Raw genomic sequence first — 144,179 nt, 5'->3', positions numbered from 1 at the left:
ACAATTAATAAATATTATTATATTATTCATATTAGTTTACTAGTATTAACTCTTGAGGTCTCAAAAGAGTTGCGATGGGACAACAAATGGCTGAAAAAGGAATAAATTTTAGTTATTTAAAAACCCGGGACAACACAAAAATGAAATGGCAATTAGCATGTCTTTGGTCTGTGGGAGAAAACCAGAGAATATAGAAATCAAACAGAAAGTTGACTAAGAGTCTTCTTCATCACATGAGCATCACTACATTTCATTCTTTAATTAAAAGTAGTGTGTATCCTAATTTTATTAGAATTTGTTTTCCCACAAATTATAGCTACATTTTTGATCACATCACTAATAAGTGCAAAATGGGTGAATAAATGCTAAATTTTTTTCTAATGGTCCTCCAAGCCTCAACCACCAGACGTTGGACCCATAAACTCATTTTTCTTGTGATATCTCAAGAACAAGTGATTTAATGATTTGTCAGTGTGAGTGGTCAGATTTGGATGGAATTATCACTATAATTAAATGTTTCAAATTTGATATTGACCTAAACAGGGTCACGGTCAAAGTAAGATCAAATGTCCCAGTAAAAGCAGTTTGGTACTTAGTTCTAATTGTTTATATCAATTTTAATTAAAACCAGACATTCTACTTCTTCTTCTTCTTCCTATTATTATTATTATGACCAGGATTCTTCTTATATTAGAACAGCAGCAAGACTTTAAAGATGAAATGATCCCTGCACACCTGTAGTCTCAACTCAGTGAACACAGCCCTGTCTGGGCCGATGTAATCATGTTCACGAAGCCATTTTGGCTGCAACACGGCACAAATAGCATTTCCATCTCATTTGGCCCACACGGCAACACACAGCATACCGGAGTTGTAAAAGCCTCACAGGTGTCATGGTGTGAGGATATGCAAGGAAGGGAGGGGTATGCGTACGGCAAGGCATTAAAGGATGCATTTTGCTCATGGTTGGTGAGTTAGGAATTTTGTGTATAGAATTAGGGAACTGTGATTAACTATTATACATGGGATGATTTACAGTAAAGACATTGTGAAGTTATTTAAAGCATCTACAGTAAATTCGATTAAAACTTTGCTGGTCCAAAAAATATCATTTTTAAACACCTTGTTTGTTGTCTAAATAGGGAATGTTTCCTGTAGGTTCTCGTGCTGAAACCATTATGACTGTGTATAATGGTATAATAGGTATACTGTACCTACTCTGTGTCTGTTTGGACTGGAAATTGTTGCAGATTTTCCTAAACAGGGTCACATTTCATGAGACCCTGACATAATGTCCCAAAGCATTCCTGAGAAACAAAGAGGCACTTTCATGATGTATTACACTGTACTTACAAATACAAGCGTGAAAAAAAAGGGAGGAGATCTAATTTTCCATCAACAAATGCAAAAGACTGCAAAACAAGCATAACAGGAAGCAAGTGTGGAAAATACATTACGCAAAGGTCATGCTTTTGAAGCTTAAGGTTATTTTCAAACAGTGATGTAGTTAGCTGATGGGGACGTGGGGCAGTGGGAATGGTGTTTATGATGTATTATGCAGGCATGTAGTATTTTGAAATAGGGGATGTTTTTGCAAATCACAAAATGAATATAAATAACTGACTAAATACATAAATAATATTGAAACTTTTTTTTCTTGCATTATACTGTTGAGTTTGTGCAGGTTCAAAAATGTAGCATAGGGACTAAACCTCAGGCTTAGAATGTGTGTCACGATCGGCAGCACCGGATCGCAGTCGTAGGCCGGGTGGAGGGGGGAGCACTGTATTGCTCTGAAAAGTAGAGCCCCGAAGACAGTGCAGAGTTGTCCCTCAATCCGGTCGGCCAATGCAGTACTGAGTTCTCCTCCGCCGTGCAGCGGTGGGTGCTCAACGTTAAAGCCGGGTGGTGGACGCAGTGCTGGATCTTTCTAGTAGACCAGTCGGCTGAGGCAGCACCGGATCGCTGTTGTAGGCCGGGCGGAGGGGGCAGCGCTGTATTGCTCTGATGAGTAGAGCCTCGAAGACAGCGCCGAGTTGTCCCCCAATCTGGGCGGCCAATGCAGTACTGTTTGGTCCTTTAACCCTGGCGGTGGATACAGCGCTGAGATGTCGCTCCGAAGGAACGGAGCCTCGAATAGGGGTTAATGGGCGAGGTGGGGGTAAAAATGGGGCCTCGACGTGAGGCTCTCGGCTGCTGCTGGGGCCTCCGCGTGAGTCTGCTGGGGGGGTAAGCTGATTACCTCCTGTCCGTTCGCCCCAGGGTTAAAGTCCCAGCACCCTCTGCTATGCCTTGGTAGGTCGAGCATTCTGTCACGATCGGGGTGTAATGGTGGATGTTGATCGCCGTGGGCGGATAGAGCAGGCATAAAGGCAGAGGTCTTGTGTAACCAAAAGAGTCTTTTAATAATGGTAGTCACAGAAGTATAAATAATAAAGACACAAAACAAACAAAGGAACAAACAAACTCAAACAATACTTAACATGGGGTTAAACATGGGCTTTCTGGCAGGCTAAGGGACACCAACAGGCTCTAATACCTGTTACACTACATTTAAGCTCTGTAGCGAAACACAGGCTGAAGGATGCCTATCAAACGCCCTGTGGCGAAACACAGGCTAAAGGACTTCTAACAAAGTCCTGTGGCGAAACACAGGCTGAAGGACAAAACACGTGACAGGACACACAAACTACGCGTGGAGCTAAAACAGGACGAAACATGATGAGACTAGATACTCAACGAGACGAGAGACAAGAGACAAGGAGAGACGAGAGACAAAAGACAGGACTAGGGCTAAAGACATGGCAATTAGCTAGACATGGCTATTACTGTAGCTAAACATGGTTAAGAGCTCTTAACCATGGCAGTCAGCTACACATACATCTAGCTAAGCATGTCTTTAGCCCGACATGCACTAAGCTACACTTACCTAATAGCTAAACACAACACTAGGGACTCGGGACACAAACACAGAGACGAGGGACACCCAGTGGCTAGGCGAGGGGACACTCAAAGGCTAGGCGAGGGGACACTCAAAGGCTAGGCGAGGGGACACTCAAAGGCTAGGCGAGGGGACACTCAAAAGCTAGGCTAGGGGACACTCAAAGGCTAGGCGAGGGGACACTCAAAGGCTAGTTTGACAACAACCACAATACTTACACTTACATGAACTACACCACCCATGACAGGACTGAGTCAGCTCTACAAACATAGACACACAGAACATCTACAGACAACATTGTCACCAGAGAGTACAACTCAACATAAGTTAAATCAAACTATAAACTGAACAAAAACACAAATTGTCCACATAAAATGACAGTAGTGTAACTGATATTGCTCGACCCAGTTTTCCAGACTAAACAGCTATTTATAGATGGACTAATGGCTACCTCAGCTCAGGTGTGCACTCGCTTCACCTGACCGAGGTGCCTTCTGGGAAACTGAGTCAGCCAACAAAAACTACAAAGGACAAACAGCGACCTCTAGTGGTGGTCCCTTACAATGTGAACAGAATACACTGAGAGCTTATTAAGTACTTACATTCAGTCTATAATGGGAGTAGCAGTGCTGTGCAGTTAAAGTCACCTTATTAATCAATATCACAATAAAGGTCAAAACCATTTTATTAAGCAAACAACAAATAAATAAATAAAATAAGTAGAAACCTTACTTCTTGCCATGTTGGGATATTTTTTCCCCCCTAAATGTGTCAATCTTGTTTTCCCTGGGCACAAAAAGTTTTTAAGTCAAACTTTATTTTTTGGCATATGTCCTTTGGCATAAGTATGTTTTTTATTTATTTAATTTTATTTTTTAATTAAAACCTATTCAACGATGGTGTAGTGTGGTTAGCACTGTGGCCTCACACCACCAGGGTCCAGGTGGATTCCCACGTCAGGTCTGTAAGCATGAAGTTTGCATGTTCTCCCTATGTTTGGTGGCTTTCCTCTGGGTTCTTCGGTTTCCTCCCACAGTCCAGAGACATGCGAGTTAGGCTAATTGGCATTTCCAAATTGCCAGTAGTGTGTGTGAATGAGCATGTGAGTGTGTATGTGTGTGCACCCTGCGATTGATTTGGACCCTGTATACAGGATAAAGTAGTACAGTACAGACAATAAGTGAGTGAGTGAAAACCCAATCAACATTGTATTAATACTAGATTGCATATTTACGCTGCTACAAAGATAACGGCGGGCTGATTTATCAATTGTAACAAAACTATAGGAAGGGAACTTATAAAGTTTTTTAAAAATTTTTTAAATGCATGAATCACACCAAAACATAATAGTTTATAACACAAAAAACTTATAGTTTAGGTTTTTATTAGTTTAGTTCTATATCACTTTTTTTTATCTGCCAAAATCAATTTGTCTCAACATACAGTAGGTAAAGTGTACAGTAGTTTGTAATACAGTAGGCTTTCCATATATACCAGAAATAATTGTAAAACATTTTTGCATTGCAATAAAACATTAGAAAATGTTCTTATTCATCCAAAAATACTTTTTTTCAGTTTAGGTCACAAGAAATAATACATATATACACTCACCTAAAGGATTATTAGAAACACCTGTTAAATTTCCCATTAATGCAATTTTCTAATCAACCAATCACTTGGCAGTTCCTTCAATGCATTTATCGGTGTGGTCCTGGTCAAGACAATCTCCTGAACTCCAAACTGAATGTCAGAATGGGAAAGAAAGGTGATTTTAGCAATTTTGAGCGTGGCATGGTTGTTGGTGCCTGACTAATTCACAATCTGCGCTACAACAGCAGAAGACCCCACCGGGTACCACTCATCTCCACTACAAATAGGAAAAAGAGGCTACAATATGCACGAGCTCACCAAAATTGGACAGTTGAGGACTGGAAAAATGTTGCCTGGTCTGATGAGTCTTGATCTCTGTGAAGACATTCAAATGGTAGAGTCAGAATTAAACAGAATGAGAACATGGATCCATCATGCTTTGTTACCACTGTGCAGGCTGGTGGTGGTGATGTAATGGTGTGGGGGATGTTTTCTTGGCACACTTTAGGCCCCTTAGTGCCAATTGGGCATCGTTTAAATGCCACGGGCTACCTGAGCATTGTTTCTGACCATGTCCATCCCTTTATGACCACCATGTACCCATCCTCTGATGGTTACTTCCAGCAGGATAATGCACCATGTCACAAAGCTCGAATCATTTCAAATTGTTTTCTTGAACTTGACAATGAGTTCGCTGTACTAAAATGGCCCCCACAGTCACCAGATCTCAACCCAATAGAGCATCTTTGGGATGTGGTGGAACAGGAGCTTCGTGCCCTGGATGTGCATCCCACAAATCTCCATCAACTGCAAGATGCTATCCTATCAATATGGGCCAACATTTCTAAAGAATGCTTTCAGCACCTTGTTGAATCAATGCCACATAGAATTAAGGCAGTTCTGAAGGCAAAAGGGGGTCAAACACCGTATTAGTATGGTGTTCCTAATAATCCTTTAGATGGGTGTATATATATATATATAATATATATATTGGAACCTCGGATTACGAGCATAATTCATTCAGGAAGTGTGCTCGTATTCCAAAACACTCGTAAAGCGAATTAAATTTTCCCATAAGAAATAAGGGAAATAAAAATTATTAATATAAAAAAATTTATTAATATACATAAAAATTATTAATACAAAATATTAAGTAAAAATAAAACAAATTAACCTGCACTTTACCTTTCAAAAAAGGTAAAAATAAATCCCTTTGTGCACGCAGGCGCTGTGTATGTGTGTGTGTGTGTGTGTGAGGCTAGACTAAGTGGAGACTCTTGCTTTTAGCCCCTCCTGTCTCCCCCTCCTCATCTTACACATTAAAACTTTCTCCTCTCGTTTAAACACACTCACACACACATTAACGGAAAGACTGTTGTTCTCCTCTAAATTATTTAAGCTTCTCCGCTTTATCTTAATGTTGCTCGCGACAGCGTAACAGCCCGTTAATTCATGCTTGTGTAATGATGAGATGGACAATCTCTTTTATTTGCTGCATTGTCAGGTTATAGTACAAACTTTCGGGTGGATCCTGCACTTAAATCCAACAACCAAAAAAAACTACTGAAGAACAAAACTCAGGCTCTATATCCTAACTTAAATCTCACATTCGCGTTCACACACAGCGGACTGCATTACCCACAATGCATCTCCTGCATTGGATTACACTTCCGTAAACAGCGGTCATTAATCAATGTCTCTCTCCTGCTACACTGTTTTATCTAAAAATAATAAGCAATAAACATCGCTAATGACACTTGTGTGAGCGCAAACTAACAGAATCACTGCTGTAAAGTAAAACAAACAAACAAATGACCCAGCACCTTACCTCTAAAAAGATTTTCGACAGAGTTTCTTCGGAGAGCAGAGTGTGTGTCTCTCACCTTCATTTCTGTGTGTGTGTGTGTGTGTGTTTTTGTGAATGGGGGTTTCACACACACACACACACACACACACACACTGACACACACACACACACACACACACACACACACACACACACACACACACAGCCAGCACAGTGTCTAATTACACTCGCTCGCTCGCCTGCGCGCGCACACACCACGATGAGGAAGAAAATCGATTTATAACCTCTGGATTGAGAATTTCTTTTACCTTACTCGCGCGCACACACGTGAGTTATAAGAAACAGTACATGCACTGTACACACGTGCTTTCGAACACAAAATAAAATATGTTTCAATCACACACGTAGTCCCAGTGTTATAGTAAACAGTACACGCTTGTTGACTGCAACACAGATGTTGATTATACCAGTAAGAGACGAGCACTAAGAGGCAGGGCAAGAAAGAGAAAAACGGACTCAGTTGTGATCATGTGACGCTCTGCGTCAAAACAAGAAGCGCATGCATGAAACATGATACTCGGTGCTCGTAAACCAAGACGATGCTCGTTTTTCAAGTTAAATTGTTTTAAAAATCTTTGCTCGTCTTGCGGAACACTCGTAAACTGCGTTACTCATAATCAGAGGTTCCACTGTATATATATATATGTACATTTCTTTTTATCTATTGATGATAAGTATTTACATTTTAAATGTTTTCTTCCAAAATGTAATATTTAATCTATTATGGAAACCATGTTATAATATCACACAAATATTATGTGCATCCTATGCTTCACTTAGCTTGAAAATCGTTATGATGTTGCCAAATTAACCATTTTTACCATCTGTTCCTTAGAGTATCACTACACATTTAGTTTGCAGATAACTAAACACTTCTGTTAATGCTCTTCCGTGAGTTATTTCGGCACGAGGTATGCTCTCAGACCCCAAAAAACTCATGAATCACTGCACGCTGCTTTTTTTTCATGAAAATGACAAGTGGGGCATCCATTTTTGTTCTCACTGTAGTTTAATAATGAACTGATGTAACATGTTCACACCTGCACAGCAGTGGCAAACACTGTTATGGTTTACAGATTTATTTATATTTAATTAAAGAATTGAAGAAAAAAATTTAATTGCATTATTTGTTGCTATATGAAATCACATTAGAAATTTATAAATGTGAACCACTAGTAAAAACAAAAAAACAACAAAAAAACATTATGAATTTTTTTTACTAATGTAAAATATATCCCAAATTATAGAATGACTCATGACTAATTAGCCTGTATCCCCTGGGAGTTAATTATGTCACTAGTCTGTAACTACACTAAGACATAAACGCCCCATGTATAGTGTCCACTCTACAAGCCTTTGGAGACAGTGTTATGATCTGTAGTTGCTTCAGTTGCTCAGGTCTAGACTCAGCAACGTTATGTGGCCAAAAAAATCAAGTCAGCTGATGACCTCACTTTCTTCCGAGGCATAAATTGTGAAAGAGTGGTTAATTAAACGGTATGACCTAAACCCTGCTAAAAGTGTTTGATATGTACTGGAGAAAGCCTTACAGAACCATTAATACAAGGTCTCAACTTAAGGCCAATGGACAGAAATAAACGTGATATTGCACACCAAATGTACATGTTCAGACCGGATAGGCACTGTAAGGAAATCAGTTCTTCTTTGACCTGCAGCGATGGGGCTCCCAGATTATTGGATATATTTCTGGCATGTCAGAAACTGTGGCCGGATGTCCTGCGGTGTAAGCAAAAGATCCAATTTTCCACATTTCTGCATGAACTTGCCTTAAATTTCATTTCAAAACAGCCAGACCAGACTCCCCATGTTTTATAATTAATTTCCAGGTCTATTCCTGTTTTTTTTTATTATTCTTTTTTTTCTTTTAGCTGTCTTTTTACAAAAAAATTGTGGAAAAGGATGTAGAATTTGGTTACAAAAGAACTGTATTGGAAGCAATATTATAACCAATCAATTTGCGACTTTTGCAACTTTTTTAGCCAGCCAATGTATAATTTAGGTGGCATGGTGGTATAATGGTTAGCACTGTCTAGGTCCCAAGTTCGATTCCTGTCTTGGTCTGTGTGTATGTTCTCCCTGCGCTTGGTGGGTTTCCTCTGGATACGCCGGTTTTATCCCACAGTCCAAAGACATGCACATTAGGCTAATTGGCTTTCCCAAAAATCGCTAAATTCCAATACACAATGTTCACCATTGGCATCCACAGTCTCTAGTTGGACTAAAGAGGCTCCTAGATGCATGGATGAAATATATAATTTATATACAACGGCCAGTACCTTAACAAAACCAAGTGGATTTTAGCAACATAGTCCAAAAACCTTCCAGTTTCATTATTTACATTTGAGCGCTACAGCGAGCAGACATTTCGCTTTGATAAAACATAAGGGTTATAATATGCTCTTTTACTAGAAAGGGAAAGGAAAAAAAAATTGAAGGTTAGGAGACAAATGAAATTGCAGTTTATATATTACACTCTGTATGCTCTGATTTGCTAAATATGGCTCTCCTGACATCTAGAAGCAGGTGAAGGAGTTTGCGTTGCTGAACTGGACGCGTGTCAGGGTTTAATTTTCGTCTTTTGTTTCTGTTTCAGCCTCTAATTTGAATGGTTAAGGCTTCATTGTTCACAGAGTCGCATAGCGCCCCTAGCCAAATATCCGTAATTGGGTTTGACCTTATACTGGGTCCGCCACTGAAATGAAGCTGAAAGTGATTTCACTAGAAGGCTCCTTTTCTTCACAGCCACTTTAAAAAGGCAGTAAATGCAGTTCATTCTCTTCAGTGTAATAATGTAATAAGGACAATAATGAAAATGGATTAAACTCCTTCTCAGCTCCAAGTGTATAAATATTCTATTATTGAATATCTTTGCTTTTTCTTTTGACAGCACATGTTAGATAAATGACCTGGCCTTGTTAAGTGGTAAACCTATAAACATGGAGGCCTATGGTTACTGAAACGCTATTTAAATAATACACCTACGGTATGTGCCATTTATAAATGAGACATATAGTATAGACAGCAAAACTAATATAATATACTGTATTTACGGTATAAAGTGTATTAAAAATCATTGGCTGAATTAATAGTTAGTGCTGTTGCTTTGCACCTCCAGGGCTGGAGATTTAAATCTCACCCCCAGTTTGTCTGTGTGTAGAGTTCAGATATTCTCCCCTTCCGGTTCCCTCCTACTACTCCCACAGCTCAAAGATTGTGTAAGCTTTTTCAAACTGAATAAGTGTGTGAGCTTGTGTGCTTGTGTCCTGCAGTGGGATTGGTTGGCATGCTGTAGAGTATGTACCCTGCTTTGTGCCCCAAATTCCCTGGGATAGGCATCAGACCTCTGTAACTTTACACAGGATAAATAATATGGAAAACAGATGGATGAATGATGTACAGTACATTTATTTAAGGAAATGGGAACACATGCTTTACTGTAAAGGTGCCTAAAGAAAGATTGGTTGTTTGTCTAACATCCTCAGCAGCGGCCTCATTTCCCCTCTCATCTGTTCCAACCACTTCAGCATCAGCATCAGTAGTATAATAATCATAGAACGCATTACAAGAAAGTCTGGAGTCTCTGGAAGCAAAGTAAAGAAAGTCAAGAAATATGAGGTGGTGTTCAAGACTTACATAGTACTGTATATACATATATACTATATATGACGTATATGGAATATACAGTATACCTGCATTAACCATAGCAGGTGATTCATGTAGTATTTTCTATTATAAGATTACAACTAATAAAAAATTTTAATCTAAGATTATTTAAAAATAATTTGGTTTTAAGTATTCATTTTGAGAAAATAGTGTTAGGGATGTAGATGTTCGTATCACCACCGCCCACAGATTTAATAGCTTAAACAAACGAGGAATGTTGCAGTACTAGCCTGGTGGTCACATGGTCCCTGGGAAAGTCTATAGAGGAGCTGCCAACGTACAGTATTTTGATTGATTTGACCATAAGGCTAAACGAAGGGTGAAAAGTTAACATGATATTTATAGTCCCGTAGCGTTTCAACCGCTGGCAGTAATGGTTATAAATGCCCGGGTGTGAATGGGATTCCAGCTCTATTGAGTTTAGTCAGTCACTCATGACACATTTCACAGCGAAGTAAGCATTCCCCTCCAGCCTAGAACGCCAAGTGCCATGAAATTGCTCTAATCAATTTTAAGCAGCCCCAACTTCACTTTCGGTAATATTTTCACCAAAGCTTTTATTTTTGATAATGTGAAAAATGAACTTATTCAGTTGAATAATAATAATAAAAAAAAAAAAAACATGCAGTGATGTAACTTTTGTCATTTTTAAATGTACCTATTTCTAGCACTCTCACTTCACCCTGGAAATAAATTGCCATTTAGCTTGCACGTTTGTTCCCAGCGTTCAACAGACCCTTAGCTGGAAACACCACGTCCCAGATTATACAAGTGAGGTTTTGTTCCACTTGATATTCTCACACACTAATCATCTATACCGCTTTATCCTGTGTACAGGGTTGCGGGGAACTTGGAGCCTATCCCAAAAGACTTAGGGCACGAGGTGGGGTAGATCCTGGACAGGGTGCCAATCCTTTGCAGGACACATACATACTACGTGCAATTTACAGAATGCCAGTTAGACTAATCTGCATGTCTTTGGAAGAAAACCCACCAAGCTCAACACAATAATTCCATGCACACAAACCCGACACGGGATTTGAACCCTCGACCGTGGAGGTGTAAGGCTTCAATGTTAACCACTAAGTCACTGTGCCACCTCTACTTGAGACTGTGTATGATATTTGTTAAAAAATAGTGATGATATAAATAGCTTCTCAGCCTTGCTTTTAAGGTGAGTAACATTTCAGAGAACTCCATTAAAAACCAGAGTGTGAGCGATGGAGCTGTCCTCTGTGCTGATTTCCTGCTTCTAGTCCCTTAAGTCCCTCGTTCATTTGCACCTGGTCAGAGGGAGAGCAAGTTGTGCATGTGTTCCTACAGACAGACAGCTGGACTGTTGTTTTGAGCTGGTCTTGTATAAGCTGTCAAAGACAAAGTTCTTCTGTAATTATCATTAGGCCAATGTCACATTAGATTTAATTGCACAAGACTTGGAATGAGATTTCCAGCACAGTTGTGTAATTAAGAATTTAATTATAAAGCCTGGAGATAAGTAAGCGCTGTTTTATAGCAGGATCTGGGAAGCGAACGTAGCTCTTTACTCAATGTATTAGGATGCTGCAATGAAAACACACACTCGCACACTCATTTCAGTCAATTCATTTCATTGATTCATGAATGTGTGAAAAAGACTCACATAGACTTTTTGCACCAGAACAGTTTTATTGCTGAGTGTCATTAACCACATGACGCAGTGATAGTCCTAATTACGGTCATATATTATGCACCTCCTTCCCTTTTCGGCGCATTCTCTCATTGCTGCTTACCTGAGAATCAATCAGTGCCCCCTGCAATTTGTCAAGTTGTCTGAAAGACGCCTGTGAATCCAGTCTCGCTCGAAGACAGATCATTATAAAACACTATAGGGTCTGTAGCTCCAGCGCTCTTATTCCAATTCCTCTCCAGGTCCAGGTTTCACATGAGCTAGCGCTTTATCACTGGAGTGTGGCAGCGGATCTGAAAAGGCCTACATTGTCGAGACCTCAGCGGGAGCTTATTTTTTTCCCCCAGCACCTGTCACATGGTTTGCCAGATGTTGAATTCAAGCGTGAAATCATTTCAGGCCTGACACTGACCCTGCCAGTGATGGACCTCGTCGACGCGTTAAGTGTCTTCCCACTCTGATGGTATGGAGAAAGCATAGAGCGTTTGTCTCAGCAGATGTCGGACAGCGTTCACTTTCCTCTCGGTGCACCGTGTGACCCCCTGCTAGGGGTGTGCGCCTTAAATGCTGAACAGAGTGTTTCGACATGTGTATCCACATCGACTTCGGGTTAAGGCAAAGATTAATAATATTTCATCAAGTAAAATGTCTCATTAATTGGAAAAGGCTTCAGGCAAATAAAGTCATGTGTAAAAGTTAGTGCTCGTCCTTTTTTCTTTTGGGCTTTTTATTGTTAAATAAAGAAGGGGCAAGGGCAGGGGTAGCTCAGTAGTTAAAATATTGGACTAGGATTGTAAGGTTCAAATCAAGTTGCCACTGTTGGGCCCTTGAGCAAGACCCTTAACCCTCAACTGCTCAGATGTATAAAGAGATAAAAATCGCTCTGGATAAGAGTGTCTGCCAAATGCCATAAATTATAAATACAATAAATAAGGACACATTAAAAAAAGGTAGATGTTGTTTATTTGAGGTTGTATTTGCCTTATACCGAAACCCGCAACCATCAGATGATTTTTATGATGTTTTCACACAAAAACATGTACTGTAGAATTAAAAGAAGGGTCACTTACTTTTACACATGACTATATACTGTATGTTGTATGGGTATCTACCCATTGATAAAAAAGAGTTAACTAGTTGCTGGAGTGAGAAATGACAAGACCCCTTCTTCATCAATCAACTGGCAGTACGGTGGCATAGTGGTGAGCACTGTCTCCTTGCACCTTCTGGGTCCAGATTTGGTTCTCACCACAAGGTCTGTTTGCATGTTTTCCCAGATTAGGCTAGTTGATGTTCCCAAATTGGTGTAGTGTGTCAATGTTGACCGGACATCCTACCACAGTTGTAAAAGTTGGGATAAATACAATGGTCACCATTGGCCTTCATGGTTCCTAGTTGGACTACACAGCATCGTAGATGGATGGATTGATCAGCCAAGTGGGCTCACTTTGATTCCTTCAAAATGAGGCCAAACTTCCTTCAAAATGAGGCATAAAGCCAACCTTCACAATATTTTAGAAATGATTTTAAAACTCACAGGGCAGCATAACAGAGTTAGAGCAAGTTCTATCAGCACATGACCTCAGAGATGGCTAATGTCATTCACATGTCATGGAGAGTGAGTTTGCCCCTGCCACCCAGAGATTACATCCAGTCTTGCTCTTAACCACTGGCCATGGATGACTGTGGCACCATCAGAATTTCAAAAACTTCTCATAATAAGAAAAACAAATGTTAGGGCGTTAGTGTGGTGGTGGTGGTGAGGGTGGTGTTGGGATGGAGGAATGGAAGAGGCCTGCTATTTTAGCAAGTGTAGTTTTTGAATCAGTAACAAGGAACATTCAGAACTGCGCCGTTCATGTGCAATCAAGCAAATACCAGGATTGTCTGTGCTCTTAGAAATTCATGCTTTAAAAGGCACTGGCATCACCAGTTGTTGGTGATTTCTCAAGTGGTACGATCGCACGTTCTATCGGGCATGTACGCTCAGTGAGAAAGTCTGCTCATCAGGACTTCATTCAGTCTCAAAGATAGATGCCAGGCCTTTAATTGCAAGCCAGTTTCATGTGGATGGATGTGTGTTGGAATGCTGGTTCCTGCATCTGTGTGGGTGGAAGCCTTTTTTTTTTCACTTTTTTTCTTATGTGCTTCCTGCTACTTGATGTTGCTCGAATATTTCGGGGAAGATGCAGTCCTTACGCCAATTCCTACCGACTGTCAAAGTTGCTCAACTTTAGATTAAACTTGAGAATTTGTACAGAGTAGAGACAGAAGATCATGCCAGAGAAGCAGTTGAGAGAAAACATATTTGAGATGCAAGGCATAATCTTCTCTCCCTGCAGAAACAGCCTGACTGTCAGTACACTGGGTTGGTGTACGGGGCACTGGTGGTAATCACCAATGATATGACTGAATTAGATAGAGACAGGAGTTAAAGTAGAGGCTCTTTTTGATGTTCGCATTTGGGGAGGGGTTCGAGCAGGAGACGCATTCCTAGCCGAATAAATCTGGGCATATGGGAAATTAAGCCATGCATAAACGTGAGCCGTGCAAGCTCTTTGATTCATATATAAATAGCTTGCAAAAAGTTCCCTTAACATCTGTCAGACAGAACCGTGCTTATCTGCTAGCTTAGATTTCTAATGCAACACATTCGGAAACATAATTAGAGTTTTATTAGGACGTTTGTTTATCTAATCAACAACTACATTAACCGCTAATGGCACAGAGATATTTTCCAGGAAACTATGCTAATGCCCTCTATTAAAAAGCGATCATAATGAATTCCACGTAAATAAAAATATCTTTGAAACTTACAAAATCATTCATCACTTTTATGTGAGCAAACCTGGGATAAACCATCTTAATGCTCAAATCCGAATGAATGGATAACAGCGCTAATAGCTACAACGTGGGCTAGTTTATGTGTGCCGTAATGAGTTAGGAGGACGTGCCAGGACGTATTTCATTGTCACAAACCAAACTTGAGCTACAAACATCATCGACCATTTACCATTTAAATAATTCACAGGACTGCTGGGTCAGCTTATGCAGTGTTGAATACAGCACATTTCACCCTACTATGGCAATAAATATTGTTGAGAACTGGCTCACAGGAAGTGGTGATGGTGCCCAGGCTCTCATGAGTCATTTGTACTGAGGTCTTGTGCTATCGTGGCAATCGAAGCAAGCTCATAATGTCAGTAGGGCGATTTAGATCACTTAATAGCACAGTGTCGGATTGACTTCCTGCCAGTAACTGCTGATGGTTTGAGATTTTAGATACCTGTTTTTTTTTTTTTTGGCCAAATGGAACTGAGCAGTCGCTGTAGCGGGTCATATTACTCACACACACACACACACACACACACACACACACACACACACACACACACACACACACAAAAACAAAACAAAACACATAAACCATAAAATATTATGCTAAGCAACCTTTCAGGAAAATGGATGCGGTATTATTTCTATTTCACAGTAATTTCCATTTTCATTAGTTATTCATTTTTATAGTTTAATTATTGAGTTGATGATTGATTGATGCTACGCAAATGTGCCATCCATGTTCCATCTATTACTATTGCAATAAAACAGCAGACAATAACCTACTACACTAAAACATTTGACAATATTGCTATTACCCCTTAAATCTCAAATGGCATGAGTACTGTATGTCCAGGAAATGCAATATTGGTCAATGACCCATAAAAAATAACGAAAACAACAACAACAACAACAACAAAACTCCTTATATAGAAGTCCTGCCAGTTGATGTGTGTTGATGAGATTTGGGGTTTTCAGATATGTCATGTAGAAGCAAAGTTATCATTACTTTCAAAGCACTGTAAATGGTACTGCTAGTGGAATATGCGAATGGGAATGACGGCAGAAACGTCAAACTAACAAAATGATCAAACTATTATTTTTTGGACAACAATCGGAAACAGGCATAAAAAACATGTGATTATATTTGTCAATGGTACTACTTTGCCTGTGTCAAAGTTTCCCAATCCTGGATCTGGGTGACCCCTGTCCTGAACATTTTAGTGTTTTCAATCCTCTATAACAACCACTTGTATTCGGTTAATTAGCTAGTTAGTTAAACCAGGAGTGCTGCGACTCGTAAAAACCCACCTTGGTCCAGCCCATATACTGTTAATAAAAATGTATAAATCGCTCCCCTGTGATCTTTGGTGCCCCCTTGATGGGGTGTGGACCTTTTTTTCAGCCTAGGTAGTGCTTAGAAAATGGCTATACTGCTCAATCCTGACCACTATATACAGTATATTTATTAAAACATAGTGGTGAAAAAAATACTCTAGGTTTTAAGGGTTAATTCATTTATAATACATGGTGATGGATGGGAGTTTCATCCAAGCTTGGCTTTTCTTTTAGTCCCTGGCCTAGTGAACCAGCGTGAGGATGAGTTTTTGATCGACACAACAAAGCACTTACAGTACATAAGTCACGTCTGCTAAAATGCTGTTAATGTAAACCTCCATCTACAGTATCAGTCCATCAAAGGGAAAAAAAATATTAGAACTGGCACCATGGGTGGGTTGGTTTTCATCTCAGGTCATGTGTACTTATTCATCGTTCAGATGAAGCACTGTTACATGGTAAGCTCTGAACAATGCACAAATACAGTACACTGACCACCTGACAGTGTGTTCACCTGACCATGTGCTTTAAGAACATTCAATTCTGGGTTCAATTCCTCTATACTATTAGAAACGCTTTTTATATGATTCCGGAACGTAGTTATGGGGATTTGTGATCATTCAGCTACAAGAGCATTAGTGAGGTCACTTGGGATGTTGATGAGGCTGCAGTTTGAGTTCATCCTAAAGGTGTTTAGAAGGGTTCAGGAGATTCGGTGTCCATATACATTTGGTCATATAATTTAGAGTATTTAAATTACAGTACATGAATAATAGCTATGCTCATCTATCTTTTTTTATGTTGGATAATCCTGTTTCCTCCCACAGTGCAAAGACATGCAAATTAGGCTAATTGCTGTTCCCCTGCGATGGATTGGCACCCTGTCCAGGGTCAGATAGGCTCCAGGTCTCCGAGACTCTAAATACAGGATAAAGCTGTATAGATGATGAGTGAGTGGGTGTAATTGGTTGTGTGAGCATGTTTCGGGATCCTGTGCAACGTCTCCTACAAAAGTGATTTCTGTTGTTAAGTCATGCATCATCGTGGCCAACCATGACTTATTGTCTACTATTAATAACTATTTAAAAATATATATGTTTATATGGAAGACTTGCCAGTGTGTGTTAACAGGGAGGCTTTAGAGTTCAGATGTAGATGTAAACTTCAGTTCATTATATTGCCTATTTTGTGCTGAAAAGATATGAATGATGAATGAAGCATTTTAGTGTGCTAATTGTTTATTGAATAATTTGCAAGATTATTAATCTATCATAAAGGTTTTCTGTAAATTTACAGAGGTTTATTTGTATCATGTAGGATTTAAAAATGAGACACTGCTAAATGAAAGCTATCCTGAAAACCTTTAAACCTTCATTGGATATACATTATAATCATATAAATAAAATCACAACCACAGAACAAGCAACTGCAGATGTTAAGAACACTTGTCCTGTACAGTCCTTAAGTACACTGTGTAAGGATGTCGCAGTCATTACAGCGTGACCCATCTGGCGCAGAGAGTCAGCGAGCCTCTGAATCGACGCTGTGCTTTCTCTCCCATTTCGGTGTTTAAATAAGACCCTACACTATATTTTATGTAGAAGGTCACATCAGTCGCATTAATGTGTTCTATAGTTGGTATAATGGAAGAACCTTTGGACCACGATCATGAATTATTTGAACAATTTGTGCAGAATGTGTTCATCTTGTGATGCATTTCTCACCATATGCTGGTTTTTAAAGAGAAAAACATACACAACTCATACTGTAACTGTACTGATTTATCATTTATTCATCTTCCTTTCAGGTTTGTGATGGATCTTCAGAAAACTGGACCTAAACATGGAAAATTGACCCTAGATGAGATTCATTCACACCAAGGGGCGATTATTTATTGTAACTACTACTGGTATATATATATATATATATATATATATATATATATATATATATATATATATATATATATATATATATATTTTTTTTTTTTTATTTATTTATTTATTTATTTATTTTTTTTTTTTATTTATTTATTTTTTTCAGGTAGGAGGAAATCAGAGAATCTGAAAGAATGGGTATGGGGAAAAGAATCAAAGAAATAATAAAAGTTACTCCTTAATTGGCATAACATGTCTATCCTCTCAATCCACTTCATATCTATAAACAATCCACAAACTTCAAAAACATTATTAAAAAAAGCGAAAAGTGAAAATATATTTTCAAATATAATCAAATGTATGTAGTGTTTCCTATTCTAAAAATGACTAAATAAATGATTGTTGCACCTATTTTTTTATTACTTATTTCAAGCCTTAAACGGGCCCTTATATGCCAAACACCCCAAAATCTGGGAACAACATGAAAATAAAAACCTAACTAATCGTCCCTTTTTTATTCTTGTATTGGTTGAAGTTTAAACAATCTGATTAGATTTTTCCCACTAATATGACCTCATATAGCAAGACATCCCTCCCCCAGGTTGTTGCTCAGCTCTGCTATTATATGTAGGGGCGTTACATAAACAAAAGTACAACAGATTGTATATGTCAGTAAAAGTACACTGCCTGGCCAGATAAAAGTTATCATTTCAGAAAAGTCAAATTATAGCCCTAAGGCCTTGTTCACACGTCGTTAAAATCGAGCGTTTTTCTTGCGTTCATAGCGGTTGGTGAGGGCGGATCAAGCGGCGAGTGTTTTCTACATGTAGGAGTCAATGAGAGGGTTCACACAGGATTTGGTGACGTGCGTTTGTCCGGCTGCGCATCAAAAAAACGTTGCATGCAGCTTTTTCTTGGCGTTCAAAACCCAACGAACGCAAGGTAACCGCTTCTAGTGCGTTTTCTTCGCGTCCATTTTACGCTCGGAGGACCGGATATATCCCATAATCCTACATGCTATACATAGGGAAATGCGGAAAAGGGCAAAAAAAAAAAATATGTTGAAAAATTTACGCAGAAATTTTCGCATTTCTTCATAAATCACAAAAAAAAAACTTCCTTTAATCGGACGTTGTGCAGTCAGAGAGTGAACCCAGTAGCGGCGGGCTTTCATATCCAGTTCCCGACACACTGCCCCCACAGGTTAACACACAAACTACAATTTGGGCTGCAGGCTGACGTTAGACAGAGAAAAACGAACGCCGGTGTAGAAGTCAATCAAGCGCCACCACAAAACGCAACATAAACGTCTAGGACGTTCAGAGCACGTTCGTTTATCCAAAAACTTAACGCCCGTGTGAACAAGGCCTTAATCAAGCAAAGAAAACAACTAAGGAGATTTGAAATAACTGTATGTTTAATAGTAAAAGTAAGAGCATTTCCACACACACACACACACACACACACTGTGTATGTTTCAGAGACCAGATGCCATAAAAAAAGGTTCACTGTTCCTTATGCAGATATTCTGTTGGAGAGTAATTAACATTCGGTCCTGGATTAATTCTGGTTCAAAGTGCAGGCTTTAATCCCATTAAGATGCTGTGGAGTGATCTTAAGGAAGCTATGTCTAGACAAATGAACTCAAACATCAATAACCTGGGGCAATGCTGTAAATCAGAGCAGATGAAAAATTATTGAAAAAGATGAGAGGGACTGATAATGTCCTACAGAAAAATATTTACTTTTAACGTTGTTGCTAAAGGTTGCAGAATTGTAGGGTGTTCTTATTTTTTCACACCCGGATTTTAAATGTTGGAGTAGTTTTTTTGAAGTTTGTTTATAGAAGTTGGTGATCTGATAAAGAAAATTATAATATTGACGGAGGGTGTACTTACTTCTTCCACTTCTTGCAAAATGCTTCCAATAGAACAAGAGAAAGAAGTCAATGAGATTATGAAATATTAGAAATATCATAATCTTATTTATAAATAAAAACATGTATGCTTTATTTTAAGGATTTAACAGGAAATACAGTACACGATCAATCTCACTTGAGATGTGTTCCTTGCTGACGGCACGATGGCTTAGTGGTTAGCACTGTCGCCTTGGGGTTCGAGTCCCACCTCGGGGTCTGTGGAGTTTCCTCCGGGTACTCTGGTTTTCTCCCACAGTCCAAAGACATGCAGGTTAAGATAATTGGCACCTGTAGTGTGTGTTTATGTGTGTGTGTGCGCTGGAGTTTAATGAGCCCTGCGACCCTGTGTCCAGGCGATGCTAGAGCTTAACCATGCGTGACCGATAGCGCAGGTACTGATAGAACGTGTTGCCAGTCTGTTTATGTCGTATTGTTTAGTGAGAAAAGATGTTCGCTCTACCGTCCCGCTTTGAGACGCAGCCTGCTGCTAATCGGTCCTTTCCTTCGCGACGCTGATAACACATCACATGCAGCCGCCCGGCTTTGCAAACAGCCCAAAGCGGTGTAGATAAAAAAAGAAAAAAAAAAAGGATTATACCTGGCTCTAGTAGGCTTCTTTGAAGACCAAGCATCAGTTATCTCTAAAGTGTGATCAAAAGCTGACTTTGAGACTGACAGAGCCTCCTGAGTCACATGTGAGCGATCCAGTGACAACCTGTAACCTTGACATCAGTGTGTCCAAAGATAATAACAGCTTTTATTTCATTAAAGAACTGCAGCATGCGGTGGTGTTTCTGTATTTATACCGGGTAATCAGAATCGTCTAGAGTGATTACAGATGAATTGTTCCATGTGCAGACGTGAATAAAAACGCCGAGTGTCCCGACAGGCCTCCTGCATGCTGCGTGGAGATATGAACCTGGGTGGAATTTCAATTACACTGTTGTGGGCGCCCTGCGCGATGGCATATCACGATAACCTGCTCTATATTCTATGAGCTTGCAAACAGAGAAATGATAATGTCAGCATTCTGGCAGGAGGAGCACCAGGCTAAATAATTTCCCCGCGATGTCTTATCAGGGCTCCTTTTGGCAGGCTGGATTAAGCTTCCCGTGCGCTGGAAATGAACGACTCGTTCTCACACAACGGCTGCTCTTTTCTCGTATAAACGGACTGAGCCGGCTGAGAAGAGCGAGTAATATTGAGGAAAATTTCGACAATGATTCCAGATTAACTGAACTTCCATTCGCGGTGATGACACCAGCTCAAGCAGAGGCAAACGGCTGCGTATCTCTCTTCGTACCTTGTCATTGGCTCCTTACAGTAACGCTCGTGACCTTTAGATGATGAAGCGGCGAGAACCGCAGCGCTGACACGTCTCTCTGTCTTGGGAACACGCGGCAGGAAGTTCCTCCGGCCCTCATCAGCACCGGGATGCACAGAAGATGCCCAGGGCGTTGCAAAGGCCACTATTTATCTCTCTTACACCCACTCAGAGATTTAAAAAGGCCTTGGATTGCGGAGAGCAAAACATCTAACTGCTTACATTTTTCTAGCATTGCCTCAAGAGTCATGAAAACACAAACAGTACAATTTGTCACTATTTGATTTTTGGTTAAATTGAGCAGATATCCTCGAGATAAAAAAAAATAAAAATAAAATCCTGCACATAGTGAAACACTCACGCTGAAACTCATTCCCTGTTTGCTGACGATGTCTTACCCAAAGTGCCCTTGAAGTGCTGTCAGCCAGACGGGAACAAGAAAGCTTTTATTACATCCTATATCCCCTAGAATGTTTTCTTTCTTCCTCGCAGCGAGCAGGACATTTTTACATCCCCAAACAAACCCGAGGTTACCTTGTCTTTACCAGATGAGATGCTGCTCGCCCCGCTTTCCCACTGCTCGACTCCCTTTTAGTGCAGGAACGCCGGAGCGCACTTTCTCCATACAAGATTCTTGTTTATTTAAAGTCAGATCTGCATGCTCTAACTTATTCATGCCGTGTTTCATATTTCAGTGACTTGCCTGGAAAATTGAATGCCCTCTTTTTTTTTTTTTTTTTCTTCCAAACCCTCCAAAATGCAGGATCCGAGCTGAAGGAGAAAGCCAGGCTTTCCTGTAAATGAATAATGGTTTATTTACATCATTACAGAGCAGGAAGTGTTATGTTCGAGCATTAAAGCGTGAGCAGAAATAAAAACATAAATCCTTAATACTATATAATAAAATGTGGTACGCGTACCCAAATTTGCTTATTTGCATTTTTTCATTATTCAAAAATTGTTTGGAATATTTCGTGCCTGTCAGCCGAGGATCGTCAGAGCTGCTTATGATAATGAACGTCAGTCCTGTCGTAGCCTCGAGTCGTGAGATCTGACTAGATCATTACGAGCTGTGTATAGATGCTGCATTATTGACAACTTCTCCTGCAGGTGATTCAGAAAGAGAGATAAATTACAGGAACCAGTGTTTTAGCTGAGGATAGATGCTGAGTCTGTGTTGACCTTGTGTCGAGCTGAGCACTGATACTCCTACTGTTCCACATCTGAAGGCCAGGTTTAGTGTCTTGGGCTTTATCGACATATCCTCAGGCACTGTGCGTGTGTGTGAGTGTGTGAGTGTGTGGAGTACGTGGAAGACTGACTGTCTCACCACAGGGGTTGTTTTTCAAAGGCCTCCAAACAATGATATGCACTTCCTATCCTATCCTATCCCATCCTGCCACCGGCACATCATCTTCCGTGTCACTTTGTGCGTCAAAAAAGCAAACGATCTGATTTATCCCTCTTTTGGCGGCACGGTGGTTTAGTGGTTAGCGCTGCCGCCTCGCACCTCCGGGCTCTGGGTTCGATTCCTGCATGGAGTTTGAGGGGTTCCTCTGGGTACTCCAGTTTCCTCCTGCAGTTTGAAGATATGCAGATTAGGCTAATTGGCGTTCCCAAATTGCCCGTAGTGTGTAAATGTTGACTAGAGGTTCTATCGCCGTTGTAAAAATGTGAATAAATACAGTGGGAACCACCATTAACCTCCACAGTCCCTAGTTGGACTACAGAGGTTCCTGGATGGATGGATGGATGGATGGATCCTCTTTTATATGTTTTGTATGTTTTTTTCCCCACTCAAAAAAATGTCCTTTATAAATGTGCTATGTGAGAATGTTAACGTAAAAGCATTCACACACACACACACACACACACACTCGTCCTTTGAATTGGATTGCAATTCGAACCGTGAGCTCACTTAAGAATTTTTCCTTTGTCATTTTTTTTATGCATTGGGTAAAGCTTGGGGGAAAAAAAATCCTGTTGTCTTTTAAATGAACTTCACTCATGTTACGTTTATCGAGGATGAAAGATGTTTCAGGAGAAGCTGAAATGGACACGAGAAAATTACTAAAGTTTGTCAGTTTCTGAGCGACTCAGTGATGCTAAATATAGGTCACCTGTCTCTCAGAGACACTGGATACTTTATGAAATGAATCCGCTTTCTTTCTTTCTTTCTTTCCTTTTTTTTTTTTGAGGTGAGGAAATTAAATGTCACAAAAAAGAAAGCCTTGATAGGACGCAGCACGGCACAGGAGTCGCCGGTCTTAAAATGGGCCGTGAAGGTCTGCAATAAATTCCCTGCCTGCGGGACCTGATCCATCAGGATGCTTTGTGCTTTGCACTATTCTTCCTAACTTTGCAAAGGAAACCATTAGACCTATTGTTATGGGCAGTATTTTGCTGAATTGTAGTTGCTTGTGCAGTAATGCATACACAATAACGGTCAACGAGTAAGCTGTAATGGCGCCATACATTATTTCCAGCATGTTTATTGTCCATTCCCTCGAGAGACTAATAGTGAACTTATTATTCGCATTAGCAGCTTGCATTCTCACGGTAGCGGGCGTGATGTCCGATTAGTCTTTCTCTATTAATAAAAGTTCATTCGGGTTTGACTTTACCTGAGACGCTTCTTATTCCTGAAGCGCAGGTCCTGCTGTATCATTATGGCTCATTATGTATTCTCCAGCTGCACAATACAAAGCCAGAACAGGTGCGTAAATACGCCGTGCACAGTCTTTATGCTATGACTAAGCTTTGTTTTAAGGATATTTGTCAAGTCCTTTAGCATTGCACTGAAGAACGAGGGGAGAAGGCAGAGTGTCTAAGGGTGGTCAGGTCTCAAAGTGGTAAAGAAGAAGAAGAAGAAAAAAAAACGAAGGCACGGCGTCATGTATGATACAGAGCACCCAGCTGCTGTTCTTCATTTCAATGTGAGAATATCTTCTGCACAGTGTCTCAGCAGACAAGCGAATGTGGGAAGTAGCTAATGTGCTGGCATTACCTCTATTGTGTAATGAGTTGATGCATCATTCGGAGAAGAGGTGGCAGAAAACGGTTCTGTGAAAATGTATGTAGTGTTGAAAAGGGAGACTAGCAAATGGTGTGGAATTGCTTCTTTTTTTTTTTTCCCAATTATGGATGACGCATAGGACACATGAAAGACAGGCTAAAATCAATTTTATATAAAGTGTACTGTAAGCATGCACCAATAAAACTAACTAAGGGTTATGCTTCATGTTTTATAAAGGAACCGTCGTAAAAAAAACAAAACAAAAAAAAAGCCATTTATTCAAATAGTGTCTTGTATAGTTAATAGTTTATACAATGTACATCAACGGCCATTTACAGTATATACTGTACTGTATATCTCTCACACTATACACCTTGACATTAAAACCAAAGCTATACATACTGTATTTAGATATACAGTAGTTTCTCCTACATATGAACAAGTTCCGTTCCAATTTGTTCATAAGTCAAACAGACACTGTCCAGGTACACTACTAGGACACTAACACAATTGTCTATACACACTAAATTACAGTACAGTGTTCTTTAGAATCACGATGTCTGCCATCTTTGCACATTACTTCATTCTCTCAATTATTCTCACTTTTATCTTCATCGTTATTGCGTGGCGCTTCTTAGCAGTACCAGCTTCATCGCTGCTGCTTTTACGGTATGTTTGCATCTGGACATCCTGCGATGCTCGCTGCAAGCACGTGACAAAGTACGCCGAACATGCGATCTAACTTCCGTTTAAAAGTTCTATCTTCAAAAGTTTGTAACTCAGATGTTCGTATGTAGAGGACTTGTATCTATATCTCATAGACCATACAATGATAACCCCAAAATTAAATCCACCTTCCTAATTTTTGTGCCACTAAAACAGCCCTGACCCAGCGAGGCTTCATTAGACCTCCATTAGACTCCAGCAAGCTGCTGCAAGCTCCAGAGGTCGGGTTTGTTTGTCCAGTGCATCTCACAGAATTGTTATCAGATTGAGATCAGAGGAATTTTAGAAATCAAACATTAAAAATTCAGAGGATGGCTTGCCTTCATTTTATAGGACAACCTGGTGCCATGTCACACACATACACAAAATTGATTTATCAGACCAGGCCAGCCTCTTTCATTGCTCCATGGTCTAGTTCAGATGTTCATGTTCCCATGGTGAACACGGATCAGCCTGGGCCCCCTGACGGGTCTGCAGCTGGGCTGTTATCCACTCTGTGTTCTGACATAAATAAAAAAAAAAAAGCTTTTGTCTGAACTGTGAGTTTCTGCGCCTATGTAGTGTCAGCTTTCTTTAAAGTCATTGTAAAACTCATATTTATTTATTTATTTATTTATTTATGTGTTTCATCTCTTATTTTGTTTTACACCTTATGCATGTATTCTATTTTTTGGATTCTACCAGGGGTGGGTTGGCGGGTGTGGTGGAAAAGTTTTTAGATCAACACAGCTGCTTTTCCGTTGTTCTGTACTGTTGTATCTACTTGATCTAGAAAAAGAATGCAATAAACAGTCGTTAACAAAACAAGGAAAGTCAGAATTTGCACATTACAGTACTAATTCATTAGTTAACTAGTTAATTAGTCAGAACTCGCTCTTTTCATGATATCTTTACCTTTTGTACACTGGAGGACCACAAATTAGTTTCTGTCTGTCTGTCTGTCTGTCTGTCCAGATTGTTGTCACAGCATCATTCAAAACTGTCTGGATGAATTCGAATGAAACTTTTGCAGTACTTAGATATCTGTCTAAAGTTTAACCTGCACCATAAGTGAAACCAAAATGTTGAGTAAAAGCGATGTTATGAACAGTTATGTGTCGGATTTATTAATTTACTTTAAAATAAGCTACTAATAAGAAGTGTTGGGGAGGTTACTCAAAAAAAAAGTAATCTACTACAAATGACTAAAGACTACTGTAAAATGGTAATTTGATTACATTATTGATTATTACAGGTAAAAGGTAATTATATTACTAGTTACGTTACTTTCAAGTTACTTTGAAAACATCTGTCACGGTGTGCCCCTGTGGTGGGCGTGTGCCTCAACCTGTTGTCGCTCCTCACTTACTCCCTAGGCTCCCTGCATAGGCGTCCTTCCCTTCTGCAGGTGCGCGAAGAGGTGGGGCCACCAGGTCAGGCCAGCTGGCAATAATTAATGTTAATGAATCTCGGGCCTTCTCCAGAGCAAAGTATCTGGGGACCCACGTTAAAAATTCTTAGCTTATTTTCTCCTTCTCCTTTCTTTAACCCTTCTCCTTCCCCATTGTTTCCAAATAAAATCACCCCTTTTTCCGTAAGACCTCACCTCGTGTCTGTCGGGCCGCCCATTCTGGATCCGTTCCGTGAACCCGTTACAACATCAAATGTAAAAAAACCAAAGCGCATGCTCGTTAACTCATGCTGCCGCGCAAAACCTGATTTTTAAGTGCTTTTTTGATACATTTTTAACACTATATTTGTAATGCTGGTAACATAACGTTATTGACATTGGTAACTGTAATCAAATTAAATGCATTTAGAATGTAATGCGTTGCATTACTGCGCTATCAGGAAAAGTAATTAGATTAAAGTTACGTTATACCCAACTCTGCTAATAAGTTAACAAACACCTGCACCAATACAGATTTGCGTGATTGAATCAGACAAGCTAGCCTTCCCATCAGTGAGCTTTGGGTCACGTGACCCGGTCGCAGGTTCACAGTTTGCTCTTCCTTGGACCATTTTTTACTGCATACGTACCATGAGACCTGCCACTTCGGAGACGCTCTGACCCAGTCGTCTAGACATAAGTAACAATTGCGTAAAAAAAACCCCCAGACCTTTTATTAATAGCAATGCTCTTTTACACTATTGATCCCCTTCATGATCCTTTTGCGATGTGTAAAGATGACAAAAAGGTGTATTGACAGCAATCGAGGAGACTCTTTGCGCTTATTAAAGCCTGCGCTGTGTCATAGTTATGCAAGCGTCCTGAATATGGAGTCAGTGACAAAAAATATTGGCTCTCCCATTCATCAGCTATCTCTCACTCAAGCGTGTGCAATCCCTCTCTGCTTGTCATAAGAAATGTTTCCAACCCACCTGAGAGCTCGGGGGAACTTAATGGCACATCGACTATAATAGCATGCAAATGGAATACACACACACTTACGTAAACACTTACACGAGAATCTGGGACAAGATGGCCATGACCCACAGAGGTCTCCATTCTGAGCAAAGTATCTGGGGATTCGGTATTCTCTTCAGCTGGAGCTTAATTAGCCTGTCTGTGTGCAGAGAAAAGTGTTCTGCGGTTGACCTTTCCTAAAGGTAAGCGGCCGACGCGTGTTCAACAGAGCCACAGGAAAATGAGCAGCGGTGAGGAGGAAGCTGACAAGTCTGTCTTGGGCATGCCACTGCGCCCACAGCTCACACAGACTCTGACTAAATAGTGTGATGGAGGGAGAGATATTTCCAAAAGGGCATATATCAGGATTATTATCTGAACAAGGACACATCCATAATCGTGAAGCCTCATTCTTCAGCAGGAGCCTGAAAGCTCTGCTGGTGATCGTCGCCACAATCTGTAGCTCCAGGCTATAGATATGGGCTGAATTTGAGCTAGGAAATTGCATCAGACATTTCGAAAGGAGTTCATTTTACCTCTCTTGTCCTTCATAATGCGGTAGTTACAGCTGTGTTATAATGGAGGGCACGCCTAGCTAAGGATAAAATACAGTATGTGCCAAAATATATAGTAGTAAAATGATAGGAAGAACAATATCACTTTTTTGTCATCTGTAAGTTTTATTTCTCTTAAAAGAAACTAACATACACACTATTTACATGTTGACTTACCATGGTATGTGGAATGTAAGTGCTCGAAGTGTGTGCGCAGCGCATATTCATGTCGTTCACATACAGTAGATGCTCAACCCGGATTCCCAGAACAAAGGTCGCTGCAGATTCCTGCAAAAGTAGACGATTTGCTTGCAGAATGCAAATATGGTTCTTGGCGTATCTTTACCCACAAGTAGGCATAAGGTGGTGTAAGATCAGGGGAATGGAATGGGTAAGGGAAGGAATCGTTCTGCCACATTTTTCATTTCATATAAGCGTAAATAATACTCAACTATGAATATTGAAAAAGAACTATGAAAAACTAAATTTTTCCCATATATGGTATATACTGCATACCGTAATACCAAATGTTAAAAAAAAAGTAAATAACTTTGACTGGCCACACTGCGATGGATCGGCACCTCGTCCAGGTCTCCTGGGATAGGCTCAGGCCCCCGTGACCCTGTATACAGGATAAATAAGCGCCCATAACATACACTGCTTGGCCACAAAAAAAATATTGCATACTCTTATAGATATTATTAAATTAACTTTAGCTTTGATTACCACGCACATCATGGGAGGCGGTTTATTTGTGCAAAAATGATTCCTCATGCTTCCAGAACCACCCCTGGCCGTGCCATCAGGGAAGAAAAACTCCATAGATGTGATAACCTGAAGCGACCCAAGATCATAACACTGCCACCAGAGGCCTGTATACTGAGCACTGTGCATGATGCTGTGCATCGCTTCATGTGTATCCCTTTCTTACCCCTATGCGTACATCACTCTGAAAACTGAACTCATCAGATCACATGACCTTTTCCCATCGTTTCAAAGTCCAATAGCAAACTGAAGGGCTTTTTCTAATGAGTCTCACTAAAACTAGACAGTAATTGTTCTTAATATTACAATCATTTGAAATTTTATTAGTTGTTTTCTTTTCCAGACAGGATATACATACATACAGTGCAACAAGTTAATTTTCCTATAAGAAATAATAGAAACCAGAAAATATAAAGTAAAAATAAAACAAATTAACCTGCACTTTACCTTTTAAAAAAGTACAAATAAATCCCGCCAGATACTGTAAGTGTTTCACGCTGTGTGTGTGTGTGTGTGTGTGTGAGAAGCCCCTCCTGTCCCGAGAGAGTGTGCTAACCAGCATGGTGTCAAAGTACGCGCACGGTCACACATAAGAGAGGCTGAGGAAGAAAATGGATTTTTAACTTTCAAATGAGACTTTCTTACACAGTAAAACTTTCTCCTTTCTTATTTAAGTAAACACATTAACGGAAAGACTGTTTTGTCAGAAACATTTGCAAGGAACATCGCTAAACGCACGCACACATGTGTGTTATAAGAAACAGTACATGCATGCTGTATACACGCACTTACAAACACAAAATAAAATGTTTTACACGCACACGTGTTCACAGTGTTATAGTAAACAGAACACGCATGCATAGATGTTGATTGAACCAGTAAGAGACACTAAGAACCAACTGGGGAGACGATTACCCACAATTCCGCAGCACAAGAGAGAGAAAAATTGTTGGCTCAGTCGTGATCACGTGATGCTCGACGTCAAAACAAGAACCGCATGCGTGATACATAATACCCGGTACTCGTAAACCAAGACTTGCTTGTTTTCCAAATCAAGAATTATTAAAAATCTTTGCTCGTATATATATATATATATATATATATATATATATATATATATATATATCTTCCTTTCCCTCTTTCTCTCTCTCTCTCTTTCTCTCTCTCTCTCTCTCTCTCTCTCTCACACACACACACACACACACACACACACACACACACACACACACAAACACGCACATACTACTGTAAATTATCATTAGCTATCAACAGAAATTAGATAAATCATGTTTAAAGATAATAATGTTCTTGGTCAATTAAAAATTTTCATAAACACTAGTTTATAAACATAGCTTGAACTAAAATCTATTGGTCTAGACGTTCTCTCAAACCCCTTACCCAGCGTAATTGGCCTTAAACCGGTGCATGAAAAATGAAGATCTGTATTTAATTACATATCCAGCATAAACAGAATAAGAATAAAATATTCAGTAATGCGTGACACTAGACTAACAACATTTATTCTTTTAACATCCTGAATAAGTAATGTTAGCACAGTATAAATGTTATTTAATACATGTAGAAAGTATTGTTTGGTCTAGGTTTACTTTAAAAATTTAAAAATTTGCATTTATGCTACATCTATAACTTTCATCTTTTTGCAGTGTTGTATTAAAAAATATCAGACTTTAAATAAAATATATTAATTCCGTTTGTCTATCTGTCCATGTTATTTAAAATAATAATAATAATAATAATAATAATAATAATAATAATAATATTTTTGGAGCTACTGCTGACCATTTGAACAGCTCAACCTCAGTTTTCAGATTAAAACTTTTCACTCAAGTACTTAAATAATCATCAGTTATAACATTTATTATAATAGGAACAACATGACGTACTCTACTTGCTCTTCTCTGGTGAAGATTATATCTTGATAGTCGTCTTTAACCTGGAACTTTCTGTACTAGCATGCTGTTATGTTCTGATTTTGTAGAGTTCAAAGAGCTCTGGATAAGACTATTTGTGAAATGTACGTCTACAGTGTAAACAAGGACAAGGGGAGTAATTTCATGTTTCAGAGACCTACAATCCGTCCCCTCCGTCTGTGAAGAGAAAGACAAAGTAAAAAAAAATAAAAAAAATGTTGTGTATAAAGATGGCACTGTTCGTCAGAACAGGTAACAACCTTAAAACCCCAGAGCATTTTAGACATTTTTATACATTAATATGGTTTAATAAATATATAGAAGGGGTCAGGATTGTGCAGTATAACATTATCTTTAGACATATCCTTGTTTTTCAGCACAACCTACACAATATAATGAATTTCATTTTATTTAATTTTAACCAGCTTTACACACATGACTGAGCGAAAAAAATAATAAATATATAAAGAATGAAGATATCAATCTTATAAATCCAATAAATCGATCACGGATGATTAAAAAAAATGAGGAGGTTGTAGTGACGGTCAAATCTTCTTTATAAAACCTAGCAGGTAAGATTACATGTTTTAGGTTGCTTCTGGTCTGTGAACAAATAATAATAATAGTAATAATAATAATAATAATAATAATGTAATAACTTTATTTCTGTGACATCATTCTCATATTTTGGTAGCACTAAAATTTACATGTTTTAAAACGTGGCTCTACATGACATATCAGAAAACCCAAATGCACAGTGTGATGGCTGAAGCCTCCTCCATCCACACACACCATGTCAAATGTAATGCTTCAGCATACTGTACAGAGACATTAAACCATTTTGTGCTTTCAGCTTCTAAACATGGGGTGCACATAATTTTGGACATAGAGTGTATATTGGTAAGCGAAGTAAAAGTTTTATAATGAATACTGAATGTAATTTAACATATTTATATTTAACATAGAAAAATATATTTTATGTTTTAAAAATTGCTTCATGTCGCTCAGTGTTTATAAGGCTCGAGTCTTATTCTGTAAATTACCTGAATTATCTTTGATGTTAAAAAGTCACACTTTTAAATTTTAAACAAAAAAAAAAAAAAAAACTCAGCGTATCGCTTATCAACCATAAGCTGTTATTGTGAAACAGCAACCCATATTAAATCCATTAATTATTAATATCACTTATATCACGCAGGCCTACTGCTATACATTACCCCATGTACAAGCTGTTAGGAATGATAACAGATTACAACCATCACTTTGATATAAACCTATAATTTATATTACATGCATAAATATTCAGATCCTTGCATTTATTAAATGAAAGTAATAAATCAATACTTTTTGATTGGAGAATTCACTCTCTCACTCATCGTCTATACAACTTTATACTGATCTTATACTGACGTTCTATGCGTGACATACAGGCAGGGGCATGAAAACTTCTCAGATTTTTAGTTCAGAATAAGTTTAGTATCTGCTCTTGTTAGTTTTTGTTAATTCTCCTTCAATATGAGGACTTACTCTGTCTGCTCCATACATTAATTAACCTTGTATTGCAGTATCTCCAGGAATGGTGCACCATTCGGCACCCTGCTGGCCAACAGTTAAATCTCTAGGTTGTCGCTCAGAATAGTGCGGATTTCCCTCACTAGCACCGTCTCCAAAGCTGAGGTCCTTAAGCAAGACCCTTAACCCTCCCTTCTCCAGCGGTGCCATATCATACTGTAGCTGACCCTCAGCACTCTTCCTAACAAGCTGTACCTAAAAGAATTTCACCGCACCGTATAGTTTATGTGACAAATCAAGGAATCTTCTTCTTCTTCCAGCTCAGTGCTTATAGCTCTCGGCTGCTGAATGAATGGTTGACAGTTTAAACTCTGGAACCATCAATCTGGTTCTCTCATCACACTTTCCAAAAGCACTATTTCGTTAGGATTTTCGCAGGTGTTCCGCATGTTTGTCATTTAGATGTTATGCTTTTTAAATTGGATAAAAGCCTCTACCAAAATAAACAAGTAAAATTGTGCCTCTGTGTGTGTGTGTGTGTGTGTGTGTGTGTGTGTGTGTGTGTGTGTGTGTGCATTTTCTGTTTGCACCACTTCCGATCTAAAAGGTGTACATTTTCCACTGACCCACTGCCATCGATTGTTACTAACTTTTACGGAACTGTTTCACTCTTTTATCGTCTTTTTCTTTTTTTTTTTTACTTGTTTTGAATGTTTTTTGGCTTGTGTCTGTGTATGTTCTGACATTACTTTATTAAACTTTGAGTCGACCTTGGAGGTGAGAAATAAGCTACTTAAATTAATTGCGTTATTCTTCTTATGTGAACCGCACAAGAAGTGAAACCACTGTGAGAAGAAGGATGGCCCAAATTTAACTGAAGCCTGGAATGAGTTTCTTCATGACTGGATCTTATCCTATTTTACTCCACTTGTGTTCATTTCACAGGCCAGTGGCATTCGCACGTTAGCCGTTGTTTAGCGATTATATATATATATATAATCACTATTGCCTCTATCTGCTTTTTTTTGGCAATTCTTTCACACTTTCTGTAAATGATTGAGATCATTAAACTAATTTTTAAATTACACAGAAATAACCAGAATAAACACAAAATTTTTATATATATGAAAAGTTCAAAAGTTTGGGGTCACTTACAAATTTCTTTGTTTTTGTTTAGTGATTTATTATTAACATTCTACAGCAATACTGGGGATTTCAAAACTATAAAATAACACATATGGAAATAGGTAATTACATAACAACAACTGCTTATATATATATATATATATATATATATATATATATATATATATATAGTGTATATAAATATAGTGTATATATATAGTGTATATAAATATACATATATACACTATATTTATATATATATATATATATATATATATATATATATATATATATATATATCAGCAGCAAGAACGGACAATATCATTAGTAGCTTTATGAATGTTATAATGTTATCACTGTACTACAATGTTATTCTGTACTGCTTTTCCTGGGAATTATAATCATGTCAAGCCTGGATCCTGTGATATTAAACACACCTTAATCTGCATGTTTTTTAACTGTGGGAGGAAACTGGATTACTTTAAGGAAACTTACCAAGCACAGGGAGAGCATGCAAAGAGAAGGATGGATGTACAGTACAGTTCCGTGGAAAAGTATTCCTGCTTTTTTTTTTTTTTTTTGGCATTCTTGTCACACTTAATTGACTCAGATCCTCAAACAAATTGTAATACTACACAATGATAACCAGAGTAAATACAAAATGCAGTTTTTAAATGATTATTTAATTTATTAAGGGAAAAAAGCTGCACTGCCAGGTCCTATGTGAAAAAGTTATCCCCCCCCCTTGCTAAATTATGAATGAATAGTGATTAATCACATTTTTTGTAAAGCTAAGTTCAAACATACTGTAATAAACAATTTAATAAATTAAATCATTTAAAATACAACAACAACAACAACAATAACAACAACAAGGCAAATACTTTTTCACAGCACTGGATACGAGAAACAGTACCTTATTTATTGCACTCATTATCTAGGTCGGACTTTTGTGGTTTTGTTGTGTTTTTGCTGGGTTTATTGAACTGTTATTGCACCTCAAGGTCATAGTTTATGTTTTAGTGTTTCTGTTTCACATCGTCCATGTTTTGCTTCACAATAAAGCTGCATCTCCACTCGCATGCATGGTACTTCTCCATTTATGATATTAATTTAAAACTCGAAGAAGAAGGATGTCATGGTTCATGGCAGAAGGATGTCATGGTTCTCCTCATACTGTGTTTTGGCTATATTTTAATTCCCAGGACTTTTATGTTGATGCTTTACAGAATCTATTTCCCAGTATACGTTGTACTGCACCTCACCTGTAACAGTTGCATGAGTTTAATTATTCCTCAGCTGAACCTTGTGAAATTTGATCAGTCTGTTTATTTATAGTCCACATTTCATTTGGGTCTTTGTCGTACATCAGTCATGTTGCTGTTGTTGTTCTGTTCCAGCACTGGTCTGTTTATTTATTTATTTATTATTTATAAACTCACTCATTATTAAGATGAAAGTCATTATTCTTATTGGATGGTGCCAAAACAAAACAAGATGCTATCTAAAGGTTTACTGATACAGTAACCTCGGCATGTGAAGCATTTTCGGCATATGAGTGAACGGACCTAGCTAACTGAACACTAGCTAAGTTGCCCAGGAAGCCGTTCAGAACTTCTTGTGCAGTGGAGTGGATATGATGGGTTACAAGAATGTTACCAAGAAAATTAGGGAGCTGCTTACAGTTTGGTTTTTAAAGCAGCCGGTACCAAGAGTAATCAAAAATTAAGGGTACGTGAGGTTTAATGTATACTTATTTTATGTTTTACTTCATTTACTGTACATGTCTTTTCCAAATGTTTAGATTGTTTCTTTTTTTTTATGCAAAAATATGATTATAGTGATGGGAATTGAAAATATTGGTAATATTCTTGAGTGGCTCTTATTCTGATTATACCAGTGATAATGCTGTTTAATTTATTAATGAGCAAGATATCAGGCATTCTCATTATCTGTAGTTTATTGTTTAATGTCAGATTGTTCCTGTTCTCTATTCATCACTAGCATCTCTCTCTCTTTTTTTCTTTCTGAGTAAAGGCAGATTGTCATTTTACAATGAAACCTCTAAGCATCCACTCCACTGTCCTGAACACTTTTAAGTCCTGGGAAACTTTACAAAACACTATGACTGTTACAAAGCACCGAGACTCCTGCAGTAGACATTAAATGTGTTCTAACTAAAAAAAAAAAATTTAATAACTTGTTTTAACCGCTTACACAACCACACATAAAAAAAAAGTACTCATAATAGTCTTAGATTATGCAAGTTCCTGTATTTGAGCTGTCACAGCCAGCATACTATTATAACATAAATATTTATTATAACATAAATGTTCCCCTTAGAGCAGGAACTACTGTACAAGTTGGATAGTTATACAACAACTAATGCACACCTTCAGAGTCCACCAGAGTTGGGATTCAACCTCAGTGTGGTATAAGAAGATATGGTCCTTATGTACAGAATAAAATCACAAAGCATAACCTGAGCTGAAACATGAGCTGTCTGTTAAAACAACCAAACAGTCAAAGGAAACAAGTAACCAACCAACCAACCGTCCAACAAATCAATCAACCATCCAAAAGACTAACCAGTTAATTCACTCATCTTCTGTACTGCTTTATCCTGTATTCAGGGTTGTGGGGACCTGGAGCCTATCCCAGGAGGCGGGATACACCCTAGACAGGGTGCCAATCCATCGCAGAGCACACACATACACACACTATGGGCAATTTGGGAACACCAATTAGCCTAACCTGCATATTTTTGGACCATGGGAGGAAACCGGAGTACCTGGAGGAAACCCATCAAGCACGTTGAAAACATGCAAACTCCATGCACACAGAGACGGGAATCAAGTCTGGCCGGGAATCAAACCCGGACCCTGGAGGTGCAAGGCGACAGTGCTAACCACTACACCACCGTGCCTCAAAACATCTTTACAGAATCCAAAGAAAATTATGTAAATGTGTATAAAATATGTCAGGACAATGTGTATAAATCAAAATAATCAGATCGTTCCTGAAGAGCAACCGAGGGCGACAATGCTGAAGGAAAAACTCCCTGAGATGGCAATAGAAAGAAAGCTTAAGAGGAGCCAGACTCAATAGGGAACCCATCCTCATTTGGGTGATAACGGATAGCAGGGATTGATCTGCAGTTTCCATTTCCTAATACATTTTTTCTGAAAAATATTTTTCTAGCGACATTTTGTTGCAGGTCTTGACCTATCCTGTAATAAATACTGTAATCTTCACAATACTTTCATTTCCCCTCAATGTCTTGATGTAAAATCATTTTAAGGCCTAAATATAAAAAGACATTTTGTGCAAAGTAGCGTAGCATGATGTAGCATCACATTGAATAAAGTGCCAGTATTGTATTACCCAAGTGATTGCAGACCAAGACATGCCTAAAATAATAGATCATTTTAGAATTTGCTAGCTAAATTGCTTAGCGAGATAAAAGCTGTTAAATGCTATCACTTCATTTGTAGAGCCCCAGTTAAAACGTTTTTGAAAACGACACTGTTTGCGTTGCTACTAATTTGTGATTGGCCAAGATCAATCGCTCTTATGTGTGAATAAGTTTGCGAATATTTATGTGTGTGTGTGTTTGGTGCTCAGAGATGGATAAGTATCTCATCTACGCCACCTCGCTCTCTCTCAGGCTCTTCCCATGATACGTCCCAGATTTTGATAACGAGTCCGTGATTAAACTAATTTGTGCATGCTATGACATTGTTGTTTTGCAGAATAATCATTTCTGTACCAGGGTTATTAATCACACCAAAATCCACCAAGCTAGATATTTATAGAACTACTATAGAAATAGATTTTTTTTCATTTGCCCAATGTATAGGAATTGGAGAAGAAGCCATGAGAGGTGCCCCGACTTTAGAAACGTCATTAAAGGTGAAACTGGACAAGCATCTTAACAGATTTAATCTTTCTTCAAAACTGTTTTACATAAATCCTAGTACAAACCATCAAGGTAGTATAAGAGTATATGGAGAAATAGCTCTAGGCTAATCAGCTCTTGAAAGCTAATGCTGTTCTACCAGTTTCATTTGCAGCCTTCACACGTTTAAAATAATTGACAGGCATGACCGACCACCTGCTTGCAAAGAAGTTCCTTAATTGGTTAATACCGATTACAGACCCCAGGGCAATCACAGAGAGTTTTTATATCAAACTATCTGCTTTACTGATTTAGCTATCAAGAAGTTAAGACAATTTAGTTAAAGAGTTCTGACCGAATTATAGCCCTAACGCAGCTTTAAGATTAATTGCTGTGCTTCATTGCTACCACACTACCGTGTCCTCTAACACATCTTTACTCTCTTAATTGTGTTTCCCTCACACTACGTGATGATGTTTGAGTGCTGATCTCCATCAAAGCTGGTCTGCCCCGTTGTGCTGCAGCTTTAATAGCTCACACTTCATTAGCGTTTCATGAGACCTGTCAGATAGATGTGGCTAATCTGCACCAAGCAAAAGGGAAAACGAGCAGGCGTCTCGATCACACGCTCTTATCGGGCGATTTTGCCAGCAGAGTGTTTTTTTTTTGTTGTTGTTGTTGTTTTTTTTGTCCGTTGCTTTGTAGTTCAAAATGTCACTTTGACGCTGTTGTTTTTGCGCTTGGAGGCTTAAAGGAGTTGATAATGCTGATCTTGTTGAAGCAGGTACAAGCCTTGCTTGCATGGGTTTTCAATACATAATGAGAAATCTCTTGCATGTTATAAATCATGCACCGTGCTCATTATCTTCTGGTTTTGCCTCAGAGAGAGGAAAAAGCAAGGTGAGAAAAACAAGCAAACGCTGCTGATGGCTAGTGGCTGTGCATTGCAAATGAGTGTAATGAAGATATGGAAAAAAATGGGACAGACTCGAACGATTCAAGTTGTTTTTTTCATCCTTGCGCACGGCACACCATGAACCCTACAGGAATCGGCTGGATGTTTTAAGACATGGTATAGGAAAATATACTGCATGGTGCTCAATTACAGACTGCAAACACAAAGCGTAGCCATGATCCGGTCTTCAGGTGACTACACGCCATGCCTGTGTTGAGATCATGAAATTCAGAAAGTCAGGGGACTAGCTATACATATTGCCTGTGTCTACTAAAACAAAGAAGTAAACAAATACAAGTAACCAACAAAAAAACAACAACATATGTCTATGTTAATTTATGTTGTAAATTTATGTTGCATGTAGCACCTTGGTCCTGGAGAAACGTTGTTTAGTTTCACTGTGTACTAACTGTATATGGTTGTAATGACAATAAAGCCTACTTGAACTTGAACTTGAACTTGAACCATCCATCCAATCAACAAACAAGTTAAACAAACAAGTAGTCAAACAAACTAACACATTAACCAACTAAACATCCATCTAACGAACCATCGATTAAACCAAACAACCAACCAACATCCATCAAACTTACCCACCCAGCAACCAACACCCCATCCACTCATCCAAACATCTCATCAACCTCTAAACCAATCAAGCAACCAACCAACTATGTGTTTGTTAAAACAAACAGATAATCATCTGATTATCATCTATCCCTCCGACAAATCAACTAGCCAACTAACAGTGTTAGCATGTGTCTGTAAAAACAAGCAAACACATAATCAGCTACCCATCCATCCATCCATCCATCCATCCATCCATCCATCCATCCAAAGAAGCAATCAAACAAATAAGCAATCAACTAAGCATCCAGCTGACCAAACATCCTCTCTTAGTTGTGTGTTTATCCTTGTGTATGGCACATTATGATGCCGACAAAAATCAGCCGGATGTTTCAAGACTTAGTAAAGAACCCTGGAACAGACTTCGACTGTCACGCTTGTCTTAAAAGATAATCTCAATTAAATATGTGGTTTGTTACATGATATGTTCAGCAGTTAACAGTGAAACGCCCAATTAAAAATGTAATGAAATCAAAATGTGCATTTGTGTTTAAAACCTCAGCATGTTTTGATGTCTTGGTGGGGACCAGAAAATCCATAGCAGGTTAGGAATATCTGACAGACTTGATGACTTCAGCTTTTATTCTTCAGTGCTGAAAGACTTCCTGTTGATCATTAAGGTTAAGGATCAGGTTAGATTACGGTCAAAACATTAATTAACTGCATTAATAAAGACGCTCATTCAGGGTTCTTATATGAACAGTGCATGTGTGTGTGTAAAAGAGAGAAATGTTATTCTCTAAATAAACACTAATTAATACATTTATTTAATCTTATTAATTCTAATTAACCAGCTAGCTCACCTTATTTTGACCTCTCCATACTAACAGTCAAATGGCAGATTTTCAACACAAGGCTGTAGTATTAAGGAGAAAATTCCCTTTTTTTAAACAAGGATGGACAAATATGAAATGAAAACAGACATTTTTCAGGTTCTCTGCTCATTAAGTGAAACAGGATTGTGACACTGGCTCAGCCCCTCGCTGTATAGCAGTCAGAGCTCGCAATACTGCAACTGCTGCAGGACACCAATTTGGCCCTGACCAGGAAAATGTAGCGGCGAGACAGCCGAAGTGCATGAAACCTGAATTCTAATTGAGAGATACGGTTCCAGGTTGATATTTGCAGCAACTACTGTATTCACATAAATGTGAAAATACCCTTGAAGGAAAAGATGAGAATGTAGAAATGTTAAAGGAAGATTAATTACATTTTAACACTTTACTTGGTTAAGCTTGGGAATTTGGGCATGCCTGGTTCATGCACCAGTGTGTTTGACTACAGTTTATATTTCTGCATTTTGAGTGAAACACACAAAGGTTAGCCTATTCATGGGAGGTTTTCACAAACGAAGCTGAGCCATAAATAAACTCCAAGAAGAGCTATAACTGGATGATTCCTCAAGGGCTCGATTCTACTGCTGTCTCGCATGTTGGCTACATTCTGCTTTTACTTTTTTCCTCATTAACACATTTCACAGATATACGGGGGTTATGGTGTGAAGATCCACCACTTTGCCCCTATCAGCTTTGGCACTATACATTGTGTGTGTGTGTGTGTGTAACTGTGGGTTTTAATATCTTGAGCTTGGCAGTGATCTTTCGCAGACGTTTGGCTGGTCCCGTCTGTATATTTTGTCTCAAAAACTGGAGCATTTATTTGATTTCTGAGCCTAAATATAGGGTTCAATTTAAGCTTTCGTCACTGCATTAATTAGCTGCATAAATATTTAAATCAATTGATGGTCCTCAAAATCAGAGACGGCACATCCAAAGAGCCGTTTGTCAAATCTTTATAAAGTTCTGCTTCATTTTAAACTCTATTCAACAGATATAAGCTTATAAGCTGATGATTCAGAGATCCATAGAGTTATTATTACCTCAATCTACACTCTCTCGGTTACAGATGGTCCAAAATGCAGCAGCCAGATTCTTAACAGGTACTAAGAAAAGGGATCACATCACCCCAGCTCTTGCTTTATTGCACTGGCGTCCTATAAAATTCAGAGTTGATTTCAAGATTCTTCTTTTTGCATATAAGGCATTGCATAATTCTGCTCCAGACTATATCTGCAATCTTATCACACCCTATGCAGCTTCTAGGTCTTTAAGATTTAATGATCAGTTACTATTATTACTATTACTACTAGTAATTACTACTATTACTAGTTTACCACTGCATATCAGAGCTTCTACATCATTGGACGTTTTTAAATCAAGCTGAAAGACACATTTTTACTCATCAGCATTTGGGTGATGTGGTGCAAATATTTTGCATAACAAATTTGTGTTTAATTGTTGTGTTGTGAATTTTCTTTTTAATATTTTTAATATTTGTTTTATTTTTGGTTGTTTATTTCTATTGTAAAGCACTTTGGATCAACTATGGTTGTGTTAAACCTGTGCTCTATAAATAAAATTAGACTTTGACTTGACTTGATTATTGCACCTCTTGGTACACAAATTAGAAACACAACTACTGCCAACGGAGTGGGGTGGGAATGATACTGCCCCATGTTTCTCCAAAACAAGACAGTTAATTACAGGGTTGCCATGTTACCTTTCTCAATTCGATCTAGTTTGAGGTTGTTTCCACACTAGGAAACACACATTATAATCTAGTGTAAAATATGAAAAGCTTTATTTAAGCTGTTTGCATAAAAACAGGACTTTTGTTAAACTCAATCCACAATGCAACCTTTTTTTCCTGACTATGCCAGAGTTCTCAAAAACTTCAAATCTATTTTTACACAATTACTCTACTCTATTTCTCTAAATTCTTCAAACATTAACCTTATCATATTAACTAAATGTAATGTTTTTTTGTTGTTGTTGTTGAAATTAACACATTTGCGTTGAATCACCCAATGAAGTCCAAATAGCATTATTTAATATTGCTTTGAAATATTTTAACATGCATCATTAACAAGTTAAAGCCTTAGGCTCTTCACAATCGCAGCATTACTCAACACCTACACTGAAACTTGGTGGTGGTAGCATACAGTATGTTGTGTTGATATTTTTCATTAGCAATAACAGAAGTACAGGGCAATCCTCCAACTAAACTTGTTTCAGATTAGAGACTAAGGATTGAGCTTTATCACAAAAAAATATGAGGATGTCAGCCTTTGCGTTATGGCTAATGCTAATATTATAGATATTTTGGAGAAAATGTCAAAAAAAAAACTAAATAAAACTTGCTTCCGAAGTTAACTAGGAATTCCTTACAATGTTAAAACCTTCCCGATACAGTATTTCATGCTCCGAATTAACTCACCTGCCTTGTTGGGTATAGTTTAGTGGTTGAGGTGTTGCACAAGGGATCAGAATGTCCTAGATTTAAACCCCAGCATCACAAAGCTGCCACTGTTGGGTCCTTAGCTCAGATGTGTAATGAGGTAAAAGTCAGTTGCACTAGATAAATATATCTGCTAAGTGTTGAGTTAAGTACTTAAGATGGCAAAAATTACATGTCTTTTGTAATACTAGAGATTTTGCTCTTATCTACTCATTTTGCTATAATCTAGTGTAAAATATGAAAAGCTTTATTCAAGCTGTTTGCATAAAAACATAACTTTTGTTCTCTCAAACCACTTTGTTAACTCAAACCACAATGCAACCATTTTCTTACAGCAGAAACTTCAAATCCATTTCTACACATTCTAAATTCTCCAAACATTAACCTTATCCCATTAACCAAATGCAATGTTCTTTTTTCAATTGAAAATAACACATTTGCGTTGAATCATCCAATGAGGTTCAAATAGCATTATTTAATATTGCTTTTAATATTTGTAACATGCATCATCAAGTCTCACTCATCATTATTACCACTTAATCCTAAATCACGGAGCCCTGGAGCCTATCCCAGGAAATCTAAGGGCATGAGGTGGGGTACACCCTGGACAGGGTGCCAATCCATCGCAGGGCACACACACACACACACACATACTCACTTACAAACATTACAGAAACCATAGACAAGCAAAGCCTTTGGCTTTTTTAGAATCTCAGTATTACTCATCACCCTGTGAACACCTACACTGAAATATGGTGGTGGTAGCATATGTTGTGTTAATATTTTTCATTAGCAATGACAGAAATACAAGGCAATTCTAGAACTAAACCTGTTTCAGACTCTTCACATTGCCTAAAACCACCAACAAAGCTAAACTGGAGTGGTTTATCTGGCTGAATACTTATGTTAATACTTACCAATGTTCCTTCCAGCTTGAGCAGTTTTGCCATTATCAATATCCAGATGTGCACAGCTGATAAAGACGTATGCTAAAAATCTTGCAGCTGTAAATGCAACCAAGGAATGTCTGTTTGTTTTCTTTAATAATTCAGATGTTGTATAAAGAAAATGCTACAAAAAAAAAAAAAAAAACTTGATGTTATTATTACTGGCACAGCCTCTTTTTCTACTGTATCTCAAATCAGACCTGCGGTGCCAGATGAATGGGTCAAGGTAGTACCGCAGGAGGGCTGCACGATTCTGCACGACTCAAAATGTGAATAATGATTTTTTTTTAAATGGGAATTAAGTTCTCTCTGTTTTTTTACAACCAAAAACATTATTGCGCTTAAGTAAAACAAAACAAAAAACAACACCTATCCATTGCATATTCACTCACTCACTTGCTCACTCATCATCTATACCACTTTTTCCTGTATTCAGGGTCGTGGAGGGGCCTGAAGCCTATCCCAGAGGAGTTAGGGCATAAGGCAGGGTACACACTGAACAGGGTGCCAATTCATCACAGGGCACACAGACACACACTCACTCACACACTACAGGCAATTCGAGAACACCAATTAGCCCAATCTGCATGTCTTTAGAAGGAAACCGACTAAGAACAAGGAGAACATGCAAACTTCATGCACACAGAGACCGGAATGGAACTTGGCTGGGAATCTAACCCAGACCCTGGAGGTGCAAGGCGACAGTGCTTTTCCCTATTTTAAAACACTTAAGGTAAATAATATTAATAATAATTCTTCCTCTTTTTCTTCCGTCACAGAATTTTTTACTTACTCAATCATCATTATTACCACTTAATCCTAAGTCACGGGGACCTGGAGCCTATCCCAGGAAACTTAGGCATGAGGCAGGGTACACCCTGGACAGGGTGCCAATCCATCGCAGGGCACACGCACATACTCACTTACACGCTACGGGCAATTTAAGAACACCAATTTGCCTAACTGGAAACCAGAGTGCAATGCTGGACAGACGAGCTCTACAGAGGGTGGATCAGCTGAGCGCATTATCCGCACCGAGCTCTCTGACCTGCACTCAATCTACAGCATGCGGTGCTGGACCAAGGCCAGGAAGATAGTGAAGGACCTCAACCATCCCAACAATGGACTGATCTCTCTGTTGAGGTCAGGAAAAGCGATTCCGCTCCCTGTAGACCAACACAGAGAGACTGAGGAGGAGCTTCTTCACGCAGGCGATACACCACACAGTACTGATCCAATTTGCACAAACACACATATGTTCCTTGCACTCACTCTTTAAAAAGAAATTACTTACTTATTTTATTTGATTCTGTTTCCTTGATGCACATAAGTCACTTTAAATATGACACTTTTAGGCATATTTGCACACCCCCTGGACATTTCTATTTATATTAATTCCTACGGAAAATTTCCATAAATTCTATATTTTATAGATTGTACGGCTAGGTTTTTCTTATTTTTTTCTTATATTTTCTTATATTTTACTTATATTGTACAGATATTAATTTTTTTTTTGTTAAATTTACTTTCTATTTTTTTTCATATTTATTTCCTATTGATAGTCTTTTATTTTAAGGTCATGGGTAGATGTCTAAGCATTTCACTGCATATCGTACTGTGTATGACTGTGTATGTGACAAATAAATTTTGAATTTAAACAATTAGAAATTTTGGCAAAAATACATCTTTGCTTGGAGTGAGGTGATATGCTCCATCTGTGGACCATTTCTATGCAGGCCGGTAGAAACTATTCCTTCTCATCTAACACAAGTTCTTTTGCTGTCCATTACTACAGCCAGGTAATTCGACTAAATTGTCTGCACTATGGACCTGAATTCATACTTTTGCTGAATCCAGCATTCCTACCAAAGGCAATCTGAGCATTATGGTTTATACATATTTTTTCACGCCATACACATTTCCATAATTTTCTTTTGATTTTGTGAAGTTGCTTTGAGACAATGACTGTTGTTAAAAGCTAAATATATACAACTTAATGACCTGAATAATTGCCATTGAGGTACATTAATAAACCATCCATATATATATATATATATATAAACATTTTATAATAAATTTAAAAAAAAAGAAAGAAGGAAAGAAAGAAAGAAAGAAAGAAAGAAAGAAAGAAAGAAAGCCATAAGAGGTACTGTTTGCAGTTCCACATGGCTTGTCATAAACTGCAAATGTGACTTCTTATGGCTTTCTTTCTACAATAGCTTTCTTCTTGCCACTCTTCCATAAAGGCCAGATTTGTGGAGTGCATGACTAATAGTTGTGTACAGATGTCCTGTGTACACCTGAGCTGTGGATCTCTGTAGCTCCTCCAGAGTTACCATGGGCCTCTTGGCTGCTTCTCTGATTAATGCTCTTCTCGCCCGGCCTGTCAGTTTAGGTGGACGTCCATGTCTTGGTAGGTTTGCAGTTGTGCCATACTACATATTTCCATTTTCGGGTGATGGATCGAACAGTGCTCTGTGAGAATGGGAGCTTGGGATATTTTTTAGACCCTAACCCTGCTTTAAACTTCCCCCCAACAACTTTATCCCTGAACTGTCGGGTGTGTTCCTTGGGCTTCATGATGCTGTTTGTTCACTAATGTTCTATAAATAAAACCACTAAGGGCTTCATAGAACATCTGTATTCATCCTGAGATTAAATTACACACAGGTGGACTCTAATGAGGTGACCGAATTACATACTGAAGGCAGTTAGTTTCACTAGGTTTTAGTTAGGGGCATCAGAGTAAAGAGGGCTGAATACAAATGCACCCCACACAAATTTCCTACCACTTCATAAGTATGCGCCACTTTGTGTTGGTCTACCACATAAAATGCATTTACGTTTTGACAAAATGTGGGGGTATAATAACTTTTGCAAGGCAAAAGCAATAAGTAACTAGCAATAAGGGTCATTTGAGCTGATATGGTGCCTATGTGGTATTATGGAGAGGATGTGGTGAAGACGTCTGCTATTGGTGACTGCCAAAGGAACGTGAGTTGATGTACCAGCTCTCAAGGAAACCACTGATCCTGCTGGATGCCAGTCGTTCACTCAACTGTAAAACTATGTTCAGATAAGAACCCTTGTATTGTCATGTAATAATGAAGGATGTAGTTTAAAGCTTGTTTCTGGGATGAAATCTGTGGATCAGAGTCATAAAAATATCACATCTGCTCTAAATATTAACTCATCAACAGGCTGCAGTAGATGGATATCATTCTGAATCTCCTCTTATAAGTTTCCTGTGCAGTAGACAGAGAAGTGAAAACATGATTTTGTCCGTCATTGTGTTTGATGTAGCCTAATAAGAAGGAGGTTCAAGTTGCTGCTGAGAAGCTCAAAGTTCATGACATTTATAACGCCGCCTGTTTGTTTTTCGGTATTTACTTTAAAGGTTAAACTGGCCTGTAGGAGTAATTATATTGTTGCCTCCCCCATGATCATATTAGATTGATGGAAGATCTTTATGGGGGACTCGGCGGCGCTTTAGAGAGCCGATCTGCTCAATCTGCACTGCTTCTAATTAATATCAGTGTCTAATTCAATTATTTAAGCATTAAGACAGCTCACACTTTTGTGTGATTTTGACAATGTATTGCTACAGTTTTAAAATCATGGGTTACCTTTTTATTTTTTTGGTATGACATCGACACATATAGTGGTGCTATGTACAGTAAAGGCACAGAAAGGCTGAATATTCTATTCTCATCCTTTAGATTACTTTTTATTATGTTGTATTATGTTATGTATATATATACACTGATCAGCCATAACATTATGACCACCCACCTAATATTGACACCAAAACAGTAACGATCTGCGTGTTCTGATGCCTTTCTTTCGAAATCAGCCTTAACCTTTTCTTTAAATTGAGCTACAGTAGCTCTTCCATCAGGCCGGACTACCCGGGCCAGCATTCAATCCCCATGTGCATCAGTGAGCCTCGGCCACCCATGACCCTGTCGCCAGTGCACCAGTATTCCTTCCTTGGGTCAACTTTTGGTATGTCCTGACCACTGCAGATCAGGAACATCCCACAAGGGTTGCAGTGTCTAGCCATCACAACACAGCCCTTGTCAAAGTCAGTCAATTTCTTATGCTTGCCATGTTTACTTGCAGCCTAATATTTCACACCCTTTTCCAGCCACCATGGTAATGAGACGTAGAGAAAATGTAGCTACTGTGAGAAGGGCCAGATTGTGATAGCTAGCCAACTGGGTCAGAGCAACTTGTGGAATGTGCCTGGACATACCAAAAGTGATCAAAGCAAGAAAAACCAGTCAGCTGGTGACACGGTCATGGATGGCCAACGTTCACTGATGCACATGAAGGCTGGATCCAATAGAAGTAGTTGATCCAATAGAAGCACTAGTGTAAATCAAACTGAGAAAAAGGTTAATGCTGGTTGTGATACAAAGGTGTTCGAGTGCACACCGTTATGGCAGCAATACTCAATATTAAGCAGGTGGTCATGATGTTAAGGCTGATCAGTGTATATGTGTATGAGATCTCCTTCACTCGCTCTCCTTCTCTCTAAGACATTAAATCTGAATCAGATTTTTTTTACAGCGGTGATGTGATCCATTAGAGGAATAGTTTATGCAGGACCAGTCTTCTCTACAAAACCTGGCATAGATTGAGACTAAATTGGATAGTCCACTGGGAATCTCTCACTAGCTTAAAAAAAAAAAAAAAAAAAAACAGCCCTTAAAATTTTGCCAGTTATTTCGCAAGGGTGTGACAGGGGTTTTCAATCTCCTTTGAAGATCACATCTGCTATCGGATGCAAAACATCTGCTGATGGCATGCAGTTTTAAGGTATCTGCTGCAAGGAAAAAAATACATAGGCATTAAAAGAAGGACACGAGTAAGTGTAATATGATCAATTTGTTTATCAACCTCAGAACATGCTGTGCTCTTTCCCAGGGTCAAGATCATAAAAACCTTTAAATAACAAAAAAAAGAAACCTTTAAGCCAAGTTTTTTTTTTTTAAGGATGTGTTTAATTTTTTCGCCATGTTCCATTTTAATAACACACTGCAGTCGTATGCTGGATGGGTTTCAGTTTCATAACAAGATGACACACTTTTTGTATTTTAAACAGTAACAGGAGGACAGTGAACAGACACAGTGCTGTGCATGACAAGTACTTTGAAACCAAATGACAGCTTCTCAGTTATTCCCTTGATTTAATGAGCAAGTGTCAATCCTAAACGTAGGCAAGGATTTCGCGTGGATGCCACAGTGTCCTGAGCTACAGTAGGAATAGCTATGGATTTCGCCTGTGTAGAATCTTTCAGCTTCAGCTTATAAGCTAATTTAATATTTTAAGAGCATTTGGTCTTCATTTGTTTAAGGTGTCCTTTGAGGTTTTCTGTTTTCACTCACTCCTTCAGTCGAGCGGCGGATCTGACTGACAGATTTGATGCCATGACTCATTCATCATTTAAGAAAGCGTACCGCTTCAGTCCCATCTGAAATCGTGTCCTACCGTTTCATAGAATTTCACATTGAAAGGCCTATAAAAGTCACGCAACTGCTCAATGACCTCCTGGTCGATTTGGACATGTGTCCTGCCCTTGGATTTGCCAAGGCATCGAGGAGTGCTGCTGCTCTCAGGCTTCTTCAAACAGGGGAAGCCTTTCGTTCGGTTGAAATAGAAGTGCTTGTCTGTGATGATGCGCTTAAGTCCCAGAAAATCCTGCACGCGCCCAAGCTCGCCGGCCGGGTCCGTGATGAGCCGCTCGCCACTCACGAAGTGGATCTGCGAGAGCCGGAAGTACTGCAGCCAGTTCTCGAGGTGCAGGATGTACATGCCTATGCGGATGGCATTCCACGACGTGTCCACCAAACCCTGGCTCCTGTTCTTGAAGGCGAGCTCCTCAAAGCTGGGAATGTCTGGCTTTTTGGATAGCGTCTGTGTGTAGTCGGAGATGGCTCGCGTCACAGGGTTTCGCACCACCACGATGAGTTTGGTCTCTTGGGACATAGTGGCGATGCGGCGCGGAGCTTCGCGCGTTACAAAGTAGCTGGGAGTTTTCTCCATGGTGATTTGGCTGTCCAGCGTCCGCGGCATTAGGCCTCTACAGAGGAACAGAAAAGAAATTTCATTTAATGGTGGAAAACCTAAGTGGTAAAATAACGTGACGTATTTGGGACACATACGCACATACACATTGTAGCAAAACAAAAATAAATAATGAAGATATCACGTCACTATAGATTTGTTTTCAACATTCTGTGTTTCCGATTCGATTTATATTGTGATTCTGTTATTAGTACAATTTTATAAATATTATAATAAGTATACATTTTGTATTATTGTATGTAATTTTTATTTTTATTATTTTAATTTATTTGACAAATAAACATAACATGGTAATTGGTACTACAAATTGCATCATCTAGGTGTAGTGTCTGTAACTTTTTTTCATTCTTTCAATGATCTTAACTGTTATTCGGATGAAACTTGACCAAAAATGTAGAATTGTTAAGATAATGCAACATGACATGGTTACACTACAGATTTTTTTTAAGGTAAAATCTTTAATTTTGCACAAAATGCTTTGATTCAGGCAATTTTTTTGTAATCTCCTAAAAGCTTACACCAATTTTAGTATCAATACTACAATTGCACATGAAGAATTATGAATAATTTACATTTTACATTGTTATTGTTTAAAGCGAGACAGTATAATGTTGAAAAAAATTATAAAATTTTTATAGAACCAAGATTGGTCACTTTCGTGCTGCATAAACTTTATAAGTAGCTTCCGTCGAAACTGGATTACCCTTAAAGCACCCGGGAGGTCTGAAACCACAGTGCTTACAACCACAAAGACACGGTGCCGCATATATAAATATATATTAAATACATATAACTATGAATCATATAGACGTTAAATAATAATAATAATTATTATTATAATTTAAAAATCCTGAACACAATATTTAAAATCCGTGTGAAGATACTGCAATATTTTTTTCTTGTCTCTTTACAACATATTCTACAACTTGCAAACTTTACTCAATTGCTTCATGTGCCTTTCTCGAAAATGAAAGTAATGAAAGCAACATCTACAACCAGCATGTTGTACGAAGCCTGTACACTGTGCACAATATGTACTCATACTGGCCAGGATTTCTGATGAAGAGATAAAATTAACACGACCAGCAAATGGACAAGTACAAGCCTCCTTATAGAAAAAAAACTTCAGTTACACTCTCAAAATCAGTGCACATACCCAAACACACACACAGAAGCTTTTAATACTTTCAGCCAATATTTCCAGTCCCTTATCTCCCCAGTGTGTTTGATGCTGAAGGGCATGGGGAAATTATCAAATCTCAGCCACATCCTGCACTCTGAGTCATAAATCACCATCACCTGCATTACAGATGCACAATACCGAGAGAGGCTTTGGGAAATCTAGGACACTTGAAATAGGTCATTATTATCACAAAGTTTTCTAGTAGAGAACCATCAAATCCTACAACTTCAAAGTTGTAGAAACGTGAACCAGTGAATTACAGAAAAGGGATCAGTTTGTTAAAAAGTGTAATGATCAGTACTGTGCCAAACCGGTCATTAATACTGGGAATAATCTGAAATAAAATTATATATATATACTGTATATATGCCATATTGTTAGATTGATCACAATCTATGGAGGAGATAAACTAGGTTGGGATATTTTTATTGATTAATATAATACTTTGAAAGACTAGAACACAATACTTTAACTGCACTCCGTGTCTTGGATGTCTTGTTAAAAATGAAAAAGAAAAGAAAAAAATCAGGGAAGAATAAAGTACTCAAACTAAGGTGTAGCAGAGCCTTCCCAGAGGCTTTGTGGACTTCGTTTGTGCAAAGCCGTGAAGCCGTGGGACGTCCCATTTCTCATTTGCGGATCCAAGAGAATTCTCACATGCACCCTTCGGAGATGGCTGAATCAAAGGCATCGACTCGGTGGCGGTCTCCTACCCAAAACCCCTTGCGACTGTTAGTGAGCAACGATCACAGACAAAAAGGAAATGAGAGCTGCGAGGGATATGAAATGAGAAAACAAGATCTTCAAATCAAGAGGGTGACTGTGTGTGGGGTTATTAATCTACTTGTCATTAAACAGCCTTATTGAGCTATAAATATAATGAATTAAAATTGGACATGTGCAAACCCAATCTAGATAATTAGCTACTAAATGTACAGGGTCGACCGTCACACAGCATTACAGAGTTTCTATGGATTATGGTACAAAAAAATACTTTTTTTGCCAACATGAAAACAAACGTTGATTTCAGGAAAGAGAATAAAGCTGTACTGGTCATAACAATGCCGGGAATTATTTCAGATTACTTTCAATGTTTCAAAATTACTTTCAATGAATGAGCATATCATTATAAATGATCTTGTCAATAACCTGGACTTAATAGGAATTTAATATATATTTTTAAGAATAGAATTGTATGATTCTCATTCAACGTTACGTGACCGCTACAAACAATACCTCCGTTTTCCTAGCGCATTTCTATAGATGGTCTCAGATCAGATTTTACACACTAGCTTAAAACAAATAAATTGATATATTTTAATGATAAAATTAGTTTGTTTAATCTGTTGAAAGCATGAAGAATTGTTTTAGTTTGCATCTTGTAATTTAATGTGACTTAATATCCCACAAATTAGCCGTAAAAACGTTACAACGTACTCAGGAATCATTTTTTTAATATTTCATCTCAGAATAGCTAACGCAAAATAAGCACTTAGTGAAGAGTCCGGGGCCCACTCTTAAACTGGTCCATCGTCCCTATTTCTAGCACACTGCAGTACACAGTGTTAAAAATATAGCCTTCTGCCATCCTACCTAGTGCACTACATTTCAGTTGGAAATGTAGCCATGCGAATGAGCACATTCTGCATTATTTGGGAATCATCATCACTTTATCATCCAATATGCCTGCCTCACTATAATCCATTCTAAAGAGGCATAGACCACCCACGAAGTTCCAAAGAACCGCTTCGATCCACCTACTGTACAAATAACTGCTACTATATTTTTTCAGCCTGCAGCTACATTTCCAAATTTCCAGCATGCCTGAAATTTATTTTGATGGCTGTGATTTCTTACAGAAATTACCTTGACAGGGTCAAGGATGTAAGAAAGACCTCTAAGGAGACACAAAGCTCAATTAGCAAATCATATAAAGTCTTAAGCCGTTCCTTACTGTATGTTTTTTTCTCCGGATTTTCTCCCTAATTTTGGGTGTGTTTAAATTCCTCCCATATAGGAGGAATAACCCCTAGGGGGCTCCCACATTAAGACTATCACGTGTTATCACGCACTGTTGGGTTCATCACCGATATACTAATCACTTTTTGTGATTACTCTGTGCAAAAAACCCTTGCACAGTACTAGTGCTCATGAGTTACTCAGCGATTTATGGATGGGTTAACATTTCAAGTTGAATCTGTTTATTAATGAAGTAAATGAAACCAAGGCAAAATCCAAACCTGTTAATCTGTTATGACAAATATCAGTAGCTATTCTATTATGACACCATATGCTATAGAATAGAAGCTGTAAGTTCTTTCACTGCAAGTCCTTCTGGAATTCCTGGTAGGTTAACCGGCTACACAAACTCTTGGTGTGAATGAGTGTGTAAGTGTGTGAGTTCTCCATAAGTGAAGATAATGATTGACTGAATAAGTGAACTTAGGAGGAACCTTTTTATCATTTTGTCATCATGGGCGATCGATACCTAAAAACATCTGCATGTGAAAACACTGCAGTATAATATATAGTACAATATAATGAGGGCAAGTAATGCTCCTTTATTAGTTTAAACTAACATTTGGGTACAGCAACAACAAGATTTGGACCGATTTGTCACTGCTGTGACTCTCAGAACCATTTTATTCGTTCTTCTAGCTAATCAGGCTCCATCACCATCCTGTGCTCTCCATCACCGTCACCGAGCAGGATCTCATATCCGCAGCTATGAACTTCACAAGCAATTAGCAAAGTAAGGCTGTCTGAGATTGCTCAGCATGTGTGTTTTCTAGTTCCTTTGTAAGAGCTGTTTGTGGTATAATCCATCCACCCATCCATATACAGTAGAAAACTCTGTAGTCTAACTAGGGACAATGGAGTCCCATGGTGATGCTGTCTTGTAGTAACATTGTTGCTTACTCACTCACTCATCATCTATACCGCTTTATTCTCTATCCAGGGTCGTTGGGGGGCTGGAGCCCATCCCATAAGACTTAGGGCACGAGGGAGGGTGCCAATCCATCACAGGGCACAAACACACACACACACACACACACAAACACACTTATTCACACACTATGGACTATTTGGGAATGCCAATTAGCCTAATCTGCATTACTGTAAACCCAGATTTGATATCTACCTAAACAATCAATTACAATGTACTTAATAATTTTAAGTTTGATTGCATTACTATTATAGGTAAGATATTATACTAATTTGTAATACAATATACTTGCAATTTGATAGTAATGTAATAAATTAATAATTTTAAGTTTAATCGCTTAAAAAACATTAAGTTTTAGCCGTGGCCACGCCTCTTTATCTCCATAGAGACCGAATTTGAAGTTGATGATTGGCTGTTTCTTCAGGCAACAACTTCCAGCAGGTGAGACCGGAGAGCGACGGTCAGGCTGCTGTTCCACAGTCTACTGAATATGGTGAGTTCTATTGGCGAGAAGTATAAACCTGCTTTTTTTTTTTTTTTTGCTTTATTTTGTACAGAAGCGCATTGCATTCACACAATAAAAAAAAATCGCAGGGATTATGTCATAATTATGAGTTAGTAAGTCATAATTATGAGATCCTGATCTCATAATTATGACTTACTAACTCATAATTGTGACTTAGTATCTCATAATTATGAGATATCATCTCATAAATATGACTTAATATCTCATAATTATGAGATAAGGGGAGGCAGTTTGTGGAAGGGGGCATTTTAACGCATGACATCGGAAACGAAAGTTACTGCATCCTTTTGTCGGAAACGAGGATCCAGAATTTTTAATAGGTGCCCAGATGATTCTCTGAGATACCACAAAGCCAGCTTGGGTGCATTTTAAATGCATGATTGTGTATCCATGAAGCATTCCATATTGGTTTTGTTACGTGGGGCGGTATGGAGATCCGCACCATGAAATGTTATGATGAGTATACGAGCCCTAACGCAGGTCTTTGGAGGAGGTCAAAGAAATAGGGGTTTTTGTGAGAGTGCTTATGATACACATGGGAAGACCTTTACGTTTGGATATAAAAGGGGGTTTATTAACTAGGAACTTAAAAGGAAACACAATTAAAACGGAAAACACAAAATGAACAGAGCTCCGTCGTCTACGCGAGAACGGACGGTGCTCGGGAAACTAAAAAAACAATCCAAGAAATAAATAAAAGCAAATTAAATTTGGCAATATTTGCCTAATTGTCCCTGTCTTCTCAGAAGCAATGACCTAACCCCAATAATTATATGTGATAATAAGTCATAATTATGAGATACTAAGTCATAATTATGAGATATTATCTCATAATTATGTAATTTTATCTAATAATTATGATATATTATCTCATAGTTATGAGATATTAAGTCATAATTATGAGTTAGTAAGTCATAATTATGAGATCAGGATGTCATAATTATGAGATATTATCTCATAATTATGAAATTTTATCTCATAATTATGAGATATTATCTCATAACTATGAGATATTAAGTCATAATTATGAGTAAGTAAGTCATAATTATGAGATCAGGATGTCATAATTATGAGATATTAAGTCATAATTATGACATAAGTCCTGTGATTTTTTTTATTGTGTGAATGCAATGCACTTCCGTAATTTTGTGTATGTGGCAGTATTAAAACTTTGTTGTAATGTTCAACAATTTTTCACCCGCTGAGTTAGCTAGCTAACTGGGAACACGAACGCGCATTTCACGTAATTTCACCCACTAAGTTTGCTAGCTATATTGTATAACGTTGTCTTATCACTCTTTCTGCTGTTTTGGAGCAGTACAACATGATGCGTTAATTAGTTTGATAGTCATTTTACCTGTTAGTCACCTGTACGATAATTTAGCCACCTTATCATTTCATGGTCTGTTTGCGAGCAGTGAAACATGCTTTAACCAGTGAGATAGGCTATTGTCCACCTCTTTCTTCATTATTATTTTTTAAGGACTGCTTGGTATTTAACCTTTAATGGTTTACAGAATGGTTAATATGCACATAAAAAAAAATATAAATATGTGGCGGTAAATCGAGGTACTTTTTGTTGGACAAGACTGCATTATCTACAGTAACTGCCTAATTACAGTATATCTTCTTTTTTTCTGTTAGGATGTACCTAATATGGACTTGTGCAGGAAAACACCAATGGGAGTCCTCTACATTGATCAAGAAAAACCTCAGCTCGACCCATCCAGAGCGGACATCATCTTGGAAGGGAGTGTGGTGATGGATAAACTGGCCACCTACTTCAGGCCTTTTTGGACTGATGTACAGTATGCTCCTGGACTATGATTGAACCTCTGTTTACTTAATAAACCAAAAAAGTTTATAAGACATGACTTGTTCTTAAATTCCATGTTTAAAGTTTAAATAAAACAGGAAAAGAATATACTGTTTTTATTTTTGTTTTCATTAAACATTACTTCTTTTTTTTTTTAGGGCAACCAGTTTCCTCCATTTTTTTAAATAAACTCAACTTGTCTGGGCTTACAGTGATGTCTTTGAATCATTGGAGGAAACTGTATTACCTGGAGAAACACATCAAGCACGGGGAGAACATGCAAACTCCATGCACACAGACACTCACGTGGGAATCGAACACGGACCCTGGCGGTGCAAGGCGACAGCGCTAACCACTACATCAACATGCTGCCATGTGGTATAAAGCTGCTTCTAAATCCTGTCACATTTACAAGCAAGGTCAGTGAACTTGAACAGCGCAGTGATGTCTTGATTAGAATTTAGAAGCTCATATTTTTCATACTCTTCCTCATGGGTGGGGGCGCTCTGGGGTGCGCGGGAGAGCTTGTCGATAACAAGAAGTCATCAGGTGGCCGACAAAATCAGCGTGACATCCACTGTATAGCTGAGAGTAGAAATTAAGTGGTAATTTAGCATTTTAGCCAGCATTTTATCATTTCCCATTACCTACTTCCTGCTGACGGGAGCTATAGCTGTTTTCATGAGCTAAAATATTACCACCCCAGCAACTCGCCAAACAGCCATGCTGCAGACTCTCCTGATTCAAGATAACGATAAAAAAAAATAGGAACAAAAGTTTTCTTTTTGTCTTTTAGAAAAAGCCATGTGGACTTGATTAAGTTGAAATCTTTGTTGCACATTATGTCATATTAGAGGAATGTAATGACTAATAGCTTACTTTATTATACGCTCTGTTTAATGTATTACTCAATACAGACGTATCGAACCGAGAGCTTCGTATTGACCGAATCTGGAAGGAAGAAAAAGCCCAAGGTATCATATCGGTGCCAGGGGTCACATATTATTCACACCATTTTGTCACATTTTAACTGCCATTTTATCTTCTTGACTCCTTTTTTTTTTTTTTTAGAGAGCCTGTCTTTGATGGCTGAAAATAACTGCCTGGGAGCAGTGCCAAGGCGGCAAGATGGCCACCGAGTAGACGAGATTTTACTAGAAGGTACAAGTGTTGTTAGAAATGTTCTCCCACAAGTAGCTTGTAATAGCATTTTTTTTTTTAAGCCGGCAGCAGCTCTAGAAGGTACAAGTGTTGTTAGAAATGTTCTCCCACAAGTAGCTTGTAATAGCATTTTTTTTTTTTAAGCCGGCAGCAGCTCTAGCATCTCTGAATTGCGATGTACTGTATATATTCAGAAAAATCCAGTTTTCACACACAACATGAATCAGTTCAGGCTGTGCCTAATGTTTAAATCATTACCTAAGCCTAATATAGTAGCTGTTTATATAATGTTCTTCCGTTTTAGTGCTCTAAAGCGTCTTTACATGTGAAAACGTCAAGATGTTAAGATATCTTTACCGCTGTAGGTCAGTGTATGCTAAAGCATCTTTTTATTATTAGATAAGAACTCAATAATAGAGATTAATATTATATTGGCCGTATACTTTCATGGCAATAAAAGTGCAGGTTAGAGAATAAGTTCAAGTCTCTATCAGTTGTGTCAGTTTTTAATAGGCTTTCCTGGGATGGGAATGACTATAAGTTACCTCCACGGTCCACAGAAATATCGATCTGTTTATCTTGATTTATGAACAGTGTTCTGCCGGCCAGGTTGTCTCAGTTAGCCTTACCAGTTCAAGGCCAGAGGCAACGATTAATCTTCTACAAAATGGAGCCGTGGATCTTCTCCAAACAGCTTAACGGCATGTTTAAATACATGCCACTAATTATAACTTTATGTTGATGGAATCTAAATAAAGTAGCGTAATCATTCAGGTCTCTCTTGCTATGTCTACACCATAATTGTATCTCTGAATTACAGTTTTATTGCTCTACTGCAGCCTATAATTCATCTGGGTTATGTGTTAAAGCTCAATCAGCACATCAACCTTACCTTGGAGGGTACTATTTATATGTCTTAAATATGCATTGGTGGGGGGTGGTGGGGGGAGGGGTAGTTAACCCCTTAATATCCTTAATAACAAAAAAGCAATGAACATACCTTCTGCATTTTTTATTTCCACTCACACACTTTATCCTGCATTCAGGGTCGCGGGGGGGCCTGGAGCCTATCCCAGGAGACTTAGGGCACAAGTTAGGGTAAACCCCGGACAGGGTGTGAATCCGTCGCAGGGCACACACACACATATTACATGCAATTTGGGAACGCCAATTAGCCTAATCTGCATGTCTTTGGACTGTGGAAGAAAACTGAATCACCCGGAGGAAACCCACCAAGCGCGGGGAAAACAAAGTCCATGCACGCAGAGACGAAAATTAAACCTGACCAGGAAGTATTAACAAACCTTAATATATGGATTATAGGAATATATATGAAAATATCTAAATTTTTGAGTTTGTTGTCCTCATTCATATTAATCATTCTTTACTTGCATTATTGAGTAGCCTAACTATTATTTTTTAGTCGCTGCAAGTCAAATAGTTTTTTGGCTTCTCCCGGCAATGGTCGCTACAGCAGACAATCCGGCCGCACACAAGCTTGGCACAGGTTTTACACCAGATGCCCTTACTTACACAATTTTATCTGGGCTTGGGATAGGCACTTCTTCCAGTCGTTGGGAATCGAAACCGGGTATGGAAGTATAATAGTGCCAAAATTCTTCAAAGCAAAATAGCAGGTTAAATTACATGAACAGAAAAAAAAGTGTTGCAATAAAAATGTTTGCATTTTTCTGCATGGCAATTTAATCTGAATCGCGCGAGCGATGGGTGATACGTTTTTTTTTTTTTCAGTTCATGTAATTCAACCTGCTATTTTGCTTTGAAGAATTTTGTCACTAATATACTTCCATACACCCGGGCCTTTCGCATGGCAAAATCGCTAGTCTAAAGGTTTTAAGTTGGTGGAACTTTAAGTTAACAGTTACTGTTACTTAAGTACTTACAGATACTTAAAATATCAAATTTGTTCAAGCTTACTTGAAAAGTGTCATTTCTACAAACTCATAAATACCAAAAAGTTCTAAATACTCATCAAGGCCTATTAATTTGAACTTATTGTAATTATTTAAGTTAACAGTACTAAATACAGTATGTTTAATTACTTTGAGAATTGGGTTTACAGTGGTATGCCCTATACTGTATATAGGGTTGAAAAGTTTCATGGTAAAAGTATCATTACGTTTACAAATACAGCGATACCTCAGCATACAACTTTAATTCCGAAGCGAGTTCTTAAGGTGAAATTTTGTATTGTGAAACGCATTTTTCCACAAGAAATAAATGCAAAAATCTTACTTATATTAACAATCTCCAACACTATAATCATCAGTTTCATTTTTCTTTGCATACCTCAACCAAGTGGTAGAGATGACCTAATCAGGTTAAGTTTACCACATTTACAATAAGATATAGTGACTCAAGTGGTGCTCTACCAAAAACTTTAAAGTTTTAAACAGGACATTAAAGTGACAGGCTAAAGAGTGAAGTTGTGGGCGCCGAGGGATTTAATTTTCTGCTTGTGCAAGTTTCCTGCCTGCGCACCTCCCCCTCCATCCTAAAATAAAGGATCCATTAGTGAATAGAAATTAAACACCTAACCACCAGCTCATGTAAATTTCTAGCAGCAGCAGAATATTGACTGAGTGATATTGAAAAACAATAAGGTAAACGTCGGGTACTTTAGTGTAACTGGAGGTTAAAAACACTTTACAATACGGCTCCATAATTAAAGCTTAAGTACGTAATAACTTAGCAGTACGTAACAAAGTGTTGTCACAGTGCCTTCTGGGTAATCATTATTAAAAAAATAGCTATGCTTTATGCTGACTAATGATTTGATAACGAATGTTGCAATACTATGCCGACAAAATGTTAATAACTTGCGGTAATTAACATAAGCGGGCATGCTTGGTTTATCAGAAATGTGCTAACAAATCTGTAATGACTTCTTATTCAGTTTTGTATATTAGACACTAGTGAATTAATTGTGAAATGAGGGCATTCATTTATTATATTCCTTGTAAGTAAAAAAAGAATAATAACAATAAATATTAATTAATAACTTGTTTAGCGTTTTAACACTTAATTTAATTACAAAGTAAGGGCAGTGTACATGAAGATACAGATACATGTACATAAAGCAATAATTAAAGAGAGGTTTTACATTTTTAGCATAATAATAGAAATCCTGGTGAAATTGTGAACTACAGATGCAATAACACACCGCTGAGCAAAATGCTGAAAACACGTCCTTTATAGCCCAGGCAGTTACAAAGATATGAATCTATAACGGATACTGTCATATGATATGATATGATACAGTATTTCTGTATACTGTAACTGTGAGTCGAGGGGGCGTGGCTTGGTCAGGTCCCTGCAGCTGCCCCACCCCCTCCAAGTAAAAGTCACAGACAACATATTATTATTATTATTATTATTATTATTATTATTATTTTTCTTATTTTTATTTTTCTTCTTATTATTATTATTTTTATTATTATTATTTTTTATTTTTTTTTATTATTATAGTCTTAACCTACAGTACAGTGTATAAGAGGAACTCACGGGGTGCAGTGTTCTCTGAACAGGCAGAGCTGCGTCGTTCTAGACACACGGTTGCCAGGCGACAGCTCCGTAAACGCAATCAGTGTGAACGCACTGCACCTGGCATCGTGTTTATTTAAGGGCCCTGATACCTGCACACATCATTAGTCAGCTTCAGTAAGGCATCATGGCCAAGACAAAAACAAAGCGTGCAGCAAGATAAAAGACAAAGGCAAAAGACCCAGCCAGTGAGAAAGAGAGAGAAAGATCGGCACGCGATGCTATTGGCATGCACGCTCGCTCCGAGTTAAAGTGTAAAGGCAGAGATAAATCACACATGAATCCTCTGTAAGGGTGCACTCGCCCCGAGCGGACAGAAAGCTTTATATTTAGTTTCCAAAACCCCGTTTTCTTTTTAGTTCCTAATTAATAACCCCACGCTATCTCCAAACAGGAAGGTCTTCCCATGCGAGTCATAAATACTCTCCCAAACTCATAATCCGTTGACCCCCTCAAAAGGCCTTCGTAAGGGCTCTTACTGTATTAATATCATTCCATTCCATCCAGTAGGTAATAGAGCTTTGATTTTTAGTCTAAGAAGCTTTAAAATTGTTGGATGTGTCTGTCTGGGAGCCGTTCAAAACTTGTTTGTGTCGATGGGAATCCAAGCAAAGTGAGTTTACATATTTTTGTGTGGTTTTTTTTTTTTTTTTGGCTTTTTGTGCAAGATTTATTGAAGACATAGCACCATGAAGGTCTCAAGATTGTTACTAAGGACGGGAGCAGGAAAAAAGGGATCCATTTCAGTTTCATTTTTAAAGCAGCCAGTGCCAAGAGGAAGCAAAAATTAGGGAAGTACATTGGACATTGGTAATCATTTTGGTTGGAACAGATTATCTATTTTTATTTAATTTTATTTCCTCTATTAATATGCATTTCGCAATCTAAATTTTCGCCTCCAGAACAGATTACATTTGTACGCTGAAGTACCACTGTATTTCAAAAATTTAGTGCAGGATGTCAGTTTATCCAAAGAGGTCAAAAAGCATTTTTTTTTTTTTTTTTTTACATATTCAATTCAATTCAATTCAATTTTATTTGTATAGCGCTTTTAACAATTTACATCATCACAAAGCAGCTTTGTATGAAATGTGAATGTGTATGAATCAAAATTATATGATTGTCCCTGATGAGCAAGTGAGTGTCCTCTCTATAAACCACATTAAAGCCTATGGAGTGATTTTTGCAATCATTTAATGGCCATTTCGAAGGGGTGTATAATTTTTTTTTCAACATGTTTTTTTTTTTTTTTTTTTTACTTATTTTTAGAGTTTTTCAAGCCATTCGACATGCCATGTTTAGTACCAACCAGACCAAAAAATGAGCAGGCTAGGAGTCAGGGAAACAAAGTGCTTGGTCACGGATACCAAACGGATCCCTATAACTTGAAAAGGGTGCGTTATTTTCAGTCCATTGCACTTAACCCGGCCGAATGTTTCTTGGAGGTGCGTGCAAAATTCAGGGGAATAGGGGAGTCTAGTCCTGAGTCTGAAAGATCGGAAGTTTGAACTACAGTATGTTTAATAATGAAAGTGTTAAACCATGTCCATACACACACACACACACACACACACACATTGTGATGAAAACTCACAGGATTGGGATTAACCAGCTGTGTGTACATAAGTTAACCACTTGTTAGTGAGACTCATCAGAAAAAAAGGATAAAGATTGAAATTTGGTGCGATGGTAAAGGTCATGTGACCTGATGAGTCCAGATTGAGCTTCAGAGTGATGGGCGTGTCAGGGTAATAAGGGAGGAGCATGAAGCGATGCTCCCATCATGCATAGTGTCCACTGTACAAGCCTCTGGAGACAGTGTTATGATCTGGGGTTGATCAGTCGCTCAGGTCTAGACCCAGCAACCTTATGTGGAAATAAAATGAAGTCAGCTGACCACCTGAATGTACTAAATCACCAGGTTATCATATCTTCTTTCCCTCGTCTTGCCTGATGACACGGCCATATTTCAGGACTCAGATTGTAAAAAAAAATTGGAAAAGTTTTAGGAGCATCTTCTTCGAGTACTCAGTTTCCCACAATTTCACGCAAAACATTATAAGTAGGTCGGATTCCTAAAACTAGTTGTCTGACTGTTTTACTAACTAGTTTGAATATTCATTATGATACTGTAATACACATTTTATATAAGGTCTTATAAGGTCTCATATAAAGATGATGTATTTTCATTTTATTTATAAGATTCAGTTTTATTGGCAGGTTGTGGTATGGTCTGTCACTCTAATCCCTGGTTTAAATTGAAGCTTCTTCACGTCAATTGGTATTAATGATGAGTCACTTCATGGCCATCAGGTTTATTGATCATTGAGTATCTCAGACCAGCGTGCTCACCTGGTGATTTGTCACTGACTTATTAAATATCCATACCTTTTACTATGCAATGACCAAATCCATCTAATTACAATACCTTTACTATCCAAAAGTTAATTATTTTATAGCACAGGTAACAAATGACATATGAATAAATATTTGCAATTTGTAGGTAAAAAACAACAACAAAAAAACATTATGCACTGACACTGCAAATATTGGCTAGCTGTCTTGACTGAATGCTCTTTAGGCAGATTGGTATACGAGTCCTGAGGGTAAATATGAAACCTATGTATTGAAAAATAAAAAATGGCTGGCTAAGGATTACCTTTTTTTTTTTTTTTTTTTTTTACTGACCAGGCTACACACTTCTTATGTAAATAATCCCAAAGAAATGTTGAAAAGTCTAATTAGGTGAAGAGGTTGAAGAGTTTAAACATAGTCGACGGCAATCAATTTTCCATCAACAGCCTCTGGTTTTAATTTGTTCATCACCAATTTAAACAGTCAGGTAGGTAATTGATTACTCTGATTAAAAAAGGACATTCAAGATTTATCATCCTCCTCCATCCATCCATCCATCCATGAGCCTCTGTAGTCCAACTGGGGACCGTGGAGGCCAATGGTGACGACCACTATATTTATCCCCATTTTTACAACTGTGGTAGGACCTCCAGTCAACATTCGCACTTGCATTTACACACTACAGGCAATTTGGGAATGCCAGTTTGCCTAATCTACATGTCTTTGGACTGTGGGAGAAAACTGGAGTAACCAGAGGAAACCCACCAAGCAAACTTAGGCCTTGTTCACACGGGCGTTAAAATCGAGCGTTTTTTTTGCGTTCGTAGCGTCCGGTGAGCGCGGATCAAGCGCAGAGTGTTTTCTACACACAGGAGTCAATGAGAGTGTTCACACGGGCTTTGGTGACGTGCGTTTGTCCGGCTGCGCGTTTATACGGCATTAAAAGAACGTTGCATGCAGCTTTTTCTTGTCGTTCAAAACCCAACGAACGCAAGGAAACCGCTTCTAGTTCGTTTTCTTCACGTTCATTTTACGCTTCGGAGGACCGGATATATCCCATGATCCTCCATGCTATACATAGGGAAATGCGGAAAAGGGCAAAATAAAATAAAATAATTGTTTAAAAACTTACGCGGAAATTTTCGCATGTTTTTTAAACCACAAAAAAAACTTCCCTTAATCAGACGTTGTGCAGTCAGAGAGTCATATCCAGTTCCCGATACACTGCCCCCACAGGTTAACACACAAACTACAGTTTGGGCTGCAGGCTGACATTAGACAGAGGCAAACGAACGCCGGTGTAGAAGTCAATTAAGCGCCACTACAAAACGCAACATAAACGTCTAGGACGTTTGATTGCAAAACTTGATTGTATGTGAATCAGGCTTTTATCCCAAACTACCAAGACAAACAGTTTAAACAGCCAAACGCTTATACATTCACTGACCCATCACAGTTCAGCGCCACAAACCTTCTAATGATCAACACCTGTTTCTGCCTCATCGGTGCACATCTGTTCGGGCTGTTTTGATGGAAGATTGGTTTCCAAGAAAAACAGTTAAATAACTCTACGTCTTTGACAACTCCAATTAAATTCTGGAGAAAAATGTTTCAGCCAGGGATAATATAACATTATTTGAGTTGAGTGCATTTAAAACATTTTTACAGTTTCATTACATTTTTCTTTTCCTTACTAAGGGAACCCATCCTTAACGAGACACAACTAAAATATTACACTGTGTATTTAATGCATTCAAATCAGAGGTGTTAGAAATGGTGTTGTCCAGAAATTGTTAGTAATTAAAAAAAAAAAATCAATTAGCTTATCACAGAAATGCACAAGACTCAGCTAGGACACAAACCTTCTTATCTTTTTTTCTGGAGTTGGGATTTTATAACAGCAGGATGGATTAAACCATAATTGAATTCCCTTCATTAACAAGTTCCACAAATAACTATAAACAAAAGATGACATTTTTAAAATCGGACATTCCTCTAGATAATTTACTCCAAAACAATTACTTCCCAGAACATGGGCCATGTGCTGTATCACTACAAAAGGAGATTTTTTTTTTTTTATCATTGCCGATTTCTCTTAATAGTGATTGACATTTCAATTCATTCAAAAGCTAATCAGTTCATTACTTTAGACACATCTACCGTCTTAATGTAATGAGGACTGACATCAGGCCATGGTCTGATATTACATCTGAAAGATACAGTGGTGTTAATTGTTTGTCATTTATATGCCCTTGTTGCTCCTGCAACCCCGGTTATGGTAGTTGCCTGGGAGAGTGTTGAACTTCTGAGATGTAAACTGAAGGTAAATGTGCCATACAACACTCCTTTTAACATGTCACAGAGGCCTCCAAGATGTGCCTGGTAACGTTCCTGCTGAAATACAATGCAGAGCATCATGCATTCTGCATTCTTTAAAGTTCTTTTCCGTGTTGTTTCAAATACACTGTCTTGAGTTTAAAGCAAATGGGCTTCAGCCCTTCATGTCCCTTTGTGGAAGTGCATTTTTCTAGCCAAAGTTTCTAATCAGAACATTGAAAATGGGAATTTTCAGAAAGCATTATGCCAGGAGTTGAAACAGAAAACGGGCTATGCACTTTTTTCTAATATTTTGTCCGTATACATATATACTGAAAACCCATGTTGTTGTTGGAGGTCTTTTGGCTGCTCCTATCGAAGGGTCACCACAGCGAACCATACAACATTTCACAACTTGACACAGGTTTTATGCCGGATGCCCTTCCTGACGCAATCTTCCCATTTTGGGCTTGGGACCAGCACTGCATCCAGTGGTTGGGGTTTGGGCATGGGGTGAGCAATATCCCCATACTGGAGACCGTTCAACACTTACTCACTAGTCATTTACTGCTTTATCCTGCATATAGGGTCACAGGGGCCTGGAGCCTATCCCAGAAGACAAGGCACGGGGTTACAAGCCATGACAGGGCACACACCCTCATTCACACACTACAAGCAATTTGGGAATGCCAGTTAGTCTAATCTGCATGCCTTTGAACTGTGAGGGGAAACCGGAGGACCTGGAGGAAACCCACCAAGCACAGGGGGAACATGCAAACTCTATGCACACAAACCCAAGTCGGGAATGGACCTGGAGGTGCAAGGCGACAATGTCCAACAATGAATGATAATAGGGCACCCTTTTAAAAAACGTGACACGTGTCATTAAGTCTATGTGTCTTTTATACATGGTATGTGTATTTGACACAATGGCAAACTGCATTTCAGCACTAGGCAAAATATCATCTGCTAATTATCAAGCTCTTCATAAGCATGCTGACAATAGAGAACTTGAAGCTCTGCGAGGCATTCGATCCTCAGGACCACAGTAAGGAAACCTGAGCTAAAAGAACTAGGGATGTTCCAGTAATTTAAAATCGAAGTGCACAACAATCTATTTGTTTACTTTTAATGGTGGTCAGTGCTGCACCCTGGGTGCCACACACACCACACAAGCTCCTTCAACATGTCTGTGAAGTGTGCTATGTAGAGTTGTCCATGTTGTTCTTGCACTTTTCTGACCATATTTGGCTTCACAATAGCCAGGTTGCACAAATGTTCAACCTCTATTTACTTACTCACTCTCACTCATCTTCTATACCACTTTATCCTGTGCACAGGGTCGCAGGACCCACTAATTAATACCTTGTTAAATAATCATTTGTCTGTAATACAAAACTGTTGAATAAGCATTTCACTACTGTACATATCGCACTGTGTATGACTGTGTATGTGACGAATAAAATTTGAATATGATAACAAATTAGCTTCCAAATTGCTGTAATATAGTGTTTGTAACACTAGTTGTTGATGCATTTTGAAGCATCACCAGCATGTTCCTTAGTGGACAGCGCTTTTGCCACAGGGGTATGAGTTCAATTTCCACTCAGGCTATTAATTGGGTATGAGTACAGTGTTTAGGTTGTTTTCGCAACATTGTGTTAGGGGCAATTATCATGTTTAATTATCAAACATAGTTTCATCAATGTCTTACAACTTTCAATACAAGCGCTGCCCCAATGTCTGTAACATTGACAAACTATAGTAACATCACCACAATCTTTTGTCAGATATTCCTATTGGGGTTTAAATATCCTGTGCTACCACCAGTCCTGTGTCATTGAGACCATTCATGTATGGTGTCGCTTCTCAGCCAAGGGGGTGAGCTCACTCACAATTTTGACTAAGAACACAGCCAAACTTCTCCTTACCATCCAAGAACAGTTTGGTGATGATCAATGCCTTTTCCAGCGTGATGGAGCTCCTCACCATGAGACAAAAGTGCTATCTAAATGTCTCGGAGAACAAACCATGGAAATTTTGGGTCCATATCCAGGAAACACCCTAAACCTTAATCTCATTGAGAACTTATGATCGATCCTCAAGAGGCGGTTGGACAAACAAAAACCCACAAATTCTGACAAACTCCAAGCGTTGATTATGCAAGAACCGGCTGCCATCAGTCAAGGTGTGGTCCAGAAGTTAATTGACTGCATACCAGTGAGAATTGCAGAGGTCTTAAAAGGTAGGGTCTGCAAATATTGATTCTTTGAATAAACTTAAAAAGGTAATTGTCAATAAAATCCTTTGACACTTATGAAATGCTTGTTAATTCTACTTCAGTATACAGTACCAGAGTAACATCTGACAAAAAGATCTAAAAACATTGAAGCAGAGGACTTTGTGAAAATTACCATTTGTGTCATTCTCAAAACTTTTGGCACCGGCTGTAGGTGGAGTGGAGGTCTACCTCAACCAAATGAGATTACTGTGATCATAACTTCTTCTTAAAGATCAAGCAATCCAGCGTTTCAGTCCATCTTCACTATACAGTACTATACTACACGGCATGAAGCACACAGAACATTGATTTTTATTTAACAAAGAAAGAAAGTCTGTTATTTTAGATATTTGGGCAGTCTCATTTAATGACTTTATATTAACTGATATGTGCAGAAAGTGACATTAGAGCCTTCCCAACTGAAGTGAGTAGTTTAAGCAAGAGTCCATTTATCCATCTAGGAGACTGTAGTGCACCTAAGACCTGTGGAGGACAAGAGTGATTCCTATTGCACTGATTCCCAACATTGGTAGGACCTAGAGTCTAATAACAAAAATAATACTAGAAATTATTGTTAAAAACAAGTCGCGGTATTTTTTAATACTTTTCTGTACATTTGAAGGGAAGTACAGCACTGTGCAAAAGTTTTGAAACACACAATTTCTTCATATTTTACATCCAAAGAGCCAGACCTTCTTGTATTATTAATATAGTTTTGGTGAATATATTATAGAAAGGCTTCCTGTAGGACCTTTTTGTGTCTCATTTTTACTCCAGTCCCTGTATCCAAGTGATTATATGATGTATATGAATAATTCATAGGTCACTTTGTGTCCTTAACAAACAACAAACCATTCCTCCTCAAGCCTAAAATCCCTGAAATGTGAGAAACAGGTGCAGATGATGACGGATGATCAGGCTGGTGATTAGTATACTGCTGATGCTGAATGCTGAGTGGATGGAACAGAAGAGAGGGGAAATGAGGTCGCTGCTGAGGTTGTTACATAATCAACAAAGTTATCTTTCGTGTCTACAGATACAAAACTGTCGCAGTAAAACATTTGTTACCATTTTTTAAAAAATTCAGTATGAAGAAATTAGGAAATACTTAAAACTTTTGCACTTGTATTTCTTTAGAGAATAAGAGTTTTAAATGGAAAGGTAATATGTGACCTAAGGGTATCTCTATTTTCAAGCAGAGGAATTGTGTATTTCATCCACCACTGAAAAAAATACTCTGTTTATGTACTGTATAATGAATCGAATGGATTAGGCCACTAGACAGTAAACAATATTAGTAACAGTAGCTTCAGTTGTTATTTTAAAGCGGCTTTAAAAAACTTGCTGGTTTATGTACAGATTTAAATGGATGAGCACATGATATGCTTTGTGAACGTTAATATCACCTTGCACAGTTAAGCTCATTGTTTGAACGCTGTGCAGTGAAATCTAGAATTACTGGCACCCTTTATAAGAATGGCAAAACATTATTGTATAAAATGATCATTGCAGGCTGGCACATTATTGCACAAACATGGTCTGACGATGCTAAATTGCCCCTACTGTAGGTGTAAACGTGTGTGTGTGTGTGTGCATGGTTCTCACTCATGCTCCTCACTTACTGTATGGTGAAGACCCAGTGTTCTTGAGAAAGGCTCCAGGTGTACCAGGATAAAGTGCTTAAACATTTCACACAATCATATACGTGTGTGTGTGTGTGCTTGTGTGCAGGCAAGTGAGCTCATTAGTGTAAGATCGAATTGTGGAAATGCGCACCTAAACAGGAATAAATTCAGTTATTAATAGCTATTTCACTGGAAAACGCAAAGTGCTCTTAGGTCAAAAAAACCAGGAGTCCAAAGTGAGAAGGTAAATGAAGGGAATTGGCCATGAAAAGCACAAACGCATCTCCATCAGTGCTTTAGTTTAACACACAATGTGTTCAGCAGCAGTGGCTGTTGAAAGAAAAAAACTAAACAATCCTTGTAAAAAATTATTTTACTTAAATACATTTAACTGCATTAGACAGCATTCACTACGACTTTGTGGTGTCTGATGAAAAACACATACAGATGCAATGCTGGTGTATAAGCTAGACGTGCTTTTAGGCAGAGATCGATATTAGGTGAAATGCTATCCGGACCCAGCGTGCAGGGCTGACGCTCGCTGTGAGCGACCCGTATGCAGTATCTTTCCCACTGAATTGTCAAGCTTTGAATGAGAGCTGACAATCACTATTAGGTTCTGCTTCATTCACATTAATACAGTCTGTATTGTGGACAACAATAAAGCCCTGAACTGTTATGATCTTACTGTTATATTATAGGGAATTCTAGGAAGATTGTGAGGAAGTTTTTAGATGTTAGGTAATCATCCATCACATCAGGTTGTTGGTTGGTTCCAATATGTATTGCAACAGTTTGTAAGTGGTTCTTGTCTCTTTATAATAAATTATATAGCCAAAAATGCCAAATTCCTTGTTTGGTGTTAATGTGAAGAGCTATGAGCTGTCTACTGGATTGCATATGACAACCTCTCATAAGGGGGTGGGGCAAATCTGCTAAAATGGCTAAATGGCAGGACTAAACTACTAAATCCATCCATCCATCCATGCATATTAAGACAAATGGTGACCGTATTTATTTCCATTTTTACTGTAGTAGGACCTCTGGTCAACCTTAACACACTACGGGCAATTTGGAAACGGCAATTAGTCTAATCTGCCAGCCTTTGGACTGCGGGAGGAAACCCACCAAGCTTGGTGGGGAGAACATGCAAACTCCATTTACACAGACTCGAGGCTGGAATTGAACCCAAACCCTGGAGGTGCAAGGCAAGACTAAAAACCTAAGTATCTAATAGATACTACACTTTTAATGTGAGTATGAATGATGGTGTTTACTGCCGTTTCATACAGTAGCTTCTGTAGTTACAGGTAACCAAAGACAGGTGTCTGATAAAAGGTAAGAAATCAAGGCAGTTTTGAAACTTCATGGAAATTCATAGCATGTAGTAGGTTTATAACATTTTGCAGCCAATGCATACCCGAGTAAATAAGAACTATCACGTAATTCCTTCATTCTTCATCATCTATATTGCAGGTGGGCTGAAGCCACAAGGCTGTGTACATCCAATCCATTGCAGTACACACACACACTACGGGCATTTTGGGAATGCCCAATAGCCTAATCTAAATGTCTTTGGACTGTGGGAGAAACCAGAAATCCACCAAGCACAAAATCCAGGTAGCACAGGGAGAACATGTATACTCAAGGCTGGAATCGAACCCTCAACTCATAGGCGTAAGGCCACTGTGTTAACTATTACGCTACCATGCTGGCCAGGTAATTAATTACAGGACAATTCAGCGGAGGCTTACAAACAGTTTGGGAATGTGGAGCCTAAGACAGTGTCCTATTGCCCGAGACACATAAAAGTATTTCAGACATGAAATATAAAGTATAACCTTTGGTAATTTTATGCTTTAGTGCTTGTTTTTTTTTTTTTTTTTATTGATCCAAAATAGATCTCTTGTGCACATGGCCAAATCTTCAGCTCAGTTTTTTCTGTTCTGTATTTTGTTTATTTAGCAAACTATGTATTGAGTGCAAGGCATTTCTCCGGAGAATAAATGGCCACTGTAAATAGCACTTTTAACATGTAAAACATAGGTGGATTGGATAAAAATGTGCATGAAGTATAGTTACGAAGGGATTGTATTGGTGACATGCTAGCTTAGTGCCTAGGACTGTCACAGGGTCCAGGTTTGATTCCCGCCCCAAGGTCTGTGTGCAAGGAGTTTGCATGTTCTCCCGTGATTGTTGGTTTTTTTTCCGGGTACTCCGGTTTCCTTCCACAGTCCAAGACATGTGGATTAGACTACTTGGCATTCACAAACTGCCAGTAGTGTTTGAATGTTGAATGGAGGTTCTACCACGGTCGTAAAAAAGGGAACAAATACAGTGGTAACCATTGGCTCCCAATTGCCACCAATGGTCTCCAGGGTCCCTCCAGGGTCCCCAGACAAATGGATGGAGTGTTTGTATTGAAGTGTATGAAGTGGTACATTTAGGAACTTTTGTTGGGGTAGGATATACAGCATGGTGTCTGGGAGAGATAGCTAGAAAAGGCTAGCAATGCTAATAAGAGGAGATTGACCCAAAGCCAACAGGTGCCATGAAGTTCCTTAGCAATCTATGAAACAAGGAATGCTACTGTACATATATGTTAAAAATACACTCATCATGTGAGAAAAGATGCAAGCTTTCTTTAGCTTTGGATGATACTGTAGGTTGCTGTTAACCATTAATGTAGACATAAGCCACTACTGGGTTAGCCAAAGACAGGACAAAGCAAGGGAAAAATGGCTGTACTAAATCTTGGAAGGTCTTTGTAATGTGTGCAGAAGTAAGTATTCAGGTCTAGTCTCAGTACTTGTAGACTGCACAGCTTTAGGAATTAGGATCAAACATTAATTGGTAAAAGCTGCAGGATTGAAATAGCACAACCTTTTAAAGTTTCCTCTGATGTCTGGTGTAGTATTAGCTGTAACCCGGCATATGGATTTCTTTGTAAAATCTTTAAAGCCATGTTAGGAGAGTGTTTGCTCTTTCCTCTTTAATATACTTTTCTGTGAAGGCGTTCTAAATCAATTTATGGATGGTCACTGTCTTGCATTTGTTTCGGTCGTATTCTTTCACACGAACAGGGCGAGGTTAATCTTGGCATATTTAGACAATGTATTCTATTCTATAGCATTGAAGTACTGCGTTACTTGCAGAATGAATCCTCAATAAGATAATGATGACAGGTTGTTCTCCATAATCAATCACAGCCTTACTGCCCTAATAAATGTGTTTTATTAAAAGGAGATATTTAGAAAGTCATGTTCAAGATTCCACTGATCAGATTGTTATTTAAATTGAAAAGCATCATGGTCATTCACTGTATGAGAGCCACCATCCAGCCATGCATTTTCAGTAGGAACCTCTGTAGTCCAACTAAAGACCATTGTATTTATTCTCATTTTCAAACTACGGGCAATTTGAGGACGCTAATTAGTCTAACCTGCATGTCTTCGGACTGTGGGGGGGAAACCCACCAAGCACAGGGAGAACATGCAAACCCGGACCCGTCGGGAATTGAATCCAGACCCTGAAGATGCAAGGCGATAATGCTAACCACTATGCCACTGTGCCGCCTATCAGAGCCACACTCAGACTTAAACACACAATGTCCCCGATTTCCTGTGGTGGAACATATATGACCGATTAAGCAGACAACACAAAGTCCAACACTATCATAGACTTCAGGCGATTATACTAACACGAGCAGCATTCTTAATTTACCATCTACGTACAAGCTGCCTTCAGGCTGTTCTTCATATAGCTACACTTGATCACTAAGTCCCAATAGCACTGCATACAGATTACAACACAAGCATACAACGGGCGTTATATTTTAAACCTACTTGTGTAATAATAAATGTAGCCCCCATACATGCAAAGCCTTTTACTCCTATTCCTATTCCTGCCTGTGTCACAGAGCAGCAGCTTGTTAAAAATACAAAGGATATGGCAGAATGATTGTGCTCGAGTCTACCTGAAATGAGCCCGGTCCTGACAAATCACAAAGATGTTGGGGGGTGGGTGGGTGTGTATGTCGGGGGTGAGCTGTGAAATGCTCCAATAAACAAGGTCTGGAATAATCCTGCAGCCAGTGAACAAACTAATTACTAATTGCAGACCACACTCCTCTGGACTGATAAAGAGGAATGGCTTAATTCTGGCTCCTCTGGAATACATTAGCTCATTAATATTTCATTCACTCACATTTTCTTCTGGGAGGATGTCTGACCATTAATCACCAGCCACTGAGCCGCTAAAAAAAGCCAGCGGTAGTCAATTCGGAGTCATTCACACAGCTCCTAGGTGAGCTTTAGTATGAACATAAATAGAGATGTCACTATAACAGGAAGGACACTTTTAAAATGAATGAACCATCAGTCGATTCTCTCTTAGACATTCGCTTCTTTGAAGCTCTCAAAACGGTAAATGCAACTATCTGAACCATCTGAAAAGTGCATTTTCAACTGCAAAGGGTATGAACTGCAGGCTGCAAAGGATTGAAATACAGTACACAAAACCCACCTAAAACTCTTACTCTCTTGATACACCTAAAGGCCCAAAAGTTTGTGGACATGCAACCATCACGCTCTCTAGCAAACTTGGTAGCCTTTGTTACTTTGGTCCCAGCTCTCTGCAGGTCATTCACTAGGTCCAGTGTGTGGTTCTGGGATTTTTGCTTACAGTTCTTGTGATCATTTTGACCGCACGGGGTGAGATCTTGCGTGGAGCCCCAGATCGAGGGAGATTATGAGTGGTCTTGTACGTCATTTTCTAATAATTGCTCCCACAGTTGATTTCTTCACACCAAGCTGCTTACCTATTGCAGATTCAGTCTTCCCAGCCTGGTGCAGGTCTACAGTTTTGTTTCTGGTGTCCTTTGACAGCTCTTTGGTCTTGGCCATAGTGGAGTTTTGGAGTGTGACTGTTTAAGGTTGTGGACAGGTTTTATACTGATAACAGATGCCATTAGTACAGGTAACGAGTGGAGGACAGAGGAGAAGTTACAGGTCTGTAAAAGTCAGACATTTGCTTGTTTGCTTGTTTGCTTGCAACTACCTATTTTCCACCATAATTTGCAAATAAATAAAAAAAAATCCTGGATTTTCTGGATTTTTTTTTTCTTTCTTATTTTGTCTCTCATGGTTGAGGTATACCTATGATGAAAATTAAAGGCCTCTTTCATCTTTTTTAAGTGGAAGAACTTGCACAATTGGTGGCTGACTAAATACTTTTTTGCCCCACTGTATATTGTATTCAGGGTTGTGGGGGGCTTGAGCCTTTGCCAGGAGCCTTAGGGCACGAGGTGGAGTACATCCTAAACAGGGTGCCAATCCATCACAGGTCACACACACATACATACACACTAATTCACAAACTATGGGCAAATTAAGACTTCCAATTAACCTCCTGTGGGAGGAAACAGGAGGAAACCCACCAAGCATGGGAGACCCCAAGGCAGAAATTAAACCCGGACTCTAAAGGTGCAAGGCGACAGTGCTAACCTCAAAGCCACCATGCCGCCATCACACGGTTAGATTTATTTCTCCATTTGCTGTTTTAACAGCACCACTTTTCTGGGAAGGTTTTGGAGCATGCCTGTGGGGATTTGTGTTAATTCCAATACAAGAGCGTTAGTGATGTCAGGCACTGATGTTGAGATGTTGAGAAAGCTCCAGTACCACTCCCATGGGTGAGGAGGTCTGAGGGGCAGTGGGTGGTCCCATTCTTCCAATTGGTGTTGAGTGGGGTTGAGGTCAAGTTCGTGTAGAAGACACTTAAGTGCTTTCACCCCAACCTCAGCAGTCCATGGCTCCATGGTGTCACACATATGGGTAACAGGGAGAGGTGACACAAACTTTTGTGTCCACAGACAAATAACAACAACACCAGTGCAATACTTCAGGCACAATAAACTCAACTGAATGCTCTCCTATTTCTCCCATTCACAACTGATTTACATACCATCTATAAACCGCTTTGATATCAAAGCACAAAAAGTGCACAATCTTAAACCTCTCAGGATTTTTGTTCAGGATGTATGTATATTTAAAAATAGTAACAGTTGAATGTACTGGAGCCTGAACAAACAATTTGGAAACAGTCTGGAGAAAAAGTTGTAAACAGAAGATCTAATATGGGAAACAAGTCACACATTGGTAAGCAGCATAGCATCCTGTGTTGTAGTAGCCAATTATTTGTGAAGTTAGTTTAGCATTTTAACTAAAACTGAAAAAAAAAATCATATAAAATAGAGACATTTATTTAATTATGATACATACAGAATTGCAATATCTAAGTATCGAGATAATATTGTATCAGGTGATCCCTGGTGATTCTCATCTGTAGTCATTATGTAGCCGGCTTTGTGCACATGGGCATTGTCATGCTTGAACAGGATTACGCTTCTTAGTTCCAGCCAAGGACATTCTAGACAATCTTGTGAAACACTTTAAATAATTAAATATGTGTGTGGTGGTCATACAGTATGTCCTCACTGTACATGTACAGTATGACCATATGTGTAAGAAAGCAAAAAAGAGACTTCAACAGACCACAAAGAAGCTTCTGGAGATTTTTATGGAAACACACAACAATGCACGATAGGCATGCATCTCCATTTCCCTTAGGTGAGATGGTCTCTTGTTCAACTTCAGTAACATCTACCCTGGTCAAATTCGCTGTGGATCCCAAGCATATCCATGAATCCACCCAGGATGAGACACCATTCCATTCACTGCAGAGGACTATAAACATTTTAGTGTATTTTAGTGTATCCAGATCACCTACTCCCAGGTTTGATTCCTTAGGGTCTGTGTGCTTGGAGTTTGGATGTTATCTCTCCTTCTTTTCTGCTCTCTTCCTTTGTCTTTCCCTCTCCCTGTCTCTTTGTCTGTCACAACACATGTCACTACTGAGCTGCCAGCGATCCAGACCCCCTCTGCCCTCTGGACCTGTCTGACTCATCCTGGTTCCTCACTTCTGGCTGGAGATCTCATCGCTTGGATGCCCCATGTGGTCTGTTTGGAATGTGTGTGGTGACTGGGGACGGTATCACTTTCCCACGAAGACGTTCCTGGCCTTGGCTGAAGCTGACAGCTGTTCTCTGAGGACTCAAAAGTTCAGGAGTAGAATTTCCTACAGTCTACCTGAGCCTCCAATAACGAACTGGACTCCATATTAATTTAAGTTTAAGTTAAGCTTTTGTTTGTCACACATACAGTACTGCACAATAAAATTCCTTTTCCACATATCCCAGCACAGCTGGGGTCAGAGCGCAGGGTCAGCCATGATACAGCACCCTGGAGCAGAGAGGGGTTAAGGCCCTTGCTCAAGGGCCCAACAACAGCAACCTGGCTGAGCTTGGGCTCAAACCGCCGACCTTCTGATCAGTAGCTCAGAGCCTAAACACACTGATCCACCACTGACCAACCAGTGAGCCACCACTAACCGAAATAAATCCACAGTTATACCAAACTTCCAGTCTCCTAACACACAGTATGACTTCAGATCAATCCCTGCTATCTGTTATCACCCAAATGAGGATGGGTTCCCTGTTGAGTCTGGTTCCTCTTAATGTTTCTTCCTATTGCCATTTCAGGGAGTTTTTCCTTGCCACCGTTGCCTTTGGCTCGCTCATCAGGGGGTTCCATAATTTTCTTTTGATTGTGTAAAGCTTCTTTGCGACAATGACAATTAAAACGCTATACAAATAAAATTGAATTGAATTGAATTAAAATAAAATGGGAATAAATACGACGATCACAGTTGGCCTAAATGGTCCCTAGTTGGACTACAGAGGTCCGTTGATATATAAATGGAGTTCATCTACTGGAATGTTTTGGGACAAACCAGAGCCCTTAGAGGTATGGAAACACTAACTTCTACTCTGCATTAAAATAGAGCTGTGAGGAGGAAATCTACACTGAACTCAAAGCTAAACTTAGCTCAAAGTAGTGACTGGTTCTTATTCCTGTTTGCATTATTATGTACAAGCAAGTCTTTCACAATGCACTGAAATAAAACATGCAGTTATTTAAAGAACTGAAATATGGCACTTCTTACTTTTCCAAAAAAAAAGAAAGAAAAGTGAATAGTGAAGTGAGAAGAGAAGTGCGAATGATGGATAGTTTACATTTTTTTGAAGAAAGCAGTATTGCATTCTGCATCATTCAAAGTGCTTTAATGGCTGACTTTAATTGTTTTGAGAGCATCAACTTCTGTGTCTTATCGATTAAGAAAGACGATATTAATACTGTATATCATCATTGTCCAAGCTCCTAGTGAATGACTCACGTCACATAATATACGGGTGTTATAATAAAAGAATAATAAAAGGGTTTTGCTGCTACATTTTAAACAAAATATGTATGGATTATATTTTAAATGAAATATATGCACGAAAGAAAAATGGTTCCATTTCTCTTTCAATTAGATTACAATTTTATTGCTGCCTCCTCCAAAACAGCCTGCACTGACAAACTGAGAGATCTGACTGTTCTTTATTCTGCACCGTGAAACATTTAAAGAAGACTTTATCTTAGAAGAGAGAGAGAGTGAGCAAGAGGGAGAGAGAGGGATCCATGGGTTTCAGAGACTCCTACAGACTATAAAAATGTACAGGTCCTCAACTTGTCAACCCGCACACTCATTTGTGCTGGAGTGGAAATGTCTTTTTTTGCTCTTTGGTGAGGTTCGCGATATTTTTGGTATCACTTTCTTCAGCTACGGCCCCAGAGAGGGGAAGCTCCCGGATAGCTGATGTCTACAGGATGATGGATGGAATACAGTGTAGCCTGGACTCATATAGTCATTTTTCAAAGAAATAGGTGCTTGTACAATAAGACGTCATGACTCAGACTTACAGCATATCAAGGTAATGGTTCTTTAGAGAACTGAGGTCATCTAGACTTTTTTGGGAAATTCACATAAATCTAGACAAGTGAAGGTGATGGTATCTGGAATTTGTTTCCCTAATCCTTAGCTTGATGATTGTTATGAATTTGGACATGCTATAAGTAAAGGATATTTGGTCTCACCGAACAATTGTTTGACCATTAATATAGTAAATATGTATATATACAAAATGGTTGTGACACCTTTTTCTTGATTTCTATGCCTCCAGCATTCAGTTGTTGGTAAAGGCTTTATGTATTTGGCTTGTCCATCCATCCACCCATCCAGGATTCTCATTAGCATGATATCTCAAAAACAGCTGTTTTAAAATTTCAATTTCAATGTTGAAACCAATCCAAACACTGTCAAGGTCGATGCAAGGTCAAATGCTGTTGACAGTATAGAGCATAGGTCGGCAGTTAGCGGCCCCCGGGCCACATGTGGCCCGCAAGCAAAAACATCTGGCCCATGAGATTGTTTAAACTAGATAATGAAAATAAATAAATGATATTTTTTTTAAAAATCGGACTGACAGTCTCAAAAAAGCTCTTTGTTTGGAAACCTCATTTTTCAGAACAGAAATATTGCAATCTATCTAAATTCTTATTTGTTATATCTGGATACGAGGGTGAATAAGCGCATTAGCGAGGTGCAGAGCAAACGCTCAACATGCAAAAACAAATGACGTCTTGTTGTGCTTTGCGAGCACCCAGGGGTCCGTTCTTCATCTGTCTCTAACTCAGTTAGCTGGATTTGATTGTTGTGGATTTGTCCTGATCTTGGATTGTTTTGTTCTTCGATGCTCGCATTTGCTGTCATAGCAGCATATCCGTAAGCTTGAACCTGCTCGGAAGCAGGTTTATTTCATGTAAACAGGATTTAGCCTGCGCTCCTGGTGGGTTATGATTGGTTGAAATGGTGAGGTCACATCTGATTGGTTAAAGAGCACGACTGACGCGGACTGACTCACGTGGGAAAAGAAAAGGATCTTGCATATATCCTTGCATCTTGCACATTTATTTTTCAGGGGTTTGTCATGAATATGCAAATAAATAATTATATATAATAAAAATAAATATTTGATAATGATAAATTATATAAACGAAACTAATTTTATAACAAACAATATAAAAGTATGCATGTATTTCAAAAATATTAATATTTATATTTTTTCATATACAACATATTTATTTTCATATTGCTTATTTTATTTCATTGTCTCATGTAATTTGTAAAGCATTAACCTCTAAATTTGTGTTCTAATATAATATTTAATAGCGATTATGTGGGGGGGGGCAATCCATGGCAGGGGGCATTTCTGCGCATAACACGTGTTACAAAAAAAATGGAGCCGCTCTTTTTCCATTTCGTCAACCAATAGCAGGGCTTGTGATCAGTGAGTAGACAACTCAATCCAGCTATACTAATCATCAACAACAGGTGTGCTCGAAGAACCAACCTAGCCGGATCGTAATTAGCGTAATTACGAGCGCCTACCATTCATCCTCCCCTATTAATTCAATAAATTAGCCAATGTTTTGGTTGTGGCCCGCCATGTAATGGCTTGGAAAAAATCTGGCCCAAGGCCAAACTTAATTGCCGACCCCTGGTATAGAGTACCCTATGTGGAGTTTATAAGTAACTAATCCTGATGTTTACAAGATATCGAAAGTGAAAATGTCATGAAGAATCAGAAATGTATCAATTATTTCTAATTGAGTTTATTATACATCAAGTCAATGATTTTTCTGTCTGATCCTAGATGCTAGTACACAATTCAGGCTTTTATTTATTTTATTACTACTGTACAATTCTCCTGGCAGATCAGTTAGCTTCTTTCAAAAACTAATTGCTTGCAACTAGAAGTTTCTGCATATTTTAAGCTTGAAGTGAGTGATAGTCTAAAATCAATTTTTTTTTTTTGAAATCTGACAATAGGAGATACTAAAAGAAAAAGTTCATTAAAATTAAATTAAAGTCAATGAAATCTCTTTTTGGTGGTAAAGTGATTATTGATTAGGGTTAGAATTTATCAAAACCTTTTTATGGTGTGCACCAACTTGTTGAAAAAAAAAAAACATATTAAGTGTTAATAATTGAGTATTAGCAGCATCCCATACACATACATACTGTATACAGTGCCACACTAAAGTATTGAACTCCCTTAAAAGTCATCAGATTTATCTGCATTACAAATGACACTAATATTATTATTACTAATGTTTTATGTTAGGAACAAAAAAAAAAGTAAAGAAAACACGCTGTTTTCATAAATATTCAATCCCTGTGCTGTTGAAGCTTTGCGTTGCATATAAAAGATACGGTTCTAATGAGGGCACAATTGGCCTATAGCAGTGAATCATTAAAAAGCTCACCTTTTATGGATTAAAGACCCCCTTAATTGAAGTACTATTGGTCTGAATGTGAATCTGAAGGTAAGCTCTAAAGATGAACATCAAAGCGCATTTCAATTGGGGTTAGAGACATGCACAAGATACACTATTCGACCTAATGTTTATAATGGTTAAATTTACATCTATATCTTTTTCTTCTTCAAGCTGTGCACCCACCAGCTAGGGATCAATGAGAGGAAGAGAGAATGAACTTAATACTTAGATAACCACAAATACCCTCAGCCATGCTCCAACGTCTTGTGGAACGCCCAGAAGAGTGGAGCTTATTTCAACAGGTGTTTACACACATGGTTTTGGAATAAGCACATATGGGAGTTTTAGGGTGGGATGTCCACATATTTTTGGAAGCATGTGGTCACTTATTATAGGCAGATATTATATGACAACCTGCTTCAGTCGGACACAAAAATTAATAATTGGGACTATTTTTTATTATTTTATTAAAGCCATATTAGAAGTATATAGACTATAATATTACAGCTCTGCTGATATTCAAGTGTTATATTGCTATTTATATTGATAATACAACAGTTCCACAAACATTTGTTTGTCAACTATGATTTGTTAATTTATTTAGTCATTTATTTTCCCCCGCCCACACATTTCTTTCTGCGATTGGTGGAACTAACTAACCGCGACTGGCGGAGATTTTGAAGTCTGATCTGATCGAGATCCATAAACAGGCCTTTTTATGATTGAAAACCCTACAGTACAGTTTTGCATAGGTGAGTAAGCCAGAATTCCTCCACAGCGATGTGAAAGACTCATTGCTAGTTATCGCAAACACTGGATTTGAGGTGGTGCTGTCAAGGGTGGCACAACCAGTTATTAGGTTTGGGGGCAATTACTTTTTCACATAGGGCCTGGTAAGTTTGAGTAGATTTTTCCCTTAATAAATGAAACTGTAAGTAACTATTTATTCTTTTTCCCTTAAAAAATATATAGTTACATGTCCCAGTGCTGTCTCTCGTCCAGTCAGAATATTCAGACTGAACTGGCTGTTGTGGAATGTTTTTTAAATTTCATTCCAGACTTCAGACAACCAAACTGAAGAACCTGGAGCAAGTGTACAGGGCAAAAATCAATCTTAAAGCTGGTAGGAAAGTAGCCCAAACAGATTTACAGTCAACAGCAAAAGATGGATGTGCCAAGTACTACTCTGAATACTCATGTTTTAATACTTATACAAGCACTATTTGTCAGACATTTTAAACTACTTGAGGTCTGCTGACCGATAATGAATTCCAACTAATATTTTACTTTCAGAGCAAAATATTTCGCAATAGAAGTGCTGACTGGAACAAGTGTAATCCGGACAAATCTGATGCACGGGGGTTAACACTTTTGCAAACGATGTACCGTATGGATGTTGCATAGTTTCCTTCTGAATTATTCAGCTGATTTAGGGCTTTTTGTGTTGTGTTTGAACACGGAGGTCACCACAGAGGAAGAGACTCAGGAGTCAATTTCAGCTTCTGGGTCAGGGTCGGCAGCCCGCAACCGGTTCTCTACGAAGACGCTTAGACGCTCGTAATCAAGGCAAAAGCACCTGGCATATGGAGCTGCTCCGCAAAGCTGAGAGCAGCAGGAGTGCAACTGGAGTCAAAGAGACCTCACCACTGATGGTGGTCCCTGGGAATATCAAGCTGGAACATACAAGGCTTGCATAAGAACATGAGATGTTTAAGGGAACAATATTGATTTGGCTGTATTGTGCTTTTTTATCATTTAAACTGAGTGGGTGATGTTATAGCTGCTATAGTGATGTTTCTGTTATATTGAAAGTCTTTGTCCTCTTTCTCCTGGAATCATCTAAACATAATTTGGAGTCTGTAAAAGGGGGTGGGGGGGGGCGGGTATTAGTAGATCATAGGTCACTATAGTTTGTAGGAACTAATACAGTCAGAATATTCCACAAAATTCATAAAAATAGGTATTTTTGTCCTTTTGCATATTTTTTATTTTAAATAAATGTGCCGTTAACTTTATTAGTTGTTTTATTGTATAGTTTATCTCCCTTTTTTGAACAAAATATTTCAAATGATTACCCTAGACAGGCGGGGAACCATATATGGTAACTTCAAAATGTAACTGAAAAATGACTACAACCGAAAAATCTTTTTAAAAAATCACAAAAGTAAAAAAGAAATTTTACATTTCCAATTATCTTAAGGAGTGTCCTATAAAGGGTTCATTTATTATTTGTTCTGTTTGCAAAGGTTAAAAATGAAATGACACTTACATGCCAATAAATTATGTTATTTAAGAAAGTCTAGGTGCAAACTAGAGTGAAGGTGATCCAGAAACCTGTTCTAGACAAATAATTAACATAGGAGATTTTTTGCTTTAATAAAATAATAATAATAATAATAATAATAATAATAATAATAATAGTTAAAAGTTCTCATTTACATTGTATTTACATTTACAGCATTCCGCAGATGTAACCATCTAACCATACTACAGTATAAAAACAAACAAACCAAGAGTTTGTTGAAGAGGTAGGTGCTGGTTTCATCACATGGAGGGAAGAGTCTTGATGCACGGCTGGCTTCTACCACTTCTACCAGCCACTAAACATTTAATACCCATTCAGGTCAATGAGAAGATTTTTTTTACAAAAAAAAAAAAAAAAAACTGATAAAGAAAAAGCATTTTGAAAGTGAACACGATCATGAAAGACTGTCGACTTCGTAGTGATCCTCTTCCACACACTCTTTTTACTCATCTAGTGTCGTTCTCTCCTAAAGCAGAACCCACATGAGCCGCAGACCCACATGGTGCAGGGCCGCGAACGATCACAGCTAAACCAGCTAAACGACACGCTAGTGAGTGAGGCTGGTACAGTAAGTGTCCTCCGGGCATTGGGTTGGTCCCTGTTACTCTGTTGTACTGTAGTTTGGGATTTTTTTTCTCTTCTTCAGTCCTGCAGTGTTGCCTGTTCTGACCAATCGATGCACTTCAAAACCTCTCACACTTCAGCACACACACCCTCATCCACTGTATCTGAATAAAAGAAAGGTTTTATCTGTACATTGTGATATCTTCACGTTTCATACATTGGAGGACCAGAAACCAGTCTCAGAAAAATGTATCCGTCTATCTGTCTGTCTTTTTATGTCTGTCTGTCTGTCTGTCTGTCACAATTGTGTTACAGCATCACACAAAACTGTCTGGACAGAGTGTAATGAAACTCTTGCAGTCCTTACAGGAGATATCTGCCTGAAGTTTAACCTGCACCATAAGTGAAATCAACATGTTCAGTAAAAAAAAAGATTTCATGAACAGTTATGTGTCGGTTTTAATAATCTACTTTACAATAAGCTGTAAACAAACACCTGCACCAGTAGATATTAATTAGAAAAGCTAAACTGAATATGTTTACTGGGATTAGTTCATATTTTCACTTTGGCTGAAGATGTAGTATTTTTATATCATGCGATATTATTATATAGTATTTCCTATACAACTTTTCCATCATTTTTGTATATTGCTCATGGGTCTCCAGTGTGTAGACAAAATTTAAATTTATCATAGAAAATTCAGGTGGATGTAGCATGGATGTTCCAGGACATTCTGCCAGAGAGCAGGGGTGTAAGTAAAGAAGTAAGAAAGAAGGAAATAAATAAATAAAAACCTTTTACTGTTTCCTTTGCTGTACTAAATCTTATGTAACAGAGATTTAGCCTTATGTTATTCTTAGACCACAGCCTATTTTTGATGATGACTTTAGCGCACCTCTTTAAGTAATAGTAGACGTGTGGGGTTTACTATATATATACACATATGAACACACACACACACACACACACACACACACACACACAGTATAAATTTATATGCTCACTAGTCACATCAATAAGTTCAAATGCTCATTATACACACACACATACACATACAGTATACGTAAGCACTATGTGAAATAGCGTCTATGTACTTGAACACGATTAGGATGTTCTCCCCCCGTTGGAACCACTTTTATTCTTACAATTTATCTGTAAAAGCCAGTGCAGCTTGAGACATAAAAAAGCCCCACTTCTGTCTGAGATGGCCATTTCGTTTAAAACTGAAGTGCCAGTAGAGATATGCCTCCACTTTTCAGTACTAATTCCTCCTTATTTAATTGCTTCATCCCTTTCTCCATCCGACACTTGGCCTAACAGCGCTCATCATTTTCAGTCTAATAGCTAACGACAGCAGTGTTTTTTGGGCTGCTCACATGTCTATGTTTTGGTTCTGCTGTCATACTCTAATGATGCCACCTGCACTCACGCACACACACACACACACACGCACACACACACACACACACATGGTGCAAGAGCTGTATTGCACACAGTATACATGCTTAGACATTTCAATAGATCTTAATGATGTGCTGGTATTCAATATTTCATGTCTTCAGATTCTGTGTAATTAAAAAGTAAGACAGAGATGCTGAAGGGCGTGGTGGAGCTGGAGAAAACACATCCATGGTCTGTCAGTTAGAAATAAAAAAGCACTAGACAAAAAAAAAATAAATAAATAAATAATAATAATAATAATAATAATAATAATAATATATATATATATATATATATATATATATATACAGTATATATATATATATATATATATATATATATATATATATATATATACATATATATATATATATTCTACAACATATTAAACTACATTGGCTAGCCGAAAAATGTTGCCGCTTTAAAGGGGCCTTTTTGGCCTGCATCCAACAAAGAAAACAACTAAGGAGATTTCAAATGATTTCAAAGTTTAGAACTGTCCGATACATTGTTAAAACTTGAAAGAATGGTGCTGAACCATCAACTCCATGTTGTGAGAGTAAGAGTATTTCCACAGTACAGCGGTACCTTAGTGTAAGAATTCAATCAGTTCCCAAATAAGATTAAGTGTCTTTTCCCATAGGACATGCAGATAACCTGTTTGATTTCCAACACTAAAATTATATTTTTGCATCTAAAAAATATAATGCAAATGAAGTAAAACATGAAATAAATAGATATTAAGCATCACTTAACCTTAATTTATGATTCCTCTCTTTAAAAATCTAACTGAAAGCAGCTCCCTTTTATTCCTTCTACCGTCCTTGATAACGTCCTTGGGACCCATGCTGCTATCTTCATTAAATCTTGCACAAGCACAAAAACAAATGTTGATCATCTCCAATACGTACACACAACTAATGTACGCACGGCTGCCTCGGTCACTCATATGCCGAAAATGCTTTGTATGCCGAAACAATTTTCTTTAAAGGTGGAAAGGTCGAACGCAGAGGTACCGCTGTATCATGTGATCGGAACTGGGACTAAACAGCTGTGTGTTGATAAGAAAACTGCATGTGTGTGAGACTAATGAGACAAAAAAGCCTTCATGTTGATAGGAAGCATAAAGATTGGACTTTGGAGCAATGGGAAAATGGTCATGTGACTTGATGAGTCCAGATTCCAGAGTGATGGGCGTGTCAGGGTAAGAAGGGAAGCGCATGAAGCGATGCACCCATCATGCATACTGTAGTGTCCACTGTACAAGCCTCTGGAGACAGTGTTATGACCTGGGGTTGATCAGTCGCTCAGGTCTAGACTCAGCAACGTTATGTGGAAATAAAATGAACACGTTTATACTTTCAGGATTCCAAACTGTGAAAGAGTGGTTCTTTAAGCATAAGGAATTGTTTTCGCACATTGTTTGGCTACCATGTTGTGCCCTGTAATCAAAGTAAAAGTGATCAAACAAAATATCAGAGTGTGCAACTTTAATTTACAGAAAGAAGCAAAATGATCTGGGAACAGACTACGAAGTAAAATGGAATTTGAAAAAAGTCTCAAGAATCTTATGATTTACTGCATAACAGAACGATAACTATAAAACAATCCTGACAGTGACAAACTTTTCTTCTATAGGTCGGTTCTTGTTGGTCCAACATATTTATAGGTTTTTAATAATTTCTATCAAGACACATCTGTGTGTGTACGTGTGTGTGTGCACAGAGAGACAGAAAGCGACTGTAGACGGAGCCATCTGTGCTCAACAGAAAGGAAATGAGCAACATTAAACACCATTTCAGTAGCCATGGTAGCGTTAGCTCAGTAATATTGCATTCGCAGCGTCTATTGTGCGAGAACAAACACAATCACTCTCCCTCATGTTGCATTATGGATAACAAGTCAAACTGAAAAAACAAGCCAGTCAATATATATATATTTTTTTCATGGTCCAAGTTCCATACAGTACTAAAATAACATCCTTTTCCTACTGAAGAACAAAAAGACAATACTTTCTGACTATTTAATTTCTCCATAAAATGATTATATTGTATTGTTTACATCTGCTCCAGCTCTTACAGTAGGATGAGTCTTGTACATCTCCGCTCCACAGCCCTACACATTACCCAGTAAGATTTTAATTTAATTAAATCAGTATAAATCAGCAGTAAACTATACAAATCTTGCACTTTTACTGAGGACTCATCAGTTTAGCCAAACTCACATTTTTTACAGTTTACTTGCTTCCTTAGAAGCTTTTTTTTTTTTTTTTGCTCCCCTCCCTTCCATGCTCTCAGCTTAAGACTTGATGCAAAGCTGCAGAAAATAATGGGAACATTAGCATGGCATAATGAGAGGCAGACTGGCTTCACTCATTGGAGGTAGAAATGCAAATGCCTGGCAGGGCCACCTGAAAGCGCGCGAGCCATGCATTAATGCCTGTGCTTTATTTAATGCCGGAGCTCTGAGTGTCACCGAGCACATTCATGAGATGCAGAACTAACAGTTTCATTACGTATTTATTCGCCGCGCTAACAATCTTAGACGATAATATGGCAGCGTTTGTAGTAAAAGCACTGCGCCAAACAAATTTATTCAGCGCGTTTCATACAGTAGAGATGGGTTTGTTTTTTTGTACTGTTGGAAAATCGTGGCTATTAGGGCTGCAAAATATGTAATCGTAGGATATTATATTAAGTGCCTTTTTTTTCATAATATACAACAAGATATATCAATGTCGATTTTTTTTCCCTGCTAAATGAGCTTTGCCTAACTTTCTGTCCTTGTCACCCTCCCTGACTGCAGCGTCTCTCCCTGGCCTCCTCGTCCTCCTTCTCCTCCTCCTCCTCTGAGCCAATTAACGCAAAACCACGAGGAAATTCTGAGCCTGCAGCCAATGTTAACAGGCTTTTCTTATGGTTTCGAGCACTTTTTCTGGAAATATACTCAAAGGAATTCGATGATGCCCTTTTAAGTTTTCCGTGGTGTATGGCATTATTTATTTGCCTCATTTGTTTCTGAACCGGTGGAGAACCTACTGTAGGATGTGGAATATCGTGGTCATTGAAAATGCTAGAAAGGTACTCAATAAATGTCCAAAAATACAATTAATACAATAAGGTTGTTTTCCTGTTTTAGGGGGAAAAAACACTGCAGGACTTATCTTGTTAATAACCCAACAGTTATCCAAATACTGTAGATGTCATGTCATTCTTAGGCTTAAGGGATCTCATTATTTCAGAAGGTAGCACCAGGTGAGTGCCATGAACACGGCTACCGACATCGTGCACTGCATTTTACAGGTGTCATTAACAAGCCCGAAATAAAGCAGATAACAAGATGGAAACAGTTTGTTAGCAAACTTTTAAAGGAACTTTTGACTTAATCGACCAATCATCTTTTCATTACTTATGGCCTATCGCAAGATGTCACAAGCTAAAAGAAAATTGCTTTCAGGGACAATTAGAGGAACAGTTTCAGTGTCTTGGCCTGTGTGGCATTTTAATTAAGCAGTCCACAAATACTATTGATAGCTTTGTGTGTGTGTGTGTGTGTGTGTGTGTGTGTTCATTCCTAAGAAAGAAACAGTGTAAGAATGTGGCGGTCCTAAAAAACATTGTATTGATTAAGAAAAATCTGTATATATTTTTATGTATGTATATATAGAAACAGGTCATATAAAAAACATGGGAAATGGCATGTAGTAATAGAAGTATTGATGATACGCACATATCCTCTCAGCATGCATAACTGTAACACAATATCGATATCATATTTATTTATAGTCTTATATATCTTTTACATTTGACATATTGATGTTTTTTTTTTAAACCACTAAATTTCCTGCTTGATTTTTCAGCCATCCCAGCATTTTCCATTATATTTTAATCACACAGTATGCCAAGTTACATGCAACTTCAGAAAGAAGAAATACAACTACTCTGATTAGTGCGCATTACAAACACACACGTCTCAGGGTTGAAAAAGCAGCCCCTGTAGTACCGCCGAGTGTGTTCTCGACTGCACGTCCATTAGCCAGTGAACAGACTCCTTTAGTGTATTCTGAAGACTTATATGGATTTTAATGCTCTCTCGCTGTCTCTCCGTGCCGGTCTCAGCAGGGCTGTGATGTATGTGTAATTATTGAGCCCTGAGCCGTGGGCAGCGCTGCTAGTGGGAGGTCTGATACACTCTCGCACAGTATCACACTCCTTAGCCTCATATAACACACAGCCATGGCAGGCTCAGCTACCAGCCCGATGGCTCCCGGAGGTGCATTTCAATGGCTGCCAATCACAGAGTCACAGAATGGTGTTCAACTGCTTCCACTGCTGGGTGGGGTTTAATATACAGTAACTTAACTGCTGGGGCAAAATAATGAATAAATTAACATCTACAGTAACACTGCAATCCTTTGGCTTGATTTCCTCTTGACTCGGTGGCTAACACATTATCTTCCTCTCCTGGTATGATCTAATATGACTCTCGTCGCCGCTGCGGTTGCAGCTTATGTAGCTTGCATTTCATGAATTTATAAATGCTTCTACAAACAAGATGAACAAATATATGTGCATACTGTACCTATGTGATTTTTCTGGCTGTTCCCTTTTTTTTTTTTAAGTTTATCACAGCAGGGCACCAAGACCAACAATTTAAATTGGCACAGGTTTTACGCCGAATGCCCAGGCTGACATATCCCTTGAAAATTTTCCTGCCTTGGAATAGGCACTGGGATCAGTTGGCTGACCGTAAATCGAACCCATGGCACAGAGATGAAAGTGCCGAACGCTACCTTCCTTCATTCTTTACTGTTTCTTTATTATATATCTTTTACCTAGAAATATAGATATATAATATAGCTTCACAATTAGGCTATAATTATCTTTCACTTTACAGCTGCAGTACATGAATCCACTTTTCTAGGATTATTGTATATTGATATACAAAAGGTGTACAACAGGGTTCCACATGTGCCACAAGGAAAGGTAGAGTTTAAAAGCCATTTTAGATTGTGTGAATAAATATGCATGTTCTTAGGCTTAGTACTTCCAATTAAAAAGGCTAAACAAAGTGTGCATTGCAATGTGTCATGTTGTTGCTCTTGTTTCCACAAGCACCCTCAATTTATGGTGTTGCTTTGTTGTTTTAGCTAGTTAGCTAATTAGGTTTCGTCATAGCTATAAGAAAGGAATTCAGTTTTTTTTCTATGGTTTAAATGACAATGACAAAAGGCAAAAATTACAGAAGCTTGACTTGACTAAAGTTAAAAACAAATAAACTAATGTGCTTAATTTTTGATAAATTTCGCAAATTGATTGTTTTTGTGCACGACTTAACTTGAAACAGAGCAATTTTCACTGTAATTAGAATAATTGTAGTCGACATGAAGTTTTACATGTGCATAAACAAACAAACAAAAAAATGAATGAGGTAATTTTTTTTTATAAATTCAGCAAATTTATTGTTTTCATGCATGACCTAATTCGAGACAGTGCACTTTCCCATGTAATTAGATGCTACATGCAGTTTTACACATGTGTAAACAAACAAACAAACAAACAAACAAATAAATGAATAAATAAAAGAATCAATTAATGTGCTTAATTTTTTTTATAAATTCATGTAAGGTTTTACACATGTGTAAACAAACACATTAATTAATTAATGAAAAAATGAACAAATGTGCTTAAGTTTTCAAAAATTCAGCAAATTAATTGTTTTCATGCATGACTTAATTTGAGACAGAGCACAAACAAAAAAACATACAAATAAATGAATAATTATTATAAATAAATAAATGTGCATTTTTTTTCATAAATTCAGCATTTTTATGTTTTTTTTTTTGTGTGAGTGGATGACTTACAGTAATTTGAGACAGAGCTCGTACCCTGTAATTAGATGTTATATAAAGTTTTACACGTGCGCAAACAAACAAACAAACAAAAACAGACAGAGTGCATGTGTTTATTCCCAGGGGCAGTTGGTGACAGTTGTGCATGTTGTTCCTGTGCACCCGAACCCTTACCTGTACCAGTCCATGCCTTTGTCGTAGTTCCGGTCGAAGAAGTGCGGCTCGGTGCCGAGCGCGCGCACGTCCGGGTGGATGCGGATGAACTCGAGCACGGCGCGCGTGCCGCCCTTCTTCACGCCGACGATCAGCGCGTTGGGGAGCTTTTTGTTGCCGAACCGCTGCGCGCTCGCGCCGAGACTGGACGCGTTGCCCGGCTTGGATTTTTCGCCGCGCGCGCGCGGGCCCCGCGCGCCCGCCTGCTCGCTCCGGTTGAGCGCCGCGCGCCGCGGGGACGCCGTGGCTCCGAGCTCGCTCCGGCTCGAGTTCGGCTCCGCGCACGCACTCTTGGCGCCGGCGCTCTCTCCGCGCGCGCACCGGCGCTCCTCGAACCGGCTGCTCGGCATGACCGGAGCGGAGCAGAACAGCACGCTGTAGCAGACGTACGTGAAGGACAGCGAGAGCGTGAAGATGAACATGAACCTGCTGCTGCTGAACCTGGAGCTGGAGGACGGCGCGGCGCGGCTGGACACAACCCTACAGGCCATTTCTCCATGGGGTACCGCGCAGCATGCTCTCAGCCTTCGAGTCGCTCCTGGATTCTCCCGCACCACGTCTCCCCGGCGGAGCGAACGCCGAGCTGACGCCTCAACTCCAACCTCATGCTGCACGCAGTCCGAGCTTTCCAAAGGGCGCGCGACTGTCCGAGTCTTACTTGCGTCTAGGAGAAACCAGAGAACCCAGTTCTGCTCCCGGCTTTGTGAACACGAGCTGCGGTGGTAGTGGTGGTAGTAGTAGTAGTAGTGATGATGTGCGCTAAGATACGCGCGATACTCCCCGCGCACGAGGACCACACACGTCGTTCCGCTACGCGTAATAATAATAATCCACACGACGATCCGCGCTGGAGACCGGCCGTCCAACACTGCAATAAACAACCATTCTGCCTCGAAGTTTCCCAAAACATGTCCTCCGGTGGTCCTCCTGGCGTCTCCTCCAAAGTTCTCTGCAGCGGCTCCGGCACGCGTCCACCGCCTGACACGAGCTTAAAGACGGCACCTGACGTCACGTCGTGCTCTCGTATTCCGTGTGCGTTTGTCGATGTACACGTGTCTCACATCCGATCCAACAAAAAACACACACACACACACACACACACACACTCTCTATCTCTCTGTTCAGTTCAGTAGGGCTTTATTAGAATGAATGTTAACCCAAAATTACACTGTTTCTAAAGCAATTATAAAACATTGATTACATTACAAATAATATCAATCCAAGTTAGATAAACATATTAGATATGAAAGTATAACAGTAGGTAAACAATAAAAAAACATCCATCTATCTATCTATCATCTTTATAGAATGTATTTATAAAATATTTACATTCGTATTGCCAAAGCTTAGAAATAAGTCACAAGAAAATATTAGTAGTAGATAGATAAAAAAAAGATAGAAAAAATAGAGCTTTATAAGACACAAATTAAAAAAGAGAAAATAAAATCACTCACTCATCATCTAGTACCACTTTATCCTGTATTTAGGGATGCAGGGGGCCAGAAGCCTATCCCAAGCCTATACGAGGTGGTACACCCTGGACAGGGTGCCAATCCATCGCAGGGCACACACACATGCACACACTCATTCACACACGACAGGCAATTTGGGAATGCCAATTAGCCTAATCTGCATGTCTTTGGACTGTGGGAGGAAACGGAGTACCAAGCACGGGGAGAACGTACAAACTTCATGCGGTAGGAATCGAACCTGGAACCTGAAGGTAAGATAAAAACAGAATAGTGTAAAACGATTGATAATAATTAATTACATATATATTAAGTAAAAGACTACAGACATTTAATTCTGCAGTCAAAGATAAAGTAAACTCTCACTCTTTCTATCTCGCTCTCTCTCTCACTCAATCATCAAGACATCAAGGCAAATCAGCCTGAAGACCCTTTAATCCTCATGATCTAATCTGCTGCTTTTCTTCCACTGGATTGTATTTGCGTTAGAGGAGCTTTAAAGTCGACAGGTCACATCCCCCTGTGCATCAGATGAGGCTTAAGCTTGCACAAGCAACATCGTCCTAACAAGATGTTCACACTGGGAGGTCTTACGGTGAAGCCTCTGGGTTGGAATCTGAGAGCAGACATCCTACACTTGAGCACGTCGTTTTTTTTAATCGCCACGATCGCCAGAGGATTCTTCACCTTGATGTCAAATTTATGCCACCTCAGGTGACTTGTTGAGCAAGCACTCGAGATTTCACATCAGCGTTTCTGCCTAAGTCATTTCTCACTAGGTTGCATCTGATGGGGGGAAAAACGCACTGAATGTTCATATTATATTTATATACTATATATGATGACAGTGAAATCCTGACACTGTGAATGATTTTGGCTGGATTTAGTCGGCACATTTGTTTTGATAGATTGTGTAATTTATTCCAGGCTCCTCTTTGGTTCAACAACCACTGTTGTTTCAAACGTCAGGTATTTATAGCTGACTGATATCTGAACGCAGTATGCAAAGCCCAAATATTTCAAGTAAAAGAGAGAGAGAGAGGGGGGGGGGGGGTTTCGGGGGAGGAGGAGACCGTCATTTTTTCCCCAATTAGCCAGGCCCCTTACAGTCGGATTCTCTAATCAGCAGAACCTAACCGTGACTCTGCTATTAGTGTAATGTAATCAAAGATGAGATCAAATGGGATAACAATTGCCATCAAGATAATACTAATACAATTAATGGAGGTTCATTAACCTTTTCATCCTGGAACGCCTGGAAAGCCTTGTGTGCAATGACTCCAAATGCTCCTGGCACCACCCTCAAGGGTATGCACAAAGGTTACCAGTACCACAGCTGGTAATGGAGGTAATGACATGACATAAACTCTGAAGCTGTCCACTGAAAAGGTGTTGCTTTATTTAGAGGTATATGGTTTCAGCACAGTTCAAAGAAATTGTACTGCCTTTATATGGTTTGTAAAGAGCTTGCTCCGTTTCATAACGGCACACCAGGATGATGCTATATTTCCTCATTTAAAGGGCACCTATTAAGCAAAATTCACTTTTTTAGTAATTTGTAGACATTGCTCTTCAGAGTTTGTATACAAAACAAACAAAAAACAAACATGTGCTTTTTTCTTTTTTGTATTGGTTGTGGCTTTAAAAGAGGAATACGATTTTCCTACTTTTGTGACCTCATAAAGTATAAGAAAAAAAAATCTCCCCTGGCTTTTGCTTAGCTCTGCTGTTCTCTGGACGGGCGTGGCTCATCAGTGCATCATTTACACAGACACTGAAATGATGCGTTCGGAAGAGTTGGTTAGGAAATTAAAATATGGGACCTTTAAATACGTATACTTACTGAGTGATATAGTCTTGTCACAGTTTTTCTACCTGGCCCGGTCAGAATAGCCTGATATGCACTCAAGTTCCAGCGAATGACTGACTGTTGTCTAAATTCTATTTAATGCCTTTTGTAGCTGAGAGCTGACAACTAATGCAAAAATGTGAAATGCTTACACTGCAGGGATCTCGAGCTCTTTTTTATCAGAAAATAAACAAGACAGCAAACAAAGATAATGTCTCCTAATGCATACCAATAATACTGATTAGCTCATATCAGGCAAAGCACATGGCAAAACTGGATCTGTGTTATTACAAAGGCGTGTATCTGCTGAGTGCTTTTGTTTACTCTGAGGTGTTGGATAATTGTTTGGACTTTTGCTTGTCTTCCTCGGGTCCGTGTGAGTTTCCTCCCAAAAAAATGATGCTGACAGGTGTACACCGGTATTGCTTGGAATTGGCCGTAGTTACGAATATGGGTGTATGTAGTTGTGTAATACAGTGGTGTGAAAAACTATTTGCCCCCTTCCTGATTTCTTATTCTTTTGCATGTTTGTCACACAAAATGTTTCTGATCATCAAACACATTTAACTATTAGTCAAAGATAACACAAGTAAACTTAAATGATGGTTTTTATTATTTAGGGAGAAAAAAAAAAAAAACCTACATGGCCATGTGTGAAAAAGTAATTGCCCCCTGAACCTAATAACTGGTTGGGCCACCCTTAGCAGCAATAACTGCAATCAAGCGTTTGCGATAACTTGCAACGAGTCTTTTACAGCGCTCTGGAGGAATTTTGGCCCACTCATCTTTGCAGAATTGTTGTAATTCAGCTTTATTTGAGGGTTTTCTAGCATGAACCGCCTTTTAAGGTCATGCCACAACATCTCAAAAGGATTCAGGTCAGGACTTTGACTAGGCTACTCCAAAGTCTTCATTTTGTTTTTCTTCAGCCATTCAGAGGTGGATTTGCTGGTGTGTTTTGGGTCATTGTCCTGCTGCAGCACCCAAGATCACTTCAGCTTGAGTTGACTAACAGACGGCCGGACATTCTCCTTCAGGATTTTTTGGTAGACAGTAGAATTCATGGTTCCATCTATCACAGCAAGCCTTCCAGGTCCTAAAGCAGCAAAACAACCCCAGACCATCACACTACCACCACCATATTTTACTGTTGGTATGATGTTCTTTTTCTGAAATGCTGTGTTACTTTTACGCCAGATGTAACGGGACACGCACCTTCCAAAAAGTTCAACTTTTGTCTATTTCGGTATTTTCCCAAAAGTCTTGGCAATCATTGAGATGTTTTTTAGCAAAATTGAGACGAGTCTTAATGTTCTTTTTGCTTAAAAGTGGTTTGCGCCTTGGAAATCTGCCATGCAGGCCGTTTTTGCCCAGTCTCTTTCTTATGGTGGAGTCGTGAACACTGACCTTAATTAAGGCAAGTGAGGCCTGCAGTTCTTTAGATGTTGTCCTGGGGTCTTTTGTGGCCTCTCGGATGAGTTGTCTCTGCGCTCTTGGGGCAATTTTGGTCGGCCGGCCACTCCTGGGAAGGTTCACCACTGTTCCATGTTTTTGCCATTTGTGGATAATGGCTCTCACTGTGGTTCGCTGGAGTCCCAAAGCTTTAGAAATGGCTTTATAACCTTTACCAGACTGATAGATCTCAATTACTTTTGTTTTCATTTGTTCCTGAATTTCTCTGGATCTTGGCATGATGTCTAGATTTTGAGGTGCTTTTGGTCTACTTCTCTGTGTCAGGTAGCTCCTTTTTAAGTGATTTCCTGATTGAAACAGGTGTGGCAGTAATCAGGCCTGGGGGTGACTACAGAAATTGAACTCAGGTCTGATAAACCACAGTTAAGTTATTTTTTAACAATCACTTTTTCACACAGGGCCATGTAGATTTGGAGTTTTTTTTCTCCCTAAATAATAAAAACCTTCATTTAAAAACTGCATTTTGTGTCCAATTATGTTATCCCTGACTAATAGTTAAATGTGTTTGAAGATCAGAAACATTTAAGTGTGACAAACATGCAAAAGAATAAGAAATCAGGAAGGGGGCAAATAGTTTTTCACACCACTGTATATGCGGCTGTGTATTGGTAACTGCACATGTTGCACACTTGAGCTTTAAAATTAGAGCATTTCAGTAACATCATTCTTTCCTCAAGGTTCAGGAGTGAGTGTAGCTTTTTTTTTTTTTCTCTCTCTCTTTCAGGATCAAGGTATACCGAACAGAGCTTCCTGTCTCAGCGTTATTTCATTAACACCTGCTTTCCTGAGCCTCATCACTCAGACTTCATCACAGCAACCATGTTATCAAGATAGATGCTCTTTGTGTTACTTTTTTCAGCCTTGGTTGAGATTCTACCTCCAGGCTTTAATCGCAGTAGCATGCCCGTTTGTTACTCCGAATTTGCCTGTCACGCTATCGTTCAGCGGTAATTTGATTCCCGACGTCACCTGAATGCATCACTACTTTTATCTCAAAGATTTTAAGACTTTAAATTAGGTCTAAAATGCACAAGGGTAAAAGCATTCATTTTACAGTAGAACTGTTAATATTTCCTCTTGCTCCTTCGTGAAAATGAAAAGCCACAGACACTTATTCCATGGTCGCTTATGGCCTGCCTCTTTTACAGCCTCTTCTTCTGTGACAGAATTAATATTGCTGAGTCCAGACTCCAAGCAAAGGCCATTGAACAGCAGGTCATTTCTTCCCCTGCCAACAAGCCACTGGGCTAATTGTTACTGACATTTCGCCTGTGTTGTTCAAATCCGAACTTTTTTGATGCATCGATCCCTAACGTTGTACACAAGAAGGGGACATGAGCTAGAAATGTCACCCTTTTGGTCGTCAGCTGGCTGTCTCACCGGAGCTGTTGTTTGGAACCTGGTAATTGTCCTACAGTCCATATTGGCAGGAGTCAGCGGGGCGCTCAGCGGGGAGGGGTATTTCCTCCCTATACTTATGTCCTGAGCTCTCAGTGGAGAAACCAGAGGGAAATCTGCTCTGATATATATATATATATATATATATATATATATATATATATATATATATATATATATATGAGCTTGGATTTCAGACAGAGCTCCGTAGCTTTTTTTTCTCCTTCACCCTTTGTAATCGGACAGAACAAATATCAAACGCAGACTCAACAATTCACCCTAAGATGACTGAACAATTGTGAACGCCAGTGATGGAAGAATTATGCTTTTTGATGGATGCTTTAGTGACACTAACAACACCACACAAGATCTTTTATCTAAAAATGTCAAGTCGAAAATTACATGTAATTTATCTCTACCGGGCCGCGTCTCTGCCAGATGACTGAGCAGTTTGCTGTAAAATATTATTACAAGGCTGTAAAGATTTCTCCATACATCACAAATGTGTCAGCCGTGTGTTGGATTCCTCTGAAGTGCAGCACACGCTAATACGAGTAATATTTCACAATGCCTCTTGTGTATTTCTAAAGCCGCTTGCGTATCCGGTGACGACTTATTCAAAGATGCTATTACACTCAGGATCCACTTCGTTCGTTACACCTACTGTAGTCTACACCTGTAACCTTTATGGCACCACGACACTACTGCTGCTATCATAATTCACTTCAATTTTATTTGTATAGTGCTTTTAACAAATGACAGTGTCACAAAGCAGCTTTAAACCAGAACCTACCTTAGGATAGAGTCGTGCACATACTGCAACTTCATATTCTTGCTGCCTTTTTAAATGAACGATGCATTACCGCATATAAATTCATATACACATATATGCAAACATTTGCAAATATATTCATAAAGCTGAAGCCGGTGATGGAAAGCATCTTAATTTGTTTTGTATCATACATAATTAAAAGAGTTAGCTACAGAAGCAGGAAATTGAAATCCTCTTCATATGAAATAAATCATTCTATTGTGTCAGTTTGAACTGCTCATGTATTTAACCCTCAGGCTAGAATTTAAATGAATAAGGAGGGACGTGATTGCTTGACTAAATAAGATATAAATATACCTGATATTTATAAAATATACCTTATGGAGACATGGTGGAGCTCAGAGTGGATTCCTGTTTAAAAAAAAAAAAAAAACACTTTCCAATTTCCCAGAGGGGAACCCTCGGGGCATTCGGAGCCCTTTCATGAATTTCTGGTGATGCAAAAATAAAAATAAAAGTTACTTGACTGTTTTTTTGTTTGTTTGTTTATTTCTATTTGATAGAATTTTTATGCTTAGACTCTGTTGCAAATTCTTTTAAGCTACAAATGGGCTGGGTTCAAGTCTTGAAACATCAAAAGTAAAATCAGTTAATCAGATGAGCTTCCCGGAGCGTGCGTTCCCAGAGGCCGCAGGGGTACTTACACTTTGCAGCGAAGCAAACACTTTCACTTCCTTGCAGCAGCTTCGAGGTGTGAAGCTAAAATCTGAGCATGTTTAGCTACAGTATGTATCCAGAGCAAAGTGCATGCACAACTCTAGATTTGTTCTTTGCATGAGCGAGAAAAGACGTTTAGACAGACTGGAGGTGCTGAAGATTTCTAATGCTTTTACTTCTACTCACTACATTTTTGGATGGAAAACTTGTACTTTTACCCACCAGATTATAAATAGGCACTCGTTACTTTCTCGTAACTCGATCCGTGTTGCCAGATGCACTGTATAATAATTATTATATTATCATATCATGATAACTTGGGCCTCTGTACTATGTCCAATCAACAACTGTAACAATCTATAAATGTATGAAAATCTCATGTCATTTTCTTGTTTGTTTATTTGTTTGTTTTTTTACTTAACAGTGGGTCTGAATTGGAACCAGTCTGGATATTCATTTCATATGTATTCTGTCATCACATGTCACAAAAAAACTGACCCTGGATCTGTAGTACAGTAAATAAGCTACATTACAGTAGATAATGTCCCTTAACCTTACTGTATTGTGTACGCTTGCAGTATACCTGTGTTTAATTGTACAGACGCTAACGATGCTGTTTACTATTTATTTAATTAAAATATTCAAATCTTGTTTTTATCAACAACTCATGACATCCTGTCGAGGGTCTCATTTCCTTTAGTTTCAGTGACTTTATAATCTCTGTAAAATGCACATTTCCCTGTTTATTTATTTATTTAAAAATCTATTGCCAACCACTACATATTGCACTGGCTACTGGAAGATGAAACCTTACAATGTTATGATAATCAACTGTTTATTTTTAGCATTTGAAAAGCCGCAGCTTCCCTGAAATAAAACCACAAGCAGCCACTTGCACTCTCGTAATGTTGTCTCTTTTTTTATGCATAAAACTCACAAATGCTGAAGGTTTTTCAACATTCTAAGTGTCGTATTCATTCCTCTCTGTGCAGCCATGTCTAAAAACCAACCTGGCAAAGCATTAACTGTAACTTGTGTTAAAATATTTAAATAAAACATTTTATCTCTTGTAATGCATAGCAAGGATTCAGGAACTTGTAAAGCATCTGAACACAGCCAATGAATTGTTTATTTATTCATTATTAATTTATACTTTCATTCTGTTGGAAAAAAAAAGATTTTAGATTTAGATTTCTACAGAAAACAAATCTCTACTAGACTTGCACATTTACAGCATCGACTTGTTGATGTCCTGAAAATACTTTATACAATACTGTTTATCATTAAATCAGGAAGATATTCAGAAAAAAACGTGTACTTTAGTACTTAAAGTACATTCGAGAGCACATACTTCGTTCTTCTACTCGAGTAAAAGTCTAACACCTCTGATTAACCCCGATATCATGAAGTGACTCTAGAATAAACCAGTCGTACCTGGATTTTCAAATGAGTCATGAAGAGGAAAAACAGTGACTGTATTTATACAGTAAATGTCGAACACAGCACCATGTGATTTTTAATAGTTTTCAGTCACAATGGGTGTCCTTATCTGGGTCTATTTCTCTATTTCTATATTTGTCATGGCGACTGTAGTTTTTATATTGGGAGCATGTAAACACAAATTATAGCGCACATACTGTTTTATTTATTAATTCATACAGTGCTAAATTGTAGTCATAAAATATTCGCAAATAGCCCCGATGTTGCCGCTAATGATTTTAGAGCTTTGTACTCTATCAAAACTAAGGTTGCCAATATTAACTCGTTAATGCATGTAAGTAATCTAATAAAAAAAAAAATTTACCCAAATTAATCATATGATCAAGTTTGACCCTAATGGCCTCCCATAATCGCAACACGGTTACCCAATACATGTTAAAGGGCATCTACTGTGTTAAACCCCAATTAACTGTATTTTCGTGTCTGCCAATTTAGTTGTAGTCAGTTCTTATCCATCTCTGTCTTCACCAACCAGTGAGGACCTCCTCCGAGACTCTTGATGCTAGCCAACCGCATCCTTTCAAACTGCTGCTCATGCAATGTTAGTTACGTTCATGCTTTATTTGTCACATACAGTATACATTATTGCACAGTCAAAATCTTTATGTTTTACATATCCCAGCTAGTTAGTAGGCTGGGAGCATTATATGGAGCAGATAGAGTTAAGGGCCTTGATCAATGGTCCAACAGCTAGAGCCTGGAATAGCTTGGGCTTGAACCGCCGGCCTTCTGATCAGTAACTCAGAGCCTTAACACACTGAGAAACCACCTGTCAACAAAGAACCCTCTTTTCACCTGGGTTTGAACCGAAGACATTTAGCAAGTTATGCAAACATGATAACCACTACACTGTGGGAACTCTGGGGAGGGCATAACACAGTGGAAAAGTGCCAATATGATCCCACAAATGCCCATGATTGGCTAGCGAGCCTACAATATGATTGATCATCCAGAGTGTTGCCTCTTGCAGCTGGAAAGCCTAGAGAGAGCTGATTGGTAGCACTCTAGCACTCTCACATTAATTGAATTGCTAGCCAATCATGGATGTTTCTGAGCTCATGTAGGCGGAACTGTGTTACTCTGCTCGCTTTGGTGTGGGAGCAAGCAGTTTGATAAGATGGCATCTTGTGTCTCGGAGGAAACACATGACAGCCTTCGACCCTCCATAATTGGAATGGAATAGTGTCCTAATGATGTGTGAGAATTGGCTACAAAAAAAAAAAGAAATCAATGTTATGCCCTTTAGCCTTACATACAGTGGGGGCTGAAAGTATTGAGACAAAAATGAATATTTAGTATGAAGTCTGTTTTTTTTTTTTTTTTTAAACCTGCTGGATCTGGCTGAGCATTGAGTCAGAAAGACGTCTGCGGTACCCTGGGGTCACTCGCTCAGTCCGTGCCTGCTTCATCGCTTCCTGAAGATCATGTACAGAAATTTACTACAAAGATTCACAAATAACTTCAGAAGTCCTGAGTTGTGCAGAGAGGGGACACCCCGGCTTCAGAAGGTGAAAGTCCTGCCACATACAGTATTTGTTCCATCCGTTAAACAAACCAGCCAATTCTAATTAGCACAACTCTTCAGCCAGACAGGCGAAAGCTAATTTATTAACATCACCTGTTTTGTGTGCAGGAAGAACTATAATACATGGCATATCTTGTCTTAATATTGTAGCGTTTTTACGCCGAAAAAGAATGCTGGAGAGACGAGTGAGCTTATTTGCTGCCCAATGCAATGGCTAGGAGTACTTTATTTAGCACACACGCAGTCTAACAAGCAGCATGAGCAGCACTTTCACTCAGGAGCCTACATCCAATTCAGCGTCAGCCTGAACTGGAGCACATTTCACACGTCACACACCCAACACACACACAACAGGGCCGAAGCCACTAACCCAAACACCTTTCCCCATCATGGTGAACACACCGACATCCCCGCAAGGCATGCTGGTCGTCAGCCGCCGCCCTGCCCACGCCACACTGCCCCCACCCGAGCTGTGACCGTCCCTGGTCACCATGACGAACTTTGTTTCGGAGGCGTGGAGGCGGTCGGCGCTGGCGGTGAGAACGCCGGCGTCCTTTGGCAGGTGAGGGATGAACATGAACATAGTCCTGAGGCGGTCCGGCCTCCACAGAGTTCGCTGTTTCCTCGGCGTGCGGCTGGTAAGGCACAAGACGGTCCCGGTGGAGCAAAACTTGTGCCCGCCCTGCCAACCGCACCTGGTAGATGACATCGGAGAGCCGAGCTATTACCGTACGGGGGCCCACCCAGTGAGACACAGGCCCGGCCGAGAGCCCCCTCCTCCTCCTTCCGGAGGAACACACCCACACCTGCTCGCGAGCAGCAAAATCTCGCCTCCGGCTGTAAGTGTCCACGCCCATACACTTCATAGGTGCCCCCACCCGAAAGTCCCGCAGCGGTGCCCGCGAGCGCTGGGTGGGGCCCGTTTGCTTGGCGATGGGTGGATCACGGTTCAGCTGTGACACCGGCGAAGCCACTGCGGGTGACACAGTAACTCAGCTGCACGCTGGTTTAGACGGCTGATCACCTGAGGCTGAGAGCCTGGAGGACTGTACCGGGAGAATGTTCAGCGTCGAGGGTTCTACGTCGCGACGGCGCTCCACGAGCGCCCACAGTAAGACGCTGTTCAGCACATAGTCGACGTAAAGCCCAGCGCGGCTTTCCAAGCGTCCTCCCGGTGCTAGTTTAGCAGCTGCTGGTGTACGCTGTCCCGTGCCTCGCCCTCGCCGCGAAACGTCGGAGAGCTGCTTGTTGCCTAGCCGCGATGGGTAGCCCTGTCCCCGGCTAGGTTCACGAACTGAGCACCACTGAGCTGCGGGCGGTCGCTCGGCTCTTCCGCCGTGATGTACCGCCGATATGGGCTCAGCGCGCTCGGCCTCGCGCAGCGACAGGTCGCTTTGCCGGCTAACGGCACACGGAGCTGTATCGTGCTCCGGCGCTTGCGCAGCGCCAGCCTCCGCCACGAGATCCAGGGCCGGGATTTTCTTCTTGCCGCTCCGCGTTGGTTGACATGGTGTGCTCGCGCTAGCTCCGTCAAGAAAGCGCTTCTTCTGCGCGAGTAGTCGCTCCGCTACTCGGCGGCCCGCTTGGATTTTCAGAAGGATCTCCGTTGTGCGCTCGAACCCGTTACTCTCCATCCCACTTCTGACACCAATGTAGTGTTTTTACGCCGGAAAGAATGCTGGAGAGACGAGTGAGCTTATTCGCTGCCCAATGCAATGGCTGGGAGTACTTTATTTAGCACACACGCAGTCTAACAAGCAGCATGAGCAGCACCTTCTCTCAGGAGCCTACATCCAATTCAGCGTCAGCCTGAACTGGAGCACATTTCACACGTCACACACACAACACACACACAACAGGGCCGAAGCCACTAACCCAAACACCTTTCCCCATCATAGTGAACATACCGACATCCCCGCAAGGCATGCTGGTCGTCAGCCGCCGCCCCGCCCACGCCACAATATTTTTTGCCACCACTGAACAATCACTGGGGGAAAACTGCACACCAGGGTTTCCGGAGGATGGAGGAAAAATATGTAAAATATTTCATATTATAAAATATAGAATAAATGCATACACAGAATATATCCAAGATAGTTTTACCTGATAAGCAGCGTAGAATCTTCACACATATAAATGACTATTTTTACACATCCTCATGTTACAGATCACGGACTTTCATCAGGTTTTCTCGCTCAACATGGTTTTTAATTAACCTGATTTAACAGCCATCTGGCTCGCTGGAGGTCTACCTTTTCTTTGATAATTATTTTTGTTGGTGGCTGTGCATGGCTGCTTGCTGGAAGCCGGTGTCCTTTGCTTATTTTAAGGCGGCGGTGCATTAGTAATCTTCAGTGGGGGATTAAATGGTTTGGAAAAAAGATGAAGGCCTGGATCTAAGGTCCATGGTTCACTAGTTTACACTTTCACACAAACAGATACCTGATGCCAGGGTCGAGCCCCTGTCCACAGCATCACCAAAATATAAACGAAATCACCGAATCATGATCTCTGGACTGTATTATTAAAATGAGATGTGACCTCCAAATAAGAATAATAAAATTAAAGTAACTGGAGACAATTCCTAGAGAAGGTAAATGCTGGCTGATGGTTGGTGTGTGTGTGTGAGAGTGGAGGTGGCATGGTTTAGGCGAGTTGTTCTAGCAATGGCCCTCTATTCATGGCTCACTCACTCACTCTCTCACACACACACACACACACACACACACACACACACACACACACACACGCACCTCCAGTTTCCCCTGCAATTATATGGACATGGACATGTCTGATTCTGATATAACTTTTGAAGCTAGTGTGTGTCACAGTGGAGGCTTCAAGTTTGTAGGATGTCAAATTTGGTGTCTGTATTCGAAAAATTGGGGACAAAATGGCAGTTTATCTGTAGTGGTTTAGTAGATGCACTTTAGGCAAATTCTTAACAGTGAAAAATGAATGGTTGTCTGTGAGAAAATCCATTTTGTGTTTGATCCAAAACAAACCCCCAATGGCCAAGACGAGCAATCGTCTTTTCTTTTAGAGCACTCATGAGACCTGGCTGGATGTTTTGATTTAAGTTTTCTAAGTTTTTTGGGCGTCTCTACAAAACCGAGTGAGAATCAGAGAGAGAGAGAGAAATAGTGGTAGTTTTTTTTTTTTTTTTTTGATGATGATTCACTCCCTGTACACTCTAGATGGCAGTTTGGAGCAAGTTCAGGGCCAATTGTAAAAGGGCTACATATTTTTGATTGATGTGATTTTTTTCCCAATCTAGTAGAGATTTTCGAGCTATTCTACGTGACATGTCTCATTTTCCAACTGGACCAAAAACGAGTGAGCTAAAGAGTTATGGACCCAAAGGGGTTCAGCACAGGTTCCAAACAAATCCCTATGATAAAAAAAAATCTGTGTGTTTTGTGCCAAGGTTTGTTCCATTGTGCTCGGGAGACCTGGCTAAAGATTTTAATAGAAGTTTTTTGTGGGTGAGACCAGTGTTGCCAACTCTGCCGTAAGGAAAGTGACTACTAGCTGTCCTAGAAGTCACTAGAAGGTGCTTAATTGTCATAATTGTCAATGGTAATGGGCACTCTTGGAGAAAGAAATAACATTGTAAAATTAAAAGACACTGACATATTTTTTTTCTAAATAACTTGAACTTGAACATGCTTCGTATGGGACCACATTACATAGATAAAATTTTGTCCTGTGTTGTTAGATGTAAGAATATCAGATTTAATCAAAAGACTGCTGTGTGGGTCTGAATTCCCAGCTATACGTCTAACCCTTCTCCTCTATCCGGGCTTGGCACCGCGAGCGAGACTGCGAGTCAAACGTTGACAAGGATTTATTTTGGAGTGACACTAACGAAACTTTTAAATTTAAATCCCGATCTGTAAACCAAGTCAAGCTCGGCGGCGACACGTTTCATTTGCAGTGTGGACACACAGTGGTGTGGGTCTCCTCTCTGCTCTGACTGCGGCTGGGACTGGTACGCGAGGTTACGGTGAGACCAACCCCCTGTGAGTGCTTTGGGATGGGGAAGGGACTCACGCCAGCACCTGCTGCTTGTTAAGGACAGTAACTGCAGAACGATACATGCTTTCATGTCAGTGTCTCCAAAGGTTCTGAAAAGTCTCAAATAACACCAGAAAAAGTGGCTAGATTTGTTGGTAGTCGCTTTTGACCGAAAAAGTCACCAAGAGGGTTAGGAAAGTCGCCAGATTTAGTGAGAAAGTTGTCAAGTGGTTAGGGGTAGGTCGGTAAGGCCTTGGACTGCAGTTTAGAAACCCCAGGTTCAAACCCCATCATCTCCAAGTTGCCACTGTTAGGAGCAAGACCCTAACCCTTAATGGCTCAGATAAGGAGATAAAAATAAGACATGACCACCTAGTCCTAAATCAGTAAAATGGAAATTTGGGGAAAATGTAAGTTAGATTCCTTTCAAAACAGAAGGATCCTGCCAATCACACTGGTACTTCCTTCATAAAATGTTTTTGCTGTAAAAAGGTGCAGTAGTAGGGTCATTCTAGAATTGCGGGTACATTTCAAATAGAAAAAGAAGACAAAAAAATTTATTTTATTTTTATGTTGAACTTTTTTATTTTCATAGAACACACTTCAAATGTAATATTTTCAATATTTGCTGATCTTAAACTTGTAAGATTTTTAGAAATTATTCTGAAAATCAAAGTACGAACAGAAAAATCTGTCAACCACTAACAGAGTTGACAATAATAGAGTTGACATTTTCCACCATTTTGTGCTTTAGCTCAAGATGCTAACCTCAAACCAGATACCACATGGCATGTATAAAACAGAATTTATGTATTTTCATCATACAGTATTATTGTTTTTAAAAAAGTGAATGAGAGATTCACTGAAATATCACAATAACAGATTTGACAAATAATTAATCTACTGTTGGTGTATCCTACACATTTTGTACAAATTAATGAGAGAGGAATAATGACATTCCTCAGTGCCTTCCAGATTTTCCCACCAGAGGAAGTGACATCACTTGGAGCAAGTCACATGCTTTTTTTTATCAGTGCTTTAAAGATTGTTGTGCCTTTTTATAACAGAGTTGACCAGAACGTAGGGACAGACATAAAATGTATTTTTTAATTACTGAAATTACAAATAATACAGAAAATAAATGTTTTATGCAACTGTTTACATAAATTAGTAGAGTAAACACACAAAAAAGATTAAAATTAGATGTAATTATTTCATGATAATTAAAGCTGAATGTATGATTAAGGAGGCATTTAAAAATAGGTATAGAGGGAGTATTTAATTTAATATTTTCATGACAAAATGTTCCTAAATACACATATAAACATTGTTTTTAGTGAAAGCTTGATATAATTTCTGTAATTTTTCAAAACTTATTCAATAAATTCTTTGTTTTTGAAAAATAATAAAAGGTTTATCTCGGAGACGCAAAATGTACCCGCAATTCTAGAATGACCCAGTTAGTGAAACACTCTAATTAAACTTGATTTTTATGTTCACACTCATGTAAACTTGATCAGATTTGTAAACAATATTAAATTATTGAGTTCACATAACTTTATTTAGATAAATGAATTAGTCATACGTGTGCTTAACATAACAGAGGTTTAACAAAAGATGTATCGCAACTTAATTTTTTACGCAGTTAAAACTCTTCTTTTTGGAGTCTCAGATAAATATGTATGTGCTATTAAACTAGCAGGTGTGCTTTTTTTTTTTTAATTGTATATATTTTTATGCACCTACTGTACTGTAGATGCTGCACTGTTTACCACCCACCACAATCCTCATCCACATGCTCCGTAAAAAATAAGAGTGGCTCCATGGATGTGACGATATTTCAACACGTTCTCAACCCCTCCCTTCGGCCTATCTTTTTTAGATTGCAATCTAACATATTCCTTTTAGCATCTGCCTCTCTGACACTTCTGTGAAAAGCATGCTAACAAGAAGCTCCCCCACTGAAGTGTCACCCTCTCGGTGCGCTCGGCAAAATTGAATCCAAACAAAATGGAGGAGAGATGAGAGTTGCCCCTCATTGGTGCCATCTATCACCCGGCCTCCACTGGCAAGTCTGGAAATGATTCCTGCCGTGATATATGCTGAATGTGGCCTCGTGCAAATAGATCCGGAGGGCAGCTTTCGGATCTCGGGTCGACGATTAGAAAGCCGTTCATGCCTGCTTCACAGATGGTACTTGTTGATTTCTATTCTTCCAGATGTGGGAACGATCGGTGTTTATACAGAAAGATTAACAGTTATCGGGTTTCTGTTTTGTGCAGAACGCGAGAAAAAGAAATAATAAGACCAAACTGTTTTTTCTTAATAGTGCCTTTGATAGGGTGTAGAAAATGTAACTTTTTTTTTTGTCATTTGAAATTATACTGTTCGAGATACTCAAGACACAGGAAATAAGGGAAAAATGGGAATGAATAAAAACTAATAAAAGAACAGAAGTGTAAATGAAAAAGAGACAGAAATAAAGGAAATTGGAAGATAGCGATGCTCGATGACCCAAGAAACATTAACTAAAGTAACTCCAGCAGCAGTAAGGGAGCCTGTGTGAGGGATGTGGTGAAAAGCACAGCGTGCAGCACTAGAACAGATCTGTGATGTGGGTAGGGGGTGGCAATCACCAGGCGTCGGGGATAAGGAGAAGAAAGTTGAAGTAAATTCTGCAGTTGACCACCAGGCAGTGGATGAGTTAGAGAGAAGAAAAAAAAAAAGTTGCATTGATCACTAACTTTGATGTGGGTGCAGACAGAAACGGCACAGATTGAGGTTATTGATGAGCTCGGTAGGGCGCCAGATAGGAGACGAGTGCAGTCGTGAATACATGTTAGTGTAAGTGTTCACTTATGAGTGAGGGACAAGTCGTGGCAGTTTCGCAAAAATGGGATGAAAATCAGTAAGAGCTGCCATTAGGAATAGTAAAATTATAGGCAGGTGAAATTTAAAGCAAATAAACCTTTTTTTTTTCCAACTATAAGGTTAGCATATTTGCATTAAGTTATATAATTTCATCTTCCTTCTCACTGTGATCAGACGATCCTGGTGTTTATTATTATTTTTGTGCAGGATCAAAGCTTTAGAAGAAGCTATATTGCACAAGTTTTAGATTGCTCTGGGCTGTTAGTGCACCCAGAAGTAGTTTGTGTCAAAAAGCAGACAGTAATGTTCAAAACATAAGGATAATTCAGCAGTATTATGTTCTCAGGTGGTGTGAACTCTCTGTCTATTTGAAGTTAGATTGCCAGACCATACCTTGTTTTTTAACAGTATTTTTCACACTATTAAAAATATATTTTCCATATGAACCATGACTAAAATACTAATGAGACATGGCCTTCATCAAAGTGTTTTTTTTTTCCTCTATGGATCATATGATATGATCTCATACAACTTTTGGCAGAAAAACCTTGGAATATGCCTTTAACAATTTGAAAATGTAGAGGGTTGTATCTTGAATTTTAATGAGTTGAAGACAATTTTCTGTCTTGAGTCTCAAGTCTATCCCTGGGAGGTCAGGAAATATGGAAACACCAATGAGCTTCATCCAATGCATGTTTTTGGACTGTGGGAGAAAAGTACTCTCCCTCTAGCATGAGCAAAGAACACACACAGACCAGGCATACAGGCAAGGTTCAAACTCCAAACCCTGAAGATGTGAGATTATGGTGCAAACCACTAAGCTACTGTGCCACTTTGATTATATTTTTCATCCATCCATCCATCCATCCATCCATCCATCCATCCATCCATCCATCCATCCATCCATCCAGGTACATCTGTAGTCCAACTAGTGACCATGGAGGCCAGTGGTGATAACCATTATATTTATGCCTATTTTCCAACTGTGAAACTAAAACACTACACACTACAAGCACTCTGGGAACGGCAATTACCCTAACCTGCATGGCTTTGAACTGTGGGTGAGAAGTTTTGGGAATTCCCAAATGAACCTTACCAAGCACCTAAAAAAACACACACATACACACAGACCAGAGGCAAGGTTTAAAACCCAACCCCTGAAGATGTCAGGTGACAGTGCAAACCACTAAGCTACTGTGTCACCTTTTTTTCATTATTATTTTACATAATACAAATTTAATATCCTAGATATTTCAAATTGATCAATTGATCAATACAAATTGAATATCCTAGATATTTCACATACAGTATACAGCGTGCATCAAATTATTAGAAAGTACCTGGTGATAAAGCTGAGGGCAAAAGTGGCAAAAAAAACCTCCCTGAGATGGCAATAGGAAGAAACCTTGAGGGGAACCAGACTCAACATCCTCGTTTGGGTCAGATAACAGGGATTGATCTGTGGTCATACTGTGTTAGGAGGCTGGTTAAATTAATATGAAGCCTGCTTTTATTATTGGAGGCTCAGGTACAAAACTGTTCGTAGGAACATACATCCCAAGCAGACCACACGGGCCATCCATGCGACGAGATCTCCAACCAGAAGTGATTCGGAATTTTAAAGGCTAAGTGGCCTAGTCCTGTGGCTAATCCTGTAGCCTTTTTCTGTTAGATTTAGTTAGATCTAATCTAACGTATTAGGCATCTAGTTGTAAGTGATTCTGCAATTTTCAGCATTGGCTATGTAAATCAGCAGTATTCATGCCATTGACCCTGGCCACAGGGAGAAGCACTTGTCTGTGAAATAGGTTGACACAGGCCATTGATCACAATTATAGCAGGTGATGTGCTCCAGACCTTGGTCAGAATGCTGCACTGAAATAAGCAGCACTGGAATCCATATTGTATCCTGAGGTAATTAACAAGGCCCAAACCCCTATGGACTGTGGAAGTGATAATGAGAAGAAATTCAGCCAAGTTTAAAGTAGTAGTAAGCCGAGCCCTGAGAGAGATGGCAAAACCGTTCCAGGAAACTTCACAGTCATAAAGTCATAAAGTCTTCTTCTTCTTTTTCTGCTGCTGCTGCTACTGAGTGCGTCACATTTCCCTTATAGAAATCCCATCACAGATAGAGTATAGTTTTCCCATGAGACCTGAAGAGTGCCGTGTGAAGGGAACGAGTGCAGCAGGTTGTGATACAGCCTCTAGTTATCACTTTAGTGAGCCGTCTTTAGTCTTATGCTCAAAATAGACCCAATTATTTCACTTTCGGCTGTATAAAGAAGGTTAAAACCTCGATGTGTACACAAGTAAAATGGTATGTATGGGAACATGTCTACAGCAAAGCTATCCGCTGTGTTCGTACCGAGTGTCATTCATTTCTGCCTCGTGCACTTTTCTGTTTGCTCTGTATTATTTCGTTCTTCCCAAGCAAATAGAACACAGACTGTTTGGCTCTTTCCTGTCACAAACACCAATGCTGAAGTCTAAAATGGACCGGCCGAACACTAAAGCGCATCCATAATTCATATGTATGGGAGAAATTTAAGAGCCCACAGAGGCTGGCTGTATTTATTATTGATGTGAGGATCCTGCTCGAGCCACTCTTTGTGTATTCACTACTCATTTACTTTCACTCAAGCAACACCAACACCTTCATCTGACTCATATCAACTGCTAATTAATGGGAATGCTGGGATTTTGGGATTGGATCCAAATGATCATGCTTACGGCCAAAACACAGTATTGGTGCAGATTTTTTTTTATATGTTTTACAAATAATAAAGATAATTTTTGTGCCGAAGAAGCTACTTCTGAAGTTTATGCAACGTAAATGTGACTATTCTTGCTTCCTTAACAATTTCAAGTTGTTAACTTTAGTCGTTTTGGAAAGATGATTTTATACAGTATGTGCCCCCAACAATGGCAATTTTTCAGCCTTATAATGTCTCGCTTCAATCAATATTACTTTAAAACACAAATTAGTTATATGAGTCTTATTTTTCATAAGTATTGATACTAAAATTGGTGTAAGCTTTTAAAAACTTTAAATATGCATTCTATTTATTTAAATGCATAAATAAAAGCAACCATGCAGAATTAAGGATTTTTCCACCAAAAAATCTGTAGTGTCCGTAACCACATCAAATTCATGTTGCAATATCTTTACAACTTAGCATTTTAAAATAATAAACTTTTTTAGATTTTTTGCTTTTCATGTGAAATCTAAATTGGCCAAGTTTTATCTAAATGACAATTAATATAATTGAAAGATTTAAATTTAAAAAAGTTTTGGACACAAAAACATAAAAGGGCATGAAACTGTATTTAGCAAATGTGTTTCAAATGTGTAAATGCGTATGCATATTCACACACAAAAAAAAAAAAAAACCCAAAGCATGGATCGGTAGATAAAAAGCATTAAGTACAATGAAAAATAGTGTTTTGTATGATCCTATCTGAAAATCACTTTTTTCATCTAGGTGAAAACCTTTCGAGAAGCAATACCATGTTTTGGCCATTATTTTTATTATTTTTAATCCTTTTTTTCCTTAGACAGTATGAACTGTGTTTGCAACCTTTTGTTTTGGTCTTATGTGCCATTTATTCATTCATTAATTCATTGTTCATTTACCATTTATTCCATGTTAAGGTCATGATGGATCTACTGTACAGTATAACCTATCCAGGAATCACAGGCTTTCAGGTGAGAATACACCCTGCCTGGGATGCCTGTGTATGTATCCCTTCTGGCACATTCATTCACACCTAGGGAATGAGAGATAACCTTTGCAGACATGAGGAGGAAAGAACATGTGAAGCTCTTCACAGACAGAAACCCTAGCTAATGCTTGATCCTGGAACAGCACCAGAGAAGAGGTATGTGGATTTCTAAAATAAACTGCAAACACACCTCTACCAGAAACAGCAATAATATCCATTATCACCAGAGGTTAAATTGGGATGTATGAGGTGAATGTGCCCAGCTCCTTTCCAGGGTGCAACAGTGTTATTAATTTGAATTTGACACCAACATAATGAAAAATATGTTCTCAGTATGGCTTTTTCTGCTTTCCACCCTGGTGGGTCTAAACTAGCTAATCCTCTGGATGGCCCGGTCTCTTTTAATTATGATAGAGTCATCATTTCTATTCTGCCAAAATACAGTATGATATTGGTGCTAAAAAGTGTCTTATCTATTGGAGGTAAAAAAGTGAATTTTCAGATAGGACCATATAACACCATTTACTCAAAACAGGTAGTCCCCAACTTATAAACATTCAAGTTACGAATTTCCGCAGATATGAACAGACCCCAATTCTACTTCTGGGTACAGGAGAAATAAGTTGACCTCACCGATTTCAAAGTCGGGGACTACCTGTACTCAATGTTTCTCATCTCCCAATCCATGCTTTAAGTTTTGTAACTATGTATAGACATTTATATTTTTATCAGATAAAAAGATTTTAGTATAACGCTAAGAAACTGGCCATTTTTGTGGCACATATAAAAATCAGCTTTCCGAAACGACTAAAGTAAGCAACTTGAAATTTTTAGGAAAGCAAGATCCGTCACTTTCATGATCTAAAAAAAAATAAATAAATCAGCACCAAAACTGTTTTTTTCAAATGTGAATTATTGTGATAAACCTACAGCAAAACATGTATATAAAAAAAATTAAATCAGTTTAAGTGATTGCAAAATAAGTATGAAGTAGGGATATGTTGATGTAAATATTCTGCTGTTTGGTACCTAAAACATGATCAAGGCTTGAACTATACTAATCAAAAATATGAACGCAACACTTTTATTTTTGCTACAATTTTTCATGAGCTGAACTTCAATATCTGTAACATTTTCTACATATTCAAAAGACCGATTAGTCTTAAATATTCTTCACAAATCTGTCTAAATCTGTGTGAGCACTTCTCCTTTGCCGAGATAATCCATCCCACCTCACAGGTGTGGCATATCAAGGTGCTGATTAGACAGCATGGATATTGCACAGGTGTGACTTAGACTGCCCACAATACAAGGCCACTCTGAAATGTGGAGTGTGATCACACAGCACAATGCCACAGATGTCGTCGCCTTTGAGGGAGCGTGCAATTGGCATGCTGACTGCAGGAATGTGTACCAGAGCTGTTTCCTGTAAAATGAATGTTCATTTCTCTACCATAAGCCATCTCCAAAGGCATTTCAGAGAAACCTCCAACCGGCTTCACAACCGCAGGCCAAGTCTAACCACACCAGCTCAGGACCTTCACGTCCAGCATGTTCACCTCCATGATCATCTGAGACCAGCCACATGGACAGCTGCAGCAACAGTCGGTTTGCATAACCAAAGAATTCCTGCACTAACTGTCAGAAACCGTCTCAGGAAAGCTCTTCTGCATGCTCGCCGTCCTCATCGGGGTCTGGACCTGACTGCAGTTCGTCGTAACCGACTTGAGTGGGCAAATGCTCATATTCATTGGCATCTGGCATGTTGGAAAGGCATTCTGTTTACGGATGAGTCCAGTTTTCACTGTTCAGGGCAGATGGCAGACAGCATGTGTGGCGTCATGTGGGTGAGCGGTTTGCTGATGTCAATGTTGTGGATCGAGTGGCCCATGGTGGTAGTGGGGTTCTGGTATGGGCAGGGATATGTTATGGACAACAAACACAGGTCCATTTTATTGATGGCATTGTGAATGCACAGATGCATCGTGATGAGATCCTAAGGCCCATTGTTGTGCCATTCATCCACAACCATTACCTCATGTTGCAACATGATAATGCATGGCCCCATATTGCGAGGATCTGTACACAATTCCTAGGAGCTGAAAACATCCCGGTTCTTGCATGGCCAGCATACAGTACTCACCGGACATGTTACCCATTGAGAATGTTTGGGATGTTCTAGATCAGCGTATAAAACACAAGCGTGTTTCAGTTCCTACCAATATTCAGCAACTTCGCACAGCTATTGAAGAGAAGTGGACCAACATTCCACTGCCCACAATCAACAACCTGATCAACTCTATGCAACGAAGATGTGTTGCAGTGTATGAGGCAAATGGTGGCGACATCTGTGGCATTGTGTTGTGTAATCACACTGCACATTTCAGAGTGGCCTTTTATTGTGGACAGTCTAAGTCACACCTGTGCAATATTCATGCTGTCTAATCAGCACCTTGAGGTGGGATGGATTGTCTCGGCCAAGGAGAAGAGCTCACTAACCCAGATTTAGACAGATTTGTAAACTATATTTGAGGGAAATGGGTCTTTTGTGTATGTAGAAAATGTCACAGATCTTTGAGTTCATCATTGATGAATGGAGGAGAAGAATTCTAAGTGCGAGTGGGGGAAATCAATCATAAGTTGCGCTTTCTTTTTTAGTATGCTTTAAGAAGATTGTCTACCAGCTCAGTGTAGTTTGGAACTCTGTGATTGCTAAGAAACTGTCAACAGCATCTTTGAAGGCCCAACCATCATATCTTCGAACTGATTGTCATTCATGATATGTTTGATCTGGGGGCCAAAAAGAAAAAAAAGCTTTTTGATCTTGGCATCAACTATTCTTGGGAACATCTATCTTAAATAATAACAACCTGGACCTTTCTTGTTCATTGCTTTCACAAAATTCTTCATACTGTAAGTTCTAGTTTTATGTGAAAAGGAGGTTAGAATATATGTTCAGGGTCTACAAATGGTTTATGCACCATATTTCTCTGTCCTGGAACTAACTTCTTGCAGAGTGGCCAGATCTTTCTAGAATAATGTAACTCTTTGGTAATATTTTCAGTAATAAAGCAATGACTTCAGTTCTCCACTTGCTATGCTGGATGTGCTTGATCAGCATCTCAATGTTCTCGTAGGTTCCTTTCATGGATGCAGCATACTTGTAGCCAGCAGGTATTGAGGGGTGAACATTGCCATTGTGTAGCATTATTGTAGGCTTAAAACTGATGAATCAATAAGAAGACATCACTTTAACAGGATCATAAGCACAACTCTTAATGCCAACACAAAAAATAAGTAACTACAAACACCATTCCTGCAATCCCTAACCCAGCAATTCAACTTTTGTTTTTTTTCTTGATCACAGACTTTACAAAGTACAGTTAATTACTTTACAAAGTACAAAATTAATTAACATGTATAGAAAGAAAAATATTTTGAAAAAATGATGTGCGATGGGCAAATTTGTGTGTGATTTTCATGATCATCAGCCAAAAATCTATAAGGTACACCGAACAGTCTTTAAGAAGCTAAATCTTTGTTGTGCAGTATAACTTTCAATGAGTCTTTTACTTCATTGCAAATACTTCGTTACCTTACTTAAGTAGAAATTTTGGATATCTATACGTTACTGGAGTAATTATTTTTCAGCCGACTTTTTACTTCTACTCCTTACATTTTCATGCAATTATCTGTACTTTCTACTCCTTACATTTTAAAAATAGCCTCGTTATTCCTTTTTTTATTTATTTACTTGTCATTCAAAAAACAAACAAACAAATAAATCGGGCCATCCGGATGGAGCGAATTTGATTGTGGTTGGATGAGAAGTATAAACATACCATTCCAACACCCTATTGGTTGGTACGCGATCCATCGCACCAGCACATGACGTCATGTCACACATTTCAGCAAGGGCGTTTGAATAAAATAGCATTTTTGGTTGATAAGGTTGTGATAAGTAGATGAAGATGTCCGTGATAAACACTCAAGATTTGAGCGAAATGTCACAACCAAGCACCAGCGAGGAAGGTAACAACACCAGAAAGGTAACAGGAATAATTATATATATATATATATATATATATATATATATATATATATTATTTATTTATTTATTTTTTTTTTTTTTTGATTAACCACTTGGATTAATCATTCATTCTGACTAATGCACCTGGGTGCACTAATTTTTTTGTATGTTGCCCTCACAGATTCCTGCAGCTAAGCAGGAATACTTATAGGCAACTAGTTATTAGATCTTCTTCTCCATGAAACATGTTAATGCTCAGTAGTACACATATATGGTTCTTTAATGTATTTGCATTGTACTAAAATGCATTATTTTTCAATTGCCATATACAGTATCCCAAATCACTATGGTTATTAAAAAATACAACAAAAAAACAACAACACATTTTTTATTATTTATTTATTTTTTTTTATGAGGTGTTAGTGCAGTATATAGGCCCGTGGCACAGCCTAAGCTTTTATCCTTAATGCTTTTTTTCCCCCTCACGTTACTTTTACTTTTATACTTTAAGTAGTTTTGAAACCAGTACTTTTACACTTTTACTTGAGTAAAAAGCTTGAGTTGATACTTTAACTTCTAAAGAAGTTTTTTTAAACCCTAGTATCTATACTTCTACTCAATTAATGAATATGAATACTTTTGACACCACTGAGTGCACAGAATTATTATTATTAAGAATAATTAAGATAATTAAGACGTTTTTGGCAAATGCGAGAAGACAAGACTTTTTTGGTCAGCACACACACACACACACACACACACACACAAAATGTATTAATCAATTGAATAAAATCTGGGAGGTGGATTTAGAGCAATTTGCTAAATCGTTCAAATATCACACTGATATAAGCAAAACGCTTTTGACATAAAAGTTTGGTGTTTGTACTTACTAACACTTTGTGACGTAAAGAAAACATGCCTCAGTCTATAATAATATGTAGCTCAAGGATATGAATGTTTTTCCGATTTGCTATCTGAAAGGGAAACTTGCACACTTTCATTAAGGGCAGAGGTGACTTGGTGTGCCCACAGATAATAAAGAGAGCGCTAATGCACTAAATGGACTAGCGGCTAGCTTTTAACAGGGTGCCAGCGGTTTCAGGAGACATGAATTTTTAATCATGACATGATGGTTATAGCAAATACTGATGGAGGTGTTTTCCATTTTCCTGCATGATTTGTCTTCTCACAGAGGTCCGAGCCCGTATTCAAGCTGGTGTGTGGCTGATGTTCAGATGACTGGTGGCTGCGGGTTGAAATGTCCGGAAGCTTCCATTATAAAGAAAAGAAAAAAAGAAAGAAAAAAAGATGATGAACAGAATGAACTCTCTGAATAAGTGAAACATAGAGTATGAAATAATAATAATCTCCACCACATTATGTGCTCTTTATGTTCACTAGGGATGGAAGGGAAAGTGAGATGAGCTCCTGGTGTGACAGACATTTTCTCGATGAACAACCTAAAGAAGATCCAGCCCTGAGTTTGCTGAAACCAATAAACAGAATCATGAAATTTCTGCCTTATATGTTTCTCTCAGCAGTGCTGCATTTCCATGATCATGCACTCTTGGGTGGGAATGGAAAATCAATACACAGACGATTTTTTTTTTTTATTAGTCCTTGCAATTTCTATGGGAACAAATTATTTTTGCACGAAGAAAAGAAGGTAAAATGTTGAAAAAGATCATGGTGTTACAAACAAGAAATATTGCCCCTATTTATCATTTTTCTGTGAGTTTTGTTCCTGCAAACAAATTCAGCAAAAGCAGCAATAAATCATCACAGTATTGAGCAAGAAACCTGAAATTATTCTACAATTGATTAGAAGCATGAGCTCTTGAGGTCAGGGCAAGTGATGAGATCCCTGTTCCTCCTCTGGTGGATTTTCCTGTTGGTTCACAGATGAAACTGCTTGGGAAGTGAAGCGCAAACCATTTTAACAAATAAAAAAAAAGTTAAAGTGAAAACACAGTCACAGGTAGAACTGTTTAAAAAGGAAGTGCAAAATATTGTAACAAACCTAAAACATAACATTAAATTGTTGTGAAAATAGAACAACAACAACAACAACAATAATAATAATAATAACAATATTATTATTATTATTATTAATAATAATAATAATAAAAGTGTTCATGAATTTGCTGTTGTTTTGCTGTTTGTTTTGGTTTATGTGTTTTCATTTGCCTGTTTTTTTGTTTGTGGTTTTACTTTTCCCTTTTGGTGATGTCACTTTTGCTGTTGAGAGTTCGCCACCGCAGACCATCCGATCCGCACACAGCTTGGCACAGGTTTTATGCCAGATACTCTTCCTTATGCAACGCTCTTATTGTACCTGGGCTTGGGACCGGCTGAGGTTTGGGTATTGACTGGGAATCGAACCCGAGACTTCCGCATGACAGCCATGTATTAGCTTTTTCTCTCGTGTATACACTGTTGTTGTATTTTTAAATTTGCTGTTGTCATACTTTGGCATGTTTACATCTGTCCACTGAAATATCCTGCACACAACAGACCTAAAGGACGTCCACACTGGTGCTTCATGCTTTGACTTGCAATTTTGGAGTTTCTCATGCTCAGAAGCAGCTCTACAGCATCTGTCTAATAAGGCCTTAAGGGCTCTCCTGGTGTTTCATTCGAAGGACATAATGTCCTTCTGCCTGTCTCTATGGTGCATTATAGTCATACTAATCATAACAACATCTCCTCCTGTCTTAGTTAAAGTCTGATAGAATTGAAGGGAATGCTCAGTGGGATTTTTGCAGATCAGGTTAAATTCAGTAATCTTTTTGACAGAATACAAAAGATCTAATGCCAAAGGTTTGTATTGTAATTGTATTCCAATGGTCGGTAACATAGGGGTGTTACTATGGCACTTTTACCACAGTAATGGCAAAGATACTCTCAGCATCTGTGTATCTTTAGTTCTCCAAATAACTGTAACTTTAAGGCCAGCATGATCAGCACGACCTTTTTAAAAATAAAATTAAAAATAAATTCTACCACTATACCCACTGGAACTGGGACTTTTTTCCTAATCCTCCTTAAACAGTTGTTATTTATGTTTGTACATACCCAAACACACAGCGCAACTCCTACTCATATCTGTATTTCTAACTGTGTATGCATTCTCACTCACTCATCATCTCTACCGACATCCCCAACACTGATGCACTCAGGATTGCAAGCTAGTTTGGAGTCTAACAGCACCTGGGTGAAGCATTTCCCTGTTCAAGCTCCAGTGCAATTTTCAAGATTAGCTTATTACTATGTGCTGAATTTTATCTCCAGTTGCAAAATAAAGAGTAATGATCAGCCTTCTTCACCGAATGATTTCTTGTGGCTGATTAGAGTAGGGCAGGACTGTATTTGATAAATGTGATGTTAGGTCTAACAAAGTACAAATCGATATTAGCACCTGCTTACATCAGCCACCACAACTACCCTGACTACAGAAACCTTGCTCATTTAGCCTCCATGCCTGAGTGACCATGAGGAAAAACTGCATCTAGCATCATGTTAGATACACCATTTTTTGTAATAGAGTTTATGTTGTGATGGCAAACCGCTTTCTGTAAAGTTGTGAAAAGAATGAGATTTAGAAGAGTGGCCCACGCTGCAGTTCAGATATATATATATATATATATATATATATAGTTTTAGGCCATGTACCATTGCATTAAAAAAGGTTTGATAAAAAAGGAATATCAAAAATTGTAACAAACAAGTATATATTTAAGCAATATTACACTCGAGGTCATGCTGAACTGCTGGATCTAGCACAGCTGTGATGCGTCGTAGGTGCGAGTTTGCATGAGTGTTTCTTTATTTAACCAATTATTTTGCTTTGTAAACCAGAGATCTGTAGAGTAGCCAAAAAAAAAAAAAAAAATACTCAAGTAAGAGTAGCTGTATTTCAAAATAATATAACTCAAGTATAAAAGTAAAAAAAAAAAAAAAAAAGTAGTCATCCAAAATATTTCTCAAGTAAGAGTAAAAAAGTATTGATAAAGTATTGATATTGGTGAAAAGATACTCAAGTACTGAGTAACTGTTTTAAACGCAATGTTATAATTTTTTTATTATAATAATTATATATTAGTTTATATATATATATATATATATATATATATATATATATATATATATATATATATACACTCACCTAAACGAACAGGAACACATAGGAACACCTGTTCAATTTCTCATTAATGCAATTATCTAATTAACCAATCACATGGCTTCAATGCATTTAGAGTGTGGTCCTGGTGCAAATTGCAGCCTCTTTTTTCTATTTGTAGTGGAGATGAGTGATACCCGGTCGGGTCCTTTTCACACCATTCTTCGTAAACCCTAGAAATAATTGTGCGTGAAAATCCCAGTAACTGAGCAGATTGTGAAATACCAACAACCATGCCACTCTAAAACTGCCTAAATCACATTTCTTTCCCATTCTGACATTCAGTTTGAAGTTCAGGAGATTGTCTTGACCTGGACCACACCCTTAAATACATTGAAGCAACTGCCATGTGATTGGTTGATTAGATAATTGCATTAATGAGAAATTGATGTGTTCCAAGTGATGTGTTCCAAGTGATTATTAAAAGTTTAATTTAAATACTTTAATACTGTATATATACAGTATATATATATATATATATATATATATATATATATATATATATATATATATATATATTAGTGCTGTCAAAATTAGTGCGTTAACGCATGCGATTAATTTGAAATATTTAACACATTAAAAAAAATTAACGCAATTAACGCGGTTGCAGTTTTTTTTATTTCCTGTTGTGGCCGACGTGTGTTCAACGTGCACGGATAAGACCAAGGAAGGACTGGAAGTATGGATAAGACCAAGGAAGGACTTTTAGACGGAAAGTTTCAGTATAAAACTCTGCCGGATGGTTCTGTGGATAAAACAAAAGTAATCTGTACATTTTGCAAAGCCGAATTTAAATACCAGAGAAGTAATTCGTCTTTGACATATCACTTAAAAGCAAAACACCCCACAGAAACAATCTTTACAGGGCCTCGCCAATGTAAATTGCATTGATTGTTTTGAAATTCAAATGACACAAATGGCACATACCTGTGTTTTCATTTCTGTAATAAATATGGCTTTCAAGCCAACTGTTAATTTGGAGAATATTGATGGTTTATTGCAGGTATGTTGTTTACATGAGAAAATCTGTGTTACAAGTTAAACAAAAATTCCAATAAACAATCATATTTGAATTTAAATAGTTTCATTGTCTTGAGTTTACATTAATTATTTACATTTACATATCCAAAAAGTTTCAGTCTTTTAATTGTGATTATTCGCGATTAATTGCAAAAAATTGTGCGATTAATTAGTTAATTTTTTTTAATCGATTGACAGCACTAATATATATATATATATATATATATATATATATATATATATATATATATATATATATATATAGTATTAAAGTAATAAAATTAAAATTTTAATAATTACTTGTAAATAGCAATTTATCTGGTGATTAAGCATCATTACTACTAGTATAAAATAAAGACATGGCTCACATCAATGCACGGAGGGGCCCAATCCAGTGTCTTCTTGTGCCAGTCCCAAGCTGGATAAATGCAGAGGGTTGTATCAGGAAGGGCATCCGACGTAAAACATTTGCCAAATCGATGATGCGTTTTAGAGGTGAAGAGAGTATCAGATAGGGTGATGAGTCTGAAGCTGGAAATTGAAGGGATAATGTTCAATGTTGTTAGTGGTTACAGTATGCCCCATAGGTAGGATGTGAGTTAAAAGAGAAGAAGAAATGAGTTAGATAAAGTGATGCAGAGCATCCCCAGAAGGGAAAGAGTGGTGATTGGTGCAGACTTCAATGCACATGTTGGGGAAGGGAACAGAATTGATGAAAATGTGATGGGCAGGTTTGGTCTTCAGGATAGGAATGTAGAAGGACAGATGGTGGTGGACTTTGCAAAGAGGATGGAAATGGCAGTAGTAAATACTTTCTTCCAAAAGAGGCAGGAACATAGGGTGACCTATAAGAGTGGAGGCAGAAGCACTCAGGTCGACTACATCTTGTGTCGACATCGTAATCTGAAAGAGATCAGAAATGTACTGACAGATGCCAGGAGGGTGATGGGAAGATGGAAGGAGTACTTTAAGGAGTTGATGAATGAGGAAAACGAAAGGGAACAAAGAGTTGAAGATGTGACTGTTGTGGAACAGGAAGTAGCAAATATTAGTAAAAGTGAGATGAGAAGGGCGTTGAAGAGGATGAAGAGTGGAACGGCTGTTGGTCCTGATGACATACCTGTGGAGGTATGGAAGTACTTAGGAGAGGTGGCAGTAGAGTTTCTGACTAGTTTGTTTAACAAGATATTGGAGAGTGAGATTCCAGAGGAATGGAGAAGTGTACTAGTGCCAAGAACAAGGAAGATGTGCAAATCTGTGGCAATTATAGAGGTATAAAGCTAATGAGCCAGACAATGAAGCTGTGGGAAAGAGTAGTGGAAGCTAGGTTAAGGGCAGAGGTGAGCATTTGTGAGCAGCAATATGGTTTTATGCCTAGAAAGAGTACATCAGATGCAGTATTTGCTTTGAGGATGCTGATGGAGAAGTACAGAGAAGGTAACAGGGAGTTGCATTGTGTCTTTGTAGATTTAGAGAAAGCGTATGACAGGGTGCCAAGAGAGGAGCTGTGGTGTTGTATGAGAAGGTCTGGAGTGGCAGATAAGTATGTTAGAGTGGTTCAGGACATATATGAGAGCTGTAAGACAGTGGTGAGATGTGCTGTAGGTGTGACAGAAGAGTTCAAGGTGGAGGTGGGTCTGCATCAAGGATCGGCTCTAAGCCCCTTTTTGTTTGCTCTGGTGATGGACAGGATGACAGATGAGGTAAGACAGGAGTCTCCATGGACTATGATGTTTGCAGATGACTTTGGGCTTTGTAGCAAGAGCAGGGAACAGGTGGAGGAAGATTTGGAGAGGTGGAGGTATGATCTGGAAAGCAGAGGAATGAAGGTTAGCCGCTGCAAGACGGGATACATGTGTGTAAATGAGAGGGACCCAGGAGGATCGGTGAGGCTACAGGGAGCAGAGGTAAAGAAGGTGCAGGATTTTAAGTACTTAGGTCCAGAGCAATGGAGAGTGTTCAAAGAAGGTGAAGAGGTGGGTACAGGCAGGTTGGAATGGGTGGAGAAGAGTGTCAGGTGTGTTGTGCTATAAAAGAGTATTAGCGAGAATGAAAGGAAAGGTGTACAGGACAGTGGTGAGACCAGAAATGCTAAGAGACAGTGGCGCTGAAGAAAAGACAGGAGGCAGAGTTGGAGGTAGCAGAGCTGAAGATGTTGAGGTTCTCTTTGGGAGTGACAAGGATGGATAGGATTAAGAATGAGTTTATCAGAGGGACAACCCACGTTAGATGTTTTGGAGATAAAGTCAGAGAGGCCAGATTGAGGTGGTTTGGGCATGTTCAGAGAAGAGATGGTGAATATATCGGTAGAAGGATGCTGAGGTTGGAACTGCCAGGCAGGAGGTCTAGAGGAAGACCAAAGAGGAAATTTATGGATGCAGTGAGAGAGGACATGAAGTTAGTTGGTGTGAGAGAAGAGGATGCAGAGGATAGGGTTAGATGGAGGCAAATGATTCGCTGTGGCGACCCCTAAAAGGGAACAGCCGAAAGACAAAGAAGAAGAAGACTCACATCGCATCCAGTCAGCCAGCTCCGCTTGCCATATTAAGTGCTGAAAAAGCACTGAGTGTAAGCCCGGCCGTGATCACCTAACTGCTGCTTAATAAGAAGATCAGGTTGATCTTGTCCAAGCTCTCTAACTTTTTTTCTTTCTTCGTCCAATCGCCTTGCGAACTGTTATTTTAGCAAAGAAATTACAGAATTTCCTCTCATATTTACCGGGCTTCCACGCCACTTATTATTCAATACATTAATTAACAAACTGCTGACCTATAATAAGACTCGTTGAAAATAGTCAAATTACATGAGCCCAAATATTTAAAAACAATATCGATTTGCTAAGAACAAAAGTGGGAGTGTTCGAGGTGCACAGTGCTCCACCCCAAGGATGATTTGAAAAAATCTAATTAGAGCTTAGCCTTAAATCACATACTTTTTCAAAATTTACGTGCCTACATAGACACTCGTTTGTCGGGCGCCTGTGTACACAAACACAAATTAACATAATGCAGTTTAGGGTTTTTTATTATTTTGAATAATTTATGTTAAGAAATACAGCGGAATATTGTGACTAAATGACTTTATTTCATTATTAAAATAAATAATTACTATGTTAAATAATTACATGTTAAAGTAGCATGCTTCTCTGCCTTACTTTAAGAGGGTGGCGCCCCTGCGCCCCTTATTGACCGGCCGGCACTAAACACGTGTGTTGGCGATTAATTCTGTACAGAAATATCCTTATATATTTATAGACTGTTAAAGTAACATTATATGTACAATTAAAGTTAACACAAACATGAAAAAAAAGCATTCTATACTCACCGCAAGACTGTACACTAGTAGCAGCATAGATTTATGGACGTGCAGAAACTTTTGTTCGCATATGAGCAAGTGAGCGGATATGTGGGGCAGATTCACAGGTAGAATACATTTTTAGAACACCGGCTGGAGATATTTCCCCCACTATGCTGCCTGACCTGATTGGTCAAACGGCGTCATGTGATTATTGTCGCTGTGTCTAATTGGTGAAACAGTCATGCAGTAGATCTACCGGCTGCATGTTTACAAGAAATAGTTAGAAAAGTAACTAAAAAGTCGGGTAGCGTTTCTTCTTCACAAATCTACTTAAGTAAAAGTAAGAAGTATGATGCAGTAAAACTACTCATAGAGGTATATTTTTGGAAAAAAATTACATTTACATAAATTTACGTAAATGTAACTCATTACTACCCACCTCTGTTTGAAACACATATCATTTTGCAACTGATGGAAGTAACTAACCATCTACTCCGTCAGGATATTTCTATGAGCACGAGCCCCGTCTACCTGGTTGCAGTGGTGGTGTCACCACTATCTACAATGATGTGCTCACTGATACTCAGAAAACAAGGTCCAGGTTTAATTCATTTGAAGTGCTCATCATTAATGTTGCACTTAATAAAGTACATAATAAACCTTTGCTATATTTTACAATGGCCACCATGTACAGACCCTTGGGCCATATGTTGATTTTCTTAAAGAATTTGGACATCTGCTATCAGACCTATTGGTTAACTCTGACAAAGTGTTGATAGTAGGAGACTTTAACATTCATGTAGATGATGCTAACGACGTCACTCACATTTTTTTTGGGGTCTAACAAAATATAAATGAAGCAACTCACCGCTGTAATCATACGCTAGATTTAATTATATCCCATGGTATAGATGTCTCTAATATGGAGATTTTACCTGATCATCATGATATCACAGATCATCACCTCCTAAAATATACTCTACCCGTAGAACAGATTAGCTGTGTCTCCCCACGTTATCAATTTGTTAGAAATATGAATCCGACTACTAAAGACAGATTCACAAGTAATAAGCCAGATCTGTCCCAAATTCTTATTAGACTCATAAATGCAGCTAATCTAGATGAAGTAACTAGCAGCATAGGCACTATTTTTTACCAGTAAATTAGACACTGTTGCTCCCATCAGATTAAAAAAAGGCAGAAATAAAACACTTGCAAAGTGGTACAACAGTCATACTCGCACCTTAGAGCAACCCGTAAAGGATTGCGAATTGCGTACAAAGACAGTATGCGCAGCTATAGACAGTCTCTTAAAACTGCTAGGACCGAGCATCTTTGCCAACTGATAGCAAGAAACCAAAACAATCCCAGGTTCTTATTTAGTACAGTGGCTCGCCTAACTAAACCTAAGATGCCCGCAGAGAGTATCCCATCACAGTTTAGAAGTGAAGACTTTATGGACTTCTTTAATGAAAAAATCGATAGTATCAGGAAGAAAATAACGGAGGTTCAACCCCTAATAGTTTCTCATGATCTAGTTCAGCCTAAAGCTTCACATTTAGATTTTCAGTGCTTTACAGGTATAGGACAGGAAGAGCTGTATAAACTTATTACCTCGGCTAAATCAACAAAATGCCTGTTAGACCCAATCCCAACCAGATTTTTAAAAGACGTGATGCATACGGTTGGAGAGCCACTTCTAAACATTATTAATTCCTCATTATATCTGGGTCACATCCCTAAACCTTTCAAGTTGGCAGTTATTAAGCCACTTCTTAAAAAACCTAATTTTGACGCGAATGCAATAACAAATTACAGACCGATTTCAAACCTTCCGTTTATATAAAAAATATTAGAAAAAGTAGTATCAGCTCAAATATGCACATTCTTGCAGGAAAACAAAATCCTTGAATAATTTCAATCAGGTTTAAGCCCCATCATAGTACAGAAACTGCACTAGTTAATATTGCAAACGACTTGTTTTTAGCTTTGGACCAAGGCTGCATTTCCATACTAGTCTTACTTGATCTTGGTGCTGGATTCGACACTATAGATCATAATATTCTTATAGATCACTAACAAAATTACATAAGTATTCAGGGACAGGCATTAAAATGGTTAAGATCATACCTGTCCGATCGATACCATTTTGTAGTTCTAAATGGAGAACCGTCTGGTGTAATGCCAGTAAAATATGGGGTCCCACAAGGGTCAATTTTAGGACTACTTCTGTTCTCAATATACATGCTTCCTTTTGGGTAACATTATTAGAAGACATGGGATTAATTTTCATTGTTATGCTGATGATACCCAATTATATATCTCAACAAAACCGGGCGAAATACCTTAGTTGTCTAGACTAACTGAGTGTGTCCAGGACTTGAAAGATTGGATGACCAATAACTTTCTTTAACTACAGTAAATTCAGATAAGACAGGGATATTACTTGTCCCAAAAACCAGTACACAACAGCTTTCACAATTCAGCCTGCGTTTAGAAGAATGTACTGTTACTACTAGCTCGACAGTAGAAGACCTGGGCGTAATATTAGACAGTAACTTGTCCTTTGAAAATCATATTTCCAATATCACAAAAACAGCCTTTTTACATCTTAGAAATATTGCCAAGCTTAGGAGCATCTTATCTGCATCTGATGCAGAAAAGCTAGTTCATGCATTCATAAGTGGTTGTCCTGCATCCTCAATAAAGAAGCTTCAGTTAGTCCAAAATGCAGCCAGGGTTCTCACTAGATCCAGAAAATACGGTTATATAACCCCAATATTATCATCCCTGCATTGGCTACCTGTTCAGTTCAGAATAAATTTCAAAATAGTATTACTTACATACAAGGCTTAAAATGGTTTAGCTCCACCATACCTAACCAGTCTTCTGATACCCTATAATCCACCATGCTCCTTGAGATAACAAAACTCCGGACTTCTGGTAAATCCCAAAATTTCAAAATCTACAAAAGGGGTAGGGCTTTTTCATATTTTAGCGCCAAAGCTTTGGTCCAGCACCACTTGCTGTAGATCGAGTGCAGGTCAGGGAGCTCTGTGCGGATGGTGCGCTCAGCTGATCGCACCACCCTCTGTAGAGCTCATCTTTCCTGCATGGTGCTGTTACCAAACCAGGTCGTGATGTTTCCCCTCAGGATGCTCTCTATGGTACAGGAGTAGAAATTCCTGAGCACTTTAGAGGACAGTCTGAAGTCTCTCAAGTGTCTGAGCATGGTGGAGACGCTGTCGGGCCTTTTTCACCACGGTGTTGATGTGACAGGACCATGACAGGTCCTGCATGATGTGAACACCGAGGTATCGGAAGCTGTTCACTCTCTCCACTGGGCTTATGTTGATGACGGGGGTCTGGTAGTTCCTCTCCTGCTTTGTACTAAAGTCTACTATCAGCTCCTTTGTCTTGCTGACGTTCAGGAGGAGATTGTTCCTCTGGCGCCAGTTCTCCAGATTTCCTCTAGGTAGGCTGTCTTATCATTGTTGGTGATTAGGCCCACCACAACAGTGTCGTCAGTAAACTTGATATTGGCGGTGGAGTTGGTAGTGGCCACGCAGTCGTAAAAAAATAAAATAATAATTCACTTTCCTAGTGTCCAGGTGAGTGAGTGATGTGTGGAGGAGATGAGAGATTGCATCGTCTGTGAAACAGTTCGAGCGGTATGCAAACTGTAGTGGATCCAGTGAGTCCAGTACTGAAAAATTGATGAAGTCTCTGACCAGGGGCTCAAAGCACTTCATTACTACTGAGGTAAGGGCTACAGGGCAATAGTCGTTGAGGGAAGCAGGAAGAGGTTTCTTCGGGACAGGAACAATGATAGACTCTTTGAAGCAATGATAGACTCTCGAAGCGAGCATAGAAGGTGTTCAGCTCGTCTGCCAAATCACGTCCGCGTTCGTCATACCGGATGTTGGTGCTTTATAGTCCGTTATTGTCCTTAGTCCCTGCCACAGGCTCCTAGAGTCACTCTGTTAGAGTTTGACTCTAGTTTCCTCCCGTAGCGCTGCTTCGCCTCTTTCACCGCCTTCCGGACGTTATAAGATGCAGCCTTGTACGGTTCCATGTCCCCCGATGCAAGTCCCGCGTTGTAGGCAGCGGTGCAAGATCTCAGAGTGTCGCAGATGGTTTTATCCAACCACGGCTTCTGGTTGGAAAACGTTCTGATAGTCTTTTTCTCCACGGTATTATCCGCTAGTTTCCCGATGAATCCCACAACTGCTTCCATAAAAACGCTGACGTCATCTGAGCTGTTTCTGAACATGTCCCAGTCTGCGTCATCGAGTGCATTCTGTAACGCGGCCACTGATTGGTCCATCCAGCGCGTGACCTCCCTCTGAACCGGAACTTCCTGTTTTAGCCTTTGTTTGTATTTAGGCATGAGGAAGATGGTGGCATGGTCGGATTTTCCAAACAGTGGACAAGATTGTGCCTTGTAGACGTCCTTGACTGTAGTGTAGCAGTAGTCCAGTGTCCTTTCGCCCCTGGTGGGGCAAGTGATGTGTTGATAAAAGTTTGGCGCTGCGCGTTTGAGGTTGGTCTGTGTGCATGGAGTTTGCATGTTCTTTTTGTTTTTGGTGGGTTTCTTCCAGGTACTCTGATTTCCTTCCACAGTCCAAAGACCTGCAGATTAGGCTAAATGACAATTCCAAATTGCCCATAGTGTGTGAATGTGTGTGTGAATGTTGACCAGAGGTCATACCATGGTTGTACAAATGGGAATAAATACAACGGTCAGCATTGGCCTTCACAGTCTCTGGTTGTACTACAGTAGTTCCTACATGGAGACAGATGGATATCGCAAAATGAATCAGTTTTACCTCAGTGCATTTCAAATAATGCGTAACAGTTCTTCCCGTTATCTTTTCTCGCTGATTTAGCTGCTGTAATGGTGTAATGTACTCTTGCATGCTGTAGTAGAACACTTGTTGTGTTAAATAATCAAGTACTTCGTTGTTAGAGATGGGTGGCAGTTTGCCAGGGAGGAAATGGATTGTTTAAATGGACATCACTGGACTGTGCTCTTGTTAACCATCCAATAACCTTACAGTGTGTTTTGTAAAAGCTCTGTTAATCATCTATGCCAACTAGCTGGCCAGTGGGAAATCCCTTGTATTTCCGACAGTTATTTATGGCCGGGTCATGATTGGCTAAAGTAGGAAAAAATAAATGCAGCAATTTAGTCATATTTTTGTAATTAACAATGCAATACAGAAAGTACTTTCAAGTTTTCCACCTTTTGTATTCATACACATCTTAAAATGGCTTCAGATCCTATTTTTCCACCATTATAAACACACTATTCCACAATAACAAGGCAAAAACAAATGATTCTAGTAGCTTAATAATTTAAGTCAACTTGGTTTCTAAAAGATACCAGTCACATTTGTAAGTATACAGACCCGTTATTATGACACTTGCAAAGGAGCTCTGGATCTTCCTGAGATTGTTCTACAACTTAATTAAAGTCCACTTATGCCACCTTAGCCTAGCTAAGTTTATTGGACATAATTAGGTCACACACTCGTCTATGTAAAGTCTGACAGTAGATGGTATATGTAGAGTAAAAAAACAAAGCCATGAGTTGAGATTTTCTGTAAACCTGCGAGACGGGATTGTGTCAACACAAAGGTCTGGGGAAGGATAAAAGAAACTTTTTGCAACACTGAAAGTGCACAATAGCACAATAGCCTCCATTATTGGCAAATGAAAGAGATTTGAAAACAACAAACAGTCTTGCCAGATCTAGCATTCCAGCCAAACCGAGTATATGGGGACAAATCGTATGTCAGACAGGTAATCAAGAAGGAATCAAGGGTCACTATAAATGAGATCCTGAGTTCACTTATGGAGATGGGAGAGCCCTACAGTAGAAAAGGCCATCACTGCAGCACTCCACCAATCAGGCATGTATGGTAGAGTGGAAAGACGGAAGCCATTGCTCACTAAAAGGTACATGACATTATGCTGGGAGTTTGCCAAAAAGCCCCTGAAGCACTCTTAGACCATAAGAAGCAAAATCCTCTGGTCTGATAAAACAAAGATTTAACCATTTAAATATAATTTCTTATCCCATGTGTGGAGGAAATTAGGAACTGTGAATCCTCTCATGAATACCATCACTATAGTTAAACACGGTGGTGCGGGAATGTGGAACACTTGAAAGTGTCTGAAAACATTCAGTTGGCATTAAATTATTACTGTATATTATAGTATTACCATGTATTATTTTATTATTAATTTTATTTGCAGTATTAATAATGTCACATTTGAACGGATTATATATTGGATTTCTGTATATAAGTATGGCTTTGTTAAAAAAAAAAAAAAAATTGTTTTGTTGACGTTGCTCAAAGTGGGGCTGCTGTGTCCGGAATTGAACGTTTGTTCAACTCTGTTAATTGAATTAATCTAAATAGGCTTTGCTTAAACAACCTGTATAATGAAGGCAACAAAAGGTCTTCTACCAAATTAAAATAAAATTACATATATTTTAAAAGAATATTCGAGCAAAAGTGCTCTTGACATAAAAATGCTGACATGGCTGACAATAAACTAAAGCTGATTCCATTTGCATAATAATATTGTTTGCCCTTGCTTGTGTTCTGGTCTTTAAACTGTTATTATTACTTATTGTATGATTCAGAATGCAGTATACCGTATAATATGCATTACCAAATATATGTCCATAATTTTACCTTATTTTGCAGGCCATTTGTGATTGTATTTTAATCCTTAATTTTGTTTACCGACCCATTTTTATTACTGAAAAAAAAAAAAGAAACCAAAAGACCCCCACAAAACATTAATTTTGTTATATAACATTGTTATGTTTATAGCTGTCGGGTGGATTATTTTGGATTATTTGTCCACAGATGTGGAGGAGGCTGCTGTCCAAGGTGCTGAATCTCTGGCTCACTCTTGAAGGGTTGTTGAATGGACAGCAAGCTATTAAACTCAAGCTATGTGCCTCATTTCTACCCACTATCACAACATAATTCACAATTCTGTACTGGGTGAAATCCCAGATTGCTAAGATTAGCATCCAAGCTGCGTATCTTGGAATGCAGAAAAGTCGTATTGGTGCAAAAGCATGAAGTCATATCTATGGGCAAAATAGATTGTACCAAAAAAGCATATGCAGTTTAAGTAGTGAAAGGGGAAAACTTTGGCTTGTTTTGATGAATGCCCTTTCACCATAGTTATATTTGTCTCTATTGACAGTGTAGCCACATACAGACCACAAACAGACTGAAACCTGGCTAATGGAGACACTAGGGAAAAACACTCAAGCCTCCTCCCTCTGGCCCTTTCAGCCAATGTAATATGTAACATGACTCATAGGTTTCAATATACAAAAAAAATGACCCTAATGTAGATTTAAAGAACCCTCAAACTATGGCAACATCTAATGCGCCGCTCCTAAGTCTTTATATCCACCATTATTCACACTTTTGTAACTCAAAGAACAAGCAGCAGTTGAACCATAAAATATTTCATCATGCTAAAAATTGCAAAGCGTCTTGAGTAACAGGTTTTGTGGGGCCCTAAAATGCCTCCAGCTAAATAGGAAGCAGGGCACTGGGAGAAGAAAAATAAAGACCGAAGCATCTGGAGAGCAGTAATGCAGACACTATTGAGTCAGAGGTCCTCCGGTGGGCACACTGTGGCTTGGCACACACTCCATGACTCTGATTAAAGAATGATTTATAGGTCTTGTGGAGAGCCTTTCAGCGATCTGTCCCCTGAATGAGAATCATTTTCTTCTTTGACTCCCTTTGAGGAGTTTGCTAAATCAAGCCTTTGTGGCAAACATCTAGGAAGGACAATGTATTACTGTAGTAAGTTATTAAAGGCTATAATCATTGCAATTCTGGTGGTAGGTTATCTAAATGTGTGCACTGCCTGTTATTTTGCTTGTGTTGGTGAAATAAAATCAGTTTGTTGAAGCCTCTGTGATCACTTCCCAATTATGCTCGGCATGCATTCACAGATTTTCAGGGTGACGGGTCTGCTCTGATCGCAGGCAGAGAGAGCAGATGTGAAAATATAGAAGGGCAGCTTTGGTGTTGGTGTTTCTGGAAAAAAAAATAAAGCCAAGCATTGTTATGAGATGAATAATAGGAATAGATGTTTTTATGAAATGAAGCAATATTAAGATGGGGTGGAATGACAAAGCAGGGCTTCTCCCACATGCTATGTATAGGTGTGATGGTTTGGTGTCCTCATATTCGTGATCATCTAGTGTTCTATTGCTACTGTATGATTCTTTTTTATGTGTTCATACAGTATATGATAAGAAAATGAGCTGCTGCATTATTAGGGAAAAAAAAAAGCTCTCTTGTGCTAGTTCGGATTGGGTATTATTAAAAACTAATTGCCCAAGGCTTTTCCCTTAAGAGGCTCACAATAATGGCACAGTTGGAAATGGTGGCTGTGCAGTCTATAAATTTGCCTCAGTGGGTTACGCTGCCCTTTTGTCAGACCTTATTTTCTAGGGGCATGGGTTTAAATATCTGATAAAGCAATGTCCGAGGGCAATCTGAGTGGCCTTCAGAAATTGGAATTCAAAAAAACAACATTCATAAAAATGATTTTGTCTCATGTACTAGTTACCTATTAATATTATTTCAATTATATATTTTTTTGGCATAACAGCATTATGATGGTGTAGCGAGGATTGTGAGTGAAGGTCATTTTTAAATTTACCCTTAATTTCTCTTTATAAAATAGTTCTATAACTTGCAACAAATACAGTACAACAACATAAATAAATAACAGTTTTTCCTTACTTTGCCTCAGATATTATACATTTACTTAGGAGCAGCCTAACTTAAAAAAAAAAAAAAAAATCTGTCTCAGTAATATTTTGGCCTGGGCCAGTTGTGAAAAGTGCATGTTTAGTTTTTCAGAACAAATTTAACACATCTTCTTTGTAGGTGAAGGCCAAAAAGAAATAAGCTTAGTGGTGGACTTAGTAGGTGTGTGTGTGAGGCTCCATATGTGTATGTCAGAGAGTCTGAAGGAATAAGAGCAACTGAAGGAATCCCTGAAACCGAACAAGAAACTAGAGAGAAAGTGAAAGGTGAGGAGTGAATAACAAGTTAATCCCAGTGCTTATAGAAAAGCCATGACCCCAAAAACCCAAAGAGTGGCTCTATACTATCCTGGCATGTCTATATCAATATTAGTCAAGGATAGTACAAACCTAAGAAGAAAACTGCATTACACCCAGAAACTTACACACCTTGCTACTAAAAGTCTCTTTAAATTCACTGATCAGCCATAACATTCGATCCATTAAAATTAAAACTACCTAGGTTTTTGGGTTTCCATGTGCCATTGGGGTGGTTCTGGCCCCTCAGGGCATGGCTTCACAGGGTGTCTGCTGTCATGTCTGGCATTTGGACATTAGCAGCAGCTTCTTTTGGTGCTGTGGGTTGTAGGGTGAGGCCACCATGGATTTGATTAATTTGTCTTTTGCATTTCATGGTGATCTCGAGAGTTTGTAGGTCAGATCAACTACCTTGGACTCTTTCTGTATGCAGTGGATTGTGGTGCACTGGGGCCTTTCTGTCTTAGCCAGCATTTACTTGATTTGGGCTGCATTGGCTTTTCCTGTGGGACCAGACCAAACAGGCCAGCCTTTGGACCTTGTGGGTATGGGTAAACTTTGGATGCTAATGGGTGTCCTGTCACCAGTTTACTAGTGTGTAGATGTTAATCCATCTGATTAAATTCACCTTTTAGTGGTCATAATTTTATGGCTGATCGGTGTACACTAATTCATATCTGTATTCAACATGCAGACATCATCAAACATCAGAACAATCATCAAAACCTTGTGTATTGTCTCGTTAACATTGTGTATACACAAAGTCTATGAGCAGTGTGCAGTTGTTACAAAGCTGCTGTGTGATTGCATTTTTCAAGATGGTATTCAATAAGTACAAAAAAAAGCTTTTCACCAAATATACACTATGCATGCACAATTTTCCTACTGCAGCACTCTGTCTGCTTCAGCATCTTCCTTTAATTTCATTTACCACCCTTACTCTCAGCAACAAAATAAATCGTTGACGTGTTTGCTGACTCTCAGAAGTTTATTTGAGAAAATGACTGAATCATCTCATCCACGTTGCCAAACAATGCTTTTGATCTAAAATTGTATTTTGGAGCAATAATGCAAACTGTCACATAAGTGCTGGTTTGGGCTGGGTTTTGGATTTTGTTCCATGTCAGACTCTAACGGATCATGTATGATATTGTCACATTCCCACCTGAATGCACTCACCAAGTCCCTCTGAGTTTTCTTTAGGTAGTTTATAAGCATCTTTTGTAAGTAGCCTTAGCAAGTCTACTACAAGTCAAGTACACTATGTATTTAAAAGTCTGCATTCATATTTGTCTGCATCGTTTTGTTACACTTACATTACAGGGCCTGTTTTTACAAAGCCTCTTAGAATTCTCTCAGAGAGCTCCTACAGTATCTTAGCCTAAAATGTCCTAGCTGGAAGTCTTAAAAGTGATTTAGGAAACTTCTCAGAGCAACTCTGAGTAAGTAAAGTACAAAAACCTTTGTCTTAGTAAGGAGGTGTGACCCCATCGATAGGGATGATGCAGCAATTTAAGGACTGTGATTCGTTAATAAAAAAAATCTGTGAGGGTCTTAAAATGCGCTTTTAGTGAAAATAGAATATATGATTATAGAATTTATAGAAAAATTTTATAATTATGAATGCAGGCTACTTTATGCAAAGTTTCTGTTATAGACTAAATATCTCAATATCTGTAACGCGTTAGAGTACTTGGATTACTTTTTTGATGCAACAAGTAATCTAATGCGTTAGGTCCGCCATTTAAGTACTCAGTTATTTAGTTATTTTTTCAAAAATATAATCTGTAATTTAGACAATTTATGTAATCCTTAAGCCAGACAGCAATCGTTCCCAAGCCGTGTGTGAATGTTGTCCTATAAGGCCTGCCCTCGATAACCCTCTGTTATTCCTGCTGTCATACCCCTATCTCACCTTTGCAGTTTGACTATATGAGGACTGATGCGCGGAAAGATAAAAAAACCTAATCAGAGTGCCAAAACTTGCGGTAAATCATGCCGAACCGTACTTACGGCCACCCCGCGATTGGTGAGATAGGGGTATTAGTAGTTAACAGATTGTGGGCCAAACTTCACTGAGTGATGATGGTAGAATAATTATAAAGGTCTTGACTAAAACAACATGCATGAATAATCACAAAGGAGTTTTTTTTTTTTCTGCAACTAGTCGAACTAGTTACTTTTATCGGAAACAATTACTTTTATTTTAACAATTTTAACTCTAAGAGCTGTTTTTAGGGCTAAGATGTATCGTGAATCATTTTGATCTTTACTAAAAGATTTAGTCCCAAATTTAAGGCGAAATTCTAAGAAAACTTCATAATTATAAGAAATATATGTATATTTTTTATTTCAGTATTAGGAGCAACATTTATCTTAACATATAGCTAAAGAAGCTTTGTGAATACAGGGCCAGGCCTCCATCATGGTCAGGGTCATGGCGGGTCTGGAGTTGTTTCATATGTACAGTTACACTTCTGTATTGTTGTTCTGTTTTTGAGGAACAGGAGCTGAATGAAAAAAAATGGATATATATTTATACATATATATTTTTATTTTGGTTTGGATTTTTAACCCTTAAACATTAACCATGCATGACCTTTTATATTAGCTATAGGATTTGTGAAATCTGGTCAAACATTGACTTTTGTTCAAACTCATCAAGATGGATCAGAGCAGGAGCTTTCACATGGTACAGTATCTGTTTCATTGAATGGGCCAATTTGACTGAAATTTATTCCCCATTTAAAATCAATGTGGTATAAAATCCTTATGGTGCTGTAGGTGCTGAATATTGCAGGTTTTGTAAATCCCGTGGATTTACAGCATAGGTACAATGGATTGATTTGCACATAAAGATTAAAGTAGATTTTCTCTATTTATCCACTAACCTGCAGTAAGTAAACTTTATAACAAAAGTAAAGGTGGAGCATTTTTAAGTATTTCATCTTGTATTCTTCATTCTGTTTTCTAAAAAGCAACTGAATATATATATATATATATATATAATTTGCCCATGGGATTTTTTTAATTAGATTTTTAAAAGTAGAAGTACACTTACTACCCCTTTCGCCTTTAGAACTGCCTTAATTCTACGTGGCATTGATTCAACAAGGTGCTGAAAGCATTCTACAGAAATGTTGGCCCATATTGATAGGATAGCATCTTGCAGTTGATGGAGATTTGTGGGATGCACATCCAGGGCACGAAGCTCCCGTTCCACCACATCCCTAACATGCTCTATTGGGTTGAGATCTGGTGACTGTGGGAGCCATTTTAGTACAGTGAACTCATTGTCATGTTCAAGAAACCAATTTAAAATGATTCGAGCTTTGTGACATGGTGCATTATCCTGCTGGAAGTAGCCATCAGAGGATGGGTACATGGTCATAAAATGGTGGTCATCCCATAAAGGGATGAACATGGTCAGAAACAATGCTCAGGTAGCCGTGGCATTAAAACAATGCCCAATTGGCACTAAGAGGCCTAAAGTGTGCCAAGAAAACATCCCCCACACCATTACACCACCACCACCACCAGCCTGCACAGTGGTAACAAAGCATGATGGATCCATGTTCTCATTCTGTTTACGCCAAATTCTGACTCTACCTTTGAATGTCTCAACAGAAATCGAGACTCATCCTACCAGGCAACATTTTTCCAGTCTTTAACTGTCTAATTTTGGTAATTCGTGCAAATTGTAGCCTCTTTTTCCTATTTGTAGTGGAGATGAGTGGTACCTGGTGGGGTTTTCTGCTGTTGCAACCCATCCACCTCAAGGTTGTGCGTGTTGTGGCTTCACAAATGCTTTGCTGCATACCTCGGTTGTAACGAGTGGTTATTTCAGTCAAAGTTGCTCTTCTATCAGCTTGAATCAGTCGGCCCATTCTCCTCTGACCTCTAGCATCAACAAGGCATTTTTGCCCACGGGACTGCCGCATACTGGATGTCTTTCCCTTTTCACACCATTCTTTGTAAACTCTAGAAATGGTTGTGCGTGAAAATCCCAGTAACTGAGCAGATTGTAAAATACTCAGACCGGCCCGTCTGGCACCAACAACCATGCCACGCTCAAAATTGCTTAAATCACCTTTCTACCCCATTTTGACATTTAGTTTGGAGTTCAGGAGATTGTCTTGACCAGGACCACACCCCTAAATGCATTAAAGCAACTGCCATGTGATTGGTTGATTAGATACTTGCATTAATGAGAAATTGAACAGGTGTTCCTAATAATCCTTTAGGTGAGTGTATATATATAACAAAATTCTTCAGAACTGTATTTGTATAAAAGTTCTATAGAAGTTCAATTAGTTTTTTTTTTTTTACTCACTGGCCACTACAGTAGGTACACCTGCTTGTTGATGCAAATGTCCAATCAGTTAATCACATGAAAGCAATTTAATGAACCCAGTGCTCAAGTTCAAACTGAGCATAAAAAAAGGTGTTACTGGGATACAAAAGTACTGCTGGGATTTTCATGCACAACTTTCTCTAGGGTTTACAGAGTATGGTCTGAAAAAGAAAATATCCAGTGAAGACAGTTCTCTGGGTGAAAATGCCTTGATGATGGCAAAGATCAGAGAAGAACAGCCAGACTGGTTCGAGCTGATAGAAAGGTAACAGTAACTTAAACAACATCTCGTTACATCGTAGGTATGCCAAATAGCTTCTTTGAACACACAACACATTGAACTTTAAAGCACATTGGCTACAACAGCAGAAGACCACACCTGGTGCCACTCCTGTTAACTAAGAACAGGAAAACGGAGGTTATAGTTCACATGGGCTCAACAAAATTAGACAACAGAGTATTATAAAAACATTGCCTGGTCTTGATTTCTTCTGCAACATTTGGTCTTTGGTCTAAACAAAATGAAAGCATGATGTCATCCTGCCTTCTATCAACTGTTAAATGACTGTTCATTGATTAAATGCCAGCTGAGTATTGTGGCTGACCGTGTCCAGCCCTTTATGACTTTATGACTCCATGTCATAAAGCTAAAATAATTTTAATTTACTTCCCTGAACATGGGAATAGATTCACTGTACTCGAATGGCGATTCTGCATGAATCTCTATGATGCTCTTATGTCAATATGGAGCAAAATTCCTACAGAATGTTTCCAGCACCTTGTTAAATCTGGCCATAAAGAATTAAGGAACTTCTAAAGACAAAAGCGGGTCCAACCCAATACTAGCAAGTAGACAGCTCAAGTGCATGCTGTCATGCTGTCATGCAACTATGAACTATGAATGTTTCTGCATTAATAAGGTAATGTGTGTTAAATATTTGTTTTGAATAGAAAGTGACTAAACCTATACCCTTAATAAATTAAATAATAATAATTACACTAAAGCTCACAAAACATCTTATATATCATGCTCTATTATGTATTTTTATTATTGCTAATGTGTACTAATCAACATATATAGATCAATTAAAAAAGTTACATTACAGTTGTTAAAGTCACTCAAAACAGAATCATATGGATGATTATATACTGATTAAGAACCAGACTTGAAGTGATTTTAACCTATTTGCATATTGGACCCTGGTTGGATCTGTGATGTACCAACAAAAGCTTGGCACATGTTCAGTCCTAGTCAATTTTTTTTAGTACAGTGCAAAAGGGGCCCTATTATGCTAAATTTGCTTTGTAGTCATTTTTGGAAAGATGAGTCTCCATCTGCATGTACAAACCCTAATGGGAGGGGGGACAAAGACCCTTCCCTCGGCTTCCCCCTCAGCTCTGCAGTTCTCTGATGGGCTGTAAAATGCATACTTGTGAAAAGGAGTAAAACAAAGAAAGTTTGAGGTGCACTGTATGGACAAGCAGTATTTGGTCAAACCTGCATTGTATCCAAATACATACACTTTAATATGGAGTTTGTTCCTCCTTTTGCAGCTATAACAGGTTTCATTCTTCTTGGAAGCCTGACCACAAGATTTTGGAGTGTTTCTGTGAGAATGTGTGCCCGTTCATTTTGTAGAGCATTTATGAGGTCACTGATAATCTTCCTTCCAGTTCATCCCAAAGGTGCTTGATGGGGTTGAGGTCAGGACTCTGTGCGGGCCAGTTAAGTTCTTCCACACTGAACTCATCAATCCATAGTTTGGGCATGGTCGTGTTGGAATAGAAAATCACCTTCCTTAAACTTTTGCTACAAAGTTAAAAGCATAGCATTGTCCAAGATGTCTTGTTATGCTAAAGCATTAATGTTGTACTTCACCTGGGATAGAAACACCTGAGTTCAATAGGTAACAATTTTCGCCAAATACTTTTTGTCCATATAGTGTACTTTATATACATGCATCTGAGGGGGGTGTTTCAGCTGGAGTAGTAACAGACGGACTTTGTGGCGTTGCTGAGGCCTTTGTTAAGTAGTTTTAAAAAAGTGCAAAACATGAGACCTTTAAAACACATCATGAATCTATATATGTGAATCTCTATTAGAATGCAAATGGACATTCAGTTCTTCTTTTTTTTCATCATCATCATCATCATTATCATCATCATCATCATCATCTTTTTCTTCTTCTTTCCATTGCTTCTTTGTCCTTGGGCTGTTTCCTTATCTTTGGGTCACCACATTTAATTATTTGATGTTGCAGATTGTTGGTACAGGTTTTATACCAGATGCTTTTCCTTCATGAGAATAGCTCTGAGGATTTTATGCATTTTTGGTGGCTGGTTATTGTATAGTGGCATAGGAAAGGGTCTTGCCCAAGCATCTAATAGTGGCAACCTGGCACACATTATTATTATTATTATTATTGTTATTATTATTATTGATATTATTATTATTGTTGTTGTTGTTGTTGTTGGTAGAAATCAAACTGACAATTTGTTATTTTGTTAAAAATCTGTCAAAAATATGACATAAATGGAATAGTACAGGGAACATGGACATGAAAATGTCACACACTAGAGGAGCAGCAATGCCACCTTGTGAGAAACCTGTAAGAAGACGTTGATCCTGATCTGTTTATGACGGTGGTTCTATTTTGGACCATTTGGGATAGATTTGAGCTTTAAACAAACAGACCTTTCAAAGCTCATTCCCTCGTTTACCTCCTGTCATATTTTGGGAGTCTAAGTGATTAAATATCTATTATGGCTTTCTTTAAAATCTGACATCAAACATGTCATTACACAAATCGTAACTCTACAATGACATATTTCTTCATTTTATTTTTACAGGGTGTTCCACATGCTCTTTCACAGGCACTCTGGGAGAAAAAAAATGCCAATTACACCATTAAAGCTGTCTGTACCGTTGACCTTTTTACATTTGCTCTGTATGCTATTACACTCAATCAAGAAAGGTCAGTGTAAAACGTGAGCCCAATAGAAAAACAACTTTGGTGCACGTGCTGTTTTGTACTGTCCTGCATAAAATGTGCTGTGCATTCAAATGCGCTCGGGTTGGACCAAATCGAATTTGCGGTGCGGTTTGACATTTTGCTCGCTCTCATGGAAAGGTAAGTCTAAAATTGGCTACTTCCCTCTTTAATTACCAATTGCTTGGATCCATTTTAATAAAAGGGACACCATCTGAGTGACCTTGTCATGAAACTTCCATAGTGAATTGTATGGCTTGATCTTCAGAGCTCTTGATCTCTGGCCACTAATCAATATTTAAAAGTGCTTGGTATTTCGAGTTCATCCTCAAAAATCGTTGATGCAGAAACTTTAGACTAACGTCGATGTCGGAATAATACAGGGAGGCTTAATTTAGAAGCATCTCACCGAATTCGGTCGGACATGATTCTGAAATCTTACGGTAATTAGGAAAGCGGGTTCTGCATGTCACAGGGAGGAAGAAGAGAAAGGAAAAAACGGAAGAGGAAGGCAATGATGTGATAATTCTCCTCACTCTGGTTCTCTGCTCAGACAGAGATGCCGCTCAGACAATGTGTGCCGGCTAGATATTGTGATGAGAATGAAGCATGATAGGGGTAACACACACTCTGATGTAACTGAAACCTGAACGACAGCAAATTTTAAAAGAATTTCACGATGCACGATGCATTGCATTTGTTGCAGAGAGAAAACAACACCTACACACATATATCTATGTTGCATTGTGCCAGCTGAACACTCTGTTAAGATTCCTGATGCAGCCTATTATTCTGGCGACAGTTGACAAGAGGTGCTCCGGTTGAGAAACTCCGTCTGTATAAAAACCACTGGAGGGCACGTTCATGTCCTCTTACTTTTAAACACTTCCTTGCATCTGTATTGCCTCGCACACTTCACTAAGTCTCTGGGACACTATGGAACCCATAAAACACAGTTTTGTCAATTCTGGAAAAAAAAAAAAAAGACGCAAGATCTCCCTGAGCGGAAACAGACTATATGTTACACGAGAGGATTCAGGATGACTCCCTTCTTTTAAAACACAAAGCTCATATTACATTAATTGTTACTTTGAATCTAAGGTTGCAGTTGAAGATGTTTCGACTACCAACGGCCCCTCTGAGCCGCCTAGAGTTTTGACAGAAAGAATTATTAATGAGATATTGAATTAGAGAATGTGGAGGAAGGCTGTTTTGGCTAGCTTCACGCTCTTAGAGCTCTGATTGCATTTAGATCTGGTTTTGATTTCAACCACAAACCAGGGAGGATCTTTTCAGTTCCAGAAGCTGCAATTTCTATTGGATCTTCTCTTAAAACAAATGGATGGGTTATATTGGCTACAGCATTCTTGAGGTCATTGCTTCTGTAATGGAGTTTGCATTATAGGAGTCATAAGACCAAACGAGCACAGCGCATCAGGCTATGTATAAGATTTATGAGAATTAGAATTTGAGCATTATTTATACGCTGCTACACACCAGAGGCGAGATTTTGCAATAAGCTGGATGACAGTAGGTAAGACACAGAGCATAGCAAGAGAGCGAGAGAGTGAAAGAGAGAGAGAGAGAGAGAGAGTTCAAGGTAATATGGTATAGGGAGACACTCACTGGTGAAATGTCTAATTTTTCTCAGGAACATTTTAGTGCAATGTGCAGTCAAGTCCATCCATGTTTTTTTTTTCCCTTATGTTTTATAGGAAACAGCAAGGATACAAACTTGACTATGTGCCCTATGTGTGTGTGTGTGTGTGTGTTTGGGTGCTTGGGTGTGTGTAAAAATATAATAAAAATAGCGGGTCTAAGCATTATGCAAATAGCCCCCTAGACAAACAACACAAACAAACAAACATTCACTCACTCATCATCTATACTGCTTTACCCTGTATTCAGGGTCGCAGGGGCCTGGACCCTATCCCAAGAGACTTAGGGTACAAGGCAGGGTTCCCCTCTGGACAGGGTGCCAATCCATCGCAGGGCACACACACATACACATACTCACTACAGGCAATTTGGGAATGACTAACAGCCTAATCTGCATGTCGTTAGACTGTGGGAGAAAACCGGAGTACCCAGAGGAAACCCACTAAGCACAGAGAGAAGTTGAAAACTCCATGGACACAGAGACGGGAATTGAGCTTGGCTGGGAATTAAACTTGATCCCTGGAGGTACAAGGTGAAAGGGCTAACCACTACACCACTGTGCTGCCAACAAACAAACAAACAAACAAACAAACAAACAAAAAAGTGGGCAATACTTAGTACTCCTTTACTATCATAGTAAGTGATGGAGGCTAAAAATGAGGAACCAGAAGAGATAATATTAGCCTGGTTTTGGCCCTTGACAGTGTGCTCTACGGAGAGTTTCCAGCACAGTCAGTCTCTTAAAGTGTAGAAAGACACAACATGCATGCGTTTCACACCTAAGGCCTGCTTCTTACTTAAGTACTGCATGGCTGGCCTTACCGTATATAGGCAGCTGTGACAGCAGGATGGTAGAAGGTTATGTGCTGCCTGCCCAGGAGAGTTGAGAGCTCCTCTTGAACAAGATGTGGAGCTGGCTGTGGTGCTGAAGGACAAGGTCTTATGGTGTTCTCTGGCTCGTTGGTCCATGTTGTGTTTCTGGTATGCACTGGTTCGTACCTACTGTACCAAGAGTGCTACAAGGAAGGACAAATTATACATTTTCATGTGGATGTTACTCTGACATGCAGTACCTTACTAAACTTTGATGCAGACCAAATACACTCCTTCATTGTCACAGTGTACCCTAATGCCAGGGGTCTCTTCTCAAGAGGGTTTTATACTTTATTTGTGAAGAAGACTTAACACGCAGCAAGTACATAAATGTGGAAAAGGGTTTTAAAGCCATTTTTACTGTAGGCTCTGGGATCCCAAAGAACCATTCTGAGCGATATCAAGAAACATTGACCAGCCAGTGAAATTCCAGGAACTGCATTGCTGAACATCTAAAGAACTTTAGATGAATCTATAGTCAGATGTGTTTAAGAGACTGAAAAAAAATGGTATCCATGGGAGAGTTGCAAGGAGAAATAGTCATTATCATGGATATTGATTTGTTTACTGTAACATAAAATGTTTTACTTTTTAACTAAACTGGGTTTATTCACTGCATACTTTATATGTTTTCATTCCCTAATATTGTACATATGAATGTATTCCTTTGCAAAAAGCTCTAGCCAACCTTAAAATAGATAAACCCTTAAAATCGGCTTTAAGCTGTGGCCTCAGTAAATGTTGCTGAGAAAACCTCTTTTGGAACGTGGACTTTAAGTCCAGATTGTTTGTTTGTTTTAGCTTTGCCTCATGTCACTCATTTTGTCTATCCTGAGGGTGGAGCCTCATGAGCATTGGTGGATGTGATTAAAAAGTTGATGAAATCGTTCAAAATCACTTAAAAGAGGTGACATGATGCCATTGACGTCATTTTGCTGGAGCTATTCTGTTTAAAGACCGCCACACAATGTTGTCATTGTGATGCACCATTAAGTTTTATGTTCATGTTTCAACTTAGTACACTTTACAACAGAGGTGTGG

The 144,179-nt window shown here is 38.8% G+C and overlaps 1 protein-coding gene across 1 annotated transcript; it reads right to left on the bottom strand.

The window, feature by feature from the left end:
* Positions 1–47,822: 47,822 nt before the first annotated feature.
* hs3st2 (heparan sulfate (glucosamine) 3-O-sulfotransferase 2) lies at positions 47,823–91,194 on the bottom strand. The gene is made up of 2 exons (XM_053492764.1): positions 90,259–91,194; positions 47,823–48,862 (listed from the first exon to the last, which is right to left on the bottom strand). The coding sequence occupies exons 1-2, from the start codon at positions 90,786–90,788 to the stop codon at positions 48,244–48,246; spliced, it is 1,149 nt and encodes a 382-aa protein (XP_053348739.1). The 5' UTR covers positions 90,789–91,194; the 3' UTR covers positions 47,823–48,243.
* Positions 91,195–144,179: the final 52,985 nt, after the last annotated feature.

The sequence above is a fragment of the Clarias gariepinus genome, chromosome 3 (assembly GCF_024256425.1).
Source record: "Clarias gariepinus isolate MV-2021 ecotype Netherlands chromosome 3, CGAR_prim_01v2, whole genome shotgun sequence".
Taxonomy (NCBI): Eukaryota; Metazoa; Chordata; class Actinopteri; order Siluriformes; family Clariidae; genus Clarias; species Clarias gariepinus.
The sequence above is the reverse complement of the archived record's forward strand: the minus strand, read 5'-3'. Positions and strand labels throughout refer to the sequence as shown.

Excerpts from the sequence above, each read along its gene's own strand:
- hs3st2 (XM_053492764.1), bottom strand. The coding sequence starts at position 90,788 with ATGGCCTGTAGGGTTGTGTCCAGCCGCGCCGCGCCGTCCTCCAGCTCC. Across the intron at positions 48,863-90,258 it reads AAAGGCATGGACTGGTACAG|AGGCCTAATGCCGCGGACGC; the intron begins GTAAGGGTTCGG and ends GTTCCTCTGTAG.